Genomic DNA, 134,413 nt, shown 5'->3' with positions numbered 1-134,413 from the left:
TGGTAGGTGATTCTATTGTTAGGAACCTCAATATCACTTGCCCTAATAGAAAATCTTTTGTTTCTTGTTTTCCCGGTGCTCGTGTCCGAGATGTGACGAGACGTGCGCCGGCGATCTACAAGAACAGGGCAGTTGGAGCAATTGTTTTACATGCTGGCGTAAACGACATAAGGCACCGACAGTCCGAGATCCTCAAGGCAGACTTCACTGCATTAATTAAAGACACAAAGGAGAGGACCCCATCGGCAAAGATCTTCATCTCGGGTCCACTCCCTCTCGTCAGACGATCAAACGAGTACTACAGTCGTCTGCTTGGTTTAAACAACTGGCTGCAGGGCTTCTGCAAGAATCAAGACATCGGGTTCATCAACAACTGGGACCTCTTTTGGGAAAGACCGCGTTTTTTCAAGCGAGATGGCCTGCATCCGAATAGCTTCGGCGCCTGGGTCCTCTCCGAAAACATATCCAAGGTAATTCGTTTATCTTGACTATCTATCTCTGCTTTTAACCCCTTCCGAAATGCCACTCCTGTGCTTGGTCATGATAATTGTTTAATAAAATCTTCCATAAAAGTGCACAACATAAATACTGTAATAACCAATCTTAATGCACATAGAAAATCTAGGCAATACGGCATAAACACCAATAATTTAATTAAAGTTACTACTTTAGATGAACAATGTATTAAAACTATAAAAACATATCATAGATTAAACAAAAAATACACGCAGAGCGGCGCTAATAAAAATAACTTAATTCCTGTTCCATATATCAATAACACACATAGTATTCATCTCTGCTCCTCCGAAACATTGAATATGGCTCTATTAAATGTTAGAGCTTTAACTAACAAGACGTTTTTTATCAACGATCTTATTAGTGATAAAAAAATAGATTTTATTGCACTAAGTGAAACGTGGCTTAGCTCAGATGGCGCAGCTGTTTTAATCGAATCTGCGCCTCCGGATTACAGTTTTACTCGTGCTGATCGCCAAGGAAAGAGAGGTGGAGGATTAGCAAACATTTACTCAAGCAGGTTAAAATGTAAAAATATCAGTTTTGGTAAATTCAAGTCTTTTGAGTATCTCGCCATTATTATTCAGGGAGATTCTCACGTTCTAGTATTATCCGTGTATAGACCTCCAAAATTCAACGCATCTTTCTTTGAGGAATTCTCTGACTTGATGTCAATCTTAATTACGAACTATGACACACTCTTAATAGTCGGCGACTTTAATTTTCATATAGATAATCAATGTGACCAGAAAGTAAAAGAATTTATGAACCTCCTGGACTCTTTTGATTTGAGACAGCTCGTTAATCAGCCTACACATAAAGCAGGTCATACGTTAGACTTAGTAATTACTAAAGGACTAAAAGTTGATATAAAGCAGGTCATTGATACGGGTCTATCAGACCATTTTCTTCTACTCTTTAATATAGAAATAATGATAGAAAACACTCAAGAGAAGCATATTGTTAAAAAACGCTTCTTTGACTCATCAGCAGCTTTAAAACTTTCAAACATTCTAACCAATCAGTCCGTTTATAGTGCCAACTATAATAGCGAGGAGAATGTAAATAGTAAGGTGGAAAGATTTAATACTAAAGTGAGGGCTGCGGTTGACTTAGTTGCACCTGAAAAGACAGTTAAAAAATCTTCTAGCATTGTTATACCATGGAAGACCCAAAGAGTGTCTGATTTAAAGAGAACATGCCGTAGAGCTGAGCGTAAATGGAGGAAAACTAAACTAACTATTGACTATGAAATATTAAAAGTTAAAATAACAGAATACAATAACACAGTCCGTCTTGAGAGGCGCTGCTATTTCTCTAAGATTATAAATAACAATGCTAGTAATCCCAGAGTCTTATTTTCGACAATTGATCATCTGTTAAACCCAGGTAACTCAAAGGAATGCCTCCTAAGTACTTCCAGTAAAACCTGTGAGGCTATCGCTGTATTTTTCAATCAAAAAATTAATGATATTAGAAATAACATAGTATATCTCCCCAACACTAAGGATCCTCCTAAACCCCAGTACCCCATAATAAACAAATTAAAGTCTTTCACTAGGATAGATTTACCTGATTTACATAAAATAATTTCTCAAATGAAACCCTCCACCTGTGCCCTTGACCCAATACCAACAAATTTTTTCAAAGAAGTATTGGGCGTGCTTAGTGATAATGTTCTTGACATAGTAAATTCGTCATTAGATACGGGGGTCTTCCCAGACTGTCTTAAGACGGCGGTAGTTAAACCCCTACTTAAGAAAAATAATCTCGATCCCTCTGCTCTTGAAAATTATAGACCCATCTCTAACCTGCCTTTCTTAAGTAAAATTCTAGAGAAGGCAGTCATTATGCAGTTAAATGAGCACCTCAATAAACATGCTATTCTTGATAAATTTCAGTCAGGTTTTAGAACAAATCACAGCACAGAAACTGCACTCGTTAAAGTAGTAAATGACTTGCGGGTAAATGCAGACAGAGGCCATTTATCTGTTCTCATCCTCTTAGATCTGAGTGCCGCATTTGACACCATTGATCATAATATTCTTAAGAATCGCCTTAGTCAATGGGTGGGCCTCTCTGGCAGTGTCTTAAATTGGTTTGAATCCTACCTGGCAGGGAGAAAATTCTTTGTTAGTTGTGGTAATTATAACTCAAAGACACATGATATTCTATATGGTGTTCCACAAGGCTCTATCCTGGGTCCACTGCTCTTCTCAATCTACATGCTTCCATTAGGTCAGATTATCTCAGGGCACAACGTGAGCTACCACAGCTATGCTGATGACACACAGCTGTATTTATCAATAGCACCTGATGACCCCAAATCTCTTGATTCTCTAACACAATGTCTAACTTGTATCTCAGAATGGATGAATAGTAACTTTCTCAAATTAAATAAAGAAAAAACCGAAATCTTAGTGATTGGCAATAATGGATACAATGAGGCTATTAGAAATAAACTGGATGCATTAGGATTAAAAGTCAAATCGGAGGTAAAAAGCTTAGGGGTAACCGTTGATTGTAATCTGAATTTTAAATCGCATATTAATCAGATCACTAGGACAGCATTTTTTCACCTAAGAAACATAGCAAAAGTTAGACCTCTTATATCATCGAAAGATGCAGAGAAATTAGTTCATGCGTTTGTTTTCAGTCGGCTAGATTACTGTAACGCACTCCTCTCAGGAATACCCAAAAAAGACATCAATCGTTTGCAACTAGTGCAGAATACAGCTGCTAGAATCCTTACCAGGAAAAGAAAATCCGAACACATTTCTCCAGTTTTGATGTCACTACACTGGTTACCTGTGTCATTCAGAATTGACTTTAAAATTCTGCTTATGGTTTATAAAGCTTTAAATAATCTCGCCCCGGCTTATATATCAGAATGTCTGACACCTTATATTCCAAATCGTAACCTCAGATCCTCAACTGAGTGTCTCCTTAGAATTCCAAGAGCAAAACTTAAAAGAAGTGGTGAGGCGGCCTTCTGCTGTTATGCACCTAAAATCTGGAATAGCCTGCCAGTAGGAATTCGCCAGGCTAATACAGTGGAGCACTTTAAAAAACTACTGAAAACACATTATTTTAACATGGCCTTCTCATAACTTCACTGTAATTTAATCCTGATACTCTGTATATCTAATTCATTATAATAACTATTCATTCAAAATCTGTACTAACCCCTACTCTCTCTTCTGTTTCCTTTTCCGGTGTCCTGTTGGTGGTGGCGTGCGCCACCACCATCTACCCAAAGCACCATGATGTTCCAACAATGATGGATGGATTAAAAGCCAGAAGTCTGTATGACCATCAGCATCAAGTGACTCCGTGAAAAACCCGAACTACAAAGAGGACTTTTTCATTTATGTTAGGTAGAATGCCCAAAGGGGACTGGGCGGTCTCGTGGCCTGGAACCCCTACAGATTTTATTTTTTTCTCCAGCCTTCTGGAGTTTTTTTTTGTTTTTTCTGTCCACCCTGGCCATCGGACCTTACTCCTTTCTATGTGAATTAATGTTGTCTTATTTTAATTTCTTATTTTGTCTTTTATTTTTCTTCTCTTCATTATGTAAAGCACTTTGAGCTACTTTTTGTATGAAAATGTGCTATATAAATAAATGTTGTTGTTGTAAATAACTTTTTTTATCGAAAGATTACAACACTTCAGCGCAAGGCAGAACTTCCTTTATATCAAGAAATAGTTCCTCTGTGACTAAAGATATTGAGCAATGAAATAACCTCTAATGATAAGATAAGATATAGAGAATTTCTTTTCTATTGTTGATGTTGTTCTCTTTTAATATAGAATACTAATCTATAAATAAAACATTTTGATGCTTGTACTAGAATGGCATTACACTGGCTGCTGGGTCTTCACAGCAAATACCCAGGAACAAAGTAACCTTACATTTGTAATTGTTGCTTTTTTTCTCACATTAATTCATTCCATTATTTTAATTAAATGTCTAAAATGTATTTTTTTTTAATATTTATGAACAGCTACTGCTTACCCATGTAGGTTTTCTAATACAATAATTAATTTTGTATCATGGTTTCACACACAATCCAACACTTTTATGTGGATTTATTTTCATTTTCTAATATATTTTAATCACATATCTTTAAAGTCGAAGAAGCAGAGGATTAAGGTGCAATATACAAATGCTTGCTTATAAATAGAGACAACTATTGTGCGAGGAGTTAAAAATGAGGCCCCTCAACGCTTAGTGCTGGGGCTGCAGCTCTTTTTTTTATTTAAACGAATTAATAGATAAGAATGTTTCCAACAAGCTGCTGAAATCTGCAGATGACACCAAACAAGATTTTTTGGAAAATATCTTAAAATCAGGAAAATCATTACAGGTAGATTTGGAAAGAATTTGAACATCATTAAATACCTGCCAGATAAAATGTAATTTAAATAAATTACAGGGTTTGTACATGTAACACGTAAACCATTAGATAAAATTATAAAATAGAACTAGAGCTAACACCTCATGAGAAAGGTGTACACCTTACACACTGTAACTAAATACTCTTAACACTAATCAAATATGGTGTCTCTCAATCCTGATCCTGGTTTTCATTTAAATCAGTTTCTTAATCAGAGGCCAGTTACTTCCTTTCATTAAAACTATTGCTTAATACAAATGTCTTGCGTTCTAGCTTCTGCTTTCTGCCACACAAATACTTAGTAGTTTACCTTATTTTTAAAGGAATTTAAATGTGTACTTTATCAATATAAAATCGATGAAAAAATATAAATACAAGATCTTCACAATTATGTGTAAAAGATGCTCCCTTCAACATTTCATAAAACACTACAAATATTTTCTACATATATAAGTTAATTAAAACCCCAATGTAAATTTACGCTTACAGTATACACTTAACAGATGAAAAGGGAGATTCAATCTTGATTAACTGATTGGCTTTTTGTGGTCAGGTGACAATACTCCAGACAGTTTCTATAGCTGTTGCTTGCATGTAAGCATATAGTTTAATAAATTGAAGGGACCCTCCGACTTCCCGTAGAAGTCCATTTAAAGTCAAAACGCATTTGACATTCTTTATGACACTACACTGACAGTTTACATGTGTTGTTTTCTCTTTCAAATTATTTTGTAAGTTCAAAATTTTGATACATATTCAGTTATATACACTTTGAAAAAAGGGAAAGTAATGAACTATCAATTCTCATCTTGTATCCAGCTCTGATGGAGGAATTCCAAGACACTCCTTGAGTGAGATGTAGTGCATAATTTTTCCAATGTGTCCTGTGTCTGTTCCTGTGTCTTCTTCCAATGGATTGTGCCTTGAAAGTACTCTGTAGGAAATGTTAAGGGAGCATTCTATGGAGCATTCGCATCCAAATCACCTGAACTGGCTCCCCATGCTCCAGAGAAGAAGCTGCTCCACTACAAGATCATCCTGAGTTGCAGGGCTCATCATCCTTTGTGGAGCATATGTCCTACTATTTTCTGAACATATTCATCAGATATCTGAGATCAAAAGGCTTGCATTTTGTCCTATTAGATTTGCAAACATTGTGCTAATTTTTTCCAAGATTATCAGCAATAGCAATATGTAAATGCTGTAAATGTTGACCATTTTGTGGATGTCTTTAGACACATCCATGGGGTTAGGAAACAATCCCAAATCTTCAGGGAAGTTGTTCTGTACTGTTGGCCTAAATATCATAGTAGATACTTCGGGTGAAGATTTAATGTTGCATCACACCTCATTTATTTGGCTACTATTAATGGTTAATAATGAGAAGCAAAATAATTCAAACTAAACTGAATTTGCAGTGAAACTCAGTGACTTGCTTGAAGAGCAGAAGTATTGAGATGCATTAATTCTACATTTAGATTTAAAATTTTTAGTGAAAAAATGAAAAAGAAAAATCACTGGACTCATTTCCTGTCACATTTTGTGGAGCTTCCAACCTTATGCTACTGTTGTTCTGATTCTACAATGCTCACTTTGCCATTTATACTGACACTTGTGGCAATCGCAACGGTAAAGATGCTTCGGAAACAGAAAAAGACCTCCGAGCCCCACAGTACATGAAGTGTGCATATCCTCAGCCTCTCCAGTGTGAATCAAAAAACTGGAAAAAGCAGTTTCAAGGTGGCAGTTTGGCCGAGGGGGAAGAAGCGGCTTCCTGTGTCACGAAATTTCATGTGGAGAAAACAGTAATGTATACATTGGGTTGTTTTCACGTATATTCTTCAGCAGTATGTCACATTTTTTAAACATTCACCATACTCCACAGTGATGTGAACGAGATGCATAAATGGAACTGATTTTATTGGTGTGCAATTGGTTACATACTGTACATTACAGAGCTGTGAAAAAGAACATATGTAAACATGAAAATGTCATCAAGGCTTCAGGGAACAATAGTCCTTTATTTCCAACCAGAAAAATCTTTAAAACTCCAAAAATGTAGTGAATTTTGCATTTTGCACTTGCAAAATTGCCTGCGAAATGATTTTTAGCATCCATTTTACAAAACTACATGCAAATCGAAACTGCACTGTTTTGCTTATTGTGAATGGCAAATTCTTATTGACTTTATAAAAACTGGAGGTTCATGGGAATGTTGGAAGCCAAATTCCAACAGAGCATAATAAATTTTGGTATGGTTTTGGCCATAGTTTTGATGTGGTCCTTATGAGCTAGCACTAATAAAATGTTTCTGTGGGAGAGTTCATTCTTTTTAATTTACTTTATTCCCTTAACAGCACTGCTTACATGGTTTTTAATGAGGTTATACTGAAAATTACATTGCACAAATAATATTTCCTTTAGTACCTTCAGTATTCCTTTACACACCCATGTGTTCACACAATAAATCACTTACACTGAGGCTATTTTGTCATATTAGTGTTTCTGTTTGTACTTTTTTAAGTTATATTGAGTTACAGATTTGGGAAGTCCTCACACGGTTATTTACTAATCATTTGGTATACAGCAAGAATTACATTGACTGCAGAGACATGAAGCTTGAGGTAAGATAAAAAATTATAAACAGACTTAATCTATACGTTTGGCAACTCCTCCTCACACCATGATTTCCTCAATATGTTATCTTAAGCTCTACTATACTTTCTACACTGACGAGTTCAGGATTTGGGAAGTCTTCACACAGAAATTCATCAATCAGTTGGTACACAATAGGTGTCTTATTGGCTGCAATGGCATGGAACTTAAGGTAAGATAGGGAACTCTAAAGAAACGTAATCCATGCACTGGGTAGCTCTTCCTCACACCATGATTTCCTCATTGTGTTATTTCTACCATAAGTTCTGCACTTTGACAACTGCAAATTTTACATACAGTAGATGTTTATCTCTGCTGATTAGCTGGTATTATCTGTGTATACTTTCAACGGCTTGTGTTCTGTCTTCTCTATAGTATACCATGTCTGCTACTTAATGCTCAGAAGTTGTTGATGTTCCTTCTGCTGTTACCTCACCCTGATTCCTCATTTGGTGTTCACCTCAAAGGAAAAGTATTGCTAAGTGACCTGTATGAACACATCAGTAACGGACAGAACAACAGTGACAATAATACCCATTCCCCTTGTGTTACATATTTCATACATTTGTCTTTAATATTAGATGGGTTCATTAGGTTTGATGAGTTTATTGACTTTATAAAAACTGGAGCAACATGGGAATGTTGGGGGTCAAATTGCAATAGAGCATTATACATTTCTTTACATGGTATGGTTTTGGCCATAATAGTTAGCTCATATACAGTACAACTATTGTGTTACACTAACTTTTAAAACACACTTTTGCCCTGCTCCATTACATTAACATTAACTAGACTGGGTCTGCATGTCTGACCTTGGCACCTCATTTTTCTACCGGCATTGTGACTTGCCATGCTATTAACTGTAGCATAAAATCAACAATAATAGTGTTGAAATTGATAAACTTGATGATTATCTTATAAAGGCACATTTGCTGTTCATCCCCTGAAGTACTGAATGTGAAATTATATCTTGATCCAATATGCTATGACACTTAAACTCTGATTGACTCTATTGTGAAGTAAAAAGTATTTGATACTTCACCCCATCAACTGAGAATGTGAGATTTCCTTATCTTCTTATCATTTACTGCAATAAATTATTCTTTAAAAAGGAGGTTCGCATTTATCAGCAAACATTTGATTATATAAATTACTTTTCTAATACAACTTATTCTCATTAGGTTTCATTGCTTCATCAATGTGTATAAAATATTGTAAAGGAATGCCTGGTTGGAAAGAGGTCTGCCAATGGCATGAATGCTATGTGGATAGCTGGGAAAAGACAGATATCAAACCTCTTGTGGAAAACAAATAGCACAACAGCAATGACATTTCAAAATGTCCATGTTATTATGGGAAGACAAGAACCACTAAAAGTTGTCAAGACCTACTAAAGAGGTGGCAGTAGACTGAGCCAGTTCAGCTTGTAGATAGATGTTTCACAATGTGTGATAGACAGGTCCAGTAGGACAACAGGGACTTTGTTTTACAATTTCTGTACTGGGTTTGTTCTCCTTATGTGTATTTCTCCCTGTATATTTTATATGAATGCTTCATGTTATAATATATCCAGGGTTTTAGTCATTATGCTAAAGTGAGAAGAGGTACCTGTGGTCTCCGTTCTGAAAAATTACCACAAATAATATTTGAAATGGAACCAATATATTTTCTGAATTCTCTGTGTGGCTGCAATGCTTGCAACATGGGTTCATTTTACTAAATAGGATAGCTACAGTAATTCACTACTACCAGGTTTAGCAATAGTTTACTTGCCTTCTTAAACTCTGTTGCTAGCACTAACTCAATGTTCTTTCCATCACTGAATGCAGAATCAATAGGTATTACTTGCAGTTTACCAAGGATGCTGTAAAAAGCAAATGGGTAGGACATCATATGTCATCTAGAAATTGAGGAGAAGAAGATCACACATGAACAATTCAACAATTTATGTTAAATCATATCTGGAAGTTCCTCTCCCATCTTAACATGGAATGGTTCTGCAAATTGGTAGAGCACATCTGTACTCACAGTAATGGTCAACAGATGAAGATCCTTCAGAATGCCCAACTAAAAGTCTCTATCAGTGGTCATGACCTTACAACTAATGTGTCTAACCCATTGTGATGGGCTTGGAGCAATTCAGAATACTGCATTTTTTTGTTGACTAAATGACGCCAGTTGTGGATCACTTCCTAATTTGTTACTTTGATTACTAAACTAATTTAGACATTTATAGGGGTTTATTACAATCCAATAGTAAAACAGAGATAGCATACAGTTGCGGCTTGCGGGCATTGAGTTTTAATTTAAAGCAGAGTTACTTTCTTCTGCTGCAGTTCATCAGCTGCTCTATACAGGTGCTGGTCATAAAATTAGAATATCATGACAAAGTTGATTTATTTCAGTAATTCCATTCAAAAAATGAAACTTGTATATTAGTTTCATTCATTATACACAGACTGATGTATTTCAAATGTTTATTTCTTTTAATGTTGATGATTATAACTGACAACTAATAAAAGTCCCAAATTCAGTATCTCGGAAAATTAGAATATCAATTAAGACCAATGCAAAAAAAGGATTTTTAGAAATGTTGGACAACTGAAAGGTATGAACATGAAAAGTATGAGCATGTACAGCACTCAATATTTAGTTGGGGCTCCTTTGGCCTGGATTACTGCAGCAATGCGGCGTGGCATGGAGTCCATCAGTCTGTGGCACTGCTCAGGTGTTATGAGAGCCCATGTTGCTCTGATAGTGGCCTTCAGCTCTTCTGAATTGTTGGGTCTGGCGTATTGCATCTTCCTCTTCACAATACCCCATAGATTTTCAGGCGAGTTTGCTGGCCAATCAAGAACAGGTACTGGTAGCTTTGGCATTGTGTGCCGGTGCCAGGTCCTGTTGGAAAATGAAATCTGCATCTCCATAAAGTTCATCAGCAGCAGGAAGCATGAAGTGCTCTAAAACTTCCTGGTAGATGGCTGCGTTGACCTTGGACCTCAGAAAACACAATGGACCAACACCAGCAGATGACATGGCACCCCAAACCATCACTGACTGTGGAAACTTTACACTGGACCTCAAGCAACGTGGATTCTGTGCCTCTCCTCTCTTCCTCCAGACTCTGGGACCTTGATTTCCAAAGGAAATGCAAAATTTACTTTCATCAGACAACATAACTTTGGACCACTCAGCAGCAGTCCAGTCCTTTTTGGAATGCGACAGCTGAAACCCATGACTTGCATACATCTGTGCGTGGTGGTTCTCGAAGCACTGACTCCAGCTGCAGTCCACTCTTTGTGAATCTCCCCCACATTTTTGAATAGGTTTTGTTTCACAATCCTCTCCAGGGTGCAGTTATCCCTATTGCTTGTACACTTTTTTCTACCACATCTTGTCCTTCCCTTTGCCTCTCTATTAATGTGCTTGGACACAGAGCTCTGTGAACAGCCAGCCTCTTTAGCAATGACCCTTTGTGTCTTGCCCTCCTTGTGCAAGGTGTCAATGGTCGTCTTTTGGACAACTGTCAAGTCAGCAGTCTTCCCCATGATTGTGTAGCCTACAGAACTAGACTAAGAGACCATTTAAAGGCTTTTGCAGGTGTTTTGAGTTAATTAGCTGATTAGAGTGTGGCACCAGGTGTCTTCAATATTGAACCTTTTCACAATATTCTAATTTTCCGAGATACTGAATTTGGGACTTTCATTAGTTGTCAGTTATAATCATCAAAATTAAAAGAAATAAACATTTGATTAAACATCAGTCTGTGTGTAATGAATGAATCTAATATTCAAGTTTCACTTTTTAAATGAAATTACTGAAATAAATCAACTTTGTCATGATATTCTAATTTTATGACCAGCACCTGTACATGACATTAGAATTTAGGATTTCAATAGTTTTTCAAAATGAAATTTCATAATAGATTAGCTGAACAGGTAGCAATTGGTAATACACTAAAAAGAACAGCTTCCTGATCATTTTTGTTTTTGTTTTTTGTTTTTTTTCACAATCAGCGAGTCATTCAGAAAGCAAATCAGTATGATTTTTTACATTCATAAAGCATTTAGAAACATTCATATTATTGCTCTTGCTTTAAATGCTTGATTCTCTTTTGCCCTTTTTTGTGTGAATTGCTGCCTTAACTGTATCCTAATAATGACAGTTAACAATGAGCAGAGCAGACACTTGGACAAATGACACTGAACGCCGAATGGCTGTAACTACCTCAGCATTAGAACCACTATTGTTCTCAAAGGGAAATAATAGATTTAATAGCCACAACACCAGGTGGGGCACATTAACACTAGAATCCCTGAAGCCTACGAAAAAAATTATAATCCTGGGCCACCTTAAATTACTTTGCATCTCTCCACCAACATCTTTTGTTTTGTAAATGTGTCAATCAGCACAAGCAGCAAGCATCCTCCTATAACATCCTCCCCACACACACACACCTTAGTTAACTCATGCAAAAAGCTCTCCCAGCTTAAGTCTTGTTTATCTCAGTGTGAGGTGCCTGGAGTTGTATAGGGTAAATAATATATCGTTATTTGGAACACATGCATTTCATGTGTGTTCCGTGTCTACAACAATCTATGTAAATGTAGGATGACAGGAAATGCGAGAAATGTTGAACACATACCTAAAACAAATTTTTTCATGTTATAGTACTAATAACAACATTTTGACATGAAGTGTATAATGTCTGAAAACTGAAGACCAAATATCAAATAAGCACTTTCACAAAAGGTACACGTATAACGAAACAAGTGTGCTTTTATACAAAAATTTAACCGAAGAAAAAGAAATCGGATTAGGGTACAATGCTGACACGACCGCTTGGGTGGTGCAGCAGTAAGAACTGCTGACTCATAATCAAGAGGCCGTGGGTTCAAGCCCAGCAGCTTCTCAGAATTACCATTTTGAGTAGTGAGCTGCTCTTATTGTTACTATTATACAATAAAAACATACATTTGATTTGAGTCTGTAACAGCCGGTGTAAGTTTATCGTACTTGTAAAGGTTAGCATTTTTTTTTTCAGTTTTAATCTCTCAGTCACGTTCACATCTCACTGTTTTCAAATAAAGATGTGCTATAACTAAGGTGAACTCAGATGAGGATAAGGGTTCTGAATCGGAGAAATAGAACAGAAGTCCTTCCCAGCAAGAGGTCGAGCGTCGTCCTGCCTGTGGATATTATTGGTCAATCTGCCACACATGTCCTTCAAAGAAACAGCAGGGCATGCCAAGCTCGCCAAGGTATCAGGCAAAGGTCTGTTTTATGATGGTCTTTATATGAAAAACATTTATATGTTATTTAAATAAAAGCCACATTGAATGTTATTTACCTACTGTATTTACCTTGATTTATTTACTTATCTTCCTGCAGCATAAAGTCACAAGTAGACTGCAGAACTTCCTGTGATCGACACGGGCATGCTGACAATCTACATGTGCAATGCCACTCCAGAAAAGATCCCAGTCGTCCCATGGGAGAAAGACTTTCCGAGACTAAGGTCATAAAGCTTATGAAACCATAATAAAAGTTGTGTAAAGTGCGACATGAGTTTCCACTTTCAGCTAAAGTCATTCGTGTACTGAAATAGCAATGATGCTAAAAGAGAGGTGCGAAGGAATTTAAGGTGGCCCAGGATTACAAGTTTTTTCATAGGCTTCAGGGATTCTAGTGTTAAACATGAAATTGATATAGAAGGCTTTTTACAGCCTCTTTAAAATAAATTTTGGACAATTTCAGGTCTCCAGTGTTTATTCTGCAAGCAGCGGACAGGGGGCACATGTTTCTACAGCAAAGGCTGCACTCTGGAAATTAGTGTCCCCTCTGGTGGAAGGGATGAAGGGACACAGTAGATATGAAAGTGCTATGGAAAACTTCCTGATAAGCTTATTAAAGAAACTGTTCACCTGCTGTGAAAATGAGATCCCTCCCTAATTTAAAGGTATGAAGGTGTGGTCATGACAGATAGAAGGATTTTTTTTATATACAACTTAAAGTATTTCATTCAAATGGTTTTAGTCACTCATATGGCAGAAGTTCAACAACAATGCATTTGCCATGGAATGTTTTTTCTCTTTTTAAACCCAGAAACAGCTACTTGCATTAATGTTTAAGAACAAGTGATCACTTATACCATGAAAATGGATTACTACATTTCTTTGAACAATTTGTATTTTAAATGTCTTTGTACATAGTTTTTGGGTGTTGAGTAATGAATTAATATTATTACTGATATTTTCCTAAACGTTTTACATTTTTCTCTGTTGATGAGCTCCAGTTGATAAATTTATTGGTAACAAAAGATAGAGCATACACGCCAAAACAACTGAAAAGATAACTAACAAGTGGCATTTTTCAATAACATTTTAACAAAGTTTACTGTCCACCGTCAATCACAGAGCACCCCAGTAAAACAACAATAACGTATAATACACCTGCAGCCTTAGAACATAGACATCATAATATCTTTGTGCATGAAGAAACAGCAGGCAGGCAGCTGCGCATGCATGTTTATTGACAGACAGGACGGCATTTTGCACAGAGAATGTGTGAAATCAAAAGAGAAAGGACACACAAAGATGTGCAAACACGAGGAAATCCCTGGCAATCACACCTTAGTGTGCTTGTGCCATATCCAAAGGGACATTAAATCCCATGGGGCACAGAAATCTTCATAAAACCCCCAATCACTGTGGTGAAGCGGGTCCACAGCTCAAGTCAACAGGGCCACTTTTTAAATAAATAATCAGCTTAGAGAGGGGGTGTGGTAGTGTGGCGGAGCAGTTCCCGCGTGATTCATGAGGCAGGCGGTCCTCACGTAAGTGCATAGGTGAGGGGTCGTCTGCATCTGTAATTGGCGCTGGGAGCTGCTAATTGGCACATCTGATCCACGTCCCTGTAATAAATAGAAGCGCAAGGCAGCTAGGGAGGAGGAGAAAAAAAGGAAAAGAAAAAAAGGACGGAGGTTATGAATGAGGAATGCAGCAGGAAGCAGCGAGGAGAAAGCCGGTACGTGAGTGAGCGAATATGCTCTCTGTGGAGAGAGAGGCAGCTGGACAGTGAGCCCTCCTGGGGTATTTTGGCTGGCACCCCGGGAGCAATTGATAGTGGTCACTCCCGCTGAGCATTTTGAGGAGCGAGAGTGACCGGAAGAAGGATGGCTCACCACGTAAGGCCAAGAAGGCAGCGGGAATCAGGACTTGGAACGTGAATACCCCAGCATGAGTGCCTTGGTCGCTGGGGAGCCCAAGTCGCGGTTTAGTGAAGCCTACCAGAGCCAGGGATCGATGAGGCGAACGGACCAGCAGGAGAAGGTAGAGAGAAGGTCAGTTGCAGATAGGGTGGCTCCTCTGGTGCATAGCCTGGACGGGAGAAGCAGGGGAGTCATCAGTAGCAGAAAGGCACCAGGCTGATTTGTTTAACAGCTTCCAGCCGTTGTTATAACCTCGTTATTTTTAAAGGATTTTTTTTCTAATGGATTTTAACCTCCACCCTTTCTCTTGTTTTTATGGATTATTTATTTAATAACTTATTTTGATACACTGCACTTTATTTAATTTGGACACTTTGTTTTTGTTTGCTGTTTTAATAAAAGCACTTCTGCACTTTTTGCACCATCCCCTTGCTTCATTGTTGTGCCTCACTGCTTAGCTCATCGGTGACATTACCGATGGTGTCGGGTTCAGAGCTCCCAAAAGCAAGATGGGACCATGGAGTAGAGCCTGCATCGTCACAATCACCAGAATATTACACTTGCCCCTCTTTCAGTGCTTTTGGTCAATAGGCCTGACACTCCAATTTCCCCTTTTCGTCTTCTTAACCTCAGTAATTACAGGCAGAACTCTTATTCTATAATAAGAGTCTCTCTTTCTCTGCTGTGACATTGTTAGCCAAACACTGTCACTTACGGACTAGGAGACTAATCAATACACCGATTGAATGGGCCGCAAGTATAAATTTGTTTAGTCAATCACCACATGCGCTCATGGCAGTGCAGTGTGTGAGCAGACTTCATGTGGTTAAGTATAAACCAGGCTTAACCAGGGATACATTAGATAAGAAAACATGTGCTCATTGGAGGACTAGTTGTGTGAAGTGTCGCTACCCACAAACACACAATCCAATATTAAAATCACACCATGATAGCCAAATAGGCACAAATGCATGGCGATAAATCACCCATACAAAGTTTGAGAAGGCAGAAAGGTAAATATTTGTGAGATTAATATTTAAAGGAAAAGAAAAAACTTTGGGGGAAAAGCCAGAGTATTCTGCTATTGCACAGTGTCACACACTGAATGCTTAAATTATAAACAGACTAGGGTACGCATCTATTGTGCTTAAGTGTTTCTGCAGCTGCCTTTGCCCAAATGTAAACAGGCCTTACTACCTGCAAGAGTTTTACTAGGGGTCTTGGAAATGATCCTTTTTGTACTACCAATCAGGCTGTAGTGGGAGAGAGAAAGAAGACAAAATTGAGGACCATTTTGAGCAATGCTGTTTCCTGTTCTCTCTATGACACACTATCATGGGCTGTTTTAGCAAACAAATTATTCTTAAAACTAGTCTCAGTGTTGATAGTTTTTTTTTCAGTTCCTAGAAGAACCACTAATTTGGAAATCTGTTAAAATTCTCTTCCTTGTTTTCTAACCATTTTGTTTTCATTCTTGTGAGTGAAGGCATCATCAAGTTTCACCATTTAATTGATAAGGACCCTGGCACTTGGTACACTCTGGTTCATCTCGCAACAGTTCTGGGGAGGTGGTCTGAATGACTGGCAGAGCAGTTTTTTTGGTCATTTTAAAAAAATTCATCAGTTAGGTGCAAGCGCATTGCTGGACATGATTTCACAGCAACAAACCATGGAATCTAATCCCGATGACCTTGTTTTACATTTCAAACCTAAAGTGACAGATTGGGATGACTGTCCTGCATTTATTCTTCAGTTTGGAAGTCTCTCAGATAAACATTTTGATGCCACGGAAAAGAAGGCATTGTATTAAGAGCATGTTAAGGTTACATTTTACAGTTTCCTTTAGGAAGTCCTGGACAGTCAGTGAAGTAAGGAACTGAATATAAGTGTGGACATAACTCCAGCATGAGGTCTTTTTATAATTACCCTTACAAAAGCATCTTGGAGACCTGCAGTGAAGAATTGTCAATGCAGCCATTACCACCAACACTTTTATGGCAGTTTTGTCACCAGAATCACCAGACTCCTGTCCTTTCTATTTCCCAGAGAAAAATCTTCTACATGTTTCTCAAGGTTGAAGCCACTGTTTAATTTTCATAGAGTGCTTTAAAATGGAATTGGACTGCTTTTTTTCAAATGTTACTTTCACTTTTGGATTTGTTTACAATACTAAACAAAAAAAATAAATAAATAAAACAAATATGTACTTGGAATCGCAAAGCAGGCAGTTCTTAATACAAGATGAAACTAGGGAAATAACTTACAAAAATATTAACTTCTGTTCCAAGGGCTAGCGAAGTTCAGGCTGCAGTTGGAATTTACTTATGACAACGTCATTAATGAAATAAAGACCTTCTGTGAATTATGGGGGCTGTTGGGAGTGTTGTGTCCTGTCGAGAGGGACAAACTGGTCACTAACTGGTGAGAGGACTTTGTAGATGGGGGTCTGTTTGTAATACTTCAAACAGGAGTGTACTGGGGGAGTAGCGGTGAGGTAAAGTGATTATCAACTGCTTCTATCTTGTGAAATTAATGATTATTCATTAATTGCATAAATTGATGTAGGCTGTTTTCTATTATTGACCATAGTAAAGTTTACCTCAAAATAAAAATATCTATCTATCTATCTATCTATCTATCTATCTATCTATCTATCTATCTATCTATCTATCTATCTATCTATCTATCTATCTATCGCTTGCTCAGGTCTCTATTGTTTTACAACTTAACTTTTCCTCAGACTTTCAGCCAGGATAATCAAAAGGTCTTCCAGTGTTAACATTAAGAAATAACAATTTGCAGTCAAGCTGGCACACAGCTGCAAGTCCCCAAATAAGAGACAATGAGAATGCAATTTCTTCAACACGTGACTGTTTTGTTCTTTCCAAATAAAGTCCCTCTATTTTTTGCCCTGATATTCATGTTTCTGAATGTGACGTCACAAGCTCTGTCTTCTGTGCTCCTCGTCATGCCCTCACTGGGTTGGAAGGGTTGCCAGGGTGGGCAGTTGTCATTGTGAGAGGGCAGATAATGGGTGTCATTAGAGGAGTATCTTATTTTGTCTCCTGTTCAAAACAAATTGTGTCTGCTTATGCTGGCTTTGTTTTCTTACAATTACAATTTAATCACAAAAAACACATCTATGGAAAGGGTGATTTACAATTTAAATCTTAATTTACCCCATGCAAACAACCGGTGCATTTTTTTTTGTCTGTTTATCATTTATAGAATTATGTAATTGTCATCTTCACGTAAATCCCCAGGCATCAGACAAGTTCCTCCTCATGTTTAAACAGCTCACATTCATTTCTGTACTAGGCAGATAAGAGCAACACAGAGAAATGGTGTTAATTTATGAAACAGCAAAGAATATGGGAATGTCAATTGGATCAGACAGCTGAAATGAAATGCCTATTTTAGACAATTAAGAATTAACAATTCAATCTTTAGTGTTTGAACAACATACACAATGACATTAAATTCTAACCACATGGTAGAAGAGCCTTGGTAAGAGAGGATACCAAAATCACAAACTCTGAGATCCACACATTGAACTGTTATTTAAGTCTTATATACACAATTTTTGGAGAAGATCAATCATCACCACAACACTCCATTCATTTGGGTTTTATGGCAAAGTGGCAAGTTATAAACATCTCCTTAGTAAAAAGCTCATGAAAACCCACTTGGAGTTTGCAATAGCCACCTAAAGGACTCTTAGAATGTGAGAAACAAGATTCTCAGGATTGATGGAACCAAGATTGAACTTTTTGGCCACCATTCTAAGCATCATATCTGAAAGAAACAAGGCACTGCTCATCATTGCTGTGTAATACCATTTCAAAAGAAATAGATGGTAGTGACAGCATCGTGCTGTGGACTTTTTTCAGCTGCAGGGACTTGGGGACTAGTCAGGATTGAGGGAAAGTAGAACTAAACAAAGCACAAAGATATCCTTAATGAAAACCTGCTGCTGCTTCTAACAGGACAACTATCCTAAGTACAAAGCAAAGATAGCAAAAAAGTTTTTGTGGCCCAGCCAGAGCCCCGACTTGAACCCAATCAAACACCTCCAGAGAGACCTGTACATATCTGTGCAGTCTTCATTCAGCCTGACACAGTTTGAGAGGATCTGCAGAGAAAAATTGCAGAAAAATGGCCTAATCTAGGTGTACATACCCCAGGACGACTGGCTGTAAGCTCTGCCAAAGGCGTTTCAAGTAATGAGTAACGGATCTGAATACTTGTGTCAATTTGCTATTTCAGGTTTTAACAAATTTTCAAAACTCTTCAAAATCTTCTTTTTAGTTGGAAATTCTGGGGTATTGCACTTTTCTGGAGGGAAAAACGAATTTAAACCATTTTAGCATAAGACTGCAACATAAAATGAAAAATATGACTTTTTTGAATGTTTCTTCTTGTCTTCTTAGAGAGTCGGGGGGGGGAATGGGGGGGCTCCTCATGTTAAACCACAGAGGAATTTATTGTGTAATTTGGGCTATACAAGAAATACATTGTTGTTATTGACAGGTTCTGAATACTTTCTAAATACACTGTACATTGTGAGAGGCTGCCTGCCCTCACCAACAATTAGCACCAGCGTAGCACAGAACAAAGGAAGAGCCCAAGCTGGGCCAAAGAAAGAGTTGAAAATTGATCTGAATCAGGTGAAGATTCCATTAGTGTCTCAAAAGAAAGTCTGGCAATTATAATGAGGATGTCAGAAGACGATCTCCTCCCCTTCCCCTTTCTTCCTTACATTACCCACATCCTGCTTTGTACTTCCCACTGTGTAACACCCTGCAGGTCTTGCCAAATAAATTGTTATCAGTAATTGACAGGGAATATTACAAACACCCTTTAGATTTCAAAGCTATTTGATTGTGTAGATAGTATTTGATTATCTTAGCATTTCAAATCCATACATTCATCTGCCATAACTGTAATAGATAGTTTCATTTCTGCAAGAATGGAAGCAAACTAGAAAACTGTAACTCTGATTTTATACAGTAGATCTTGAAAATGTTTTTATGGTTTATGCTGATTTACATTGGCCTTCTCAATATCAGACAAGAAAACAAGACAAGATAATATTTAAAATGGAAAACATATTTTATTCACATTGATGTACTTGGTGAACATGTACATATCAGAAAATATACCTAATACTCAAATTACATCAATAGATTTAAAACTTAATGTAGACTTGCAGAATGAATAAGAATAGGTAATACAGATACTACAGACAATATAAGGCAACATGGTTACACATCTGTAAGAATATAAAAAACTGCAATGGCAATGGCAAAAACAGATACAGCATATCATAGACAAAATTACAGCAACCTGAAAAGAACCAGATTCATAAGTAAATACTGTATTACGTTAATCTCAACTCACTCACAATCTTAATATAACATTTTCCAAAATCTAATTCAGGGTTGTGGGTACAGGAGCCAATTCCAGTAGTGCTGGACACCAAGCAGGAATTGGCCCTGCACAGGGTACCAGTCGATGATAGGGCTCACCCACACTCAAACAGTACAATCGTCTACACTCACACACACACAGGACCAATTTGAAACTTTCAGCTACAATAACCTGTGTGTCTTTGAGGATGTGGGAGGAAAACCAGAGCTTCTAGAGAAAAATCCTTGCAGTGATAATGCATAAACTCCACATGGGTAATGGCAAGGCCATTCCCCATTCAAACATAGGATGCTGGATCCTAGCAGGAGCAGCACTATACGGTAATGAGAACAATAATAGTAGTGATAATAACAAGAATAATAATACTGTATCAGTCTATTCATTACTGAACCTAATTTATGTAGTTCAGTTGTAGGAGCCAGAGTTCACCCCAGTAGTTCGTAACGACGCAGCTCTGGTCAGTGTGCCAAATTATAATAATGATTCAAAGTTACTTTGCCTAAGGTCTTTTGACTTTTGCAGAAATGCATCTTAGTTCTAATTCTCTTCCATTCTACATTTTTGATAGGTTTCACCAGGCCCTGTTGTAATCTGTTGTATTAAGCTCATTGAAAGAATTCAACACATTTTAAAACATTGGTGAGCGACGTTGGTCCTGGAGGGCTGTAGGGGCTGCAGGTTTTTGTTCAAACCTAATTGCTTAATTAGAAGTTAACCTTTGATAATGAAGCACTTACTGCTCATGTGACTTTTTTTTTTTTTTTTTGCTTCATCAAGGTTTTCTCATTTGTTAAGATTTTTGAATCCTTAATGGCTTATTGCAATCTTACGAGGCTGCATTCACTGTTTTTAATGGCTTCCTATTAGCAATCAGTTGTAGATAACTAAGAAACCAACAGTTCTCCATCTAGCTTGTTTTCATTCTCACCTGAGTGAACCATTTGGTTTAATAAAATACTTGGACTGAAACTGAAAAAAAAAAAGTGAAAGACTGAGAATTACTCATTAACGTTACGCTTCAAATCATTTGAATGATCTCTTTATAAAGGAAAACAAATCTATGATGTAACAATGACCTCAGATTACCCTGTTAAAGTTAAATAAGATGATTTTCTAATTAAGCAACTGGGTTAGAATACAAACCTTCAGTCACTGTTGCCTTCCAAACCTATTTTAAAAGAAACAGGGGTTCTCAAACTCAGTCCTGGGACCCCCTGTTGCTGCAGGCATTTGTTCCAACCAGATTCACAAACTGATCTAATTTAATTATCTGGTCTTTTTTCTCTTCTTTTATTCTACATTCAGAAAAGTGCAACAGTATGATTTTCACATTTAAAACATATTTAGAAGTATTTCTTTTTTTTCAATATCTTTAAATGCTTAACTCATTTGTTTACTTTTACTTTGACATTTTTCTGTTTAGCTTGCTTCCTTTGTTGTATCCTAATAATGACAATTAAAAAGAAGCAGAGCAGACACCTGGGAAAACAACACTGCATGATGAAAGGCTGCAACTACTTTAGCATCAGAGATAATTAGTAAGTAATGGATTAAATAACCAGAAAACCTGGAAAAAGAGACTGAAAATCAGGATAAAAGTGTTGTTAAAAAGCATAAATTGCATTTTCAATATAACTGCTTAGTACATTTTAATAAAAAATTGACCAAACTTAGTTTAATAATTTTTACATTGACTTAATTGACGGTAATAACTGATCACTTCATTAAGCTAGCAGTCCAATTAAAAACAAGAGTTAGAACAAAATCCTGCAGCCACAGTGGGTTCCCTGACCGAGACTGAGAACCACTGCTCTAAAACATGCTTACAGTAATGAAATCCATGGTCACCAGATAGTGTCATAGATGGTCGGGACACCCTTCTGAGGAAAGGACCAGGGGAGAGGACATATCAACAGCAGTACCTTCCCCAGAACATGAGAGGGCAGCCCCTCTGGGTTGTATTGGGGCCATGGGCTTGGAGCTTAGAAGCTCAACCCTGTTGGGGTCTGTGGCTATGGTCTGCAACACTTCCGCCACATCTGGAAGTGCTGCTGGAAGTTGATCAGTAAGCACCTGGAGCACTTCCAGGTGCAGTATAAAACAAGCCACCTCACTCCACTTGGGGAGCCAGAGGCAGGAGGCAGAAGACAGAACTTGTGGGAAAGGAGTAGGGGTGGCAGAAGAGAAGGAGAAGGAGAAGGAGAAAGAGAAAGGAAAGGAAAGGAAAGGAAAAGGACAGAGCATTGTGGGGTTTGTTCACTGTGTGCATTGTGCTAAGAAGGAAGTGAATAAACGTGTTTGTTTTTGGGACTTCCAAGTCTGTGTGTCTGTCTGTGTCAAGGCTGATTTTTCACAATAGTAGAGCCTGTCCCAGCAGCATAGCGCACAAGGTTGGAGACATTGCAGAGACCACCAATTCACAAACTTCAAGTTGCCAATAAATCTAACATATATGTATTTAGAGTGCAGGAAGACAATCAGAGTACCCAGAGAAAAAAATAATACAAGTACAAGGAGAGCATGCAAAATCCACATAGACAGAGACCCACACTGCAAATTAAACCCATGAATGAAAACCCAAACAAACTGTTGCAGTTGCACAAAATTTTTCCCAATATCTGAAATTTGTTTTTTTTCTCTTTGACATATGTATGTCTCGTTAAATTAGGATGTTGATGGGAATTGATTGATTCACAAGTCAGTATAATTCAAACATTTACTTAATATTGCTTGTTTTCCCATTTCATATTCAACAATAGCTTTAACAATAACCTAACATTGCTGAGTTAAAATACTAACAAGCCATGAAATTAAATGAGATCATTAGTATGGATTGATAACAAATGGTGATAGTTAGCATGACTTTAATTACTTTAATTTTCTCCATTTTTCTGGGATTATTGCCTATGCTAGTTTATTTTGATAGGTTTGTTCATACAGGAAGGGTGTCTTTTAGTAATACAGTTTGATAAAGTTAATTTTTTCGTAATGTTATTCAATAGTCATGTAAACATTTTATTTTTCCCACAGAGCAACCCATACCTGCTTAAACCATAGACGTACTGTTTATGGATAGTCGCTAGCATTCAACTGAAACGACTGCTAGCACTAAATAACAATAGCACTAAAACACCTGGTCAGATCGCAGAGCAGTGTTATTTCTTTGAATGTAATGGAGTGTTACTGACTCTCATTAATAACTTACTATTATTACAGTGTAGCTCACAATATTATAATAATAATAATTAACTGCATTTATATAGCACTTTTCTCCCTACTCAAAGTGCTTTACATAGACAGAGGGGAGCCACTTCAAACATCCAGCTGGATGATGCGGCAGCAGACATTATTTCGCCAGTTTGCTCACCACACCTTAGCTTATTAGGTGGTGATGTGTCAAGAGAGTTAGCCAATTGGAGACAGGAGAGGATTAAGAGGCCAAAAAGAACCAGCAATTTGGTCAGGGCATCAGGATAAACCCCACTCTTTTCGAAAGATGCCCAGGGATCTCTAATAATCACAGAGAGTCAGGGCCTACGTCTCATTTGAAGGATGGCACCATATTTACAACACAAAGTACTTGTCTCTACACTGCAGCATTGGGATCCACATTCAAACCTCAGGGTAAGCTCCCCCTGCTGGCCTCACCAACACCTCGTCCAGCAGCATTCCTAGCCTTTTCCTAGATGGTCTCCCTTCCCAGTACTGGCCAGGCCTAAACATGCTTAGATTCAGGTGAATGACCTGTTCTGAAGTGCAGTTGGTATGGCTGCTGACAATAATATATAAAGTATAATATATAAAGTTAAAAAGAAGACAGGTAAGCAAGTAAAACAAGTGGATTAATGCCTAAGAACATGATTTGTAACGGGTATCATATTTTAACAGGTCCTACATACCATAGCTTTGAAAATTCCAGTATTTTGCATTTAAAATGTTTATCTTCATTCTTTACACTTTCACATTAATACAGTTTTGCAAAGCAAGATTCTTTAGCCTTTTCATTCTCAGTTTACCCACACAAAAATGCTTCCCCCTTCCAGTGCTGCTTCCTACTTTGAATCAGACACTGCTGGGATGGGCTGTGGTTCCTCATAGTCTACAGCTGGATTAAGTATGTTCAGTCAATAGACAATTGGAGTTTCCTCCAGCCTGGCCCTTTTCTTTCTCTGCTCTCTAAGTGGATATGGGAGGAGGCATCTGATCGAATTTGAATAAAATGTGGTACTACATTTGTAATGCAAACACTAAAATATATACTACTGTATATACAGTATATATTAATAAAAGGACACAAAGCTGTGTTTAAATATTACAAGAATACAAATAAGAAATTAATTATTACCAGTCACATCCAAAAAAATCACCCAGCCAGCCTACAGTCAGATGAAAACCCTACATTAGGAGAAAATGCTGCCACCCATTTCAGTGGTCAACCCATTTCATACAGTAAATTACAACATTAAACCCCCTGCCTAATATTGTGTAGGTCCCCGTGAAAACAGCTCTGACCCATCAATGCACCTCTGAAGGTGTCCTGTGGACGTTAGCAGCAGATCCTTTAAGTCCAGTAAGTTGCATGATGGGGCTTCCATGGATCAGACTTGTTTTTCTAGCACATCCCTCAGATGCTCAATCAGATTGAGATCATGGATCATTGAATCTGGAGGCCAAGGGAACACTTTCAACTTCTTGTAATGTTCCTCAAACTATTCCTGAACAATTTTTGCAGTGTGGCAGGGCACATTATCCTGCTGAAAGAAGTCACAGGAAATCCCAATGCCATCAAGGGGTATGTGTGGTCTGCAACAATCTTTAGGTAGGTTGTACATGTCAAAGTAACAGCCACATGAATGCCAGGACTGAAGGTTTCCCAGGAGAACAGTTTTCAATACATTACACTGCCTCCGCTGGCTTGCCTCCTTCCCCTAATGGATCCTGTTACTATTACTTCCCCATGTAAACGACTCACATTCACACATTTTTGTCCTCATGATCTAAAAGAAAACGTGATTCATCAGACCAAGCCAGTTTCTTCTGTTGTTCCATGATCCAGTTCTGACACTCACATGCCTATTACAGGAGCTTTCAGCAGTAGACAGGGGTCAGTATGGGCACTAGACCAGTCTGTGGCTACATAGCTCCATATGCAGCAAGCTGCAATGCATTGTGTGTTGTGACACCTTTCTCTAATGAATAGCATTAAGTACTTCAGTAATTTTTACTGCATTAGCTTGTCTGTGGTATCAGACTAGGTGGGCTAATCTCCACTCAAAGAGTCTTGGACATCCATGACCCTGTCACCGGTTCACCGGTTGTTCTTCTTGGATTACTTTGGTACGTACTAACCATTGCATACCAGGAACACCCCAGAAGACCTGCTGTTTTGGAGATACTCTGACCCAGTCATTGTGCCATCTCAGCTTGGCAATAGTAAAACTCAATTAGATTCCTACACTTGCCCAATTTGTTCTGTTTCCAATACATCACCTTCAAGAGCTGACTGTTCACTTGCTGCATAATATATCCCACCTCTTGACAGATGCCATTATAACAAGATAATCAGTGATATTCACTTCGTCTGTCAGTTGCTTTAATGTTGTGGCTAGCTGGTGTATACACATTTCATCACATAATTTTAAACAGAAAATAGTAAATACAACAGAAAGGGATGAGCTTACTAATTTGCAGGAATAAGCCTGAAAGCTAGTCAGCTGCCCTTTGTGAAGAGATTGCAATAGAGGTACTTTTTCAGTTCCTTTTTTTGCACAGCTATATTTCCAGCTCCATCTGTCAAGTACAGAAGTCAGTTTGAGTCTCCATCATGGCCAACTGGTTTGTGAATGAGGGGCTTTCCATTTTTGTCATTGTAAGTACTGGATTAAGATAAAAGCTTCACATTGCTTGATAATAATATATTATAAATGTATTTAGAAATATTATTTGGTTTCTTCCAGTTGGTGTGGCTTGGTATCAATGCATTTCTTTTTGAACATTTCTATATTGTGTACCTGGATAAAAAGTTTTACTACACAAGGGAGCTTACTGGGGTAAGTGATATTTTTTTTCTCTTTTATTAACCATTCACTTCAGTACAATAAGTACAATAGTTAAGTAGAGGAAATCTTTTCTATATAACAAGACCTCTTAGTGAGTAATATTATGTTCTGTACCAGTATCTGTGTCATATTGGAAATTCAGGCTTAAATTAATCCAGCCAATGAGACTAAATATTAATGATGTTAACCTACTGTACTGAACATTGTCCCTAATATGCATTTTCATCGATGAGGCAACTAATAATCTTATGGCAATTTGCTTGAGTTATTGATTGTCTCAAATTCTGAACAAACAGTATAAGCCTTTGAATGAATGGGTGAAAAGGACATCCTAAAAAATGATATTCATATAATAATCATTAAAAATAAACTGTGATGCACCATATTTGAAGAAGAAATTTTACATACTATATAAATGAATTATAATAAAGGAAGTAGATTCAAATGTTTTTAGTACTTTCACTAGATGAAAATAAAAGAAAAAAATCTAAAAAATAACAGAATAAATGAAATGAAAATATGTAGTACAAGCAAATATAAACTGTAAGGAAATAATATTTCTTTTCTTGCCTTTTGGCTATATAGTCACTTTAGAAATATTTTTGTATTGAAGGATTAATGATATATAATTTACAGTATATAGTAAATCGCTGGCATGTTTTGAAGACAAACAGATATATAATATGCAATATTTTGTTTTGTTTTACTTTATAATGTCAGTTTAAGATGAATAATTCTGCATGCAAACACACACACACACACATACTGTATTTATATATATATATATATATATATAGTATATATACATGAACTATCAGTCAAAGGTCTGTACACAGAAATGTTCATGATTTGTTGGAAAATTATACCTTTTTTTAAATCAAGATACTATTAAATTGATCTAAAAATATAGCCAAGATATTTCTGGTGCTTCTAATGGCTATTATTGCTTCATATTAGTGATTTTTAAGTTATTATTCACATTTGACTGCAAAGCCCAATTATATATACATACTTACCGATGTCCTTATGGCTCAGCTTATACTTTATAGGACAATTTCAGTGTCTGTTTTTCTATTTTTAATTATTGAACTATATTCAATCATTATTATATTCATAATAACTTTATCTTTTCCTGGCACACCACCAAATGTCAGTCAGCTCTAATTTCTATTATTCCTTCTGTAGGTCTCATTAAAGGAATGGCTTCAAATGTGGGAAATACACTTACAGTATATACATACAGTGCAAATATACATACATACATACATAAATGCATACATTCATTCAGTGCAAGCATACATACATATATACATAAATGCATACATAGATGATCCCAAAAAGAAATTGCAGTGTTCCGTACATTGGCCCTGTTAGCATAGACTCTTCTTCCTCTGTACATGTAGGTTTTTTGACTCCTGACACCTCTTATATGTCTAGTACATGTTTGTTACATTAATATGTAACTCTAAATTGGTCTGGGGTGAGTGGGCATGGTGTACTGGTAGGCGTACATGAAAGTGTCACCTGCAATGGGTTGCCTTTCATCCATAGTTAGCTCCTTCCTTGCATCTGATTTTCCAAAGAAAGGCTCCAACTCTATTGAAGTTGTAATAGAAAATATTGGGTCATAAAACTGACTCATGTAATGTAAAAATGTTTGAACCACAGGTTGATTTATAACTAGAAGTGAGTATGGGTGTGTTTTCTGACATCTTGCTACTTTTAATTTACTGCTACTAAGATAGGCTCTGGCTTTCTGAAACGTAAGTAGGACTCTTAATATGTCTTATCTTAAAATGTGTTCTCTAAATTACTCATACTTTCAATTTTATTTTAAATCTCCAGCAGGGGTGCAATCTCTCTTGCTGTCTCTCCAAAAGCTCATTATTTTAAGTTAATTTTTGATTTCTGCTAGCCAAACCTACTTCACCGTTGTTGTATAAGTGAAAATGATCAAAGCTAAAAAATACAGCATGGCTCACCCTAACAGTACATAGGAGTACACTATTTTTGTCCTTAAGACAGTGCATTACTTCAAGGAAATAAATGAGCCTTACTCAAGTTAGCGTGGGTGTATGTATGAGCATGACCTGCAATGAACTGACAGCTCATCCAGGATTGTTGTCTGCCTTGAGCCCAAATGTGCTAGGATAAGCTCCAATAACTACAGAACCCTGAACTGGAATAAGTGCATTCAAGAAATGGATGAAAGAGTGGATAAGAAGGTGAAATAAATATCAATAGGCATTAAAACAAAGTCTGTTTTTCAAAATTTGTGTATGTTGATACTTTGAGTTCCGGTTCTTATGAGTGCACACAATTAACATGTTAATTCTTTTTCCATTAATTTGCCATTGCTTTGGAATGATTACTCCTTTTTCAAACCTGTGATTTCTTTGTTCATAGGTGAAGGGATAAATATTGATGGAGAGATGCATTTGTAACAAATTATGCTTTATTATTCTATAGTATCTCTACTGCAAAGAAATTTTCAGAGAAATAAATATACAGTAAAAATTGTTTTATTATCACCAGCTGGAATTAGAAGCACATCACTAATACTTTAATTCTGTATTCTAGGTACAGAGCTTTAAAAAGAATTATAAAATATATATATTTTAAGGAAACAAAAACACACCCAGAAACTTTGTTGCAGCTTCATAAGGATCAGGTTGTGTGTATTAATATGCAGGTATACCTAATAAAGTTAAACCTAAAAGTATTTGTGTGTCACTAGAGAGGTTAATACTGCATTAAGTAATGTACATTTTAGTATTACAAAATAAAGCCAATGATAGAATGTCTCAAGGGTTTAGTAATTGTGTAGAAATACACAGGACACAATTTGGTGTTCTTACCGCATTTCTTTCTTATTGTAATTAGAATGAATAAGCCATTACAATGAGCCAAGTTAAGAAATCTCATAGATTATTTGTCAGAGTTTTTTCTTGAGCTGTTTGTAAGGCTGATCTGTAAACTTCAGGTGGGCTATTGGATATAAACAATGAGGACGTAAAAACAAAAGGTGACTTTCTCCTTTCCATTTCAGGATGCTTTGTCTTGGGCCAGAGCTTCAGCTGCCTGCCTCAATTTCAACTGTTTGCTCATCTTGCTACCTGTTTGCAGAAACTTGCTCTCCTTTCTCCGTGGATCATGCCAAGTAAGAAAATCTGCTTTTTGCCTAATACTGTTTCTACTGTTCTGATGTTGTTTGTGCCGAGTGTGAGACAAATATTAATAATGATCAGTTCTTAGCTATATCGAAGCTGCACTTTTAAAGCCAAGTGTGGGTGGAAGATGTAGAAAATTTCTGGAAGGAGCTGAATTTTTTCTTGCAATGTTTATAAAGTTTAATTTTTCTTTTCTGTGTTAAAATAACTTGTGTGATTAAATAAGAGCACACAGAAACAAGATAAAGAGTTGGGGATCCCCCAAAATATGTCATAAGAAACATTTGAAAATCACAGAATGAATTCAGTGAGCTTTTATGGAGGTTTTGCAGGAAGTACAATTGGTGGGGAGGAAATGACGTTGATTGTTGAAGCCAGAGATGACATCAGAATCAGGGGACGGAACTGAGGTCATCATGCGGGGACTGGAAGTGTACTGATTCCGGTAATGCGGAAGGGAGTCTTCAAGCATGACAGGGATAAAGGATTTTTGTGTGTTGTACATGTTGTTCCAGGTATTCATGGTTTATTCTTTGGTTTTTCTGTTAATGAGAGAGAGGCATTAGTGCATTTATCCAATCCTCTGACTTTTGGTTTTTCACGTGCTATCGAGCCCTTTGGCTGTCTCATTTTTGCACGTGTGTGACACTTGTTATGTTACTTGACGGCTGCAAAATGTGCCTCATATGTTAATGCTTTGGTGTTTGCTTAAGAATTACCTGAAATATTTCTTAATCAGTTTAAACCGAAAGTGTAAAAAGCTCTATGGCATTGTAAGTCTAGAATTTTAGGAAATTCTGTTGTGGGGTGGTGTTTGACTGTAAGAGATATGGAAATGCAGCTACCACAAAGTGGCACAAGAGCGCTTCTTATAATCCTTATTTCTGAGTTACACATTGATGCCTCACTATAGTCTTCTAACTCTAATTTTCAGAAGCATATTAGCTCCGAAAAAACTTTTCAGAGACAATAAACTTAATTTGAAAAAAGGCGAAGTTGTCTTGGAGACAGGATGACCACTTCACATCTAGATTAGCTTTTTAAGATTAGTCAAAGAGCTTGTTAGAGAGAAGAAATGAAGACAGGAAAGTCAAACCGCGAATCCCCTGTGTTACTGCTGACACTTAAAGTAATGCAAGAAATAAGCCACCTGGAAAGATTAATTATCTAGCAATACCAGGTTGTATTGGTGTTTATTGTAACACTTTATTTTACTTTTGTTTATGGAACTATTTAATTGAATTTAATTTAATTAGTTGAGAAGCAAGTTCCTTTGTCAGTCAGGTAAATCATGAGTAAGGGAGAGAGCATATTCACATTAGGAAGGTTACAGTGGCAGTTCTACTGCCCCCCAGGCAGACAGTACCAGGAGAAACCAAGATCAGAAACGAAAGTCAGTTTTATGTTTTAAAAAACCTAAGAATGAAAGCAAAACAACAAAACTCAGAAGTGACATTAGAAGACATCACAAAATGGCAAGACAACAAAGTTTATTTTGTCAAAATCAAAACTCAATCAAAAATTCAAATTAAAAAAAGCAATAGCAAGGATTTGTCAACTGGGAAAATCAAAAACTCTCAAACAGTGATTCAAAGCTTATCTATAAAATGTTTATATGGCTTCTCAACCTCAACAAGTTTAGGGTCACAAATTCTGTGAACACACAACCAGAAACCAATGATCTACAAAATGTCGGCACCAGAAAGAAAAGACAAAATGGTGGTGCTGTAAAAAGTAAATACATTTTTAACATTGCTAAAATGCAAAAAACATAAAAACAAACCTAAAAAGCTCTGGAATCACTGTTTCAAAATTTTATAATCGATACAGAATTAGAAAGAAACTTTAAAAAGAATTTGCACAATAAATTTTGAAAATTAGAGATCATATCAACCTGGGTGAAGTCTTAAGACAGTACTGACAACAAAGTAGTGGACTGTAGTCCAGGGTGCAAATGCACTGCAACTGTGGACTGCATATCCCCAAAGGTTGGTGAGTATAAGAATATGTAAATTAGAGTATCAGTAGAGGTGTAACAAATAACCGTGGGTCCACATTAAAAAGGATCAGAAATTTAAAAAGGTGTTTATGTTTTAAGGAGAAGTCTTCCCACGATAAAACACCATGCTTTAATCCTTGTACTAAAGACTTGAATCCTTACCAGGAGATACCCTTCATGGGAATGGGGCTGACCTGAATGAGGCTCAGATCTGTACAAGCACAGACTAAATACTCTCACAATGGATAAATTTAGTGATGGGAACTAATCGTACATGGCATATTTGCTCAGGTAGTCAAAACTAAAGTTTTGATTTTTCCAATATTGTGAGAACATGACAGATAATTAAACCAGGGATTACAGCACTATAAAAAATGCTGCTATAACTTATATTCATTCATATCTGCAATGTTAAAACCAATGCTTGAACCAATAACACACATTTGCCTCCTCCATTACATAATCACTACAGCCTATGCTGCCAATGGGTAAAAATTTTTTGGTTTTGATTTGTAGTAGTAGGGTGCTTCTCATTGGATTTGATTTGATATAGTGTATTAATGCCTTAGGGGAAAATGTCTTTTTTCGCATGACCTTTGGGGGGTCAGAGCTTAGGGTCCCATTGTGGATGTAAGTACTTCCCAGCAAATGACAAATTCACCCTGGGCAAATTTTAAATCTCGAATTAACCCAAAGGGGTATCTTTGTGAAATGGCAGAAGCCCACATTACAAATTTAAAAACTATATGAGACCAAGGAATAACACACAAACTCCACACAGACAATAACTGGCCTTGAGCAAGGCCCTTAACCTGCAATTGCTGAGCGCTTTGAGTACTGAGAAATGCGCTATATAAATGCAAAAAATTATTACAATTATTAAGCGATTGAACACAGACTCCTAGAGCTGTGAGACAGCAGTACTAACCAGTGTGTCACTGAGTTGCTTTTAAAATGTAATATTTCTAGATTTCACAGTTCTTCAAAGGATCCTTCTTTTTTCAGTTCTCACATACATATAGTATATAAAGGGTAACTTAAGTCTAAATTGAAAGTGGTTACTATAAAGGAACTTTAAATAATTTCACTTCTCCTTTTATCATCAGGCATTCACATTATTCCACAGGGAAAAGGAACTAATGCAGGCTGTTAATACAAATGTAAAAATTGAGCAACTTACTTTTGATGAAATTTAATTAAAGTATTAAAAAGCACAAACCATTCATTTACTTTGCATTTTTTCTAAAAGACAGGTCTTGGACCCTTTTCTGGGTTGCCAACTATGTGCGACTATCTTTACATGTTCATTTTCCTCAAAGACCTCTTGGTCTTCTTCTCATTTCAAATACATCCTATTAGGCTCAATGACCCAGAGTTTGCAATTATTTCAGTAAGAAAGATAGTGCCCTTTGATTGGTGTGTTTCTGACTTGGGTCATGCTCCTGCCAACTTTCAGTGGCAAGGGGCCTCATTTACCAAAAAGAGGCTTGAAATGTGTCCCATGCAAATGTCAGTATTCATTGCATTCGTAGTCTGAGTCTTGACGACCTGAATTGTGTGGGTGATTACCTACCAGGTAACGCTTGTGGTTGGTCTGCCATTCGGCAAACATCCACCACGGTGCCCTTTTTCAGTTGCGAGAAGCAGATCATGAATGTTGCATAGTTTACTGTACTCTTTGCTTTATTTGACAGTAAACTATGCAAAATGTCAGTATTTATAAAAGAAAATTTGACAGGGGAATATGTGTATATTTACAGCAACTCTGTCCCTTGATCAAGTAGGAAAATGCAGCAAAACCAACTAAATGATGCATATCACCAAGACGTTATTATGATGTTTGCTGACATGATAAAAATATTACATCTGAAAAGTGATGAATTTAATGCACAAACTGTATTTTAGTTCCCTTTTAAGATGACCAATGCTGCTTATTTTCTCTGAAGAATTATTTTGTTTAATTATCAGTTCATCAGTTTACATCAGCTGTCTGTTGTTATTTACCAGGGAACTGGCTGACAAGCCAGAAATTTCTCAGCCAAGCTTTACCACATAATGCCCACTTGTCCTTGAAGCCATTAACCCACTGGCAAGGTGATACATTATTTTTCGTATGGTGTGGTTATACATACATTAAACATGTTTTTGCCACCATGACAAGGCCATTTGCAGCAGTGTCCAGTTTTCCTAATATATTTAGAGCACTTTGCTGCACTCATATTGCAATAAGGACACCTAACAAGAATGAAGCTGCTTTTGATAACCATGAGCAGTTACTTTCCATTAACACACAAGTCATCTGTGATTTCAAAATGAGACTGACAAATGTCATGGCTCAGTGGTCTGGATCAACCCGGGATTCATTTATTTTGAGCTAAAGTAATTTTGGCAGATGTGATGACTGGTGGCTGGCTTGTTGGTAAGATAGCTGGATGATCTCTCTGTGTTTTATATGGCCTGTACCATTCATTGTAACAGCAATCATGTCAGGTAATAACAGCTACCCACTCAGACGCTGGCTCCTTATGTTTTTCCCTGACCCTAGAACACAGTGGAGAGGTGCTATCATGCCGTGTGCTCAGTTGCAGAGCACAGCCAGATACTTTTGAATGTAGCCGGTGGTGTCTCAATGCATCAGGTGGGAGGCTCATTTAAAAGACAATGAAGTTCTACAGCATCGTGACTGCATATGTATGAGGTTGATTAGTATGTTACATATATGGATGAGTTGGCACCCTGCCTGGGATTGGTTCCTGCCTTGTGCCCTGTGTTGGCAGGGATTGGCTCCAGCAGACCCCCGTGACCCTGTGTTCGGATTCAGCGGGTTGGAAAATGGATGGATGGATGGATATATGGATGAAATAAAGGATAAATTGCATAGAAATGTGCATTTGCAATGTTTTAAAAACATTTTAGTGTTTTTTTAGCTTGGGTGTATGTTCATGCTCGACTTCCCACAATTTTTTATATGTAAGGCCCCTGGTACAAATAAGAAGAGGTTCTGAAAATATATACTGTAAACAGACTGATTTCCCATGGAGAGATTAGACAACCAGGTTGCTTAGATCAGTTAGACCTTGACTTGGTATACTCTAGAAAATCATGGACATTAACTGGAGTATTCATAATTTATATATATATATTTTTTGTGCATTTAAAAATGTTTAACGCAGAAAATACAACATATGCCATTTTTATTAATTACAGGAGAGTTGCATACTTTCAGTTTAAGTGTGTGCATATGATTTGTTTTCCTTCAATTATTGCTTGAATATCTAGAAGTATTTCTGTTCTGTTTTCTTTTCAGGACATTATTCATTTTTATTTTCATACTTGAAATATTTTATGTTATTATTGTGATATCATTGCATTGCTATTTTGTATGTTTGTATCTCTACAGGTGCCACAGTTTTGTTTTTCTTCTCACTATAATGCTGCTTTATTGTTATGCATGTACTATGTGTTATGAATTTGCACTTTAAAAATATTTTATGATTTTTGCTACTAATCATATTATAGGTAAATCGCTAAATTTAAAATATAAAGTTTTGTATTTCCTATCTCTCTTATGCCATATAGTGTTTACATTTTTTGCCATGGTTTTGTGGCTGCTGTTTGCTTGGTTGTGGTCATGTTGTTTATGACAAGGACTCTTCTTGCCAGGCATGTAATTTCACACTAGTTTAAGATGCTAGCATGCATTGTCCTGTTTTCAAGTTTTGGATAAAATAAAAACCTCTGTGATTTACTATTGTTAGGGAAATGAAATGTATTATGCTTAGGACCTTTTTGCTCTCTTTAGATCTTTGATTTTTGATTAAATGCCTTAGTTTTGTTTGCTGGTGTTTTTTGACATTTTTGGCCATGATTTATGCGTGTTTTCTTACAATTCTTTTGAATTGTCCCCTTGGGTCTTCTTCTCCTGGTTCTGAATTTGCCCAGGTCTTGAAAAGACCTCAAACCATCTTCTGGTCAAACTAATTGGCCTTAATAAATTGCTCAAAAAATTAAAGAAACACTTTGAAGACACATCAGATCTCAACAGGAAAAAATCCTGTTGGATATGTATACTGATATGGACTGGGTCATGTGTTAGGAATGAAAGGATGCCACGTTGTTTGATGGAAATGAAAATTATCAACCTACAGAGGGCTGAATTCAAAGACACCTCAAAAATCAAAGTGAAAAAATGATGCTGCAGGGTAGTCCATTTTGCCAAAATTTCATTGCAGCAACTCAGAATCGTACTCAGTAGTTTGTATGGCCCCCACGTGCTTGTAGGCATGCCTGACAACTTTGGTGAGGACATGCTTCTAATGAGATGATGGATGGTGTCCTGGGGGATCTCCTCTCAGATCTGGACCAGGGCATCATTGAGCTCCTGGACAGTCTGAGGTGCAACCTGATGGCATCGGATGGAACGAAACATAATGTCCCAGAGGTGTTCTATTGGATTTAGGTCAGGCGAGCGTTGGGGCCAGTCAATGGTATCAATTCCATCATCCTCCAGGAACTGCTTGCATACTCTCACCACATGAGGCTGGGCATTGTCATGCACCAGGAGGAACCCAGGACCCACTGCACCAGCATAGGGTCTGACAATGGGTCCAAGGATTTCGTCCCGATACCTAATAGCAGTCAAGGTGCCATTGTCTAGCCTGTAGAGGTCTGTGCGTCTGTCCATGGATATGCCTCCCCAGACCATCACTGACCCACCACCAAGCCAGTCATGCTGAACAATGTTACAGGCAGCATAATGTTCTCCATTGCTTCTCCAGACCCTTTCACGTCTGTCGCATGTCCTCAGGGTGAACCTGCTCTCATTTGTGAAAAGCACATGGCGCCAGTGGTGGACCTGCCAATTCTGGCATTCTATGGCAAATGGCAGTCAAGCTCCACAGTGCCGAGCAATGAGCACAGGGCCCACTAGAGGATGTCAGGCCCTCAGGCCACCCTCATGAAGTCTGTTTGTCATTGTTTGGTCAGAGATATTCACACCGATGGCCTGCTTCCTGATCCTACTTGCCCAAAGGAACAGATACCAGTCCTACTGATGGGTTTAAGGACCTTCTACGGCCCTGTCCAGCATTCCTGGAGTAACTGCCTGTCTCCTGGAATCTCCTTCATGCCATTGAGACTGTGCTGGGAGACACAGCAAACCTTCTGGCAATGGTACGTATTGATGTGCCATCCTGGAGAAGTTGGACTACTTGTGCAACCTCTGTAGGGTCCAGGTATTGCCTCATGCTACCAGTAGTTGCACTGACCTTAGCCAACTGCAAAACTAGTGAAAAAACTGTCAAACAATATGAGGATGGAAAAATGTCAGAGGCCTCCACCTGTTAAACCATTCCTGTTTTGGGGGTCATCTCATTCTTGCCCCTCTAGAGCACCTGTTGTTAATTTCATTAACACGAAAGCAGCTGAAACTGATTAACAACCCCCTCTGCACGGTGGCGCAGTGGTAGCGCCGCTGCCTTGCAGTAAAGAGACCTGGGTTTGCTTCCCGGGTCCTCCCTGCGTGGAGTTTGTATGTTCTCCCCGTGTCTGCGTGGGTTTCCTCCAGGTGCTCCAGTTTCCTCCCACAGTCCAAAGACATACAGGTTAGGTGCACTGGCGATCCTAAATTGTCCCTAGTGTGTACTTGGTGTGTGTGTGTACCCTGCGGTGGGCTGGTGCCCTGCCCGGGGTTTGTTCCTGCCTTGCGCCCTGTGCTGGCTGGGACTGGCTCCAGCAGACCCCCGTGACCCTGTAGTTAGGATATAGCAGGTTGGAAAATGACTGACTGACTGACCCCCTCTGCTACTTAAATGACCAGATCAATATCCCAGAAGTTTCATTGACTTGATGCTAGATTCTGATTAAAAAGTGTTCCTTTAATTTTTTGAGCAGTATATAAAAGATGGTTCTGCTTAGTCGCACTTTTCTGAACTTTGAGAGACTTCTTAATGGAAAAAGCCTGTGCAAGAGACAAGTACTTGAGCAATCATTTTAAAAAAAGATTTAATTAAGAACAATTTTTGTTTTGACTTTTAGTTCTGCTTCATGTTACATTTTTCGTATAAAACTAAATGATCATCTGTGAAGCAGACCTTTTCAACATTCCTTTCAATTCCATTACCTTACTTTGAAATTAATTGTTGAATATCTCTGCCACTCAATTTTTACAAATAAAGAAATTTGATTTGCTATTATTTGTATGTATGTTGTAAATATTTGTTGTAAACATCCATGAGCTTATTTGCTCAAATTTTAGAATTTTTATACATTGACTTCTGTGTATTTATATATAAAATCATTATTCTTGTGACACCATTTTGTGTTTTATATTTTTTGACTAGTCAGCTATGTCCTGTATATACTTATTCATGACCTCTGCCATGTTGTGTATATTTGTTACGCTTGTTTTTGGTCATTTGACGCAACAACCACAACAATTTATTTCTTGCATAACCTAAAATAACACAAGCAATGCCTCAATGGGCTTTAACAGGCCATGTTTTATGACAGCCACCCAGATTGACTCTCAAAGAAGAAAAGACAAACTCCCCCCCAAAAAAAACCTTGTAGGGAAAACATGGGAGAAATCTTGGGAAGAACAATTCAGAGAGAAACCCCGTTCCAGGTAGGTTGGGGGTGCAATGGGTGTCAGTAAATGAGTAAATAAGACACATAAAGCAGAACACAAGTAATCCTCATCACAAAGCTACATGGCCATGTCTCCACATAAATACAATATAATAATGCAAACTAGTTTGTTCTTTCTAAGGCAAAGTTAAAGAACAGAATATACCACTCATTAAATACAAAACTACCACATATAAAGGTACAGCTTATTTCAAGCACATCAAAAACAAAATATACATGTCATCATGCTACACCTTTAGTGTAATACCTTGGTAAAGAGACTTTCCATGACTTCAGTTCATTATAAGAAAATTCATTCTTGGAAGCAGATTTAGCATAAGAGGATTTGGACATGTATTATAATGACCAGGTTGGGTGTTGTGGGGTTCATGCAGTCTTCCAACTCCTTGCTTGGCCACCATACAACACCCCTGCCGACACCCTGATTTTTTTCAGGTCTTTCCACACTCTCGTCTGCCTTCTTCACTGAATAGACATTTAATACTGCACCTCCCACCTTACTTTGGCTCAGAGTCAACATCATATAACTCACTTTCCCCAACTCTTGAAACAAACCAAATGAGTATTCTTAAGAGTCGACACACCATATTTAATGGTGTATGGACTGTAGGAATCAGGTTCAGGTGTTTTAGGAATAGGCCCTGCGGGTGTAGCCTTTAAAGACAAGATTTAGCCGCTAACCATTCTATATTTCTTACCAGGTTGTCCGTAGACATGTATTGTCATTTAGGAATCAAGACTACCCCTTCCCAGTATTTAATTAAAACATAAAAAGCAAGCTTTTTATATAGTTGATTTAAAAGAAATTTGTGAGCTTATCAATTAAAAGATATGTTTAGGGCTGATTAGCTAATCTGTTGTATTATCTCCTTTCTGGGCTATGCACTGTGCAAAACAACATTGAAGAGCAATGGAAATGAAAAAATATTTTAAAACAAATCTACATTAAATAAAGGAAAATACCATCCACCATTAAAAAATAAAGAAATATCCTCTGGTAAATGAAGCAAATAATAATGAATATTAAGCAAAATCAAGCTTTAGCTAACAGAACAGCTTGACATTTGGCATAGAAGGAAATAAAATATCATTACTGAATTCTGGGAGAAATCCAACATTTAAGGTTCACGAGGACCTACTGAAGAAGGAAGTGTGGCTCACTTCTGGCTGCCAGCTGCTTTCTAGTAATACTGGGTAATGATTTCATTATTATTATTATTTGGCTAAAACTTTTATCCAAAGAGACTTACAGCATTTACAATAGGTTACACTTCTTTTGTTTTTCCACTTGGAGCACAGGAAGGTGAAGTGACTTGCTCATGGTCACACAATGTCAGAAGCAGGATTTGAACACAGAACTCAACTCAGAGGCATTTGTAATAGTAATAGTCAAATTGGAAGCTCTAATACTGATACACCATGCCATGCAAATGAGTCTTCAGCTTCCAATGCTGAGACCATTGGAACATGCTTTACATTAGCTAGTATATGAAACATCTGGTGGGTCTGAAGCTAAAGTTTGTGTCTCCTACAGTGGTCTATTTTATTTCTGAAATCATAACAAATCTGATATACACTTTACTAAGTTCTGTAGCATAAAGCGAGCCAAGGCCGTTAATGCCTTTATTTGTTAGAAGAAGGGATTTGTAATACATTTTAAAGGTGAAAGCCAGTGTGGAGACTTAAAACAGGATTATTATGGTCATATTTAGTTCCAGTAATAATCATTGAAACTACATTTTGAATCAACTTCAGGATGAAAATACATTGATTTGAATAAGTTGTAAATGTAACCTTTAAAATGCCCGGAACAACTACATAATAAAACATGATCTGTACTATATTGTGTTATTTAACAGATAATAAACACGGCTCATAAACTTAAATCTTATCAAAGCAATGACATTAAAGCAATTTACAATACTGAATATCCTAGTGGTTAATACAGCCCATACATCACTTATTTGTTCTAGTGATGAAGGGGTTAACAAAATTCATGAAAGACAATTAAACACTAAGTGGGTATTTGTTTAAATATAGTATGGCATTTGTGTGCATTAAATATGTAAGTGTCACCTGAATGGCAGTCATGTAAGTGTCACCTGAATGTCATAAATTATTAAAGTGGGAAAAAGGGAAACATGGTTCCTCTTTTAATTTCTTTTAAAAGAACTGAGAATAAACAGTAAACAAAAAATGGAAGTGTGAGGCTATACTGTAGTTAGCATTTAGCAGAAACCATGAAAAACCTATTTTTGAAAGGTGAAAAGTTCATTACAGATTTATTTGAAATAATGTAGCAATATTTGGAATTGGGTGGCCATTGAAATATGAAATGAAGAAAATAATTAGCCATTAAGAAAACCTAAAATCAAAATGTATTATATATGACAAGTGTTACTGAAAATCTTGGAATCCTGTTCCTTTATCTATTTTATATTAAATATGTACAGATTTTTTTTTACTTAAATCGGTAGATAAGTAAGGAAGTAAATAAATACACACCTACAATGGTCTGAACACACACCAGAATGACTAAAAATCAAGAAAATTCAAAAGAAAGAAAACTTTGGACTTGGCAGTCCCAGTCCCAGTGAGGCATTATGCAGACATATAGCTGTTGGTATAAAGGAGCCCCTGTTGCATTTCTTGACACACTTATGATGAATAATTCTTTAGCTATAAGTCCTCAGTGTTAATGTGTCAGAGAGAGGATGTGCAGAATTGTTCATAATGGCACTCAGTTTTGTTTTAACTCTTTCCAATACCCAGAAGTAAAGAATGCAAGGCAGAAACCAATATTGTATGAGACATCAGTTCATCACAAGGCAAAATTACATTCAAACACCCTAATAGTGGACCAATTTAGTGATGTCAACCAACATGCATGTCTTAGAGATGTGGCAGAAAAACTGGAGCACTCAAAGAAAAGCTAAACCGAATAAAAAGAAAATGTTTACATTTTTAATGGACAATGAATGAGGGGGATTCAACCTGAGGTTTCTGAAGCAATGCTATACATTAATGTTTTTATAAATTCTTAACCACAATTCTAGAAAAATATAAACTGCAATGTTATCTCTAAATATACTGTAATGGTATCAGAATCTATAAATCAAAGTGTGTGTAAATATGCTGCATTTTTCAAAATGATCAAAAAGCACAAAGTTTTGAAAAATATTTAAAATGCATTACAGTAAATGTTACTGATTCAGAATCTGACAGTATATATTTTGCACTGAGCAGGTTATTTCAAAATTTGTTAGAGAAATGGCAATGTTTTTGAACTGTAAAAATATTAATCCATCTATCATCAATTAATTGTCTTAACTCAGCCAGTCCAATGCAGAGTTACATTTTGCCACCATAAGAAATTATTGTGTCTAATAGTCCATTTTAAGCATTAATAGCTATATTATTTCAATGTATTATATTTTTACGTTGAATGATGCATGCAGTAGGTTTATTATAGTCTTTAAGATGGCTTTGTGTATTTGCTTTGATGTACTGGTGTCCAGTCCAGGGTTTGTTCTTATTTTGTGCTCAATTCTGCTCTTCTGCTCATTCATCAGCTCTGGCTACGAATGAATGAATGAATGAATGAATGAATGAATGAATGAATGAGTGTAAGATTCATCATGTAATAACAGTTTCTTATATTGTGTGTGTTTTTTTTTTTGTAATCAAAGTGCTTCAGCAGGAACGTGACCAGGCAACTGGACAGAAACCTTACTTTCCATAAATTGGTTGCATATATGATAGCACTTCATACTGGTAAGCATTCTTATTTATTGTTTTATTGATCTGAATCTTTGGGCTGTATTTTAAATATAGATATAATTAAATTAATTTGTTACAGATGTTTTTGAAGAGTTAGTTATACTTAAGATCTATCTATCTATCTATCTATCTATCTATCTATCTATCTATCTATCTATCTATGTCAGATGCTTCTCCCATTTAATTTATCCCAAGAGGAAATTAAGATTTTATGGAAGCTTAAAAGATATAGTAAACTAACAAACAAAAACAACCACCACCACACCCAAACACAAAAGAATTACAAAAAGTAAGAAAGAACTTCTGACATGAACCCTAACCCTAACCCTAACTCTTACTCTCTTTCAGAATATTATTAAGTTGAAATGTGAATGTCCGCAAAGTACTATGATCTACCACACTATGTGGTAACTTATTACATTAATCTATGCTTCTCTGCGTGTGTAGAAAAATTTTGGACTGTTGTGAGAAATTTACCCTTAACCAGCTTCCATCTGTGCTTCCTTGTTAAAGTTGAAGAAATCATTTTAAGGTAACTAATTACAAGAAATTTTAACAATACAGTGGCTACAGTGGTTCAAGACCCTATTTTTCTTCATTGGAGGGATTGGGACAAGTTGCTTTTTTATTTCCTGTTAGAACATAATTGATTGGGTCTGTGCCACCTTTTTCTTGTAAAAAACAGAGAAAAGCCAGTTAAAATCAACACGCATTGTTACAAATGTGTTGGTACGGTACTTTTTACTATCTGATATGGAAATAAAATATAGTCTATTATAGTAACTGCTATTAGATCATCAAAAAATCTACAGTAAATATTTTTGTGCTGGTTATATTGTCTTGTATTATCATATAATTTGAAAGGTAGCTTTAAAGTCTTTACACAAGCTGCATATACTCATTTTATAATGCCAGCTTTTCTAGTTGTTATGGTAATCAGATACTCCCCACTTTCAAAAAGTATTAGAGATTTATAAAATAACTGCACTTCACAGCACACAGCATATCAACTCAAGCACTTTGCACACAGGCAAAGAATCGTACAATCACGTGTTTGTGAGAATGTGTCCCAGTGCCTGAATGTGTATTTGCTTGCCCTGAGCAAAAAAGAGAGAGGGGTCAATTTCAGCTTTGGTTTTCAGACCTGTTAGTAACCTTCAAGATTCATCGACAAATGCTAAATTAAGTTTTTCCAAACTTGACTCTGTTAAGTCCAAATTCAGAAATCTGTGTGGATAAGAATGGCCCTCTGATCCTCTGTTTCTAAAAAAATCATTATTAACAAATATCTCCTCTCCTCTTAACCCTTGCTTGTTTAAACTGAAAAGTTCTAACATTTCTCTCCTCTTCTCTGTCCTTTCTGAAGCAGTACAATAATTTTTTTGTAATATGATGATGAAAAACTCCACCTAAAACTTCAGTAGTGGGTTATATAATTTAAGGAAAGCCTCCACTGGTTTCTACTCGACACAGTGTGTTGTGTAACCCAAGATCCTCTTAGCCCACTTCAGTACTTCTATTCACTGTGTAGATGTGGATTGTAATGACTCCATTATGACTCATAATGTGTACTTTCAAGTTTTAGATCCACTATTTTTTACCCATACCTAAAATTTTTCTTCCTATCTATGACACGTTTATTTACATTAAATTTAATTTGTCACATATTTGTCCAAGTGTATATTTTTTCTAGATGCAATTGTAATGATTCTGCTGACTGTAAGAAGTGTTATTTGCAAACTTAACCTGCTTTAAAGTCATAATCCACATTACTAACTGAGAATGCTAAACCGGATGGACGCATGGACATCCGGCCATGGGCCATAGCCGCAAAAAGACGTACTGCGCAGGCTCCCCAAGAAATGAGGCGCCGCGAGAGGCGGCCACGACCACAGAAAAAAGGAGTGAGCACAGAAAAAAGGAGTCAAAGAAATGAGGCGCCGCGACCACAGAAAAAAGGAGTCAGCACAGAAAAAAGGAGTCAAACGCAGGCGAAACACACAGCGCCGCACGAAAGCCATTGCACACGAAACTAGCACACAAAAAAAAAGAAGCCGCTCGCGCCCCACAAATCCCACACCCACCTACAAGCACCCCCCCCCCCCTACAAGCAACGGACGGGACACACACAAAGAGGACGATTCAACAAGCCCCTGGCACACAAAAAAAAAGAACCTGCAACCACCACCCCCCCCCCCCCCCCCCACCACAAGCAACGGACGGGACACACACAAAGAGGAGGATTCAACAAGCCCCTGGCACACAAAAAGAAAGAAGACGCTCGCGCCCCACCAATCCCACCCCCCCCTCCAAGCAACATCCCCCCCCCCCCCAGACGCCGGCAAAGCACACAGCGCCGCACGAATCCCATTGCACACAAAACGGGATGCACACAAAGAGGAGGATTCAACAAGCTCCTACCACACCAAAAAAAAGAAGCCGTGACCGCCACCCCAAGGCCATTAGAGACGAAACGGGACAGACTACGGACATGGCACACGAAACGTTCACAACAACGACGATTCAGACCCACAAACACACTAACATCAATAAGAAGTGACACCCAAAGCCCCATTTCTAAAGGAACCGTCCGTATTAAACATACGTCATTTCAACACCTTCACACTATGCAGCATAGGTGGATCTCCTTACAATAAAGCACTATTAACCGTTCAACTGCAGAAAAGGCTCCATATTAACAGTGAGTGCGATCCTACTTATTACTTATCCATATTTCTCACGCTGAAGAACAAACAAGTCATGAATACATGCTCACGGGTACAAAACGATACGGCTCAGATAACGGGACCAAACACACGAACCCGCATGAAAAAACAAAATACACGGCGGCGCATACAACGCGCTTCTGAAACTCCGGGAGAAAAAATGTCTCGGCTCCAAAAACGCAAAGCTCAACTAACCCCGTTACAGAGACGTGCCCAAATGGACAGACACAATGAACGTAGACGCATACAGCGCGGGTCTCAAAGTGCTGCATCGAAACAGGCACGAGTTCAAACCGAAAGACCTCGAGTCTCAGACATACAAAAACGGGAGCGAAGAGACAGCATAAATGAACGCAGACGTCTACAACGCGCATGTGAACTGCCGGAAAACAAGCAAGCAAGGCTCCAAAAGCAGAAAGCTCAACTGACCGACATACAAAAACGGACAAGGCTCGATACAAACAATGCACGACGTAGACTGAAATGGACTTTTCGCACAGCACAGGCGAATCGATTACACCTCCAAAATAGCGCGTCCCAAATACTACACATACAACAACACGCCTCTCAAACGGCACAAGCAAAAGATACACGTCACGGACATCAACGCCAGACACCTGCTAAACGCTTGCGCCACTTAGCTGACAACGCGTTCAATAATGAGTCCACTATTGAGGAAAATTCATTGGGATTAATGAATGTCATTTGCAATCATTGTCATTCACTTAACTTCCCTGAAGAAACAACTGGCAATACAAGTAATGAATTTACACGTTGTTGTCAAAAGGGTCAGATTAGACTGCCTCCTTTACATTCATATCCTGAATATCTACAGAAGCTTCTAACTAACGATATACCTGAAAGTAAAAACTTTATGAACTGCATTAGATCCTACAATAGTTCATTTGCTTTTGCATCTACCGGAGTACATATCAGGCCACCAAAAGGCAATGGCCCATACTGCTTTCGCATATGTGGACAAATATTGCATCGCATTGGAAGAGTGCACCCTGAAACAAATCAACAACGCAAATATGCACAAATCTACATCCTAGATCCAGATGACGCAATCTATCAATCAAAGTGCTGCATCGCAACAGGCACGGATTCAAAACGAAACACCTCCCGTCTCAGACATACGTTAACGGCAGCGAAGGGACAAAATAAATAAACGCAGACATCTACACCGCGCATCTGGAATGCCGAAAAACAAGTAGGCAAGGCTCCAAAAAGAGAAAGCTCAACTGACCGACATACAAAAACGAGCAAGGCTCAATACAAACAATGCACGCAGTAGACTACAACGGGCTTCTCACACAGCACAGGCAAATCGATTACAGCTCCAAAACAACACGTCCCAAATACTGGACATACAACGACGCGCCTCTCAAACGGCACAAGCAAAACATACAGGTCACAGACATTAACGACAGACACCTGCTAAACGCTTACGCCACTTAGCTGACAACGCGTTCAATAATGATTCCACTATTCAGGAAAATTCATTCGGATTAATAAATGTCATTTGCAATCATTGTCATTCACTTCACTTCCCTGAAGAAACAACTGGCAATACAAGTAATACATTTACACGTTGTTGTCAAAAGGGTCAAATTAGACTGCCTCCTTTACATTCATATCCTGAATATCTACAGAAGCTTCTAACTAACGATGTACCTGAAAGTGAAATCTTTATGAACTGCATTAGATCCTACAAATCGGTATCCACTATGAACATTAACAGTGGCACTGCACGTGACATCCGTCTTGCAAAACTGTTAATTATTGATGAATGTACAATGGCATCCAGTCACTTACTCAACACCATTCATAAACTTCTACAAACGTTTATGAATAATAATATTCCCTTTGGAGGAAAGGTACTTTTATTAGGAGGAGATTTTAGACAGTGCTTAGCTATTCTTCCACATACCATGCGCTCAGCTATTGTTCAGTGCACCTTAAAATACACAGACAATTGGCATTGCTTTCAAAAGATACAGTTAGTACAAAACATACGATGTCCAGAACCAGATTATAACAATTGCTTATTACAACTGGGAGATGGTACACTCACCAATACAGATGGACTTCACCCAGATATTATTACAATTCCTCAAGCCTTTATCTGCGATGACTTAGTTACAGACAGATTTGGAACAGCAATGTCATTAGACCAAATGCCCCTTTTAACACAACGCACTATATTATGTCCAAAAAATATTAATGTGGAAAACATAAATACCCAAGTCATTCCATTACTTCCTGGAGAGACACAACTCTTTCTAAGCTCTGACAAACTTGACTCTGATCACGACAATAACCATCTTCATTGACATTACAAGTTCTGACCTGGAATTACCTTTTACACTTAAACGGCGTGTACAAAGAAATTTTCCAATAAACCTTTACACTGTGCCACACACTTTATTGTTTGCTTTCTATGTGCATCATCTACACCTTCACACTATTCTATATCTCATTCATACATCACGCTCTTTGTCATTCCCAACACCAGGGGTTGGCGAGCAAAGCGAGCAGGGGGCGGAGCCCCCTAGTTTTAGCATAACTGTCAAAAAAAACTGATTCCTAACACACATCACCTACTTTGGATTACACTTTCCATAACCCCTTTGCTTTTTGGATTTCCACAATTTTGCATTCATCTACACTCTTAAAAATAAATATGCCAGAGTGGTTCTTCAGATTGATGCTATAGGGGAACCATTTTTTTTCTAAAAGACCCAGCCACATGATGGTTCCAGACAGAATAGATCTGTAACAAGCTCCATACAGTAAATAACTATGAAGAAATGATAACAGATTTGTGAAATCCCACTGGGTCCAGATTTTAAAAGGACTCTTGCTGAATACAATAACACAGGTCAAGTCTAGGTTTTCTTAATCTATTAGTGCCCTGCTAGGTAATTCACCATATATTATAGATTTCAGGTTTATTCCACACATAGGAAGTTCTGCATAGCATAATAAACCAACTTCATATGCAAAGAACCCTTCCTAGAATGAAATGGTGCTTTGTCAAGCAGTAGTTCCATGAGGAACCACACAACCCAGTAAATAAAATGCCAATGAACAATAAAATGCCACTAAAGAAGCATTATTTTTAAGAGTGTACACACTACATCTTTTACTTCTTTTAACTGAATTGCTACACTTTCATATGACCTGGGAAGATGTCCATTCGCAAATCTCAAAAAGGATCCCTGTTCACATCGACTCATAAAGATGTGTGCAGATGGGGCTGACCTTCACCTCAAGCAAATGTTGTGAGGTACAGCTGGTGGTGTGAATGTGCAGGCAGAGAAAAGATCATTCCAACTGCATGGAAACAGCACTGGAAGATTAGAGTGGTGGTACAGCACTGGAAGGTGGCCAAGGAAGGAGATGGCTTCCAGTAAATCTTGCACGAGGATGTGAGAGAACCAATGAGTTTCACAATGTACTCAGCAGTACCAACGATGATAAAATCAGCCAAATAATGCCATTAAAAGAACAATCACTATCAACATAGTATCACATTACAACCAACAAAGGACAGTATTAAAAGAAAATATTTCAACATCAACATCAAATAACACCAAAAGGAGAAATGAAATGAGTATTCTTCACTTTCCAGTTATTTTTTAAATGAATAAAGAGAAGTACGTAAGAGTTGTACAGGATATGTATGAGGGAAGTGTGATAGTAGTGAGGTCTGCGGTAGGAGTGACAGATGCATTCAACTGCTCTGAGCCCTTTCTTATTTGCAATGGTGATGGACAGGTTGACAGATGAGATTAGACAGGAGTCCCCATGTACTATGATGTTTGCTGATGACATTGTGATCTGTAGTGATAGTAGGGAGCAGGTTGAGGAGACCCTGGAGAGGTGGAGATATGCTCTAGAGAGGAGAGGAGAGGAATGAAGGTTAGTAGGAACAAGACAGAATACATGCGTGTAAATGAGAGGGAGGAGGTTAGTGGAATGGTAAAGATGCAGGGAGTAGAGTTGGCGAAAGTGGATGAGTTTAAATACTTGGGATCAACAGTACAGAATAACGGGGATTGTGGAAGATAAGTGAAAAAGAGAGTACAGGCAGGGTGGAACGGATGGAAAAGAGTGTCAGGAGTGATTTGTGACAGATGGGTATCAGCAAGAGTGAAAGGGAAGATCTACAGGATGGTAGTATGTTATGTTATGTGGGTTGGAGATGATGGCATTGACTAGAAAGCAGGAGACAGAGCTGGAGGTGGCAGAGTTAAAGATGCTAAGATTTGCATTGGATGTGACAAGGATGGACTGGATTAGAAATGAGTACATTAGAGGATCAGCTCAGGTTGGATGGTTTGGAGACAAAGTCAGAGAGGCGAGATTGTGTTGGCTTGGATATGTACAGAGGAGAGATGCTGGGTATATTGGGAGAAGCATGTTAAGGATAGAGCTGCCAGGCAAGAGGAATAGAGGAAGGCCTAAGAGAAGGTTTATAGATGTGATGAGATAGGACATGCAGGTGATGGGTGTAACAGAGTAAGATGCAGAGGACAAGAACATATGGAAGAAGATGACCCACTGTGGCAACCCCTAACGGGAATAGTCAAAAGAGAAAGAAGAAGAAAGTGTTCTAAATTGCATTGTACATAAGTAATCAACTTGGTTCATGATAATGATGACAACTACTCCAAAACAATGAACTGTGAAGTTCATGTACCAATTAAATTGCATCACATAAAAATCAATTGGCTGCTTAAGATGGCTATAGCCTTCAAGTCCTAAAGCAGAACTAAAAAGTTCAGGATGCAAATTTCACACACTCCAAAAAGAAATACTTTTCTCCATACAAAGTTGCATTGAGCATAGTGATGAGCAAAACAGTATAGTTTCATTTCACATACAGTTTTTTGAAATTAATTCATTACGTTTGTTTAGTTTCAAGATTGTAAAATATGAAACTTACAAAAATGAAGTAAGTTTTTGGGTTATTTACAGTTGTTAGAGAAATGAAGTGAGGAATATTGCTCTGTAAAGTTTATTCTGCATTCAAAATTTGTGTTTCTTTCTTTGATCCCCCTCAAATTCTGTTCTCACCTACCAGTTTTCCACTACTCCTTTAATGCTGCTCTATGTACTCTTATCTGCCTTGTGCCAACTGCCTGCCTTACAGTTCGCACCACTTACTTCAGGCGAGTGGTGACGCCATTTGTGCTTACCTTCCACACCTCCATAAGCTGATCCAATCCAGGATCCTTCCGGTTACACATCTGCAGTCACACATCCAGGCCAATTGATTTCAGTAGCAGAGAAGTTCTTGCAAGCAATTGCACTTGTCTGTATCCCTCTTTCTATTTTCTGCACCAGAATGAATTTCCCCATACCTGTGCACAACAGAAAAAAATCTGCAAAAGAGATTTCACTGGTTACAAAGTTTCTGTTACTGGTTACAAGTTTCACTTCAAAATTAGTTTTGTGCAAATTGTCTCATTTATGGGCATATCATGGAAAAATGAAAAAAGATAATGATGACTAATTTGGGTTTACTATAAAAAAATGTAAAATATGTAAAATTAATAAAACGTACTAATTTTTTTTACAAAGCAGTGTGCTCTTTTAAGAGATGTGGGGCAGTGCCACACTTGTCCTTAATGCAGAGACACCACTGTAACCGAGTAGCTTAAAATAGCTTTAGAATTTCTCAGGAACAAGGACACGCCACGAGCATTCAACCTAATTTAGTAAAATTCAGTGTAGTTGTTGTAAGAACTGCTTTTATTATAATGTCTCAAATTCTCATCTACAATGACATGTAACACCAAAACCCTGGACATGGTTGATCTTTTCAACTTCAGAAGTGGAGATATGATTTGACTTAATATGAGAGCAGGGACTTCATGATCCATTTGATTCAACACAGATGCAGCCAAAATCTCAGCACAAATTCATTTCTGAATATGTGGCCTGCAGTGGGTGACAGGGAGTTGTATGCTTCTCTTCAAACACTCCAAGGGTGGAAACTTTGCTAAGCAGTCACTATATAGTTTATAAAGTAAATGTGTGACTACATCAATCAATAGCAGCTTCTAATGGCACTCCAGATGCAGTTACCTATGTTCCTTATGACCTGAGGCAGTTATTTCTATTTAAAACTTGTGGCGAGCGGCTGGGGGTGGTTCCCAGCCGGGACGCCCGGAAGGACCGGAGGAGGGATTACGCCTCCTCCAGACCATGAGGGGGCGACCGCCCTGGTGGCTATGGGGACCACGGGGAAGGAGCATAGAGGCTCAACCCTATAGGGGCCGTGGTCACCGCCAGGGGGCGCCCTGATGCTTGAAGAGCCCTGGCCCTCAGCACTTCTGCCACACCCAGAAGTGCTGGGGGGACGAAGACCAGGGACACCCGGAGTGATTCCGGGTGCACAGCCGGCACTTCTGCCACACCAGGGAGTGCCAGCAGGAGCTCGTTGGGAGGCACCTGGAGCACATCCGGGTGGATATAAAAGGGGCCGCCTCCCTCCATTCGATGGCTGGAGTCAGGAGGAAGAAGGCAAGAGCGCGGGAGGAGAGGAGTGGAGGCAGACCTAGAGAGAGAGAGAGGCATTGTAGTGAGGCCTGGACTTTGGGGGAGTATTGGGTTGTGTGCTGTTTCACTGTAAATAATATGAATAAACGTGTGTTGGGTGTTGTACCTACGGTGTCCACCTGTCTGTGTCCGGGTTGGCTACCACAAACTGTATTCTCAAATAATAAAATGTGCTTTTATGGTGCACTCCAAGTACTTCTTCTTCTATTTATTTACTAGAACGTTAAAAAAAATCTGGACGAGAACAGGCCATTCAGCCCAACAAAACCCGCCAGTCCTATCAGCTTAATTTTTCCAAAATAACATCAAGTCTAACTTTAATGGTCCCTAAATCCCTACTCTCTACCACACTACTTAGCAACATATTTTGTGGTTCTCTGTGTGAAGAAAAACTTCCTTATGTTTGTGTAAAATTTACCCTTCAGCTGTGTCCCGTGTTCTTGTTGAACTCATATTAAAGTCTTGATCCACTGGATCCTGCTACATAAAATGTAACTCTTCCTTCAAGTACTATTGAACAAGCAGTGCTAAAGTATGGTAACAGCACTCCAGAATAATTCATATAGCAGGCTGTAGTCTGCAGTTGTTGATTTTGGCAGGCCACATCCTGGGAAGTTTGGAATTGTATTGTTCAAACACATTTAATTTGGAATTCCAAATTACTTAACTCAGATGCAGATGCAGTTAACCCTATTGTGAAACAAGCCTTAAAGCCTCTTTCGTTGAGGGTGTATCAGGTACAGCAGAACATATCAATGCACAACAACAATTTTTTTTGAAAAGTCTTGCTTCCTGAAAAGTTTTTTGTCTGAGAAACAGACATTTATGTGTTTACTGACAATAACGTATTTAGTCACGTTTATGTTTCGCATAAGCTATTATTTTCAACAGAATTAAAAGAGTTTTGCTCCTGATTTTCTTTTGTATTCAATGTGTGGTGCATCACATTGTAGTGTCCAACAGTAGTCAGCAAACATTGACAGATTCCAGTTGCCCTGGTATCGTTTCTCCATCGTAGCAATGTCCTGGTGAAACCTTTCACCGTGTTTGTCACTGACAGCACCGAGATTTGTGGGGAAGAAGTCCAAGTGTGAGTGGAGGAAATGAATCACTTCATTGTCTTGTATGCTTTGAGAAGTTTGTCCACCAGCTGAATGTAGTTTGGGGCTCTGTAATTGCCCAGAAAATTGTCAACAACATCTTTGAAGGCTTTCCAGGCCAATTTTTTCCGGCCCAACTAACAGATCTTAAAACTGCTTGTCATTCATAACATGTCTGATCTGGAGGTCAACAAAAATGCTCTCTTTGATCTTGGCATCAGTTATGCTTGGGAACATCTGTCTTAAATAACGAAAACCTTCACCTTCCTTTTTCAGTGTTTTCACGAAATTCTTCATGAGTCCCAGTTTTATGTGAAGAGGAGGCAAAAATATCTTTGCCGGGTCGACAAGCAATTCATATGCCACGTTTTTCTGTCCTAGAACTAACTTTTTACAGAGTGGCCAGTTCTCTCGAGAATAGTGCAACTCTTTGGCACGGCTGTCCCATTCACAGATGAAACAACAGTACTTTGTATAGCCGAGCTGCAGTCCTAGTAACAGAGTAACGACTTTTAAGATCTCCACAGATATTCCAGGTGTACCTGCTATACTGGACGTGCTTCAGCAACAGTTCCATATTCTCATACGTTTCTTTCATGTGTGATGCATAGCCAACAGGTACTGAAGGATAAACGTTGCCATTATGTAGCAAAACAGCTTTCAGGCTTAATATTGACAAATCAATGAAGAGACGCCACTTTTCCGGGTTGTGATCACAACCCAAAGCCGAGAACAATCCTTCAATGTCACAAAAGAAACAGAGACTGTCGACTTGTCAAAAAAATTTGGTTATATCATGATGTTGGCCTCAAAACACAGAAATTTTTGTACCTGGTGACAGCAAACACCATTCCTGCAGTCTTGAACCTAGCAGCTCGGCTTTTGCTTTTGACAGACCCAAATATCTGACCATATCGTTCAATTCAGACTGTGTTATCAGATGTGGATCGCCTAATGAGCACGGTTCAAAATCTGGGTCAATGTCACTGTCAGTACCCTGCATTGCAGTTTCTTCATTTGGTTCGTCTAAGGTCCAATCCTCTGGTGGTTTTGGAATTGGAAGACTATCGTCATGTGGCACGGGTCTCATTGCTGAAGGCAGATTAGGATATTCAATTGACTTCTTGTTTTTGGCAGAGAAACCAGACACATTAGTCAAACAGAAGTAACAGTCCGTCACATGGTCTTTCTGTTCTCGCCATATCATCGGAACAGCAAATGGCATCGTCTTTCAAGTGCCTCTGAGCCAGGCTCTCAGACTGACAGCACATGTTGCACAGCAAATGTGAGGCGCCCATTCCTTGTCTTGATAACCAGTTTTGCAGCCGAAATACAGATGATAAGCTTTCTTCACAAGAGCAGTCATCCAACGTCTCTGAGGTGCAAGTGTATATTCGCCACAGATATAGCAGAATGTATCGCAGCTGTTACGACATTGACGAGACATATCGCCCAACACCAAAATATCTATAGCATCAAGCTTACTTACTGTTATATTGCTACAGATACTATACTTTACTATACTGATACTATACATACACACTGACTATCTATATTAACCAAATGAGCAGGATCGGTGTATGCAAGCCACCTTTATAGCATGCTGAGACAGCGTCAAGCCCGTTCAGACCTGCCCAGGCATGCTCAGGATGTCAACTTCCACAGAACACCTTCCAACCTGGTCTGATTCCATGCCTGGACACGCCCAGGCTGCCCAAACCGTTGTTGATAAGTCATTTACGGGAGCGAAAATGTTTGAATACAAAAATAAGAAAAAATCATGACAAAACTGAAGATTTCTCAGAAACGGTACGTGATGGGTAAATTTTGATTTTCGTGATCAGCACCCAAAAATCTATAAGAAACACCCAACAGTGTTCAAGAAGCAAAAACTTTGTTGTGCAGTGTATTCAAAGAAGCTCCATTGCCCATAAGGGTCTTGGCCTTTAAATGTTTTACAAATTAGGGACATAGAGAGCACTTTTTTGTGGTATGAGTTCATTGCTTTAACCATTGAATCAACTAATAAACCTCAGGAGTTTAAACTAACAGATATCAAAACAACTGACACCTGTCTGTATTCTCAAGTGTGCCAAGTGGTATCTAAATGAGTATAGCAGAAGTACAGCAAAAGGGGGACATGGCGAAAAGAGAAGTGAAAAAGGGAAGGGTTTTGGGGCCTAGTGGATGCAGTAGACAAATTTCATGAGCAGTCACACCTATCTGAAAGGGTTAACATCCTGAATGGTGAGTTACTGTATATCCAGTCAGTAGTTATTTGTTCAGTTATTTGTTGTTTCTGCATCTGCATGGAGTAATGTACATACAGTCTAACAGGAAAAACAATACATCTTTCTATACAGAGAGGGAAAAATAGAACTTATAGAAACAACTTTTTCATATTTACGACATCTATATTTGTATTTTTGGCTTTTTATGCAGTTCTATTATGAAAAGCCATTTTAACACTTAAAAGCTTATTTTGACTAGTCATAATTGCATTCTGATGAACAAAATCATAAGTTCATTGACCCAAGTACAGTAGTTCAATAATAGTGAAGAATAATAATAAATCTGGTGTGTAAAATAAACAAATATCCAAATGTTTTAATACATTTTTATTATATTATTATAGGGCAACAGTAAATAAGTGAAAGGTACATAATACTAATACATAATAGTAAATAACTTACTTATTCATACAGGGTCTGACTAAGACAGGAAAACAACAAAAGTTAACAGGAAAACCAAGAAGGTTTTCTGGCTCCAAAAATGGTGATTCATGAGGGCTGTTTTTACTCTTGCCAAACAGTCGAAGATAATTACTTACTTCAAAGAGCTCATCTGGTCCACATAGACTAAGTGTTCCCAATTTGTAGATCCAGTATATTTCGCTCCTTAACAGGACATTGTTGTAATATGCACCTCTGGGGTGTGGTTTAACAATTTCAAAAATAGAGCACTTCAGCTGACCTTCAGTGTGCATTTCATCATTAAAGTGTCTAGACACATATTTCCAAGTACATGCATATATTGCTTTTATGTTTTAGGGTCCTGCTACCTATGCAACATTATGTTTTTCTAATGTTAAAAATATGGGCTAGGGTAAAATAAAATGTAAATTACCCCTTTCATATTGAAATTCGAACACTGTGTCAATATTAAGTGTGTGTCATTGACATTAAAGCTGTCACGTTTAAAATATTACTGTAAAAAGTGCAGTTTAAACCCGGAAGATGCCCTGCTTTTACCCAAGCATAACATCCAGTGGGCTGACTGTCACGATTAAACTTTGATGTATTGATTGCACAATCCTGTATTTTGTTGCAGGAAAAAGCAAAAAAAATCTAAATCATAAAACATATCTCTCTATCATAAAATAAGTCTTGGGGAGGGAGACTAGGGAGACAAGACGTGATCTTCACAGAAGACAATTTGAAGTCCCACGAGAGACACTTTAACTTGCTCCCAGCTCTTAAAACAACGACAAGTGACAAGCAAAACACGCAGCTCACCAGCAGGCGAAAGTCAGCAGATGATCCAACCGCTTCTCCTTGCATCCGTTCAGCCACCCTAAGACCCCCCCCCCCCCCCCCCCCCCCAACGCAAGCAGCAGAGACGCGAAGTGGCAAAAGGACAGCTGCTGTACAGGCTTTGAAATGATCTGGCAGGGAGACAAGCAGATCATGCAGCTCGCCAGCAGTAGAAAGACAGCAGATGATTTGACGGCATCTCCTTAGCATGCATTCAGCCGCACCCCCTTCACAACGCGAGCAGCATTATACGTCCAGTGAGAAAGAGATGTAACCACGTCCCGGGCCGGAAATAAAGGACAAGTATTGTTTTTACAAAAGTTTTAAAGTAAAAGTGAAAATAATGCATATGTAACAATTCCCATGAAAATAACAATCTCTTTAAATTGTATACCTGGTAAACCAAACCCGGGGGTGGGCGAGCGAAGCGAGCAGGGGACGGAGCACCCTAGTCTATAATAAGAAAGTCAGAATGCCAATTAAAAATATTATAGGTACGCACTCTATACTCAGCTGTATATACCATGAGGGATAAATCCCTTTGTCTTTAATTCCATCTGGACTAATTGCAGTAAAATTAAAGTTTAAATATTATCTCTAATTCAAACACATTGGAGATATCTGAAATATAAATTCTACCTAATCAAAACATAACCGAAAGCTAGCTGGAAATCATTAGAAAAAAAATCCTCATTTTCACTAGTGAAAATGTCAAAATGTAGATATTAATTATAGCAAGTCTCATAATATTAAAAAGTATTGCCCTATATTTCACATATCTCAAGAGGCAGTGGTGATGACGGTACATTTTGCTGTTAGACTAGGGATGCAATTTATTGCAATTATTGCTAAGTTTGTACTATGCCTAATTATATTAAACAAGTGATAAAAGCTAAGACATTTTTAGATAATGTTAAACAAGAGTGCATGTGCAATCCACAAACTGCCTGCATGGATAGGGTCTGGAGGTTATGTGTTCTCTCTATATCAGTGTTTGTTCTTGCGCTCCACTGATCAGATTTTACATTTTTTTAAGTGTGTCTTAATCCCCATCCAAGGATGGCACCAGAAGTTTTTTCCCACTCTTCACCATCCAGGCCAGGCAAACAAAACGATATAGAAAGTATACATAAAACTGATGAATATTTGAATATGTGTTCATGTTGTGTTTTCCAAGTTCCTTCTACGTCCCCAAGACATACAGGTCAGGTGCCAACTGCTCCAGTATGAGGAAATGTGTCATTGTTTGCATGAATGCCCAAGGTGCCTTTTGCCTATTATGCGTTAAGCTGGACTCCAGATCTCTTTCACCCAGTATTAGAATATAAGGGTCCAGGAAATGGATGGATGGGGGAGATTACCAACCAAGAAAGTGCTGAATTTTTGATAAACATAATTTTTATTTGCTGAAATTATCTTGCTCCAAAGAAGTTGTTCAAGTTGTTCAAGTATGCTATCTGTCTGTTTTGTCTCCTGCAGCTATTCACACGATTGCACATTTATTCAACTTAGAGAGATTTATGGACGGCCAACTGGACAATCACGACACAATTCAGTACACATTGTCACAGATTGGTAATATAGAAGGCCAGGCTTATCTAAACCCTATCAGGTCCAACGATACTGTAAGTATAGTGTACATATTTATAGTGTATATTTATGTATATGCATATATATAGAACAAATAAGCATGTATGAATAGGAATACTGTAGAGTGTAAAGTGGAATAAATGGCTGTGTATGATGCTAAATGATATAGTTCGCCACTGCTTCAGAATGAGTCTGTTGTTTTTAACTAGCACAGTTCATTTTTATGAATATGAAAGTCCATTCTGTAATGTAGTAGGATGAGAAGGTTAATATCTATGAAGGCAACATTTGAAGAAACTATACAGTTTATAGATGGGTGGGGAAGGTGAAAACTAAGCTGATGGAACGAAATGAGATCAATGGCGGTTGTAAAAGTCAGATTCTCAAATAAAAAATAAAAAAAAGGATGGCACCAATAGCTCACAGTTTGTGTTGTATGTTTCTTTTTTGTGGTGAAAATGAGAATTGTCTTTTCTATATTGGTGTGTAGTCCTTGAAAAACATTAAATTATATGTTATACCAAGAAAATTGCAGCAGTCATTTTTCACACTCCATTTATATGCAAGCCTCTTTTTAAAATGGAGACAGATATATTTGCCATCATATTAAATACAGTACTTCTTTTCAATATTAATAATTAGCTTTGTAATAACGACTTGAAGTGAACCTGGGGGAAAAGGTGAGGTTCTAATTGTTGCTCTCCCTCGCCTTCATTCAGAGATTAGTCTCAAGATGGATTCTGTATCTTCTGAACTTAATAAGCTTAGATTTACATGTAAGGTCTGTTAGCCGCTCCTGTTTCTTTCACTTAAAAAATCTTTCTAAATTGAGGTCTGTAGTCTCAAGACCAGAATGGGAGATGCTTGTATATGTTTTTATCTCCTTGCATTTTGACTACTGTAATGCCCTGTACACTCGTCTGAATAAATCCTCCCTTTCTTGGCTGTAGTTAGTCCAAAATGCAGCTGCCAGGGTTTTAACTCGATGTAATTGGACGGTGCACATTACTCCCATTTTGTACACATTGCACTGGCTTCCGGTCTATCATAGAATTCATTTTAAAATTTTGGTTCTTACCTATAGAGCTCTCTGTAGACCAGTCCCTGAGTATATTACTGTCTTCCTGTACCGCCATACAGCCTGTCAGGCACTCAGGACTGTGCCTCTTAGCCATCTCTCATACCCAGCTTAAGCTATGTGGGGATTGTGCTTTTCAGTCAACTGTGCCAAGGCTTTGGAATGTTCTTCTGTTAGCATGGCTGAGTCAGTTGATTCTATTAGTAAACAACTTAAGTCATATTTGTTTAAGCAGGCTTTTGAATGCAGTCAAGTAATCTCTGCTTGGACTTTTAGTTTATTTTTTTAGTTATGTTCTTTTTATTCTTTTTTATTTTTCTTGATTTTGTTATATTTGGATGGCACCTTTGGTGAAAGGTGCCTTAAATAAATGTTACTTACTTACTTATTTACTTTGTTTACCTTGAAATGCTTAAACAATTTCAAAATAAGCATGCTTATGCCTTTTCCTTTTGAAAATTCTGAAGTCTAGGAAAGTAAAATTTAACTAAACCATCCGAGCACCATCTGTATCCTGCTACCCTAAACCAAGATTGCATCTCAGTGTTCAGCAATCTGGTCTGCCTGAACTGCCTGAACTAGCTCTCCACTGTGCTTTTCATTTACCCCTTGAAACATGTCTTATAGATGGTTTGCTTCTTGTAAAATGGGAATACATCAATGTGATTACTGTAATAGTTGTCATTAGTAGCTGCTTTACATTGGGTCTCACTTAGTTCCTTTAGCTGGCTACTGATCCTTGGCCCACATACCGTCATTCTTGCATATCCTTAGACCTTAACTGCTTCTGGTTCCCTTCATATAAACTTTGCCACATAATGTGTCATAGGGTACTAACTTGGCAAAGCCTTAAATTTCATGATTAATAAAATTCCCTCAACTTTCGGATACTTTGGAGTCCTTCAGTGTGCCATCTTTCTGAGCATAGCTCTATCTCATTTGAGCAGATATGGTTCACTTTTAGCAGTTGCCTGAGCCTTTGTAGCCAGTAAGTGTTTCCTAGAAAGAGTCTATGAAGGCAGTGTGTTCTCTACCCTGGCTCTTAAGTTGATGTCACATTCTGTGACCTTTTATCATGAGGCATGTCAGGTTTGCTGACCAAATTTGCTAATCTCATTGATGTAACATGTCAAACTACACAACTGAACATCTCAGCCCAAGTCATTTTTACCGACCCAACTGCCATTCTTCCAGCACAGTCGTGTTTGCCCTCTTTTCGGACAGCCAATACTCTGCTGCCTCATAGACATGGTACTGTTTGAAGGGTTAATAGCTGCTGGAAGTTCAGCAGCAATCTCTGCTTTTTAATTCTTTTCCCATTCTATTATGGTATGTCAAATAAAAGAAATCAAGCAGACGGGCATCTCTTCTATTTGTGAGGTTTTAAAACATGTGAGTTCCTTACTTCGCCCCTACATTCTATGTATTATACTTCCAGTTGAGCATTCATTGGTTCCTTTGGCTCTCAGTCCTTCTGGATATACAGCCTGCCCATCCGACTTACAAGAAAATGAGAGCTTTTTGGTCTCATTCTACCCAGACGCAGACTAGTTGATCTCACCCGTTAGGTATGTCACATTAGATGATTGGCTTCATGGTAGTGCATTGCTCACTGCTTTCGACTGCCTCTGATTATGTAAATGAAGGCTGCAACCAAAAATCACTGGAAAAGAAATCTAATGTGACATGGGCTTCAGCTGACTTCCACTGGAACATCTGTAAGGTATCAGCTGTTGTCTTCTCCTTTCATGATGTATTGATTTATTACATTTTTCTAGATTAAATACGTTTTTTGGCTCTATTTTTGTAGTTTACTGATGGTTTGTAAGGTCAATGAACACATTTCACATATTACTATTTTCACCTTTATTACTTATTTATTGTTATATTTTTTTAAAATTTTCATGGTACCATCTTGTTTTCTCTTCAGACTCTGCCATTTTGTGGTTCATTGCCATGACCCTGAAAGCCTTTTGCGAGGCCCATGGCTTCAAGTATTACTCATTGTGATGTTAATGTGATGCTTTATAAGCCAGATCTCCCTGGGCAACTATGTTCAAGTTTATGGAAAGATATACATAGTTATCAGGTTACCAACTTAGTGCTTTGGTTCTTTGACTGAAATTCTTCCTTTCTTGTCGTATTTTCATTTGGCCTTTCTGATTTTGAGCACTGCTAGTTTTCAGTTTACCTTTTCAACTACTGCCAGCATTCACCTATAGCAGAACACCCGTGCGCTACAAGATGGTCTTTTATGCCTTACTAATTTTATTTTTTAAACTATGAACTCAAGGTGCCATTGTATTGTGAGCTTAGTCCTCACACTGCTGCACTATGGTCTATCTACAGAGCAATGGCTTGTGACATATACCAAAAAAAGTTTTAAAATCACAATTTAAGTATAATGCTGTTCTGCTTGTGTCAGAAAACTTGAAAATACAACCAGAAAAGACCAGAGTCCATTATGTTTCTGGAATGCTTCTGCTCCAAGTACAAATGATGACCATCTTTAAAGATTTATGTCTCTTTTTTTGGAATCTGTTTTGCCACTGTTAAAAGTGAGTGAGAGTAGGAAATACTGTAACATTAAAAGGGTAGGGCTATTGTATATTAAAGAATCATACAATGTTTCAGGGTATTTGTTTTATTATGTAGTAAAAGCACAGGGTTGCTTCTGCAAGGGGTAGTAATATATAAAAGAGACGCTCTTAATTCTCAAGAAGACTCTGTTAGCGAGGATGTGTTTGGAAGGTGGAAAATGAGAACATTAGAGTGGCTGAGGTATTTAAAAAGTATGTGGTGTAAGGTGATTCCCAGGAAGAGTGAGTTTTAATGGGGTCACTAGAGTGGATGTGTCACAAAGTGACTGCGGCTCACCCTCTAAACCTTCTCTTGGTTGCTATTTGCCTAAGTAACTCCAAACTGTGTATGCAATGATTATTATAAAGCAGTCAAGTGATGGGAGGGCAGCAGAAATTAAAAGTGGGAGCTCAGTTGTTTGGTGCCCTTATGACAGCATCATCTAGAGATCTCTTTATGCCTTGATTTATTTTTAGATTTTTGTACAAGTAGTTGATTTGGTTTTTGACCTTGAGTTTTGATTCATTAATTTGGTTCTTGTTTGTTTCTGCAGTGCTCACTGCTTTCGACTGCCTCCGACTAGCTAAGATTATGTAAATGAAGGCTGCAACTGACAATCACCTGAAAAGAAATCTAATGTGACCCTTCACATGTTTTATCATTCTGTCTATATATTGGCTATTTTGAATTTTCCTCTGGTTATACACTTTTCTGCTTGTGTATGGGCTACTGTCTGATTTTTGACAATTTTCTTCAAATTTTGATTTACTAAGTAAAACAGTTCTATTCAATTACTTTATCAAAATACCTGTTTTGATGTTGGCTCAACCTGTGCTGGTTTTATGCTATCAACCATATTTTATAGGGAGGTTGTCTGCACTGCAGCCCTGTGGTTTGGCTTTTCCTGCTGGAATTCTGGGCTTGAGATGTTTCTGTGTGTGCTTTGCCATCTGGTCAGTATGTATGAGAGAAAACGAGAGAAAGAATGAGGGATATTTGTTACATATGAAAGTACTTCATGGGTGGAGAGATGATGGCAGTAAGTAGGAGATGATAGGTGGAGTGAAGAATATAACAGAACAGAAAAAACATAACAGTTTATTAAATTTTGCACAGCCATGTCTTTGCAGATTAATATACATTATGTTGCAGTTTACCTACTGTATATTTTAAGCTTACTGTATGGTTATTTTTTCTGTTCAGCTTTCTAGAAGGTTTACATTAAACTTTATATGGTTACTACACTATACCTAGCCCATTTAAAAAACCTTTGGATGATATTTGTCACTTTAGGTACCTATGTGCTAACCAGCTATGTTTAAACTATTCAAACTGAGAGCAGAGTATTTGTTGTTGAAGAGCTGTTTACTGTGAGTTTTATAGCCTGTCAACACATTTTTATTTAATGTCCCTTTTTACTGCACACATGATGATGAAGGACACTGGCTGGGTACTGTCAGTTTTATGAGTGTAGAAAACACCGCACCTAAAACACCATTTCTGCATCTAGCCTTTTGTTCCTGCTTTGCCCAGTTCAAAGTTTACAGGATTTTCGCTGCTTGATGATCTCTGGCCCTTTAATTGTATATTGTGCTGTGTTTGCTTTTCTTTTTTACACCACCATAATTGTCTCTATAGATTCTCTCCATGGTAATTGTTCATTACATTATCTGAAGTTAGCCTAGTTCCAGTCACTTGTCAGCTTATCATATAAGATTACACATTTTCAGCAAGAGCTTAAAATATAATTCTCATTCTCAAGAAGTGATTGTCAATTTTAAAAACATCGCTGGTCCTGTTTTTTTTAATAAAGCTAGAAGACTACTTTCTCCTACTCATCCAGTTTAAAAAGATTTAATATCAATAAGGTGAAATTTTCTGTTTTTCATGGACTTTTAAATATTCTCCAATATGCTATCTGCATGAGACATAAAAATCTGATGGTGTCATGTATTGAATGTAGACAATGACAATAACTGTTCAATTTTACAGATAAACATTGTATTTTTTGGGGTCATCCTCCTGTCACTATTGTTATTACACTTATTCACTTCACTGTGTGAAGAGACATTAGACGGCGGCCTACCTGATTTATATGTACAGTATATATATGATGTAAACTTTTGAGAAATTCAGTATGTTTAAAAAATGGGCTTAGTCTTGATGACCTTTTATTTCATTCAAAAATGAGTAAATCCCCACCATTACTTGGGTTATTTAATTACATTAATAATCTGTCCAATGTGATGTCTATGAGGCCTGCTTTAGATTTTTGGTTTAGATAGATAGATAGATAGATAGATAGATAGATAGATAGATAGATAGATAGATAGATAGATAGATAGATAGATAGATAGATAGATAGATAGATAGATAGATAGATACTTTATTAATCCCAAGGGGAAATTCACATACTACAGCAGCAGCATACTGATAAAGAAAATATTAAAATAAAGAGTGATAACAATGCAGGCATACAGACAGACAATAACTTTGAATAATGTTAACGTTTACTCCCCCGGGTGGTATTGAAGAGTTGCATAGTGTGGGTTTAGGTTTAGGTAGTGAGTGTATCTCAAGATTTATGTAACTGTGGTTAATGGTCTTGCAGTAATACCCCATCCATGGTTGGTTCCTTCCTTGTGGCAGACCAATTTTATTGAAGTGAAAAAGAAGTTAACTAGATGCTTCTATCTCACAAAATCCTAGAGTGTAAAGCTGGGTCAAATTTAAATTACCTCTCTACTATTCCTCTCACAGTATATGCTCTTACTTGTATCATTATGAAGAGCTGTCAACATTGCTCCATGTAACAAAACATTCAACTTAGAAAGCAATTGTTATACATTTATCTGAAAAGCCCAAGATTAAATTGAAACTCTATAGATACTATTTGGCAAATGAAGCTTGACTATGGCTAATGTTCAACTCTGTAACTGGGCCTACCACAGGCAGACTTACATTTTGACAGATTTAAATTTATATGCACACATAGTGTGTAACCTCCAAAACCATGGACACAACAGACTCAAACACAGTCATTGTTTCAAATATTATTAATTAATTATTCTATCCATCCATCCATTTTCCAACCCGCTGAATCCAAACACAGGGTCACGGGGATCTGCTGGAGCCAATCCCAGCCAACACAGGGTGCAAGGCAGGAATCAATCTGCGCCAGCCCACCACAGGACATACACACACACACCCACACACCAAGCACACATTAGGGACAATTTAGAATCGCTAATCCACCTAACCTGCATGTCTTTGGACTGTGGGAGAAAACTGGAGTACACCCATGCAGACACAGGGAGAACATGCAAACTCCACGCTGGGAGGACCCGGGAAATGAACCCGAGTCTCCTTACTGCGAGGCAGCAGCACTACCACTGCGCCACCATGCCACCCTAATTATTCTATTTATTTATTTATTTATTTATTCTATCCTTTACCTTTTTTTTCTATCCTTTACCTTTACGTGCCCTTCAACAGTAGAATCTTCCCGCCAGCACACCACAACAATAAAGATCTTCCTTCTTCTCCATCACACACATCATCCTCCAAGCAAGCATTGTCTTCTGCCTTACAACTCCAACTCTATGAGATGAAGCAGAGTGACACCTTTCATCCAGAACTTGGGAGTATTTCCAGTGCTAGGACATGTTCTGTTGAAAATACTTCCAGGCACATCCCTCAGCACCCCCTGGTGGCACCAAACAGTGTTGTCTCACAGGAATATGAATTCCAGCATGGCCTGTGGGTGTCTGAATGGTTACTGAAGCCCAAGGATAGGGATAAACCCGGCAAGCTGCCTCTCCCTTTCTCTCCATTATGTTGGCCTCCCAGCCAAAATAAGGATCTTTCATCAGCAGCGTCTCCTTTGTTCCTGTCCCAATATTGGTTTGGCTTCACATCTGGGCAATGGTTCTAGAACCATTCCAGCCTGGTCACCAGCCCATACTTGCCAATTCTTTATAAGGGGTAACATATAAGTCAAAAAAAGGACACAAAAATATTAAAAAAAAGACTTTTTCTACATGTCACAGTGAGGGGGAGTGCTGTCACTCCCTTGGAGTTTCTTTCCATGTAAGTGCCAGGGGGCAGTTCTTCTCCATATAAGAATAAAAGCAGGGAAGAGGTAAATATTTGTAATTATTTCCATAATTAAAAAGTTATAGTCTCTCATCAACAGTATTGCTATTGCAGTTTCATCCAATGTTTTTTTAAGAATAATACTGTGGGTAATACTTTAAAAAAAGGAGATGAATTGAAAAAAAGTCAACCAGTTGGGAACAATGGGCTGAACAGACTGACAGTTTTGTAAAAAGCACCTAAAAACAGACACTTCTGGGGAAATCTGGATGTATGGTAACTCTAGGCACACATCTGTGGCTTTCTACAAGCCTGTTACTGTATTTGCCCAAGTATGACATATCCAGCAGAAACACTAGAGATAACTTTTCACAATACTTCCTCCAATATTCTTGCTCAATTTCTCCATTTTTACACAACAGTTGACCCCATAAAGACAGCCAGATATGTCAAAACCATTAAGTATTGGGAAAGAGACTTAAGAACTTCAATTTTAGTAGGATGACTATTCAGTAGTAGTTCTCTCTAAATAATGTCCCTTGCTGCAATAGGGACACTCTCAAACATTTTTTATACTGCAGGTGGTATAGAATAACTGAAAGGGTTGATTAATTTAGCTTATAAATGTCCTTTTCTTGCATTAAATGGGATATTGAAACTGTAACTTACTTGCATGTTTGTGGAAGAGTCCTCAAACTTCTTGAGAATCTGTTGTTTTGAGTTGCTCTTGTCCCCCATGTGGGGTATTCTGCATCTTATTTGCTTTAGATTTTGTTATTAATTTATATTGTTATTCTGTTATGATCTTGGCAATTTTGGGTACCATTTTCCAGGGGCTGCTGCCACTATGTAAGTTTTTTTTATGGTCACAATCATATTGTTGTTGGCAATCACTTCGCATTTCTACCATGTGACAAGTAGAAGCACTGCATGTGATGTCATTGCATCATCATTATGGAAGATTATGTCATGACCTTAATGGAATCCTAGCTTTGGATAGAAGACTTCACAAAAGAAAAATCCTAGTAAAACTTCTTCGTTGGATATGGAAAGGGCACAGAAGGTGGATTAGATATTTGGCTGTTTTTAATGATATAGATTTTTTTTTTTACAGATCCTACACCCATATTTCTCTTCCCAATTAAAATCAATCTTCACTTCCCAGTCATTCACTTTTTATTCTCTATCTTGCTGCTGTTGGCCTCTGTCATAATGTCTGCAAAGGTCTACTTCAGAATTATTGTACAAAAAAGTTCTTGCTGTTTTCTTACTGCATTTCAGGACCATTTCAAAATTATGGACATACCGTACATTGAATAATCTACCTTTTTTCATCCAATTGCTATTTAAGTTTCTTTTCTTGAATAATGATTATTTTTTTCTTTCTCTCCCCACTCACCCTACCCATTCATTTACTAACTCTACCTTTTCCAATTCAAGATATTGTAGACTAATTGAAAAGCAGGGTTGCCAGGTTTCCAAAATCACAGATGGGACAGCCACCATTTCAAGCAACCAAAAAAAAGATGTTAAGGAACTAAGGAAGAGAAAAAATAGATTAATTACTTTATAATTCTAGAAATATAAAAATGTATAATCTAAACATATAGGTATATGCAAATATTATATATATATATATACAGTATTTATTTATATATATATATATATATATATATATATATCCATCCATCCATTTTCCAACCCGCTGAATCCGAACACAGGGTCACGGGGGTCTGCTGGAGCCAATCCCAGCCAACACAGGGCACAAGGCAGGAACCAATCCTGGGCAGGGTGCCAACCCACCGCAGGACACACACAAACACACCCACACACCAAGCACACACTAGGGCCAATTTAGAATTGCCAATCCACCTAACCTGCATGTCTTTGGACTGTGGGAGGAAACCGGAGCGCCCGGAGGAAACCCACGCAGACACGGGGAGAACATGCAAACTCCACGCAGGGAGGACCCGGGAAGCGAACCCGGGTCCCCAGGTCTCCCAACTGCGAGGCAGCAGCGCTACCCACTGCGCCACCGTGCCGCCCTATATATATATATATATATATATATATATATAATATCCATATTACTAACTGAGAATAAACCGGATATGGACGCAGGGACACGGCGATGGGACCATGAGACGTACTGCGCAGGCGCGCGTCTCATAGACCCGCATGCGAAGTCGTATCCACCGCGAACGAAGGAGTCACGGACCAAGAACAAAAGAGCTCAACTAACGTGAATGAGAAATGAAGCAACAACGCGCCCATAGCTACCACTAACGACACAACCAAACAAAAAAGAGGATTCAGCGCTGCACCCCCCCCCCCCCCCCCCCCTCCCGAGAGTCACACGTAAGAGGCTACGGAGGCCCCACAGGTCCACAAAGATAGTACGGAAGCCGCAGGCGTCACCGTCATATTGTGAGCGGCACTACTGCAGAGTGAAGTTAGGAATAATGTGCTGCTTGGGATTGTACAAACCGCTGAACGCTTTACACCAAATTCAAACACAATACAGCTCAACGATACAAACACGAGCCCACCTGGATAAGATCAATGAACGCAGGCGCCTACAACGCGCGTCTGAAATGCCGTGGGCAAAGCGGGCACGGCTCCAAAACGAACGAGCTTGACTAATGTATTTCAGGATACCCAATGCCGGGGGTAGGCGAGCGAAGTGAGCAGGGGGCGGAGCCCCCTTGTATAAAGGAGAAAACATATATAAAATAGTCACAGAATAATCACCATAGTACACCTACAAGTAATGCAATATTTCAATTCATACTAAACTAACATAAATATGAATATACGTTAAACATTTCACATTGTTTTGTATATAACCTCATGTATCATTTCTTTTAGATTCAAAAAATACATATGGGTATGTTTGATATAAATTGTAACATAGTGTAGCATCCAAACCAGGTTGAAGCCTTTTTATTAACTGACTGTTAGGGACTGACTGTTAATTGAGGGAGGGCAGAGTACAGCATGGAAGACTGACAGCGGGGTATTGATTGAGGCGGTAAGTGGGGGGGCGTGGGACCAGGGATGGGAGGAGGGGTTGGAGAAGGTGCTTAAAAGGGTGTTTTTGGGGTTACGAGGTCAGCATTCTTTTTCTTAATTGTTCAAGTAAAAGCTTTTTGGTGAGACTTTACTACGTCTGTCTGTTTTTTTAACTTCTCTTTTCAAGCCCGACGCGGAGGTCGCTACAATATTTTATGTTTCATATAATATACGACACTATATATGTAAATAGAATGCAGTTATGCAGATACAACCTACCTTTTTAGTTGTAAAGTCTTTATCAGTATCACTCCACTTTCAAAACTAATTACACATGAGCACAAGCAGCCGTGATGCGCACGAGAAACGTACGATGAAACGAGCACATAACGTACACGAACACACACAATTAAAACACTCAGATTCAGCTGACAGTTACACATTTTATTCATAAATGTGGTTTTTCAGTCTGTCTACAAAAATGTAGCATTTTTTTCTACATTCAGTTTCTGGGATTTTCTGAGGCAATTTACGACACATTATTCTGTTGAACTCAGGACAGTCCCACTCAAATCAGGATGTCTGTCAACCCTGTTGACAATTAAAATAAAAAATGTAAATATTCTTTAAGTCGCTGTGAATACATTGCATGTGTGATGATTGAAGTAAATGATCAGCTGGTGGACAGCATACTGTTCTTACAAATAAAGCTGATTCTTCACAGAACTTGTCACTGTGGTATAAGCAAGTGCTGGAGTGTCATGGACAATACAACTGGCTGCTTGGGGCTTGTCTACATGGTTTGGTGCTTATACATGAAACAACTTGCAACATAGTCAGATAAGAAATGCACGTCTACACAGATGATAGAATATTGAATGGGCCACACCAGAGCCGATAAGTCTGAGGTAAAAGGGTCCCTCCTTAAGAAGATCAGCTAGTGCAATGGCAGCCTTGATATTGACCCTGATGGATGGGTTTTTATTAAGAATATGCATCTTGTTGTTTTATTCTAAATTGTCCCTAGTGTGTGCTTAGTGTGTGTGTGTGTGTGTGCGCACCTTGCGGTGGGCTGGCGCCCTGCCTGGGGTTTGTTTCCTGCCTTGCACCCTGTGTTGGCTCCAGCAGACCTCCATGACTCTGTAGATAGGATATAGTGGGTTGGATAATGGACGGATGGATGGATCTTGTTCTTTTATTTGTGTAGCTATAGTTTCATTCCATGATTTCAAAAAAATGTTATGTTGATTGGTTATATTGAATGCCCATTAGGTAGATGCATATGTACTATTGTCAAATTCAATCTGACTTCTCACCACACCTGATCTTCTGCATTAGGTAATGTAAGACTGAGAAATTGGTGATTGCTCCAGATATTGTTCATTGTATAGAAGTAATAAATATATGTGTTAAGAGTGTTGTGCAAGGCCATTGAGTTTAGAACAAACTCTTTTTTTGTTCACTGTGTTATTAATGATAATTCTCAATTGCGTAACATTATTATAATATACGAATAATTTTGCTTCTTTTTTAATGTTTACAGAATCCAACAGTGATTGCATTTACAACAATTGCAGGGCTAACTGGAGTGGTCATAACTTTAGCTTTGATTTTAATTATCACATCATCCATGGAGGTCATCAGAAGGTCCTACTTTGAAGTGTTCTGGTATATACACCACCTTTTTGTGATCTTTTTTATTGGACTTGTTTTTCATGGAGCTGGGTATGTATTCTAAATAAGCAGTAAAATCATTTGGCTTATGGTTTCAGTTTTGGTCTCAGTAGAAGAAATAATGTCAGACAAGGCAAAATCTATTCAGAGACATTTATCAAAAGATCAGCTATAATTAAGCAAGAAACAGGAAATATAACCAACAAATAACTAGAGTAATTGTTGACATATACATTTTAAATTTCTTAAAACTATTTACACTCAATAAGGCATTTATTAACATGCCAATAAATCTTACCGCATTAATGCAGTACAATAGTGTTCGTGCTCAGCAGTCCAGCTATTGGACATTATGACCACAGATTCAATAGCTCTCTATTGGAAAAATTCCCACATTTCTTTACAGATAATCACCACAAGTGATTTTTTATGGAAATATGCTATCAACCATTTAGACATTAACTGTTAATCTACCTGAGGCTGCAGTGCATGGTTGTGGGAAATGTTTATCAGCAAGGTCTTGCTTTAGAAATGCCTACCTAATGTTAAAGTTCTGTTCATAATAAAATACCTTCATTTGTAAGTGGAGTAAAAATGGCAATGACAACGAAATGAAACAAGTGGAAAGCTCATTGTCTGATCCTTCCCACTTCCAGAACTGGGCAATTAAATTTGACAGGAGAGAGAGCATTTTGAGAAAACAACAGCCCATATCGTATCAGAAATTGCCAGTGGAGACACCTCCTCATCCCTAAAGTATTATAAAAGACTTGCCCACACTGAAATGAAAATCAGGAAGTAGTCTCACTATAATTATATATCCTAAAATTAAGATGAAGCAGACACAACCTTACGAACATTTGCAATGGACAAAAATGGAAAATATAAGTAAGGAAAAGATAAGTCAAAACATGACAAATTCCCTCCCACTGCAGCAACAGTAGTAACCACTAGGCTGCATTGCCTGCATTATACAAAAATGTTTTATTTTCTTAATTGAAATAAATAAATAAATGCAGTATAATTCAATGAACTTCAATATGCATTTTACTTTTTCAGCTCCTACCTCTATGAAGAAACTTCACATAACCAAAAAGCTATATAATATGTGCTCCTATTCAACATTTAATAATCTAAAATTTCAGAGAGAAAAGACCTCTATGTATGTTTAATTAATATTGTAGCCAAATGGGTAAAGTGACAGTTGAGACAGTGGAAATAACTGAGATCTGCCATTTATTTTTAAACAAATCTAAAGCACAGCACTGCTTTCCAACAGCCCGTGACTACTCCACCAATCTCTCTTCTATCTTGCACACCAAATTGCGCCTTCTCCTCACCAATAACACACAGACATGACACAGTAGGGGTCAAGAGAATTCGTTGTGCAGTCAAGTGTATACAAACAAGAGGGAATACAGGGTTCACACCAGCCAAATAACTATATTACAAATACAGCAATCTAACCAACTGGGTACTGCATCTCTGTCACAATTTTATTTATTTCTTCTTATTTCGTACTTGACTTAAGAAATGTTAACATAAGAAATACTAACTCCACTGTTAATGCATTTGGGACAATTGTGACTAGCACATCTATATATAAGAAATCCAACATCTGTCTGTCTGTCTGTCTGTATGTCTGTCTGCTCTTCTCGAGAGAACTACTTAATGGATTTAGATCTGTTTTTCTTTCTATAATTTGCTTGAACATTGATTTTGTGACATCTCTCATTGCGCTAAGAATCATTGTTCGCTTGCAGGAGCAATATATTTGCGCTAATCCAAGACAGAGGTTGCGGGCCGAGGGGAGGGGGACACGTGACATCAGGAGTGAGGACGCTGGTGGGGCCTTCCTCACTGTCCTTTTTCACTAATACACGGGTGGAGCCACAGGGCACGGCTAGTAGTTTATTTACAAATTTCTGGTGTTATGCACATTTAAAGTTATAATTATTGTATTAAGCAAGGCAAATGTTCTGCCAAATGTTTAAAATGTAGGCCATTTCCCACAACTATTGCAGTTCATTTAATTGATTTGTAAATGTTATTAAAAAATAATTTCCATAATAGTCAGCACAAATAGTGTTCAAAATTTTGATTCATGGTTTGATTCATGGTGGATCTGATTTCTGTGGACTTCAATAGTTCCTGGAACTACATCAAAGTTGTCATTCGAGCACAGACATTTATCATAAAATGGCTTTACAAAAATGCAGGCAAAATCCCAAGCTAGATGTAACAGGATAACTCTTTCTTCATCATGAAAACATCTACAAAATACTTAGGGTCTGCATAAAAATATATTTTCATTGGTCTTTCTAAGGTAAGCTGATTGTGTAGGGTCATTATTAAAGGATGTATATTGGTGTACTTTTCTGCATAAAGACCAGCACTTTTAAAAAAGAAGGTGCTAAAATGGTTCTTCAGAGTAATGTCAATTTTTTTTTTCCATAAATAACCTTTTTTAATTAGATTTAGATCTTTATTTATTTATATTTATTTCAGATTTGTGAATTACCAATGGGTTCCTGATTTTTAAAGGACTCTTGCATTAACATTAACATGTACTAAGTTTGGGTTTTCTTGATTTCTTGATTTGTTAGTTTCCTGAGAGGTTGTCTACTCTATAATAAATATTTCTGTTTTGTCCACATATTAGGAACTTTTTCTAAAGCCCAAAGAACTAATTTCTTGTACAAAAAACCCTTGCAAGAATGAAATGGTTCTTCGTCGAGCAGTGGTTCCATAAGGAACCACACAACACAGTTGAAAGCCATTTTAAAGAGAGAAGTCACTGTATATGATGTCAGAGGCTAACTTTAAGGCTCATTAGTTGTAGGTAAAATGGCTATCCCGGAATGCCACCTTTGATGTAAATCCAGGAACAGAAAACCAAGTGAATCAGATTTACCGCATTGTCCAAAAAGTGGACACTTCCATATTACATGAGCTGAAGGCACCTCTGAGAAGGTCTCAACTGACTTTGGTTAAAATAAACTCAGAGAATATGTTTGAATCCTTCACACTATCTTGAAAGAATTTGGGAAGAAAGGACTTGTTGAAAGAGTCTCCATCAAACTGAAATGTGGTGGTGGTGAAAATTCCACATGGAAACTGAGTGGCGTGTATATCTGTGAATTATATATATATCTGTGTGTGTGTGTGTGTGTGTGTGCGTGTGTGCGTGCGTGTGCGTGTGTGTGTGTGAATTTCTTTCTATCTATCTATCTATCTATCTATCTATCTATCTATCTATCTATCTATCTATCTATCTATCTATCTATCTATCTATCTTCTGCTCAAATGTGGAGGACTCTTTAGCGAGAACACAAATTCAGGAAAATTTGGAAGTGAACCAACAAAAGAAACTCAGGCTCAGACTAAGGTGCAGCTTAGTTTCTTTATGATATGTGTAGGCAGACTGGTCAGACATGGGTTCAAGAGTTGGGGAACCACCTTGTTAACCCTGTTTAATGGCATCAAATCACAAAAAAAGTACAACAAAATTATTTGTCCTCTGTCGTTAAGAATAGCAAAAATCTTTGTACTAGAGAGGAGCCTGCCTTCTCTCCTTCTCGTGTTCTCATGAATGTCAAACTGAAGACTCCGACTTCAGTCGGGATGGGCTCTATATACAGTATATCTGGAACCAGAAAGGGTGTTGCTTGGGAGATTTGTGGGGCTGTGGTTAGATGTCTTCTGGCTGTAATCCTTCATAGATGTGGATGGTGAGACAAGGTTGTGAGCAACAGCATCACATTTCATCGCAGGTGGTACTGTTTACCCTCTCACAGCCTTAAAGGAGTCCCCTACGCACACATGTGTGTAATATGTAAACAGAACTGGATTGCTGAGTCTTTTTAACTAAAATAAATTTTGGAAAATTCTTAAATCTGACAAGACTGATACTTTGGATTTGTTAATTTGCCTGTTCGTTTTTTTAATTGTTACACTCCATTAATATTTAATCATTATTTTTTTCTTTAATATTGTGTTGCTTCCACTCATTCATTAGAGCTTGAGTTTCAATTCTAGGCTTGGTGACAGTCTGTTTGACATTTACACTTTCACTCTGTGCTCAGTCAGACTTTCTCCAGACAGCTTAACATATTCTGAAATCCCGGTTCACCATATTAGGTTACTTGGTGACAGCCTAAATGAGTGTGTGTGTGAGTGTGCCTTGCAATAAACTATAATCTCATCCCATGATGATTCCCGTCTTATTCACGATGGATTCCCACTGTCCTGCAACAGAATGAGTGGGTTCAGAAATTATATCAAATGATAGTGTTCTGGGCAAAGAAGGTTCAAATATTGATGAGTAGATAGATGGATCATTCAAATGCAGTGCATATTGACATAATAGAGATGATTTAAGGATCACTTTATTAAGTTCTAAAAATAACATCTTCTTTTGTTCTTCTTCTTTTTGTTGTCAATCCAGACGCATAGTACGTGGTCAAACAAACCTAAATGCAAGTGACCCAGACCTGTGTGCAAAAAATTTTAAAACTTGGGGACAAAATACTTCATGTCCTGTACCAGAGTTTGCTGGAAATCCACCCATGGTATTACATTTTCTGTTTTATAGCTGTATAATATTTATATTTGATACCTATTTGATTTTCATGTTAAGTTCAGACTATACATACAAGACTGCATATAAAATGGTGGATATATGTGCTTGTACTCTTCAAAGCCTTCCCTTTAAATGATCAAGCAAAGTCCACTTTGTATGTGTTATCCTTTAGAGCTTCAGCACCTTTGAATTATGAAAGAACAATGTTGAAGCATTTTCTGTTTTTGTAAGTGGCTTTACATTAAAAAAAGTATATATTTTTATTTCAGACATGGAAATGGGTAGTTGGTCCAATGTTCCTATACGTTTGTGAAAGGTTGGTGCGATTTTGGCGTTCAATGCAGAAAGTGGTCATAACAAAGGTTTGTCATATCTACTATCTATCGATTGTTCAATATCTTGTAGCTATCATATGTTTATTTGATCTGTTTTTTTTGTTGCTCTGTATTTAGGTTTTTCTTAAGATTAGTAACCGTAAACCATTTGGCCCCATTCACCTCAACACCTCTAATGATGATGATGATGGTAATACAATACAATACAATACAATTTATTTTTCTATGGCCCAAAATCACACAAGAAGTGCCACAATGGGATTAATGATGATAGAACTTTATTTGTCCCCAATTGGAAATTTGGCTTTTTACAAAGCTCTTTCAATAAATAAATAAATACATAAATAAGTAGACTGCGGTGTGTTGGCACCCTGCCCGGGATTGGTTCCTGCCTTGTGCCCTGTGTTGGCTGGGATTGGCTCCAGCAGACCCCCGTGACCCTGTGTTCGGATTCAGCGGGTTGGAAAATGGATGGATTGATGGATAAATAGGTAGATAAGAAAGTAAGCAAATAAACAAATATACATACATTCTTTGATCTGAACACACACCAGATGACTATAAAGAAAGAAAATTTAAAAAAAAAATAAAAATTGTGTCTTGGCTGTCACAGTCCCAGTGAGGCATTATACAGACATATTGCTGTTGGTATAAAGGAGTTCCTATTCCATTTCTTGAAACACTTCTGATGAATAATTCATTGACTAAAAGTACTCAGTGTTAGTGTGTCAGAAGGGATGTTCAGCATTGTTTATAATGGTACTCAGTTTTGTTTTAATTCTCTCCTTAGCTACAACCTCCAGGGGTCCACAGTGTGTCTCATAACTGAACCTGCCCTTTTAATTACATTGTTCATTCAGTGGGCCTCTCTTGAAGTGATGCTACCAGCCCAGCACACAACAGCTTAGAAAATCGCACTGGCCGTCACAGTTTTATAGAAGATGTGAAGGATATCACTTCCCACATTAAAGGAACACATTATCTCCTAAGAAAAAAAGAACCTGCTCTGCCCTTTCTTATATAGTTCCTTTATGTCTTAAATTTTGTGAACTATTCCCCTCATTTCTGTTTCGACCTTCACCTTTGTTAAATCTATGGCACATGATTTTTTTACTGAAGAAATGTTCCCTCCTCTCTGACAAGAAATGAAAGATAGATAGTGTTCCAATGTGCAGTTGACTGAGTGACAGGAAAGATAAAATCTACCTTTAAGAATCATTAGAATTTTTAAAAACTGCATTTTTATTATAGGTGTATTGTAAATTTTTGTTTACCTTTTGTTTACTATCTTTTCCAAATTATAGAGTATAGAAATATGATCAGACAACTGACATAGGAGAAAAAGCAATACAAAAATGCTCAGAACAAATATCATTCATTTTAGGTTGTTACACATCCATCTAAGACCATTGAGCTGCAGATGAAGAAGAAAGGGTGGAAGATGGAGGTTGGTCAATATGTGTTCCTTCAGTGTCCTTCCATTTCTCAATTTGAGTGGCACCCATTCACTCTGACATCTGCTCCAGAGGAAGATTACTTCAGTGTTCACATCCGGATTGTGGGAGACTGGACCCAAAAACTATTCACTGCTTATGGTGGCGATAAAACAGATTTCCAGGAAGCATGGAAAATGCCAAAGTAATCATCAAATGTTTTCACTGTTATTGGTTTTGCTTTACAAAAATTATAAGTAGAAGTATTTTTAAGAATAATGATTTAATTTTAAATGCCATGAGGCTTTCAACGTATTTAATCCAATCCATAGTCATGGGGGTCCTACTGCGTATCCCAGAAGCAGTATTGGTTTCAAGGCAGTCCATTAGATGGCACAGTAAGGACAGTATGGACAAACTCATATGACTCTATGCTAGAATCACCAATTTATCAAACACAGACACCTTTAAGGTATAGGTGGAAAACCGAAGTATAAAGAGAAAAACACACAGACTTCAACTGCGCATGGCATTGGTGCCCAAGGTGTTTGGACCATGAGCAAGCAGCACTAGCCACTGGCATCACCCCCACACAAATAATTACATATTTTCTAAATAAAATGTCTTATGTTGTGGACAAGTACAAGGGGAATATAAGACATATGTGAATTACAGCCAGTACCTGAGCTTGGTTTGATGGAGTATTCACTTTGTACAGGGAGAGATTATCTCCATGTTAAAGTTAACACAAATCCCTTCCTCCCAACATTAGTTTGCAGAGGACAGTTGCAGATGACATGCTGAGAATTAGAAGAAGAAAAAAGCACAGAGTGAAAGATATAATATAGTTGAAGCAAATTAATTTGATAACCTCTCTCTCATAGCAAACCAAAATAGTAATTGAACATATTATAACTTAAATTAATTGGACATGTTATTAGTATTTGATTAGATCAGATAAACTTTATTAATTCTATGCTTAAATTTAGATGCATACAACAGTAGAAACAGAAAAAAAATCACAAATACAGACTCACAGGACAAATAATGTAATCAATCGATCAATCAGTTAATCAATAAATAAATATATATTGAGTAGAAATTTCAAAATGAACTTGAAAAGTATGTTAAGAGGAAGCATTGAATTGCCTGATAGCAGTGGACGGAAAAGACCTCCAGAGGTGTGTCTTAGTACACCATGGTGAAATGAGCCTGTGGCTAAAAATGCTCTAAGAGGGAATCTCCAGTAGGGAATGGAGGGTTTTCTTTACGATGGCATCTAATTTTGTCATTAATCCACTTTTCCATAACAGCTTCCAGTGTGTTCAGGGTTCACTCTCTGATAAAGCAGGCTGTCCTGATAAATTTGTTCAGGCTTTGTACTTCTTTTGAGCTCAAGTTGCTTCCCCAGTAGACCACAGCAGGTTCTTGTTGTTGTTCATGTGAACTCCCAGGTAGTTGTAGCTCTGCACCACTTTGACTTCCTCTCCCTGAATGGTGACTGGTCTCAGAGGCTCCTTCGTACTTTGTTCATTCCCGCACAGTCCAGGTGCTGACTGGCAGCTGCTGGACGATATGTTAGTGGTTATCATTGCTTCCTCACTTTTGCAAGCCTAACATTGTGCTTCTTTAATTCATTCTTATTCTTCTTTTTTGATAGTTCTGACAGAACATTTATTTCTAGGTCAAGTAATGAAATTCATTTTTATAATATTCAGCAAAGGTTAGGCATTTGGTTTGGCCAATGTTCATTGAAGAAAACAAATCATAGAAGACTGCCCAAGTTTCAATGAGTTTCTAAAGTCTAATGTTTCTGGTGCATAGCTTTCTCTATATAAAATCTTTCATTTCAGCAGCAAATATTGCAAATCAATATGCACAAAACGTTCCATATCATTATATCTGTAGAGAGCCTAGGTGTTACTTTAAAATAAAATCTTGAACAAGAACACATGGACATGGCTGGAAACTTTTTAAGAGCAAATTTTGCACAAACGTTAGTACATTTTCAGGCAAAAAAAAACATAGACGCATGGAATAAATTTCAGTTGTGTGGTAGAGAGTAGGACTTTAGGGACCTTCAGATTTTGACTTGATGTTATATTGGACAATCTAGGTTAATAGACAAGACAAGCTTGTTGAGCTGAATGGTCTGTTCTCACAGCGATTATTCTAATTTTCTAATGAGTAAAATTTCAATAGATTCTTAGAATTTTACACTACTAATGACTGTAGCAAGATTCTTTTGGATGAGGGACTTGTTTTCAGTCATCTTTCCCACAGACTTACATCCTGACCCTATGGACTAACACTCACACACACATACAATTGTGAAAGTAGTCAAATAGTGTTCAAGGACACCATGGAAGTTTGGAAAATCTATATTATAAATTTGGAAAGCTAGTGAAAGCCTAGAAAAAATGTGTCTGTCATAATACTGTGAATAATACTGTGAATTTCCCATTGGGATTAATAAAGTATCTATCTATCTATCTATCTATCTATCTATCTATCTATCTATCTATCTATCTATCTATCTATCTATCTATCTATCTATCTATCTATCTATCTATCTATCTATCTATCTATCTATCTATCTACTTTCCTAATATTTATGCACATTCATGTTTATATGAGTGCATCTATCTATCTATCTATCTATCTATCTATCTATCTATCTATCTATCTATCTATCTATCTATCTATCTATCTATCTATCTATCTATCTATCTATCTATCTATCTATCTATCTATCTATCTATCTAAGCCACATATAGTGGGCACAAACAACTCTTATGGTCAAAATGAGACCAAGGCTCCAAATGACTTGCTTCTTGTGAAATACATCTGAAGTGTGGACAGTATCAGCTCGGGAAATGAGAAAGACTTGGTGAAATCGGGCAAGATGTATGAGGAAGACAAACAAATAAAACAGCCTGTACTGAGCACTTAGTATGCAAGTATTAATCAAGAGAGAGGTGGAACTCACCTAAATGACACACTGAATGAATTGTGTGAATCTCACCTGAGAATGCGTTCACAGCCAACACTAAATCATTGTAGTCAATGCTAGCAAGGAAAAGGTGATGAGGCCAAGGCCCTTACTCTTCATTAATGATCGATGATACCGTTCTTTTTTTATAGGATGGCTGTAGATGGACCCTTTGGAACAGCGAGTGAAGATGTATTTCGATATGATGCAGTTATGTTAGTGGGAGCTGGGATTGGTGTTACTCCATTTGCCTCAATCCTCAAGTCAGTCTGGTATCGATATTCCAACAATGTCACTGAGCCCAAGTTAAAAAGAGTAAGTGTCAGAAAGATGTCCTCTAGGTTTCTTGAATTTCCTCCTTTTTTCTCTTTTTCTTTATCCCATATCCTATCAGATATTAGCAGTGTTTCTGTAGCAAAATAACAAAAGGCAAGGCTATACTGTGATTAAAATAACTACAACCTCTTATCTTTTTGTTTTCAAAATTTAGAAGTCATATCAGTTTCTTTTCTGACCCCTGGTTGCCTGTTGAATATTTCAAACAAATTTTGTCATATTGCATGTTGCCATTTTTTTGTTGACTTTGATTGTATATGAATTAAATTATCATTTACCTAACTGTCAAACTATAGGAAAAGTTGTGATGAAAGCAGGCCACTTAGGCCAATATGGAATGGCAATCCCCGTTAATCTAAAATTCACAAAATACCATCAAGAATGCTGAATATCCTCAAGCAGAATCATGAAAAATCAGCATATAGCCGGCAAAATAAAAATGTGAATAAATCTAAACCACAACTGTCAATGTATTTTACGACAAAATGTTATTTAAAATTATTGCTATATATAGTATGGTAAAAAGGTGCTTTGTTTCTAATTTGAATTACAGATTTATTTCTACTGGGTATGCAGAGAAACCAATGCATTTGAGTGGTTTGCAGATCTTCTGAGGTCTCTAGAGGCTCAAATGGCAGAGAAAGGGAATGCTGACTTCCTGAGCTACAACATTTACTTAACAAAATGGGATGATAATGAGGTAACCTATCCTAGCTGAATATCTGAACAGGGTCATCATCATCACCTTCAATAGTGAATACAGATTTTCTGAAATAGCACAGGTCAGCCAAACCCAATGCCCATTTTAACTAAGCAGTTGTTCCATGAACCATACTTTGCATAAAGTGCCACAAAATGATTTGCAAACCACAATATATGTTATGAATTACTTTATATGCAAATACACATATATTGCTCACTTCAATGATTAAATGAATGCCATGTTTCATAACTCATAAAATCTTCCTTATACTCTATCTATCTATCTATCTATCTATCTACCCTGCATTTCATTTAAAGACTGGCAGTCCTACCTACTGTAGCAATTTTACAATATTTGTTATTTACTTTTCTGGTCACCTATTGGCAAAGCAACTAGATATTTGAAGAGTGATTAAAATGTTTTTAAGCTTGTCTCATTAAAAGAAACACCAGAGACACAAAACAAGTTTTATTTTTCAATATTATGCCCCAGACCAGTTATAAACATGTTATAACTTTCCCAAAATCTTCCTTCTTTTAAAACATCTTTATCATTGAAGTAGCTTGACCAATAGATTAGGGGCAAAGGGAGTCTGGTCTGGAGCAGAAGGTGGATGTGGAAACTTTTCAGTTCCAAAGTTTTGCAGAGCAGCCTTTGCAGGCAGTGCAGTGTGAGAGGGGACATTGTCATGCATTTGAAGCTCAATGGCTTTTCTTGCCAGTTTTTTCTAATTGATTACCACAAACACTTAAGCAAATCAGTGTAATATTCACTGGTCATGTAAGCCTATTGATGCAAGTATCCAAAATGGAAAAAAATCTTTAAAATTATAAAAAAATATGTACACATGATTTTGCCAACATTGGTCATGACATTGAATTTATTTGGTGTTGAAGAATTACCAATGCTTTCATCAAGGTTTATGCTCTGGGTCAAAGTGATGTCATCAAGTTTCATACCCACTTATGAAACATTTCTTAAATTTCTACAAGTCCAAATAAGTTGATCTCCTTTAAACCCTGAGTGCGGTGATACTTCATTTCTGGAGTCACAACATCCATAGATGTTGTTCAAGTTTAAATGTACATGAAGAATGGATTCAACAAGTCCATAACAAATTCCTATTGTGTCTTCTACTTCATGTACCATTACACTTCTCCATTATAGTTCACCTCACTGTGGTAATATCTTCTTGTGTTGTCAGTGCTGAAGTCCAGCCAGAACATGGATCATATTTGGCAGATGTTATACTACAATGTGGCTCTGTTGCCCGTCTATGGCAGATGAGCAGGATTGTTTCTGGTTCACGCTGACTACGCAAGAACAAAGCTCTTCAGGAATATTGTTCTCTAGCATTAGAAATTAAATGATGCTACAATACTTGATTTGACACTTTTTTTGGCATACAAATTCATCATGATTCTGAAATGAAATATTCACTATAAATGCTAAAAACTTGTATTCTTGTATTTTAGTACACCAGTGCTAAGGTTAAAACTCAAACATTTTGACCACCACTCATATCCATTTAAAAAAATGTGTGCTTCTTGCCTAAGCAGTATAAAGATAGATACAGTATTAATCATATGACATCTTATACTATGTGTTTTTCATTAATAAAGTGTGTCCGTAATTGTATGTGTTTTGATATGTTCCATTACTATGTGGTATGGTAATATGTCTGCCAACAACAGAAAACAATTTGAAAGACTGGTCTCCACCACTTCTTAAATTATAAGATGATTTCTTGTCCTGCATATCACTGGGTTCTCTTCATGCACATAGCACTCTCATAACAAGCCATTTCCAATAGGAGCCCAGGATGCAAACTTGGGTCCTCTGCACAGAAAGCAGTTGGTCAGTCGAGCCAAAGGAGAACTCCGTGGATGTTAGTGATTGATTAGATTTCTGACTGTAATAGCATCTATTCTCTGTGGCAGGCTTGTTCCACTGGAGCTCTACTACATTTGGATTCAATTTACTCTTCCAGAGTGATCTTTCAAAGCTGTTGCACACTGCCCACCCTCTATTTACTTTTCTTGCATCTGGTAAACAACTATGCTTATCAAGACAAGAATGACCAGATTTCATAATGGTATTCACCTTAAAACTATGACAAAAATGAACTTCAAAGTCAAAGCCAAAGTGAACTTTATTGTCATCTCAGCCATATACAAGTATACAGATAAATGAAATTGCGAAGCTCAGGGTCCACAGTGTAACAACATGACGTGCAAATAATAAATTAAAAATAGAATTAAAATTTAAATTTAAAATGAAAACACAAACAAGACAAGACATTGTGCAAAGACTTAACATTCTGTTCTTAGAGGTTTTGTGTTGTATTGATGAATGAGTTGTTTCTGGCAGTGGATGTCAACCATTTGTTCAGTAATGACTCTTTTTTAGCAGTAATTTTAACAGAAGCTAACCAGCATCTTCATATGAATATCACACAATCAATAGTAAACAGACTTTTCTATTGATTTTAATTAAAAGTAGATAACAATCAAGTGAAACTTAACAAAGCAAAATTCAATCCCCACCCATGAGAGAGGAGAGCCAACAACCAACCAAACCAGAGTATCCTTATGCCCAAAATGGAAGCTTATTATAGAATGTTATTGATTAAATCCTGCCATATTTTAAAAAAAGCTTTGAACAGATCCTCTAAGTGAGAATTTTATTTTTTCCTATTTCAAATATTATGGAACATCAGATACCCATTGAATTGAAAGTGGTGGTGTGGGATTCTTCCAATTGAGCAAGATAAGTCTACAAGCTAATAGTGCAGTAAAGGCAATTACAGTTTGTTTGTCCTTCTCCACTTTAACCCCATCTGGAAGTTCACTAAACACAGCTGTTAGTGGATTAGGAGTGATTGTGACACCAAGGCTGTCTGGTATGCATTCAAAGATTTTTATCCAGTGGAGCTGGAACTTGATTGCAGCATTCACAGGTTGAATCTTGCCCTGGAAACATTTTGGACAAATTTAAATTAGATAAATGCGTTTGAGAAAAGATTTTAAGTTGAATGATTGAATGCTTTGTGCATATGCAACTGTGGCTGCCTTCCACTCCTTTTCTGAAGTATTAAGTGACAGATACTTTCCTCAAAGTATCCCTGGGATCTTTGAAAGGATGGGACTTTAAAGTATTTTTGTAAATTGCAGAGATGCTCTCTGAGTCTTCAAAACTGACTAATATTTCTTCTGTAATAGAAATAGGTGGGAAGTGAGGAAAATTGGGCAAGTTCTGTTTAGCAAAGTGTCTAGCTTGAAAGTAGTGAAAGAATTTTGTTGATGAGAAGTAAAATTTGAAGGGTAATTATTCATAGAAGGTTTCTGAGTGTTTTAATCCTGTACTTTTACCAAACATTGAATACTGTATATGTTTGAGAGGGTGGAAAAAGGTGGTTGTCATGTAGAGGTGCAACAGATAAAAGCTTTTCTGTCTTTTAGTGCTTCCCACATTGGTTCCATATTCTGAGAGAATTACGCGCAATTGGATTATTAGTGTATTGATGATAATTTGTATTTACTGGGGCACAGAGCAGGGAATATAAATAAGTACTGAAAAGTTTTATTTCTATTGCAGACCAGGCTTGTGTATGTTCATTGACTTGTGTTGATGTCCGGGTCTTTATAGCTTGTATATTTGCCTCCCAGTAATAAAATTGAAAGTTACGTATTACCGTGCTCCCTTCTGCTTTAGGTCATTGTAGAGTCACCCTTTGGATACATGGATGTTTCGAATTCCAAATAAATAAGGTTATGATTGAATCTAATTCCTTAAAAATTATTTGTTAATGTATATGGGGATGCTTTGAAATAGTTTGGGAAGGATGGTCATCTTAACAATGTTGATTCTCCCTGTTAATGTAAGTTGGAGGATAGAGCATCTATTCACATCTTAATTTTTTCCTGGAGACAGCAACATTTTGTTGAAAAACAGCTTTATATTTACTTGTGATATTTAAGCATAGATATTTAAACTAATCTGCGAAGATAAGTCCAAAGTTGTGTGCTAGAGAATTCACTGGAAAAATCACACTTTTATTCAAACTGATTTTAAATCTTTTGAATTCAAAAATCTTAAATCTGAAAATCTGCTTGAGCTTTTAGGACTGCTGGCATGGAATTTTGTGGGTCAGATATACAGTATACAGCACTATATCATCAGCATATATTGATATTTTCTGTTCAAATCCTTCTCTGAAAATCCACTTTATCTCTGATGCATTTTAAAAGTATACAGCCACTGGTTCAATAGTGACTGCAAAGAGCAAAGTTGGCAAGGGGCATCATTATCGAGTACCATGTTATAGTTTGAAGTAGTCTGAAATAATGTTGTTAACACAAACTGAGACTTTTGGTCTAGTATAAAGTAGTCTCATCCATGCACATATGTTTAGTACAAACCCAAATGTATGCAATGTAGTGAATAGGTAGTCTCATTCAAATATATTAAAAGCTTTTCTGCATTTAAAGATAATAATATCTCTGGGGTGTTATATTAAACAAACATCGAAGGTTAGAAGTTAAGTGTCTGTCTTTGATAAATCCTGTTTGGTCTTGTGATGTTACAGAAGGAAGCACTTTCTCAATCCTTCTAGCTAGAACTTTGGAAAGTATCTTAACATCATTATTCAGAAGTGAGATTGGCCTGTATGATGCACATTGTAGTAAGTCCTTTCTTAGGAAAGATGGTAATTAATGCTTGGCCAAAAGTTTTGAGGTAGAATTGTGTTGTCTTTAGTTTCTATAACTGTTGCTAATAATAGTGGAGCTAAATCATTTGAATTTTTTTTGTAATATTGCACTGAGTAGCCATCAGGGCCAGCTGGTTTCCCACTTTGAAATGAGTTTGTAGCATCTAGTAATTCTGAAAGTGCCAGATGTTTATCCAGTTCTATAGCACTAAGAGTATCTAGCTGTGATATCTGTAATGAATCAAAAAACTCATTAGATCATGTCTTATCTTCTTTAAACCAAGTAGAATATAAGGACAAATGTGTAAGTTATATTTTTATGGTCAATAATTTTACCTCCATCTGTGTTGGCAATTGTTGTTATGGCATTGCAGACATCCTGCTTGTGGATTTATTGGGCTAAGATCTTATTGCCCTTCTCTCCATAGTCATAATAATGATGTTGTGATTTAAAGATCAGCTGTTCAATTTCGTTAGAAGTCAAGAAATTCTGATTGCAAAACTTGTCTTTTGCATTAAAGTGCCTTATTTGGAGACCTATTCGCTGATTAACTCAGATGCCTTCTTGTTTTCCTTTTTTTGTGAGAAAGATATGAAATAATTGTCCTCTTAAAATTGCCTCCAGAGTTTCCCAGAGTATACATGCTGAGAGCTCTGAGGATCCATTTTTCTCAAGAAAATAATCAATTTGCTTGAATATGAATTCTGTACAGTTCTCATCAGCTAATGACAGGGAGTTAAAATGCCAGCTAGGAGATGAGTGTGTATGATGCAGTAATTTAACCTCCATGATCAGAGGGGGGCGGCACGGTGGCGCATTGGGTAGCACTGCTGCCTCACAGTTGGGAGACCTGGGGACCTGGGTTCACTTCCCGGGTCCTCCCTGCGTGGAGTTTGCATGTTCTCCCCGTGTCTGCGTGGGTTTCCTCCGGGCGCTCCGGTTTCCTCCCACAGTCCAAAGACATGCAGGTTAGGTGGATTGGTGATTCTAAATTGGCCCTAGTGTGTGCTTGGTGTGTGGGTGTGTTTGTGTGTGTCCTGCGGTGGGTTGGCACCCTGCCTGGGATTGGTTCCTGCCTTGTGCCCTGTGTTGGCTGGGATTGGCTCCAGCAGACCCCATGACCCTGTGTTCGGATTCAGCGGGTTGGAAACTGGATGGATGGATGGATGATCAGAGGGGCATGGTCAGAGATAACAATAACATTGTATTTACAAGATTTGATAGTGGGCAAAAAATTATTCTCCTTGAGAAACTAATCAATTCTTGAGTAAAAATGATGCACAGATTAGAAGAAGGAATATGCTGTTAGGTTAGGATTTAAAAATCTCCATGGGTCTGATAAGTTGTGATCCATTATAAACTGTGTAATTATCTTTGCAGTATAAGATGTTATCAGCACTGTAGCTGAGGCTCTATCCAGGTCTGGATTTAAAACACAAACAAAGTCTTCAGCCATTATCATTTTGTGAGTGTTCACATCAGGGATGGATGAAAAACATTTTGGAACAAATCTCTATCATTCACGTTAGACGAATAAAAATCTCTTTTTTATTAGATAAATTACCAGTCACCATGACATATCACCCTTCAGAATCATCTATTGTATTTGACACTACAAATGGAATAGTTCTGATTCCCACACCCCTAGTTTTCTTTGTATAGCTGAAGTGAAAAATTTGGCCAGACCACTTTCTTTGCAACCAAAACTGGTCTAGCTTAATAAGTGAGTCTCCTATAAAAATACTGTCTTCGCATTTAGACCTGTTAAGTGAGACAGTACTTTCTTTCTCTTAATTCATGATTGAGACCTTTGACATTCCAGGTCACAAAGTTCACTGCTTGGTCATAAAAACATTGCTTCTGAACTTTTGTTGACATTTTGTAGTCTTAAGTTAAGGTGGTACATTTTAACATATGATAGCTTTGATCTATATTTCATATTAGTGTCAGGTGTTATGGCTGTGGAACCTATTGCTATTTTGGCACTTATTGGGGCATATTATTATACCCCTCCACCCCCTCGCCATTTTGCCTCTGCAAGTGAGGCAAACCACACTTCGTGAAGTCCTGGTCCTCTGATATGCAAAGAGACAGAGCATGCCTAGAGCAAAACAAACTCCCCCAGCAGTGGTATAGAGAAGGTTATGATCTTAAACAGTCCCAATATAATAAACCAAGGGTATGATGTTAAAAAAAAAACTGTAAATAGCTGGTTACTTTGTGGTAGTCAAAATGTAGATGTACAGTACTAACTGAAGCTTACATACAAAAAAAATATATACATATGTACATATAATTAGCCAAAATGTAGCCATAAGTAGCCAAAATGTACATATCTTCTTATATAATTTGCTACCATGGTTGTTCGTTTGTCTGTCCAGGATTTTAAATCACCTGTAGCTCGCAAACCGTTTGAACTATTGACCTGAAATTTGGTACACATATACTATGTGATGTCTACTATCCGCTTTCAGGGTGATGATTGACCTCCAAGGTTATTCCTCTTTTTATTTTTATTTTATTTTATTGTAGAATCAACTCTCAGCAGCCCCTGTGGCACATGCATATGGGTGCCGTTCTCATCCCTACCACCTTCGCCATCACTTTCTCTACCTCTTTATATCGTAAATCGTTCTTAAGTCTTCAATCTGCCTCATGTGCCAGCTTAAGTGAAAAATTAAGAAAAACGTACTAAGTAATTGCAACACAAACACTGACTTAATCTGTTTTAATGCGAAAAGATGCAGAAGAAAGAAGAGAAGAAGCGGGCTGCCAGAGTGGAGAAAAGAAGAGCTGCTCAGGAAGCTGCAAGCACATCAGACTCTGAGCAAACTAATGCTAAACGTACAGAGAAAGAGGATGAAAACTAGGAATGCTCAAGTCAAGTGCATTCACTGCATGTTATCATGCAGTGCACCATTACTGGTATACCATATTATCCAATTTACTATCTATCATGAAATTATAGTATTCTAGTTATTAATGAAAGGGATATCAATATAATTATTGAAGCTTAAAAAAAAGAGGAGCGGAAAAGGATGGACTGATAAGGGCTGTTCGGTCCCTGTACGATCGGTGCCAGAGCTTGGTCCGCATTGCCGGCAGTAAGTCGAACCCGTTTCCAGTGAGAGTTGGACTCCGCCAGGGCTGCCCTTTGTCACCGATTCTGTTCATAACTTTTATGGACAGAATTTCTAGGCGCAGCCAGGGCGTTGAGGGGGTCCGGTTTGGTGGGCTCAGGATTGGGTCACTGCTTTTTGCAGATGATGTTGTCCTGTTTGCTTCATCAGGCCGTGATCTTCAGCTCTCTCTGGATCGGTTCGCAGCCGAGTGTGAAGCGGCTGGGATGAGAATCAGCACCTCCAAATCCGAGACCATGGTCCTCAGCCGGAAAAGGGTGGAGTACCCTCTCAGGGTTGGTAGCGAGATCCTGCCCCAAGTGGAGGAGTTCAAGTATCTCGGGGTCTTGTTCACGAGTGAGGGAAGAATGGAGCGTGAGATCAACAGGCGGATCGGTGCGGCATCCGCAGTAATGCGGGCGCTGCATCGGTCTGTCGTGGTGAAAAAGGAGCTGAGCCGCAAGGCAAAGCTCTCAATTTACCAGTCAATCTATGTTCCTACACTCACCTATGGTCATGAACTATGGGTAGTGACCGAAAGAACGAGATCGCGAATACAAGCGGCTGAAATGAGTTTCCTCCACAGGGTGTCTGGGCTCTCCCTTAAAGATAGGGTGAGAAGCTCAGTCATCCGGGAGGGGCTCAGAGTAGAGCCGCTGCTCCTCCGCATCGAGAGGAGTCAGATGAGGTGGCTCGGGCATATGATCAGGATGCCTCCTGGACGCCTCCCTGGTGAGGTGTTCCGGGCACATCTAACCGGGAGGAGGCCCCAGGGAAGACCCAGGACACGCTGGAGGCACTATGTCTCTCGACTGGCCTGGGAACGCCTTGGGATTCTCCCGGAAGAGCTAGAAGAAGTGGCCGGGGAGAGGGAAGTCTGGGCATCTCTGCTCAAGCTGCTGCCCCCGCAACCCGACCTCGGATAAGCGGGAGACAATGGATGGATGGATGGAAAAGGATGGCTGAAAAGGAAATTAAATATAATATATAGTTAGAGCAAATGTCACATTACAAATAGTCAAGGTTGCAAGCTTCAAGCAGAATCTTCTTTGCCTTTCCAGAACACAATGTGACTCATGATCGTGTATTTCAAAAGAATGTCAAGATCTTTATTCTTCTCATCTTCAATAACCACTTTCAGTTTTGCAGGGTACAAGAGGCTGTATCTAATTTCACCTCTATGTAGGTTCTGTTTAATGCTGTAGAATGTGGCATGTTTAGCAGCTGTTGCAGGGGAGAAATATGGGAAAATATGAATGTGGTTATTTTTAAATAATCTTCTCTTTCAATCTGGGAAGAGACAGCAAGTTTTCTTTGGCCTATAGTTTGTCGAAACAGACAATTGGGCATTTTGGTTTAGTGGGATTCAATCCACATATACAGTAGGCTTCCGAGAGCTTGGTGTTCAATTTGAAGTCCTCTCCAGTTATTTTAGAGAATAGTTCAGTTATGAATTTCACTGGTTTGGACTTTGACATTTTTCAGGGAAAGCTTCGATTCTGATGTTGCTCCTTCTATATCAATCTTTCAGTGCAGCCAGTTAGTCAATGAGCACTTTGCATTCTGATTTTGCAGCCAGTGCCTTATTGCCACCTTGTTTTGCAGGATTTTCTTCTCTGTTAAGTAAAATTTAATTATGCTAAAATTGATCACTTTAATTAGGGAAATGGTATTTGTTTCTAATATAAGTGGTTGTTTTATTATCATCAATGGGATATCTAGTGCAATCTTTTCATTATTTTATACAATTTGTCACCATCGCAAGCATTTCACTCACAAACGTCCAACAGTGTAAAATGATATAAGGTTTTGTGCTCTCTTTTTATCTTTTAGCATCAAAATAACTGTTGTGCTCTACTCTTAAGGTTTATTTATTTTTTAATCACTCTTCTTAAAACCAAGAAGAGGATATGGTGGTACTGAAAAAGTGAATGTGGAAGCTGTGGAATTTTTTCTTAATTGAGTTGCTATGTACGCTAATAACACATCCTCTTTTTAAAATTACAATGTACTTTTGTTTTTAATAATCAGTGTTAAGCTTTTCATTGGGAAAGTACATATATACAGTCACTTGTTTATTATTTGTTTTTTTTACCCAATATTTCAGTGAAGTAGTAAGTCTTCCTCCTGGATCCATCAATATAGTCACTAATAAACCATCTTAATAAGTTTCTGGTTATATCATGCTGAAGCCTATCATGGCAGCATCTGTCACAAAGCAGAGTTTGAGCTTTAATTAGCTTTAAACTCATCCTTTTGACATCATAAACTAGGAGATTCTTGAAAAAGAGTGGAAAATTCCCTTTTGAATTAAAAAGACTCCCCTTTCCTCATTCACCAACCCTGTAAGCTTGCTCATAAAAATCTGTCATATATTTTAATCCATGTGAACTCATTTACCTTTGAGCCAAAAATCCAAGGCTGAATTTAAAACTGATTGACTGAAGGTGAATGACAGCCCTAGAACAACAATTCCCATGTTGTGCCAGAAACAACAGAAACCCCATCGATATCAGAGCCACCTGACAGGACACCTGTCTATTGTGTGTCTCACCTGCACTGCTGGGTAATACTGAAATAAAAATGGAATCCGGAGAAGGACTAGGGTTTTATTGAAAGGCAAAGGTTCAAGTTCAAGTTCAAGTAGGCTTTATTGTCACTTCAACCATATACAGTTAGTACACAGTGAAACGAAACAACGTTCCTCCAGGACCAAGGTGCTACATGCAACATAAATTTACAACATAAATTAACAGAAAAACTAAACTAGCTAACTAAGAGGCCTAGTTAGCTGGCTAGCAGAGACAAGACAGATTGACCTAACATAAATTACCTAACATGAATTACCTAACATGAATTACAACATAAATCAACAAAAAACTAACTAACTATCTAAGGTGGCGCAGTGGTAGTGCTGCTGCTTTGCAGTAAGGAGACTGTGGAAGATTGTGGGTTCGCTTCCCAGTTCCTCCCTGTGTGGATAGCGCTTTGAGTACTGAGAAAAGCGCTATATAAATGTAATGAATTATTATTAAGGAAGACTTTTTTAACCAGACAGCAGACAACAAAGTGCACGTGCAATGTGCAAACAAAAGCAACAAGTGACAGTGCGACAAAAACACAAACGTAACATAATAATATGGTGTTGTGGTGATGGGTTGAGGTAGTGGAGAAACAGTAAACATTCCTTAGTTTAGCAGCATAAAAAAATTAGGAAGTAAAGAAGTTAGTGCAAAAAGTAGTCCAGTAATGGATATTGTGCAAAAAAGAAAGCATTTACAGGTTGGTGTGTACGATAGTTTGGTAGTGTAGGTCAGTGTGTTTGCGCTTGTGTTGATTAGTCAGTCCAATCTCAATGTTTTGAGGTAGTTGAGTTAAGCTAAGTGATAATGTTTGTGTGTGTGTGTGTGTGCGTGCGTGTGTGTGTGTTTATCAGTCCAGTCCCTTTTTGTTGAGGAGACGGATGGCTTGTGGAAAAAAACTGTTGCACAGTCTGGATGAGTGTGCCCGAATGCTTCGGTACCTTTTTCCAGATGGCAGGAGGGTGAAGTGTGTGTGAGAGGGGTGTGTCCGATCAGCCACAATGCTGGTGGCTTTGCGGATGCAGCGTGTGGTGTAGATGTCTTCAATAGAGGGGAGAGAGACCCCGATGATCTTCTCTGCTGTCCTCACTATCCGCTGTAGGGTCTTGCGGTCCGATATGGCACAATTCCCAAACCAGACAGTGATGCAGCCGCTCAGGATGCTCTCGATAGTTCCTCTATAGAAGGTGGTCAGGATCGGTGGTGGGAGCTGGGCCTTTCTCAGTCTTCTCAGAAAGAAGAGATGCTGTTGGGCTTTCTTGTGTAGGGAGCTGGTGTTGAGGGACCAGCTGAGGTCCTTCTCCAGGTGGACACCCAGGAATTTGGTGCTGTCGACGATCTCCACAGAGGAGCCGTTGATGCTCAGCGGAGAATGGTCAATTCCCAGAAAGAAAATACTCTAGTAAACAAACCCAGAATCAGGAAAATAAAACTGTAAATCAAAGAATGCAGTGGAGGAGTCAACAATCAAAATAGTTTAATGTAACCAGAACTAAAATGTAACATAAACATCATAGTCAATTAACAAAAGAATTAATTGCCAAAAAATTTGTCTTGCTGAGCCAGACATAACATACATATCTAGAGACAACCATGAATGAATCTTGCTTAAATCTGGGTGGGAACAATTAGACAGCTCGCTGAGTATCACATTTCTATAGCAATTCAATTCCTCACAAAAGCAGTGCTAAAAGTCGGGGTGGTGATTTTAAACTACAAAGATCAAAGGTGCTGTAGTTAACCTGGTCTAACAAAGAACAAGCTTTGGTTTATGATGAACTGTCAAAGGTCAAAATGTCTTCTAAAAACACCCTGTTAGTGATATAAATGTGTATCACGGGTAGAGGGAGCTCTTTGCACATTTTAAAAATAATCATAACCTGTTGCAATGGAAAAACCTTTCAGCAACCTCACATTACACATTGGTATTTAAAGACATCAATGGCAAAGTGGCAAATGTGAATGTTTTGTTGTCACAGATGCTATGTGTGCTCTCTGTTGTTGAGCGTTACGACAATAGTGTAGGAGTCGATGTGAGTTTGAAAGAACTGGCAGCTAAGCTTAAGAAAATATGAACTGATAAACTTACATTTAAAGTAAATGGTGTGTCACACCCATCAAAAAGGACTAATGCTAAGACAGCTGATAACAAAGAACCACAGGAGATGCAGATTTTGGTACTCAAAAAACCTGAATCAACAAATCTAACAAATGACACCAGTAAAGCATGACAAGGCTGCACGATACCCACTTTCTGACCTCAGATCTAAATGAGTAACTAAAATAAGTTATTCATTTATACTGTTTCATGAGAAATGCAAACATGCCATGCCCTGCCAGGTTGAAGGTGCAGCGTTTTATCAGATATGTATAGATATGTAGACTGCAATGCTGATCTAAACTCTATTTGCTGTTGTTATGACATGTAGTGATGCAATAGTCAAAATCACATAAAGATATCGTAGCAGACAGAAGTACTTCTCAAACGTGGAGTCAAGTAGCTGCTGTGATCTACATGTGTGTGTGTGTGTGTGTGTGTCTGTCTGTCTCCTCTGCCCCAGCACTCATTACAAAGTACAAGTTAGTCTTTAAGCTTCAGTTACCTTGTGCAACTGACCTCCTGAACAGATTACAGCAATTTCAGCTTTTCATTTTCTCTCAGCATCAAAATCTTTCTTTTTGCTCTCCAGTGGTGTAAAATGCATGGACTGGACAAATTTGGGGCAAGCTTTGAGGAAGACACCCCATGGATGTAGCCTTTGCAGCGGCAGATTCAGAATCACATCTTGGCCAAAAAACAGATTGAAACATTAATGAGAACATCACTTTGTTGTATCCACAAACTTTAATAAACCAGGAAGTTTATTATATTGATCTTTACACCCTTTAACCTGGTGATGTCATGCACCATACACTTCTGGTTGACCTTGTCTAGAAATCAACCAGACCCAACAAATTGGTGAGATCAATATCACAAACAAAAAGGCACTGCCACAACATGTATTTACTTATAATCTTTATTTAAAACATCCATCCATCCCGCTATATCCTAACACAGGGTCATGGGGGTCTGCTAGAGCCAATACCAGCCAACACAGGGCGCCAGGCCAGAACAAACCCTGGGCAGGGTACCAGCCCACCGCAGGGCACACACACACACCAAGCACAATTTAGGATCACCAATGCACCTAACCTGCATGTCTTTGGACTGTGGGAGGAAACCCACGCAGACACGGGGAGAACATGCAAACTCCACTCAGGGAGGACCCGGGTAGCGAACCCAGGTCTCCTTACTGCGAGGCAGCAGAGCTACCACTGAGCCACTTTGCCATCCTATTTAAAACATATCTAAACAAAAAAAATGAGCCATTGTTTTCCTTGAACTTTCATGTCCTCAAAATGATGTTTTGTTTGTTTTTAAAAGCCAAGACACAGCTGCATAAAATTAAAATACAACTCAAAGCATGACAGGTAGTCAATAGAGCCAGTTTAGAGTTCCTAATTAACCTAATATGCATGTCTTTTGGGTAATTACTATAAAATTGAAGAAAAACATAAGCAAATATAGGGAAAACATGCAAACTCTATGTAGGCAGCACCAGGGCTGGGTTTGGAAACCAGAGCACTGGAGCTGTGATATAGCAGTGTCATCCTTTGAATCATTGGAAGACAGAGCTTCATTGGAAAGCTAGTGCTGTTAATGGCCCTCTGGAGGAGCAGGAATATTTTGGCACTTTGTCAAGAATTTGTACATAAACAAAATGGCCCCAGCTGGAGTTTTAGGTATTGTGAACAGGTAGAAAAGCTCATCCCTAAGGACTAATCTATAAGAGTTATTTGACCAGGAAGTGGAGCACTTGGGGACAAACAAAAGAATGATTGGAATAACAGGGCAATGTTCAAACCAGGAAGGAAAAAATAACAAACATCAAATGCCCAATATGCAATCCAAAATCAAAGTTTTAAAATAACAATTGCAATATATCCTAACTGCCTTAAATTCCTTTCTCTATATATCTAGTAGAATTTTATGAAGGTTTTAGAGGCCCAGTCCAGAATCTTGGACACTTGTGTCTCTGCGCCACTATATCAAACAGTTGCAGGATGAATGATGTCACAAGCCATGGACTTGAAATCTTGCAAAAATATCATGAATACAAAATAACACCAGTAAAACATCACGAAAGAAATAACAATAAATAATTTCAAAATCGTTCTGCAGATCTAAAAACCTATATAACAGGAGGTAATAAGGCAGAAACAGCCCTGGGTGGAACTGCAGGCAACAGCACAAAAATGGTCCCCCCTGAGGGTGCGGGTGAACTACTGACGTCAATTCAGGTACTCATTTTGAAGGCAGCAAAACTGGCCTGATCTCTCGCAAGGACAAATGAATGACAGGGTTACAAATGCAAAACATTCAGCGTGAGCATCAAAAGAAGATGTTAGTGGCTCGGCAAACGTACCCAGAACTGACGATTCATGCTTTTCATGAACAAGTTCCATCTAGAAACCTCATAACATTTTGGAAATACTGCTACCAAATTTGAAGAATGTGATATTAAGAAGATGTTTCTGATCTTCTAGCTCATGTAACTTACTCCACATGAAATAAAAGATCAGTGATTTTAAGGTAATCTTAAATCTTTTCCTCAGTGGTAATAGTGTATTTCTGGAGTGACACCTAAATATTACCTATATACAGTAGCTGTGAAGAAGAGATTATTCAGTGAGCAGAATGAACAGGTTCACCACAGGTTTAATACATTCACTCAGATAATGTGTTTTTACTCCTGCTGAGAGTTCTGGTGGCTTGCTGATCTGTTTGTTTTGTTTTTTGTTTTTTTTTCTCCTAAATTATATGGTTAAATTTTAATTTATATTCATTGTTATACTAATATGATGTATTTAATTTTAGTCTTTAAAGACTTTTTACTGATAGCAAAACTATTTCAACTAAACAATTCCATGTTCGGTAATCATGTACGAGAACATGTTACCATTTGTAAAACCTGACACTGAAGAGGTATGGACATGTGAAGAGGAAAGAATATGTGGGCAAGAGAGAGAATGGAAGTATATGGGAATAGAAAGAGAAAGAGGCCAAACAGAAGTAGATAGAAGAAGTAAAGGAAGGTCTAAAAGAAAAGGGCTTGACTGGCAAGTAGGCGCAGGACTGAGCTGTGTGAAGAAGGTTGATCAAACACATCAGTCCCAAATTGAAGTGGGAAAAGGTGAAGAGGAAAAAAAGAAGAAGAAAAAAAAGTTAACATTTGTAAAAACTCCATCCCTAAAGCAAATTCGGTATTAAATGTCGCGCCGTTACAATGTATGTGTTGTTATGTGTTTAGCCACAGCTGAGCAGTAACTTCTGTAAGACAGTGTAACATAACTAACTTTATATCATATAGCGGCATCTTAAACTGGTTTAGATCTAGAAATGTAACCTTTCACATCTTTTGTAATTCATTTAATTTAACTGCAACATTGCTACCTCATCCTAGAGCAATATATCCAACCATCCCTTGTTGAACTTTCTTAATCTTGTTCAGGGTCACAGTAGCCTGAGCCTGTCCAAAGACAGAAGCCAGTCTTAGATGAGGTGCCACACTAGTACAGGGCACTTGTTCATGAAGGGCCAATTTAGAAGCAGGTTCCACTGGCCTGGACAATGCATTTTCTCCAAGTAATTAAAATTTGCATCATTCTTGACCAGGGGTGGGTAATGTCGGTCCTGGAGAGCTGCAGTGGCTACGGGTTTTCATTCCAACCCAACTTAATTAGAAACCAATCCTTGCCAATCACCGACCTTATTTAATTTTATGGCTTGTTAATCTGTAATGTAAGATTCTTATATCGTAGATGTTTTACATTCCAAGGATATCATCCAAATGATTTGAAGCCTAAAACAGATAATTTTCAGTTTGTCACATTTTCTATTACATGTTTTATTAAATCAAACAGTGCATGATGAACACACACAGATTTAAATGAAAGCAAACTGGATGAAAAACTGCTGGCTGTTTTGTCATTTACATTTTATTGCTAATAAGGAGCCATTAAAACAATGACTGAATCTGTTTAAGATTGAAATAAGCAATCGAGAGTGGGGAAACTTAGCAAGTGAGACCACTAAAATGAAGCATCAAAATGTCACTTAAGCAATAAGAGTTTCATCAGCTATAATTGTTTTCTCATTAAGAAACTGGGTTGGAACAAAAACCTGTTGCCACTGCGGCTTCCAGGACCGACATTGCCCACCCCTGTTCTAGAACATAACTTCTGGGATGAGAACAACATTTGATAATGGTTGTTCCATAAGATAAAGTGAATAGCTTTCTGTAGGAAAGAATTTATTAATCTTTTAGCCAACGTTTGATCTGGCTAAATTTGAAGTTGGGCAAGAAAGATATTGCTTAACTCCAGGGTTTCACATTTCATTCATCAGATATTGCTTAATACAGAAGTTAATGGCAGGACTCCCAAACCAATGGTAGATGTTGGAGAAAATTATTTATAATCATAAAAAAAGCCTTGACAAAACATTTCTTTGCCACATATTCTATAAAATCATAAATAATAAAATTAATGCAGTTGTTATTACATTTATACAGTGTGTTTCTTTGTATTCATAAATATAAGGTGTCAGAATATTGTGCCTTTTTTATATATGTTAATTTTTCCCATTTGACTTGCTTGTTTGACTTGCACTGCTGTTCCATGCATCACTTGCAAAACAGTTATAAAAGTAACTTTTTTTTTTCTTTAAAGGCTGCCCATTTTGCGTTAACACACGATGAAAAGAAAGATCCAATTACAGGACTTGAGAAGAAAACACTCTATGGAAGACCAAACTGGGAGAATGAATTCAAAACCATTGGAAGCAACCATACAAAGTGAGTAAGAAATACAAACATGGTACTTGGTTAGTTTCAGTTTAGTTAAAATATTGAAAAAGACTGGCCTACATAATTACTAGAATTATTGGTTACACAGTAATTATACTGTTAAATTGCAGTTAGGCTGGTACATAATGGCAATTATACTGTATATTAGTGATGAAAATACTTTATGTACAATATGTTTCTTTTGTTCCTATAAAGAAGTTTAACATGCCTGGTTTAATTTTCTCTTTCGAAAGCTTGACACACACATATACACACCCACATGCACATATATATTGTTTAACTTAATTTTTTCTCTCATCAAACAGCACTCAATACCCCAAAATGACAAAACAAAAACAGAATTTTAGGACTTTATGCAAATGTATTAAATATAAAAAACTAAAATATCATATTGACACAAACATTCAGGTCTTTTGATGTGATACTCGAAATTTGGCTCAAACGCATCCCACTCTATTGCTTATCTTTGAGATGTTTCTACCCCTTGTCTGGGGCCCTGGGAACACTCAAAGCTTTAGAAATCGTTTTATAACCTTGTTGCCCTCTTTATTTCAATACATTAAAAATAAATACTGCACATACAAGTATGCCTTTATCTAAACAGTCTCTTTTGTTTCATCATTTTAACTGTAGTACCAAAGTCGGAGTGTTTCTTTGTGGTCCAGAAGCTTTGGCAAAGACTCTAAGCAAACAATGCAACAGTAGCTCTGATGCCAATCCACTGGGAGTGCAGTTCATCTTCAATAAGGAAAACTTCTAAGACTTATCCACTGAAGGAGCACCCAACAACAAATTAAGGACAAACATACATGCTGCATGAATATTGGAAGAAAAAAAGTGTTTCTTTCTGCATTTAGCTTTTTCGACATGATCGTGAAATGCAACTGTTTACTGAAGTCTAATAAAACAATATGTTATTAACTCTGTAAATTACAATGGCTTGGAGAGTTTCGTTAAATGAAAAGTATATTTTTTCCTTGCTTTCACCCATCTATCTGTTTTCAAACCAAGTTTACTTCAATTTGGAGTCACTGGTTAATGTTTATCCCAGCATCAGACACTGACTATGGAGTGGGTGAGAGTAGTGTGCATTGTTTAAACTTAATATTCTTTTATTCATTTTTGGCTGCTAAATACAAGATACTGGTTAAAATATTGCTGTATTTGTTGCTTATTAAATGCAATTTTTTTAGCTTGATTTAACAAGACAATTTCATTTTTGGCGTATTTTTGGCTTATTCTGAGCCAGTCAGCTATGGAAAACTTTGTAAGGTGTTATCATAACTTTTCAAATTGTATACATACAATGTTAAAGATATGTACTGTATATTAAAGTATTTCAAGTTGAACAGATTTTACAGGACCAGAGTTTGACACCCCTGCTTTATACCATGTAACGTTTATTAAACACCCTTTAAGTAAAGGTAGGTTGTACAGAAATAAGTTTGCCAGGTTCCTTAAATTCATTGTATGAAAAGTTCAGGTAGTTATCTTCTTGTCAAACTTTACCCCGGAAAACTGCCTGTGCATCTGGGATTTGGACTCATAAAGGGAGATGAGAGCACCTTAGGGTATGCCATAAAAATCTACAATATGTGAGTGTGTTCACCAGCTGTCTTCTAGGTCCATGACATGATATATTACTGAGACAAAATGTTAAGATCAACTGCACTGCTTTGAATGCAAATTATTTTCAGCTTATACAGTATACAGTAATTACACACATTGACAGTTCAAAACCTTGTAGCCTACCCAAGAGTAACAGCATAAGTCTTAAAAAAGGCATGTCAAAAATCAAAATATAAAAATCATGAGAGGTATCCATGGGCAAGACAACATTAGAACATACCAAAATTGTGACATAAACAAGCCATTCAGCTCAACAAGAGCGTCCATCTTAGTCACCTAATTTCTCTAAAATAACATCAGCTTGGAATTTGAAGGTCCCTATGAAGTCTTGTTCTCTACCACACTACTTGGTAATTTATTACATGCATCTATGGTTCTTTGAGAGAAGAAAAAAGTTCCTAATGTTTGTACAAAATCAGTCTTTAACAAGTTTCAAACTAAACACAATAAAATTGTATTTTGTGAACTATTTTCTGCCTTGATTATTTCAGTTTTGGAAGGGGAGGCTGGTCCAATGCTATTGCCACAGTTAGATGCTTCAAAGGCAAGTCCTTTAGCACTCTAAACCCATGCAAGGTTATGAAGGCTAATTAAATGCATTGCTGTTCATGTTCTGAAATGCCTCTATCTAATAAAGAGTCCATAATCTGTTTCAGGGATAGTGAATCTGTCTTTTAAAATTAGACTCTATTCATTATATTTTTGTAGTTTTAGATTTCTTTTTCCTGTTGGCTGTACTTTTTATCAGTATTATGTGCTGCTATTTTGTTTCTTGTCTTGATATGATTGTAGGAATTTTGCATCGATTTCTGCATAGACACAGCCATATTTGTTTTTATCAATTTTTTTATTTATCAAATACAATTTATACTAAAAAATACATTGCCAATCAGATTATTACATAACGAAAAACAAAACCCAGAATGTCACTCACCCACCACCCACCTGTAAATATAAAGGATAAATCTTATCAAGTCCAATCACCCACCAAACTCCTCAACTCCCATCTTAGTCCTCACAGGTGGCGCAGTGGTAGTGCTGCTGCTTTGCAGTAAGGAGACTGTGGAAGATTGTGGGTTCACTTCCCGGTTCCTCCCTGTGTGGATAGCGCTTTGAGTACTGAGAAAAGCGCTATATAAATGTAATGAATTATTATTATTATTATTATTATCTTCCCTGTCCCTCCCCAAAAGCCTTTAACCCCTTATTTTCCAAAAGACATACCATAGAAAGAGAAAGATAAAGCCAGTCAAAGACATGTCAGGTCACAACACGTAAAGAAAAGTAATATAAACAGTCTAACAAAAAAGATGTTTGCACTGTAAATTATAGAGGCTTGCAGAGTTTCTTCAGATGAAATGTATATTTTCCCCTGTTTTCACTTGGTTTTCAAACCAAGTTTAATTCATTTCAGGGTTGCAGGGTAAAATTTATCCCAACATCAGATACAAAGCAGGAACTAACCTTGAAGTGGTAGACTCTGAAGTAGAGGTAGATCCATACAAACACATACCTGTATCTATACATACATACACACAAATATACACATATACAGTATGTAGAAACTCACACACATATGTACCTACATCTCTATATATGTAAAATCCAACATCTATCTGTCTGTATGTCTGTCCGCTTTTTACGAGAGAACTACTTAACGGATTTAGATCGGGTTTTTTTTTATATAATTTGCTTGAACATTCTGGTTGATTTTGTGACTTCAGAATGATAGTTCATTTGCAGGAGTAATTTATTTGTGCTTATCCGAGACAGAGGCTGCAGGTCGAGGAGAGGGAGAAGCGTGATGTCAGGAGTGTGGAGTTGGACTGGGCCCCCCTCACTCACGTGTCGGTCGGTCTACGAGTCGGTCTACCTGTCGCCACGTTTTGGAGCATAAATTCCCTCCACTTAGCTAGCAATGCCTGTTTGTTTATCAATTTTTAAAGTTACAGTAGTCCTGTTTCACTACTACACGGGATATCAGGAGTGGGGAGCTGGGTGGGACCCTCCTCACTCACGTGACAGCCTCTGTTTGATTCGGCCTACCTTTCGCAATGTGTTGGAATGTACCTTGCCTCCACTTACCTAGCAATACCTGTTTGTTTATTAATTTTTAAAATGTATCCTGTTTCACTACTATGCGGGCGGAGCCACACGGAATAGCTAGTAAATAATAATTGTTTACATTTGTATAGCACTTTTCTCACTAATCAAAACACTACCACACAGGGAAGACCTGGGAAGCAAACCCATGATTCCCTTACTGCAAAGCAGCAGTGTTACCACTGCGCCACCTGTATGGGTTAAGCATAGACTAAAACTAAAGATTTCAAATCTGTCCTACTTCTTCTAATTCATGCACACTGATTGAAAACCTCAGGGATAGTGAGATATTAAAACTTTGAGTTTCTCTGAGCCATATCTGTTATGAATAGTTCAATAGTAAGGGGAAATTGTGGGTTCCAAAAACAGAATTAATTTTGAAATGGATTTTTTACAAATAAGAGCTCAAAATCCCCATGCTTAAATGACAAAAACCAAAAAACAAATGTCCCAAAACTAAGCTAAAGACCTAAATTAACAAAAACGCACCTAAAGTAACCAAAAGAAAACACAAATAACAAAAGAAACTTATCAAATGGGCTTAAAGATCAACAAAAAGGCTTAAAATCCCAAAATGTCATGATCAGGCTTTTGTTTCTGATTGCTATTTTTCTCCTAACTGTTCCTAAAAATTATTTACATATAGTTCCAGGGGGTTTTGAAAGTCAAGGGATCTATTGGTAATATTCATTTTTTGTTCTCATTTACTTTTTACTAGTATTAAATATGACTCACTTTCTTTTGTGGTGCTATTTTGTTATTGTTATGGCATACTTTTGTTGTTGGTTGCTATGTCTTGAGACTTGATAACCACAAGTTTGTAATATGTGATGTTATTACTGAGGCGGCATAAAGATCAGCTTCTTACACTTCCTTGTTGTCCAAGATTTGGACTCACAAAATGAATAACCTTTCTTATTGTTCATTTCTGAGTTATTGGTTGCAAGAACTTTTCTTCCCTCTGGCTACAAATTACATCTAGTCTTTTTTTGGCTCTGATTGTGTGTTCTTTTTTTGGCTTATAACTTATTGATCCGTCCTTTATCCACAGTTCTGGTGACATGTCCTGATCTTTGTTTATTTGGTAAAACTTTAGTTTAGGCACAGCAAAAATGCATCTATTACTCATTTCCTCTTATGTGACAAGACCTTAAGAAAGGTTTCTTTTGGTCTTCCTAACTCTTTTTAAACATCAGGAGATTGGTCATTCATCTCTGTGCAGTGTGACATATTGATATGATGGTAAAATTACTTGTTAATATAAAGGATTCACAGTTGTAATATCAAGAGAAATGTCCCTCGGTTAGGCCACCTCAGACCACTCCAAAGTGAAGTTTTGTTAGTAGGTGACATTGCAGAGATGAACAAATATGTTACTGCTGTTTTATGTTATTAACACCAAAAGAAGTGTTGGTTAAGGTCTTGTTACATAATAGTAAATGAGAAATAGATGCATTTTTGCAGTACTTAAACTAAAGTGTTAGTTTAAATTTTCCCGGTTACAACCCCTTACTGAATTCTGATATATCTGTGTCATCTCCAGATTCCATTCTCTCACTCTAAACTGCTGAAAACCTTGCAAGCATAACACAAAATTAACAAACAACAAAGTAGCAAGGCCCATAAATAACAAAGAAAGGAGATTAAAAATTCACAAGCAAATACTCAAAAGTAAAATTCACAGAAGCAAATCTGACCTGATGAGCAAAAGGAGCCAACCACACCAGGGCTGTCTTAACAGCATCATAGGCTCCCAGGCAAAGTGGTGCACCAGGGCCTCTGTTTTGATACCAAAAGTGAAACATACAGTGGTGTGAAAAACTATTTGCCCCCTTCCTGATTTCTTATTCTTTTGCATGTTTGTCACACAAAATGTTTCTGATCATCAAACACATTTAACCATTAGTCAAATATAACACTAGTAAACACAAAATGCAGTTTGTAAATGGTGGTTTTTATTATTTAAGGAGAAAAAAAAATCCAAACCTACATGGCCCTGTGTGAAAAAGTAATTGCCCCCTGAACCTAATAACTGGTTGGGCCACCCTTAGCAGCAATAACTGCAATCAAGCGTTTGCGATAACTTGCAATGAGTCTTTTACAGCGCTCTGGAGGAATTTTGGCCCACTCATCTTTGCAAAATTGTTGTAATTCAGCTTTATTTGAGGGTTTTCTAGCATGAACCACCTTTTTAAGGTCATGCCATAGCATCTCAATTGGATTCAGGTCAGGACTTTGACTAGGCCACTCCAAAGTCTTCACTTTGTTTTTCTTCGGCCATTCAGAGGTGGATTTGCTGGTGTGTTTTGGGTCATTGTCCTGTTGCAGCACCCAAGATCGCTTCAGCTTGAGTTGATGAACAGATGGCCGGACATTCTCCTTCAGGATTTTTTGGTAGACAGTAGAATTCATGGTTCCATCTATCACAGCAAGCCCTCCAGGTCCTGAAGCAGCAAAACAACCCCAGACCATCACACTACCACCACCATATTTTACTGTTGGTATGATGTTCTTTTTCTGAAATGCTGTGTTCCTTTTACGCCAGATGTAACGGGACATTTGCCTTCCAAAAAGTTCAACTTTTGACTCATCAGTCCACAAGGTATTTTCCCAAAAGTCTTGGCAATCATTGAGATGTTTCTTAGCAAAATTGAGACGAGCCCTAATGTTCTTTTTGCTTAACAGTGGTTTGCGTCTTGGAAATCTGCCATGCAGGCCGTTTTTGCCCAGTCTCTTTCTTATGGTGGAGTCGTGAACACTGACCTTAATTGAGGCAAGTGAGGCCTGCAGTTCTTTAGACGTTGTCCTGGGGTCTTTTGTGACCTCTCGGATGAGTCGTCTCTGCGCTCTTGGGGTAATTTTGGTCGGCCGGCCACTCCTGGGAAGGTTCACCACTGTTCCATGTTTTTGCCATTTGTGGATAATGGCTCTCACTGTGGTTCGCTGGAGTCCCAAAGCTTTAGAAATGGCTTTATAACCTTTACCAGACTGATAGATCTCAATTACTTCTGTTCTCATTTCTTCCTGAATTTCTTTGGATCTTGGCATGATGTCTAGCTTTTGAGGTGCTTTTGGTCTACTTCTCTGTGTCAGGCAGCTCCTATTTAAGTGATTTCTTGATTGAAACAGGTGTGGCAGTAATCAAGCCTGGGGGTGGCTACGGAAATTGAACTCAGGTGTGATACACCACAGTTAGGTTATTTTTTAACAAGGGGGCAATTACTTTTTCACACAGGGCCATGTAGGTTTGGATTTTTTTTCTCCCTAAATAATAAAAACCATCATTTAAAAACTGCATTTTGTGTTTACTTGTGTTATATTTGACTAATGGTTAAACGTGTTTGATGATCAGAAACATTTTGTGTGACAAACATGCAAAAGAATAAGAAATCAGGAAGGGGGCAAATAGTTTTTCACACCACTGTACATAGGCATCAGAAACATCGTGGGCCCCTGTGCTCCTGTGGCCCCCTGTCAGTGCCCTTTGTGCCCATACATTAAGATAGCCCTGATACCACACACACCTTGAGTAGTAGTCTGGAACTAGCATTATAATGAAAGCCCTCTTAGCTGCACAGCAGCAGCACTAGCAGCTCCCTCAAGGTTCAACATACAGTAAAGAGGAAACAGAGTAGCTTAATTAGCACAAAGGACAACAAATCATTCTAAAATAATTTCAAAGAACTTCACTAAAAAATTTGAACATAAAAGAAAAATAAATGAGCAAGAAACTGCAGATCAATTTACAAAAATCAACAAAGTAAACAGGCTACAAAAAACAAAAGTGAAGATTGATATGGCTCTCCATGATGTTTATGGTTGTAGGAATTGCGCAATATATTATGTCTTTTTCTTATCTCGTTTACATAAGATAGCAGGACATCCAGCATTTGGAGGATTTTCATTACCAACTTGTCTTTTTAGTGTAGTAGAACCTACATGCCTTTTCCAAGAAGACCTCAGTGTTAAGAATTTGTTATGGCTTTGACTTTGATTTTGTGTTTTGGCTCTGATATTCAGTTGCGTTAGCTCCTTTGTCTTTCTAACCCCAGCCTGTCCCCTGACTTCAGTTTATGCCAGTTCCCACATGTACTTTCTTTCTTCTGGTCATTTCAAAAATTTTTCCTTTAGTCTCTGTCCCCCTGTCAGGAGTTGACATTACTAGGTGCACTAGGCACAAGGCAGGAACAAACTCTGGATGACACTTCGTTCATTACAGGGAAAACCCATTAAAACATTTAAAGTTTATAACATACATGTATACCATTCAATACAGATGGAAGCTTATTTTTAAGCTGATGAAAACATATTTCCAAAATACTAGAAAATGAAACAGAAGTAAAAGAAACCTTGAATTATATGATCCAAGGAATGTTTTAATAAAGCTGTGCCACTTTTGCAGATTAGCCTAATTTAAAAGGAAGGGATGCAGCAGAATCCACAGACGGCCTACAGCTAACAGGAGACTGTAGGGTAGGCACATTCATGAATATGGTTGGATATGTGAAAGCAGACTATTTAGCTTTTAAGAATTATCTACTGCTAGCTACCTTACCTGTGAAAAACAGGTCATGTCATGTAATATTCTAAACCACTCAATCCAGACCAGGGTTGCCGAGGGCTGAAGCCTATCCCAGCTAGCATAGCGTACAACACAGGAACAAACCCTGGACAAGATGCCAGTCCATTGCAGGGTGACCACACATACCAAACACACACTAGGGCTAATTTAGTGTCACCAATTTACCTAACCTGCATGTGTTTGGACTGTGGGGAAAAACCAGAGCACCCTAAGGAAACCCACGCAGACACAGCAACAACATGCAAACTCCACGCAGTTAGGATTCAAAATGTAAACCCTGATTTCCTTACTGTGAGGCTATACCACCCTGGAAAACAGGTAATAATATAAATTTTAAAATATTTGATATCTCTTGCCTTACGCATACTCTCAGCATTTGTCCTACGCCTTTCTGTGATATCATTGTGTGCCTCAACCTGTGTTTGCCAGTATTTCCTCACTCGATTGCACTCCCATAAACACCTGAATACACCTGAACACCAGCAAAACCAAGGAGCTGGTGGTGGATTTAAGGAGGCCCAGACCCCTCATGGACCCCGTGATCATCAGAGGTGACTGTGTGCAGACCTATAAATACCTGGGAGTGCAGCTGGATGATAAATTGGACTGGACTGCAAATACTGATGCTCTGTGCAAGAAAGGACAGAGCCGACTATACTTTCTTGGAAGGCTGGCATCCTTCAACATCTGCAATAAGATGCTGCAGATGTTCTATCAGACGGTTGTGGCGAGCGCCCTCTTCTACACGGTGGTGTGCTGGGGAGGCAGCATAAAGAAGAGAGATGCCTCACGCCTGGACAGACTGGTGAGGAAGGCAGGCTCTATTGTAGGCATGGAGCTGGACAGTTTGACATCCGTGGCAGAGCGACGGGCGCTGAGCAGGCTCCTGTCAATCATGGAGAATCCACTGCATCCACTAAACAGTATCATCTCCAGACAGAGGAGCAGCTTCAGCAACAGACTGCTGTCACTTTCCTGCTCCACTGACAGACTGAGGAGATCGTTCCTCCCCCACACTATGCGACTCTTCAATTCCACCCGGGGGGGTAAACATTAACATTATTCGAAGTTATTGACTGTCTATCTATCTATCTATCTATCTATCTATCTATCTATCTATCTATCTATCTATCTATCTATCTATCTATCTATCTATCTATCTATCTATCTATCTAAAGCCTGTTTCTCAGACTCTTGTCATTTACAGGTGTGTTGCTCACCTCCTGTCTACTTTGTCACTACCACCAATTGTAGATGGGAGCCTATTACCTGCTGTGAAAACATCATTTCTATTCTTGCAGATTCTTCCAGTCTTTGAAGGCAACGCTCAGCAATCCTCCTATGTCTTTCCTTAAACAGAACTTTGTTGTGTTTGACTGAGCAAAAACAGTGAAACGGATTAATCAAACCAAAGCCAAACTGATCAATCAGATACATACACCTAACTTAGTGTTTTATTATATAATGGATAGTATGATATATTCTTCCATATATATAAAAAAATATCCATACTTTATTAGTGAGTAATATCAGTATTAAAGACTTTTTATCATTTATTATAATTAGGTCTGTGAGAGATGTCAAATCATCACAATCAAATCATCTTTTAATTGTGATTTTTATAGTAATTTGATCTGATGTTTAATTATGCCTGTTGTGTATTTAGTCATACAAGCGACCAACAGAGTGATGTATTTCTAAAAAAACAGTAGCTGCATGGAAAACAATATCCTAACTCTATGAAGCTGGTACAGTGGTTCTGGAGATATTGCATGTTGTGCACAGGCACACAGATGGGCAGATATGGCAAAATAAATGTCCATTTCTTATTAGAAAATTTTAACAAAAGAGTAAAGTTTAGCAACATACTAAATATGCTAAAAGATTATAAAATAACATTCTCAAACCTACTTAATCCGATTTAGAGTCACGAGTAGCCAGATGCTATCCCAGTTACAGTGAGCTGAAGTCAACAAACAGCCCAGGGCACGATGTCAGCCTTAATGCACACTCACAGTCACACAGGACCAATTTGGAGTCTCCAGTTAACCTAACACACACATAGCATATAGGCAGGGTGCACATCATAAGGGGGCAAAAAAACTCAGCCGCACGGGTTAGCTACTGAACAGTTGGTTGGCTTAGATTCCAAAATAACCTAACACTGGTGCTGCATAAAGGAAATAAACAGGAGTGTACAATGCATTTAAAAAAAGGATTTTTACTCTATAAGATGCTTTAATTGGCTTGTCAGCTCATATGTTATGTTTAGTAAGATGTGTACTGTAAATGGATGGAAGCTAGGTGGCACTATTGCCCATTTTAAACCCAACAGACAGACTTCAGGACACAGGTTAAAAGCACCAAGAAGTATTTTATTATTTCTCTTTCCCACACAGTGCTTCCAAAGCACCACAGACACAATAAGTTCAGCAATAAAGCACAATATTCTTCTCCTCCACACCTCCCAGCAAGTGCTGTCCACCTCTTCCCGACTCAGGCTCACCTGCTGGGTCTTCAGTAGTCCTTTATATAGTGCCCAACCCAGAAGTGCTTCTGTTCTTCCTTACACGTGACTTGCCAGCACTTCCGGGTCAGATGGAGAACTCAAATTCTTTAGTCAGCCAGGAAGTACTTTGGGGCTCCTGTCCACATGATCCATTAGTACTTCCGGGCTATAGGGAAAGTTTGACTTCCCCGGTCCTTCAACAGCTCCCCCTGGTGGCACCCATGGCACCCAAAAAGGCTGTGAAACCAAACTCCAAGTCCCAGGATGCCCTGTGGGAATCTGGGGCACCGCTATACTCCAAGGGAGCTACCATCTAGCATCTTGGGGGAGGCAGTGGCCAAAAATTCCTGCCTTCCCCCATCTTTTCCTTCTCGGGGTGTCCCGACTGGGTTGAGCTGCTGGCCACCCATCACAGTACATATAAACTAAATTAGTCACTCACAGCAAACAATGGACCTGTGATCTGAGGGTATGACAAGTTTATTACTCCAAATTCAAAATAGACTGCTTAATGTGTTCTTCCTTTTTTATTTTATGTTTCAATTGAAATGCTACATTGTTAAATTTTGGAGTCTATCCCATAATTTGTGAAATTGAGAAAAATATAGCTTCTTTGACACAATGGCATCAAAATGGACTTTGCATTTAGGTTGTTCTAAATATAAGGTTTGAAGATTACATTTACACCTAGTATTTAAACACATCTCTGTTGTCCACATTGCTTCTGGACAGAGATCTAAGGTGTTACTTTCTAATTGCAAAATTTAAATCAGTAGCTGCCTACAATGGTGTCAGTGTAGATAGAAAATTCATTTCCATTTATACTTGTTTTAAACATAGTTGCAAGCTGAGATCCGTTTTTGAACATCTCTGTTTTTAATGTGGTCAAGTGATATCCGATTTTGCCTGGATCACTGAAAATGCATGTTAATGCCAGATGTAAAGGAGAATATCTGAATGTTTTTAATAATCCAAATCAATTTACTTTTGTATAGTGCTCTACCCTGAGTATAGGCTGAGAGCTTACAGGTAAAATATTGTAATGGCGCTGACTGTTGTGTCAGCTTGGAATAACATTTGTGCTGAGACAGTAGCAGTATGTGCTGGCATTCAATGATTCACATGAGCAGTTTCAGTGCCAGTGGCAGGGTAGCCAATAAAACAGTGAACTTCGCAGTCACACTACCACTGACTACTGTGGCTAAAGCGAGCAACCCTTCTAAGGAGGGAAAGGAACTTAATAGAGGAATTTTGTGAAGAGGGGGACAAGTAGAAGATCTGCAGTGCAACAGAACCCCAAAAATTGAATTTCTAGGCTGCTTTAAGTTGCTGATGGAAAGTCTTAAAGCTGAGATGTGGAACATGGAACATTAGAGGCAGCACCAGTTCAGGAGAGAAGACAGATAAGTCACTGCTACTTCTGCTGCTAAACACAAGGTGGTTCATCTACCCATATACAGTACAACACTCAACACCCATGCTGCCCTATCTAATAGCGTAAAGCTTAACATGCTTGCTATGCCGCCTAAGAGCACATTGCTTAGTACCTCTGCTGCTGTGTCCTTGTCACAACCTAAGAGGAAGAGATGACCATCTTGCTGTTCCAAAGAGTTTGTATGCTGTTACAGAAAACTGGAAGTAGTCGCAGGACATCTGACCTGTCACTGTGAGGGCAATGTAATGGTGCTGGCTCTTGAATCCATTATTTTATACTGGCTAGGCACAAAGTTATCTTTTCGTCCAGTCGGCCAATCCCTCCGTCGTTCTTTTTGGGCCTCCCGTCTGGGTAATAACCCATGCTCCTCCTTGGCCAGGATGCCCATTCTTATCCCACAGGATTTATTTGATGAAATCTCTAATTTAATATATATCATAAAGTCAAATATGTATACGAAAATCAGTCATAGAGATGCTAGTGAATAATTAACTTTTAGACTGTACCCACAAACGTACCCGTAGCACTAGATAAATATCGTTGTGCCAATGAGGTCATGCAACATGACCTTCTGGTGTGCACCCGCTGTTAACAGGCTGTGATGTATCTCAGCAACAGTGACCCAGAATGGTGGCATCTGCTAAGAAAAGAGATGGTGCGGCTGTATTTCCAAAACACACAATAAACTAAAATAGCCAATCCCAAATCAAAATAAAAGCAGGAACTGAAAGTAAAGCTGAATTCTATAAGACTGTACAAAAAAAATACAAAGTTGCAACACCATAAAAAATCATGTCCTGCGTGAAAACAAATTGGTTTTCTCACTCTTACAAAGAGAAATGCTAAAAATATCTTTCTTTTAGACCATGAGTAAAACAATGAATCTTGGTTAGATGATGGTTGAACTTTCTGTTTAAAATACAATATAATACAATATAATTTATTTTTGTATAGCCCAAAATCGCACAAGTAGTGCTGCAATGGGCTTTCAGGTCCTGACTTTTGACAGTCCCCCCAGCCTTGACTCTCTAAGAAGACAAGGAAAAACTCCCAAAAAGAAAAACCCATGTAAGGTAAAAAAGGTAAGAAACCTTGGGAAAGGCAGTTCAAAGAGAGAGCCCTTTCCAAGTAGGTTGGGCATGCAGTGCGTGTCAAGAAAAGGGGTAAATACAATAAAATACACAGAACAGAACATAAGTAATCCTCAATACAATACAATAGTACAATAGTAATATAAAAAGTACAGAGCAAAATGCAAGAGTACATGATATCACATAATACGATTCAGAGTCCTGGGGACCTCGGCCATCAAGCTGCCTCTCCCTTACTGGCCATTCCATAGCTGAGTCAGTGGTAGGACGGCCAATCTGATGAAAGGACCCCTCTACCCAACAATTCCAGTGCTCCACCAACAGAGATGACAGCATGAGCTCAAGTGCATGCAGAAGGAACTCCGAGTCCAGCTCAGGGTGGTGAAGGAACAGTACAGGAGAAAGCTTGAGCAGAAGTTGCAGAAAAACAACATGAAGGAAGTGTGGGATGGGATGAAGATCATCACTGGCTGCAGCTCAAAGCGGGGTGCCACCATCGAGAGAGATGTGGAGAGAGCAAACCAGATGAACAACTTTTTTAACAGGTTTGACCACCCGAACCTACTCTCACCTCGAAGTACTGCACCCTCCACCCATCCTTCTGCTGATACCAGCATAGGAGAGAGTCTACCCCAACCCACAATTACAGCAGCCCTGGTAAGCAGAGAGCTGAGGAGACTTTGTGCTGGCAAAGCAGCGTGTCCAAATGGAGTATCGCCATGACTGCTGAAGGCCTGTGCGTTGGAGCTGGGGAGTCCTCTACAGCGTATCTTCAACCTGACCCTGGAACAGGGGAGAGTCCCGAGGCTTTGGAAAACATCTTGCATCAACCCAGTCCCAAAGGTATCACATCCTAGTGCGCTGAATGACTTCCGGCCTGTCGCTCTGACGTCGCATGTGATGAAGACCATGGAGCGACTGCTGCTTCACCACCTGAGGCCACAGGTCCATCATTCACTCGACCCTCTGCAGTTCGCAAACCAGGAGAAGGTGGGAGCGGAGGATGCCATCATCTATATGCTACACCGATCCCTCTCCCACTTGGACAGAGGCAGTGGTGCTGTAAGAATTATGTTTCTGGACTTCTCTAGCACCTTCAACACCATCCAACCTCTGATCCTTAGGGATAAGCTGACAGAGATGGGAGTAGATTCATACCTGGTAGCATGGATCGTGGACTATCTTAAAGACAGACCTCAGTATGTGCGTCTTGGGAACTGCACATTTGACATTGTGGTCAGCAACACAGGAGTGCCGCAGGGGACTGTACTTTCTCCAGTCCTGTTCAGCCTATATACATCGGACTTCCAACACAACTCGGAGTCCTGCCACATGCAAAAGTTCGCTGACGACACTGCTATCGTGGGCTGCATCAGGAGTGGGCAGGAGGAGGAGTATAGGAACTTAATCAATGACTTTGTTAAATGGTGCGACTCAAACCACCTACACCTGAACACCAGCAAAATCCAAGGTGCTGGTGGTGGATTTTAGGAGGCCCAGACCCCTCATGGACCCAGTGATCATCAGAGGTGACTGTGTGCAGAGGGTACAGACTTATAAATACCTGGGAGTGCAGCTGGATGATAAATTGGACTGGACTGCCAATACTGATGCTCTGTGCAAGAGAGGACAGAGCCGACTATACTTCCTTAGAAGGCTGGCGTCCTTCAACATCTGCAATAAGATGCTGCAGATGTTCTATCAGACGGTTGTGGCGAGCACCCTCTTCTATGCAGTGGTCTGCTGAGGAGGCAGCATAAAGAAGAGGGACGCCTCATGCCTGGACAAACTGGTGAGGAAGGCAGGCTCTATTGTAGGCACGGAGCTGGACAGTTTGACATCCGTGGCAGAGCGATGGGCGCTGAGCAAGCTCCTGTCAATAATGGAGAATCCACTGCATCCACTAAACAGTGTAATCTCCAGACAGAGGAGCAGCTTCAGCGACTGCTGTCACTGTCCTGCTCCACTGACAGACTGAGGAGATCGTTCTTCCCCCACACTATGCGACTCTTCAATTCCACCCGTAAACGTTAACAGTATTCAAAGTTATTGTCTGTCTGTATACCTGCATTGATATCACTCTTTAATTTAATATTTTCTTATCAGTATGCTGCTGCTGGAGTATGTGAATTTCCCCTTGGGATTAATAAAGTATCTATCTATCTATCTATCTATCTATCTATCTATCTATCTATCTATCTATCTATCTATCTATCTATCTATCTATCTATCTATCTATCTATCTATCTATCTATCTATCTATCTATCTATCTTTACCTTAGGCAGGCAAACAACTTGGCAGTTTGAGTACGGAATATTTGAGTACAGAGAAGAGAAACAGACCTACTTGTAAAATAAAAACCATCCTTTCAAAACACAACAGTATAACTGACCATTTTCTTAAGTAATTAACATTTGTTTTTTAGGGTGGTATTAAGTAAACTTTTAGTGACAAAAGAATTTTGTTTTCATATCACAAGTTTAAAGCTTGTCATGAGTAGTACTGTATATTGAATTTCATATTAAACATAAGTAAGCCAAAACAGCATTAAGAAAAGATTCTATCTTGCAATTTCCATAGCAGTTTTTGTAATTAAATGATATACATGTTTATATTAAGTCCACAGTGATGTAAGTGTGCTATGAGAGTTCTGCTAAGTCAATTGCAGCCTTAAGTTACTCAATGAAACAGACCAAGGAGATGCCATGTGAATATTTAACCTCTAGAATTAAATCCACAGTCAGGAGTTGATGTCAGATTTTATCACACTGCGTGATCGGTCTCAAGCTGTTGAATGTAGACATGTGAATGATAACCCCCCCATATGCTAAATTTAATGTCAGAGGTGGGTGTGTGTGTCTCCTAAACAAACATTATCATCTATAACATTTATGTCTGTCTCTTCATTATCTTTGAGTGCTATTGTACTGAAATGGAAAAGGAGATGTTAGCACATGAAAGGGACAGTTTACACCAATAACATTTCCGAAAGCAATTTATACTTTAAAACTTTTTTAAGAAGCTAAACAGACACTGCCAGATTGAACTGAATCTGCACACTGACTGTAAGGACAAGAAAACAAGAAGTCAGCACAAGCTACAGTAGCTCAAAAAAATCCCACACCATATGCTTCCCTTGATGCAATCTGGCACATGGAAAAAAATCACACATATTATGAAATCTTACTTCCCTTTTAAAGCCTGCTAATAATTAATCATAGTGTAGTTAAGTGATGGACCTGATTATGTAGTGACAAGAATGTGATTTTAGCTGCTGTAACTTAACAATGGACACTTGGAATTGAAAATACATCTGGTTCTTTAATGGCACTTTATACTTTTTTACTGGGTTGTGTGGTTCCTCGTTGAACTATTGTTTAACAAAGCACCATTTCATTCTGGGAAGAGTTCTTTGCATATGTAGTTGGTTCTTTGTGCTTTGAAAAACTTCCTAATCTATAGAAATAACTGAAATCTTTAATGTATGGTAGGCTGCAGGACACCAACACATTAAGGAAACCTGGACTTGACTTGTGTTATTGTATGCAGCAAGAATCCTTTTAAAATCATGATTATGGTTATGGTATGTCACCAATCTGTTACCATCTATTCATGTTTATTTGCTGTATGGAGCTTGCTGTGGATCAAAATAAATATAGGGTTCATTCTGGAGCCTTCAGGTGAATGGGTCTTTTGGAAACAAAAATGGTTCCTCTATGGCAGGAGTGGGCAATGTCGGTCCTGCAGAGCTGTAGTGGCGGCAGGTTTTTGATCCAACCCAGTTTCTTATAATGAGAAGTCAATTATTGCTGATGAAGCACTTATTGCTCAAGTGACATTTTGTTGTTTCATTTTAGTGGTCTCACTTGTTAAGGTTCCCCAACCTTAATTGCTTATTTCCACCTTAAACAGCTGAATTCACTGTTTTAATGGCTCCTTATTAACAATAAGATGTAAATGACAAAGCAGTCAGCAGTTCTCTATCTAGCTTGTTTCGATTTACATCTGTGTGTGTTCATCATGTACTGTTTGATTTAATAAAAAATTTTATAGAAAAATGTGACAGACTGAAAATTATCCGTTTATGGCTTCAAATCATTTGGATGATATCCTTGGAAAGGAAAAAAATCTACAATAGAATCTTACATTGCAGACTAACAAGCCATAAAATTAAATAGGGTCTGTGATTGTCAAGGATTGGTTTCTAATTAAGCAATTGGGTTGGAATGAAAACCTGTAGCCACTGCGACTCTTCAGGACCGACACTGCTCTATGGCATCACTGTAAAGAACCACTTGAACACCTTTATATTTAAGAATTTAGTACATACAAAACACCCCGACTGAAAAAGTAATTTTACGGTGCAATTTTCAAACTGTTACTCTCCTAACATGTCATGTCTGAAGAGGAGGTCAGCCCCCACAGCACATTGTGCAATATTGCTATGAATTTATGTTTTCTGTTGTGGTGGACGGCCAGGACCCATGCCCGGCCGGGACGCCCCTTTGACACTGGGTCTGGGGGAGCAGCCATGGGATGCACACTATGTCCCCCGGAATGGATGGTGGCAGCCCTCCTGGGTTACATCGGGGCCACAGGCATGGGACTTCAGGGCTCGGCTCTGTTGGGCTCTGTGGCCACCACCAGGAGGAGTTGCATGGCTTAACAAGCCTGTGTGGGCTGGAATGCAGCCACACCCGGAAGTGCAGCCTGAATTAGGTTAATTATCACCTGAAGCGCTTCTGGGTGGGCAATAAAAAGAGCCTGCAGCCACTACTTGAGGCGGCAGAGTTGGGACGACGACGACGACGACGACGGCGGCGGCGGCGGCGGCGGCGGCGGCGGCGGCGGCGGCGGCGGCGGCGACGACGACGACGACGACGGCGACGACGGCGACGGCGACGATGACGACTGCCTAGGAGGAGTGGAGGAAGAAGAAGCGTGTGTTTTTGGGTGTTTTTCTTTTGTGTGTGTTTTGGGGACTGTGTAGGGCCTGTGGGACACGGGGAAGACATGCCTCATGGCTAAAGAAATATAAAATCTTTTTGTTATCCTTTTGACGTGCCTCCGGTGTCAGTCTGTGTCGGGTCGGCGTGGATATAGCGCCTTATTCCACACTGTATACATCTCAGAATACAGGTCATATTTGTTTAAAATTATGGATTATTGCTAACAATAGATCATTTATTTGAGGAAATTGATTGATTTTAGGGTAACAATTACAGTCCTCAATAATAAGTGTAAGAGCCATTTGTTAGTTACAGTATTAAGGTTATGTTAAATTGATAGAAGTATTTCCTTCGTTATGTTAAAATGTTTGCCTATACATTAATACAGTCTATGAGAGATTCTATCATAACCCCTACAAGCTGAACTGAAATGGAATATTTTAAGTATTTCTTGTCCCTCTGACTACAGATTCATCCCAATTTTATGACCTGCCTTGCAGTTAGTAAGACTTGGAGGGCAACCAGTTTTCAAACCATATCATATTGAGCGTAATGACCATATTGAATGTGTTTGTAGAAGAAATACTTTTTCCTTTTTTGCCATTTATCCTTCATGTGTAATAACTTTTTTTCTCTATTTTTGTATGAATTGTTTAGCTTTGAATTTTTTTTTAAATGAACTTTATTGGACTGAGAAATTTATTTTCTTGCACATTTGACTCATCCTAGATCCTACCCTTGCCAACTCAGTAGCTGCTTGATTTTGGGAACCTGGGAAAGATGCAGCTACAATAAGGATTTTTGGGGGTATGTACCATACATAAATCAAAGCAGTCACAATTCTAAATGTATTTATTTATAACATATACTTTTTAATCATAAGATGTTGGCAAGGACAAGCCACTCAGCCTAAATTAGCTTGCCAAAAAAGAATTTCACATTTCTTGACAAGATGGGCTCATTATTCTTCAGGCATTTATTGATCACCACATTGATTTTGTAATTTTCTCTAGAAGATTAACCTCATCAGGCAGCAGACTGTACAAGTCTATATTATCTATTGTTTGTGCTTCCTATTTTAAACCAAAATAAATTCTATGTAATTCCAGGTCTCACTTTTTTTCTTTCAACACCAATGAAGGGAATCAAAATCCATGCCTTTATTATTGGATTGCAAAGCTGAAAACAAGCTTAGATGGAATATCTTTCAACAAGAAAGCAAACTCATACATACACCCATACTCACTCTTATCATGACAATAAACCAAATACACATATCTTTAGAATGCGAGAGGAAACCAGAATAACCAAAAAACAGTCTCACAAACACAGGAAGAATAAACAAGCTATGTACAGACAATAGAAGAGACCAGGAATTACCTCCAGATGCTTTCATCTTTTAGACAGCAGCAGGTTCACCATCCTGCCACTCTCATTTCATAAAGCACATCCATTTTCTCAATATTAGTATTAGAAACCATAAACACAGTATAATTTTAGGAGATATGTACAATGTGTATATTATCATATATATGACCTCTTGCCAGGGAGGGAGGCCAGAAGGATGAATGGATTGGGGAAGTCAATCTTCCCAGAGCCTATACTTCCTTGATACACTAAAGGGCAGCATTCTTTTGTCGCAGACCCCTTTAATCAACCCGCAGGCATGCTGGGAATTATAGTCTCATGGTGCAGCCCTGTTGTGTGCCATGGGTGCTGCCATGGTGAGCTGCAGGGAGGAACCACCCAGAGGCGGCCTTAAGGGTGTCTGGGGCCTAGGGCTGACCAATCCCAAGCGGGGCCGGTTACGTCAAACGCTGTTACTGATATGTGTGGACTGTATAAACATACACAGGATTTTCTCATTACATTATTCAGCTAAATTTTTGCAAGATACCACATGGACTTTGCAAGAATATAACTTGACAAATCCGGTCGAACAGGACACACAGACCTTTAAAGCGGGACCACCTTAGGTGTGGTGCCTGGAGCAGTCGCCCCACTTGCCACCCCCTTGTTTCCACCTGACCCAGAAGTGCTTCTGTTGGACTTTGGGCAGTCACCAGAAGTACTCCTAGGATCCGATTTAAGGGGAGCCACTATGCCTTGCCTCAAGGAGTCAGAACTTGAGAGAGGAAAAGGTGTAGGGAGAAGAGAAGAGAAAAAGAAGGATTCACTGTCCATTTACGTTCTCTATTCCATATAAGAGTAAAATCCATTATAATTGAACCTGTGACTGTGTACGTGTCAGTTGTGTCTGAGGTTTGGGGTTTACTACCACCCCCTGTCTTCCACTGTATATACTGTATATTAGGCCTGTGAAAATTAACGGGTTAATTTTGTGATTAATGTCACCTGTTTAACGTGTTAAAAAATATCATCGAATCCAGGGCTGGCAACGAGGTGATTGTGTCAGGCAGTGCTTTGGTCAGGGTGGCATTTTCATGTAACTTTTTGGTTTTTTTGCATTACCAAACAATAATACAAAAAAGTTAAGTGTGAACTTAAAGAATTATGTACACATCCAGTACCATATTTATACACTACCTTTAAAAATTTTGAGAAATAAAATTTTATGTAAATGTTTCAAATTACACATTTCACAACGCCTTGAAACATGTAAGTATGTGTTACTGGTATTCATTTCCTTGATTTAAATATGCTGAAATAAGTGTAGGGGAACTGGAGGAAAGGAGGTTGATGGTAGTCCTGGAGCAATCACTACTAAAGAAAAATTGCAAATGTAACATTCTCTGTTTTTTTTTTTTTTTGCATGTCGTGTTTCTGTAAGAAGATCGAATCAATGTCATATCACATATGTGGAAAATATGTTTTCTTTGAGAGGCACTAAAACCAAAATAAGTCTCTGTTACCTCTGTATTTAACTCGCCAGTCTACCAAGTAGCTTATAGTGCTGACAGCCCTAATATAATAACAAAATTCTACAAAATAAAAGTGTAATGATTATCCCAATCCATTATTCCAGTTTGTAAATATCTTTGCTAATTTATGCAAAGACTGAAACATAACCATATAAGTAATGCATGACAGTTTTGAAGTGAGATCACTGCTACGGAGACCTTTTTTAGCATGCCAGGAGCAAAGGTAGAGGTAGAGCAGTGTTTTCCAACTGTTTTTTGTGGTGGCACACTTTTTGTGACCCAAGAAATCCCAAGGCACACCAACTGTCCGAAATGGCGAGACTATCAGAGATGCCAGCAAAAAATAACAAAGCAGTTTGGAGGTTGGCTTTTGCAGACACAGCACTGAGCGAGCACTTTGGGCGCATTTCCCAGTTGTTTTATCCCTTTGACTGCTCATACAGAAGGTCCTATATGACACATCTGGGTAGCTCTCATAGTTGAAAAACACTTTAGTTAAGACTATAATTATAAGGTTGTGATGAAAAATTGAGAGTGGAATTTGAACACAAGTTTTAATGTATGCCCATTTAAGAGATGCTTATTTCAATTAAGTCAATATTTAGCAGTGCATTCAAAGTCTATAGTCATTTCAATTGTTTAATTTTACTTTCACATGTCTGTGTCTCATATGCCATACCAATTTGAAAATTAGTACATTGGCCTCATTTTCTTATTGCCTTCTTTTCAACTTGTCTTTTAGGTCAGGTTGGGGAGCATTCATGTGTATAGCATGTTGCTGCACCCACCAAATGACAAAACAGCTTGGGATCCCAGTTGGAAACCCTCCAGGCAGACATGCGGTCCAGTCCCACCCTCCAGAAATGACAATCTATCTGCCACAGCCAGGTGTTACATGGGCGTCCCCTTGGCCTGGTCCAGCCACTCGGGTCCTCAACAATGAGGATTCCACGAGCCAGATCACTCTTGGGAATCATGCCCCATGGCAGTAGTGCTGTAACTGATGTGCCCTCACAATGCAGGTAATGTGCCTCATTTGGGACTCATTTGACACAAAGTCAATCCAGCGGTACCCAAGGATTCCCTGAAGAGACACAGTACTGAAGGAGTCCGGTCTTTGTCACAGGTCACTGGATATCTTCCATGTCTCACAACCATATAGCAAAACCAGAAGCCCGAGAAATCTAAAGACTCGGACCTTCATCCTTTTACAAAGATATCGGGAGTGCCACACACCTCTTTCCAGCGACCTCATGACCCCCAATCTCTTCCTGTCCAGAAAGAGTCACCAGTGACATGAATGTCACTGTTAAGGTAAGTAAACCTCTTGACGTGGTCGACACTCTCCGCAGACAGACACACTGCTGATACGTGTGCCCAAGAGGTCATTAAAAGCCTAGCATTCAAATTCAGGTTGTACTCGTTCAAGTAATATTTTGTTAAAAGGTCAAGTTTCAGGCCATTGTTTAAGTTTAAATTATGCAATTAAATTTTTAAAAATTCCTTTGTGTTGATTCTACATTAATTTTGTGATTCAGTGTATATTTACTTCATGATTTATGTATTTTTTAATGATTACATGTTTCAATGTTAGATTAATCACATTGAATCAACTGTGATTAATCACAATTAGTTACATTTTTGTAATTGTCTACAATTATGTGATTAGTTAATTTTGTTTTAATCAGTTCCCAGCCCTAATATATATTGTGTATGTATAATTTTTATGCATGCATATATATGTATGTATTAAAGTTGTAAGCCACTTTTACTGTAGTTGCCATATTTGTCAGAAAACTCACAAAGCAGGCCCTCTGGAACCATTACAGGCAAGACATGAAGAGGAAATGAGAGTGAGGGAAGTATTTCAAAGCCACAAACACGAGGATTCACACTGCTGTCAAGAACGTTTGGAAAATTTCTTCTATGGCATACATGAAAAAAAAATCCTTTAAGGTGTAAAATAGGGAGCAAAGAACTGAGGACATCAGAATCAATATCAATGATTGTTTATGCACCTCTCCCACCAGGAATTACTGCTAAAAAGTCAGTGGACATCAAAGTAATCTCATTGGGTATCTCCAAACCTTCATCTCAGTATGGGAATTTTGCCATCTGCTTTGTGTTTTTTTTCACCTTTAGTGTTAAGTAACAATCAATAAGCTGTGCAATTTCAGTGTGATAGAGCTGGTTTTTTTCCTGTTCTTTAGGGTGTGCCCAAGGTGTGACTGATATACAGGAAATACATGATGGTGTACTGTACTTTCAATACAAGGTATTTATAGAATAAGGAAAGCAAAAATGCAACAGATGTTCAGTTACTTCTGTATAAATTCCCCTTTTGCTTGTGGCAGCATTATAAATTCTTGAGTGCTGAATATATCTCGTTGTACAAATACCTTGTATATATTATAAATTAAATCTTCAAAAACAAATATAATGAACAAACAAGTTTTTTGTTTTTATCAGGTTAATTTAGTTTCTGATTAAGAAACTAAATGAAACAAAAACCAACCACAGGAGGGGTTTTCCATGGTCAGGGTGGAAGATCACACATTTCTGAAATCGAGCTTCAGGCAGGTGCAAGATATGCTTCAGGTTGGTTTCACTTTTGATGTGTGTGTTACTGCAGATGCTATAAATACATTTTAAACAAAAAATATTTTTTGGAAAATATATATATTTTACATATATATGTATACATACACTTATATGTATTTATATATACTCATATGTATTTATAGTATATATAGTACGTATATGTACTTATATATATTTTACTAGTCATGTTAAAAAAAAGTGCTAATAATGTTCTTCAGAAAAGACAGTGACAAAACTGCAAATATTTCGAGATAAAAAATGGTCAACAATACTGTTGACAGTCCCATTTCAGATTCTATGAGAGATCCAAGTAAAAAGCATAAATATTATAAGTAGCAGGCAGTATAAGTCAGAGGACATGGTGGAACAGAAAACTATTGATTGCTAATGCCAGTGAAATTCGATATCATTATTTTGGAGGAGATACGGGGAGAACATGCAAAGTCTACACAGACAGTGACTTTATCTCCTCCAAAATAATGAGGGTGAACCTCTTGTTGCAATAATATGAGGATCAGAGATAATATGTTGCGAGCAGGGTGCCATATGTCTGGCCTAGAGAACCAGAAGCATTAATGTTGTCTGTGGCCATAGCATATCTAGAAGAAGTCTGCACCAAAACAGTCTCTTACTAACTTAATGTGTTCAAACTGTGAGCTGATTATAAAAGCTGGTATAAAGTGTATCCAATTAACTTGCTTTAGTTTCATAAAAGGCTAAATACACCTTACATAAACAATACAAATTATGTTTAGAAATCACAGTAATGCATAAATTATTAACAAAACAATGTGCAAATTTTTATACTTTTTAATGCTTGTGTCAAGAAAGGATGCCATTTTTTGAGACGATTGACTTATGTATTCCCAAACTGGTCGCAATTGCTGAATTACACATGGATTAGATTATTCAATGAAATGTGCAAAGTATTTGTCATTAAAAAAAGAGTTTTCATTGAGTTTTCTGTACAGTCACTCTCATGTAAATGTCACATTCAATGTAAGTTCAACTTCTCTTTGCTGCAAGTTTTTTTTCCCTATCCTTGCAATTCAAAAAATATCCACAAGATGGCACATTTCTTTCTGATAGATAGATAGATAGATAGATATTTTATTAATCCCAAGGGGAAATTCACAAATTCATTCTGTGAAAATATATTGAAATAAGTTTTGATTCTTGCTGGGCTGACATCTTATTTTCATCACTGACTTTGCAAATATGTTATTGTTAGCATTCCTCTCACATGTGCTTTTCTCTACGGACACACATAAAGAAATTCAGGAAGGCTGTTGCATCCAATACAGAATGGGAAATCTAGATTTAAAGTGTCATGCAGACATACCTTTTCAAACCTACTTTGTGGGAGGTATTTAAAGTGTCTGCTTTGTTTTATTTACTACTGACAATATTTGGAAACAGAGCCATGTTGAATTTATAGCTGTATTTAAATGACTATAGAAAATTCCTCCCCAGCCATAACCCCCCACCCCCCGACCCAATGTTGCAGGCATGGGTTTAACATATTTTTCAAATGATTCTTTAAAGAAAAACCATCTTGCATGTTTGAAGTTGTTAGCATTGCACACACTTCTGCTCTATGGGAACAGAAAGGGAAATTCAGGAGAGCATATAGCAATAACACAAACACAATCAAAAGGCAGGGTATTGATAACATCTAAATATTATATCACTTAATGATTAAATGTTTTCAGATGTTGCTGTGATATATGTGATGCAAAATATGAGGCAACAGTTTATGACCTATTTTCAAGTTCAAGCATTGAGTTTAACAACACAGTTCCAGAATCCTGGCTTCAAATCCTAGGTTCGTCACTGTCTGTGTAGACTTTGCATGTTCTCCCCGTATGTCCTCATACACCCCAAAGACATGCAGCTTGGGTTCATTCATAACCTTAAATCGGTCCTATCTGTGTGTGTGTGTGCGCGTGTGTGCGTGTGTGCGTGTGTGTGTGAGTGGTGGAGAATCCCCGGAACATTATTGGTTCCTACTTGGCGTCTGATGCTGCTACAATAGCCTTCAATTTCATATGACCCTAAGTTGGACTAAGTGAAATAAGAAAATTGACAGATGAAAGATTACATCCTAATTTTCATGTATGAACATTTCAATATGCTAGTAAATACAAACTCTTAGTATCATGGAAAGAAATGCATATTTAAGAATGGTTGTCAAAATTTTAGAAGGGGAGACAATGAAAATGTGAAATCTATGAAATTGCATGTACAGTATATGAGGAGGAGTAGTAGTAGTGGCATTGTCTTGTATACAGAGTACATTTCTTACTTGCATATCTGACCAACATTCAATACGCTGCCACTATCTCACTCCATGATAATGTGATGATGCGTGTTCGCTCCATGCTCCCATCTTCCTTCTGGGAGCCCTTGAATCCGACACCATCAGTAATGTCACCAATGAGCTAGGCAGTGAGGCACAACAATGAAGCAAGGGGATGGTGTAAAAAGTGCAAAGTGCTTTTATTTAAAAATCAACAAAACAAAACAGTGTTCAAATAAATAGTGCAGTGCATCAAAACCTTCAAATAAATAATCCAATAAAAACAAGGTGAAATCGTGGAGGTTAAAATCCAATAGAAAAAAAAATCTTTTAAAACCCGAGGTTAAAACAATGGCTGAAAGCTGTCCTTTAACGCAAAGCCCGGTGCCTTTCTACTGGTGACTCCCCTGCTTCTCCCGTCCAGGCTATGCACCAGGGGAGACATCCTACCTGCAGCTGATCTTCTCTCTGCATTGTCCTGCTGGTCTGTTCGCCTCACAGATCCCTGACTTGGGCTCCCCAGCGACCAGGGCGCTCACGCTGGGGCTTTTACATCCCAAGTCCCGACTCCAAATGCCTTCTTGGCCTTACGTGGTGAGCCATCCTCTTTCCAGTCACTCCCGCTCTTCACAAAATGCTCAGCGGGAGCGACCACAATCAACTGCTCCTTGGGTGCCGGCCAAACACCCAGGCTCACTGCTCAGCTGCTCTCTCTTTCTCTCTCTCACCGACTTTCCTTTCCCTGCTTCTGCCGCCCTCTTCTCCTGCAATCTCCATTTCTTTCTTTTCTTCCTTTTTTTCCCTAGCCGACTCGTACTTCTATTTATCATGGGGACGTGGATCAGATGTGGCAATTAGCAGCTCCGGGAAAAATTACAAATTCCCCGGGAACCTACCACATTTTCTAAGCTGCGAAGGCGGTGATTATTTATTTAAAAAGTGGCCTTTTTGATGTGTTACACCACAGATAACCAAAAATGCATTGAAGTAAATTACTTAATTTTAACAAACTACATAATAAATGATCTCTTCTAGACTTGACACCAGAAACAATTCATGCAATCTTTAGCTTGCATCTCCTCCAAAAGCCCATATAATGTCCAGGCTATCATGATGAATGAAGCTTTTAAAAGAGAACACAGCAGTACTGTGAAAAGTCCACTCCCTGGATGGCTCTTGTCATAAATTTCCTTCAGGCTTCTCCTTTGCAGGATGCCACGGCCTGCACCTAACCATTCTAAAAAGCTGATGCTGTGCTTGCTGTGGTAATGTAAATATAAAGCGCGTGAGATTAAGCAAAGAAGAAATCTGGATAAAAAAAAATTTTAGGGACCACAGAACACTCTGTTGTAATAAGATACACAATCATTTTAATTTATTTTACTTAGTTTTAACTCAGTGTCTCCATCTAAGTTGCTACTAAGATGTCGAGATTGGTCCATCCTTGTCTAAGTGTGCTCCACCTTAGGGCTAAAGGGGGCTCAAGAAAAGAACCTAAGTTGACATCTTTCATGTTAGGTGCATGTCCTAGTTTATCTGATAACACAATGAAGCACTTATTAGGCTGCTTGTTATTTAAACTCAATAACATGGACTGAAATCAAAACTTGATCCAAGACACTGTCATTGAAGCAAACATAGTGAAGATGTCACTGATATCCACCTATTTTGTGATGCTGTACCCAATAGTCAGCAAAGTTACAATTTCTTGTAACATGGTGGACCTTATATAGATGGTTTACACTGGGGACAGAAGTTGGAAATATTAAAAAGATTTAACATGTTATCACAGTATTTTGGATTTGCAGATTTCATATCTCTGTTGACCAATTTCTGTACTATTAAAAAAATACCTCATTGAGAAGCAGATAAGACAAAATCTTTAATTCACTTACAATATTGTCACCATAAATGTCCCCCAAAAACACAGCAAGTGTTTTGTTGGCTTTAGTAATATTATTTTCAATATTTTTATGTCTAATAAAAGGCTAGATAGCTGAATTTGCCCCAAAAAGTGTTCCTCTGTCTCTGTGATGTAGGCAATTGAAATAGTTTATTTTAAACTTCTCTCCTTTTAAAGGCTCATCCACTATTGTCTCACCTGGAAGTTGTTTTTTGTGCTGTGTTTAGTTGTGTTCAGTGAAGGTGGCAAAATGTCCATTTTTTAGGAGAACTGCATTCCCTTTTCTAGACAAATTTGTTTGTCGACTGTAAAATAAACAGGGAAAGGTTAGGGTTAGGTTTGGGGTAGCCACCACGTATACTTGGAATATCTGGCAAGCAAAGAAACAACAATATGAATTTACAGATGTGAGTCCAGAACAGAACTGAGCATTTGCAGTTAAGATGGCAATTATATAGGTGGTAGGCAGGAAGAGGAGGGCTCAACAGAACCGGAGATGGAAATGATGTCTTTGATAGGCAGTTTCATGGAAACCGGAAGAGGAAGTGAGGTGTTCTAGGAGGAAGGTTCTTCAGATGGTCTGCAGAGAGACAGTGTTGTGCCAACCCCTGGTGTTGCGGATAAACACATTTATTCAAGCCTGTAAACTGTCTCCCATGCATATCTGTGTGACATGACATAATAACAGCTGCAGTTTCACAGAGGCGACAACATTAAGTGTTTCTTGCACATTCATTTTTGGTGATTGCAGGCCTAACCTAGTGTGGCTTGATTGTTTTTAACACACTGTTCCAGATTACCAAAGTTACTACTAGTCAGTTGTTTAAATAAGGCTTATGACTTCAGACAGGGTTTTCACATCAAATGGTAAACTCCTTAGTATTTTCAATCATTGCATCTCTACACTCTTTTAATCACTCAAATCCCGTTTTAGTGCCCTTGGTGCATGTTCCACCTTGTTTCTGATAGTGATTTGAAAACAACCTCACTGCTTTGTTGAATTTGCTCATATTTGTACAGCCAATACAGGATTCCAAAGAAGTTCTTGACCTCAGTGAAGGATTTGCCAGAATGCTCAATAACTAAATTCCAGTTATAGTGCCCACTCACTTGCCAGTGTCACTCTGGCCTAAATTTCTTGTTGTATGCCCTTCATGTTTGCCCCAGTATCAAAACATGATCATAGTCATCCATTTAAATGTCATCTTTGTTTAGTTATTCCAGAAACAATTTAGTGAGTACTTCACTATTTGTATCTTCCAGTTCAACAAATTCATGGAAGCTCTTGTGCACTTCAGCTATTTCATTTATTGCGTAACACCAGTAAATACAGATCTTTATGGGAAACATCTACCATGCACTCCATCATTATACCATAATGTCGATCTGACTGTAGTTCAAGTCCAATTTTCTCAGAGGCAATTTCAGCCGAGAGTTCAATGAACCCATTCTATCTTTTCTAAGATACTGCTGCTCACAAAGTTTAAACGGTGAGTCAAAACTGAATCATATTTTCCAATAGTTCCAACAATTTCCAAAAACATTCCAATTGTTTCATCTGTACAATTGATCAACAGTGCCCTGTAAAGCTAGATTTTGTGATGCAAGAAATAGCACGCAATCCAAAATTATGGAAAGAATGGCATACCAGTGTTGTCTCTTGCTGTTTATTTCAGCCTGAAAATGGTGATCAATGGAACTGCTAGTCAAAAAACTTAACTTAAGGGATTCCCATTTAAAAAATGTTCAAAATAAGATTAATAAGATTCATGTTCAAAAAGTCTTTCTGATAATTTAATACAATTAGAAATACTCTGAGTAAAGACCCTATTTTTAGTCCCAGATAACTTGCATCATTACACCTGGAATAGACTAACCATGGTCTAGGAACAGAGTGAGACCCCATCTCATACAAATAATTAGCTAGCAGGCATATGAGACTAGCAAAAAGAAGTGGGTAGGAGAAAGAGTGAGAAGGTGAAAACAGAAGGATGTAATGGGAAGAATAGCAGTGGAAGAAAAGGGGAGCAGCAAAGAAAACCAAATGAAAAAGTGCTCACATTTATGTAGTTGAGTGACAGTTGTTTTTGCAATGGTACAGTGACAGGACAAGGTCCAGGCTTTTGCCAACTTGGTGGAGTGTGGAGCAGCTTCAGGTTCAAAGAGTATCTGCTTCTTCTTTCGGCTGCTCCCATTAGGAGTTGTCACATCGGATCATCATCTTCCTTATCTTTCTGTCCTCTGCATCTTGTTCTGTTACACCCATCACCTGCATGTCCTCTCTCACCACATCCATAAACCTTCTTTTAGGCCTTCCCTGGTAGCTCTATCCTTAGCATCCTTCTCCCAATATACTCAGCATCTCTCCTCTGCACATGTCCAAACCAACGCAATCTCACCTCTCTGACTTTGTCTCCCAACCGTCCAACCTCATTTCTAATCCTGTTCATCCTCGTCACACCCAATGCAAACCTTACCATTTTTAACTCTGACACCTCTAGCTCTGTCTCCTGCTTTCTGGTCAGTGCCACCATCTCCAACCCATATAACATAGCTAGTCTCACTACCGTCCTGTAGACCTTCCCTTTCACTCTTGCTGATACCCATCTGTCACAAATTACTCTTGACACTCTTCTCCACCCATTCCACCCTGCCTGCACCCTCTTTTTCACCTCTCTTCCACAATCCCCATTACTCTGTACTGTTGATCCCAAGTATTTAAACTCATCCACCTTCGCCAACTCTACTCCCTGCATCCTCACCATTCCACTGCCCATTCCACTGACCTCCCTCTCATTTACACACATGTATTCTGTCTTGTTCCTACTGACCTTCATTCCTCTCCTCTCTAGAGCATATCTCCACCTCTCCAGGGTTTCCTCAACCTGCTCCCTACTATTGCTACAGATCACAATGTCATCAGCAAACATCATAGTCCACGGGGACTCCTGTCTAATCTCGTCTGTCAACCTGTCCATCACCATTGCAAATAAGAAAGGGCTCAGAGCCAGTCCCTGATGTAATCCCACATCCACATTGAATGCATCGGTCACTCCTACCGCACACCTCACCACTGTCACACTTCCCTCATACATATCATGCACGGCTCTTACATACTTCTCTGCCACTCCTGACTTCCTCATACACTACCACAGCTCCTCTTGAGGCACCCTGTCATATGCTTTCTCCAGGTCCACAAAGACGCAATGCAAACATCGCATCTGTGGTGCTCTTTCTTGGCAAGAAACCATACTGCTGCTCACTAATCATCACCTCACTTCTTAACCTAGCTTCCACTACTCTTTCCCATAACTTCATGCTATGGCTCATCAATTTTATCCCCCTGTAGTTATTACAGTCCTGCACATCCCCCTTATTCTTAAATATTGGCACCAGTACACTTCTTCTCCACTCCTCAGGTATCCTCTCACTTTCCAAGATTCCATTAAACAATCTGGTTAAAAACTCCACTGCCATCTCTCCTAAACACCTCCAGGCTTCCACAGGTATGTCATCTGGACCAACGGCCTTTCCATTTTTCATCCTGTTCATAGCTGTCCTTACTTCCTCCTTGCTAATCCATTGCTCTTCCTGATTCACTATCTCCACATCATCCAACCTCTTCTCTCTCTCATTCTCTTCATTCATCAGTCTCTCAAAGTACTCTTTCCATCTGCTCAACACACTGTCCTCTCTTGTGAGTATATTTCCATCTTTATCCTTTATCACCCTAACCTGCTGCACATCCTTCCCAGCTCGGTCCCTCTGTCTAGCCAATTGGATACAGGTCCTTTTTTCCCTCCTTAGTGTCCAACCTCTCATACAACTCATCATACAACTTTTTTTTAGCCTTTGCCACCTCTCTCTTCACCTTATGCCTTATCTCCTTGTACTCTTGTCGACTTTCTGCATCTCTCTGACTATCCCACTTCTTCTTTGCCATCCTCTTCCTCTGTATACTCTCCTGTATTTCCTCATTCCACCACCAGGTTTCCTATTCTTCCTTCCTCTGTCCAGATGTCACACCAAGCACCCTTCTTGCTGTCACCTTTACAACTTCTGTTGTAGTTTCCTAAATGTCTGGTAACTCTTCACTATGACCCAGTGCCTGTTACTCACCTCCTCTCTAAACTCAGCCTTGCAGTTTTCCTTTTTCAAATTCCACCATTTGATCCTTGGCTCTGCCCTCACTCTCTTCCTCTTCTTGATCTCCAACGTCATCCTACAGACCACAATCCTATGCTGATTAACTACACATTCCCCTGCCACCACTTTGCAGTCTTCAATCTCCTTCAGATTGACTCTTCTGCATAGGATGTAATCTACCTGTGTGCATCTTCCTCCACTCTTGTACGTAACCCTATGTTCCTCCCTCTTCTTAAAATAAGTATCATCTGACCTTCTTCATTCCTTTCCTTGACACCATACCTATCCATCACCTCCTTGTCTCCACTGTTCCCTTCACCAACATGTCCATTGAAATCCACTCCAATCACCACTTTCTGTCCCTTGGGTACACTGTTCATCACTTCATCCAATTCACTCCAAAAATCTTCTTTCTCCTCCATTGCACACCCATCTTGTGGGGCATATGCACTAACAACATTCATTATCACACCTCCAATTTCCAGCTTCATAATCATTACTCTGTCTGACACTCTTTTCACCTCCAAAACACTCTTGACATACTGTTCCTTCAGAATAACCCAAACCCCAATTCTCCTCCTATCTACACCATGATAGAACAATTTGAATCCACCTCTGATCCACCTGGCCTTACTCCCTTTCCATTTAGTCTCTTTCACGCACAATATATCAACCTTCCTTCTCTCCATTATATCTGCTAATTCAGATTCAAGGAGTATAGGAGAGAAAAAAGACAGTAGCGTACACACTGTCCATGTATAAGATCAGGTCCCTAATGATTAGAAGTGAATCGCCATCATCTGACTTGGTTGAGAGCAGTATGCAGTGACATTGAGAGGTGGGGGCTTTAGAGGCTTAAGCCCCTGATCTACTATGCAAATCCCCTGATCTTTTAAAGCCACCCACCACCACTCTTTGATATAATATATTTATTTTAACTTCAAGGGTGACCCCTCCCCCACCCCACTTCAAAGTTATAGACATACTGTAGATCAACATGCTTGAAACCCAAGGGGGGCTCCTCTACCTGCTCCTTGAAGTTATAGACTTAAGTCATAGTGCTCAAAATCCCCATTCCACACTTTTTGTTTATACCTAGACACCCATAAAAGGAGCTAAAGGCCCTGATGCAATTAAAAATGAAACAACACAGTACATTACATTGCATTTAGCAGTACACCTAGCTCATCCAGAACAATAGAGACCAACAATGTTAAAGTTAACAGGGTAGGAGGTAGTAATTACTTGGTACTCAACTATGGTGTTGTTACCTAGAGTCTCCAGAGGTCTGAAATTCAAGCTGTTTAAATTCAGTATACCAATCTGTACCCCTTCTCCTCTTTGGGAAAACTTAATGTTGGTGGAAAGTGTGGTGAATACTGTTAAATTCTAAAGGTAGAGAGAATATCTGGGTAGCAAATGCAGGGATGAAGTTGACTGTGAACTGATAGTTGCACAGGCCTATGGAGAAGGAAGTGTCAGCAGTTGTGGCTTGGCAAAGCTACTGAAAGTTGTAAACATTTTGTCTTCTCCTGTTAAAGGAAAGAGAAGGAAACTAGTGAGTAGCGGGAATGAACAGACAACACATAATAAGAAACAAAGGAAAGATAGAAGTGTACCTGGTTGAAGAAGTGTGTCTGCTGCCTTATGTGTGCTTGTTCAGTGGGCTCACACAGTCTTTACACGGGTAGGACCTCACACAAGGGCTGATGCTTCTATGCCAATGCAGTATGACTCCTAAAGTAAGATACAGCTGACAGAATACAGCTTCTCAGTTACCATAACAATCATGCCTTTGAGATGTGGGAGAAAAACTGGAATACACAGCAAACACAAGTAGTCAGGGTGTTACACTTTCATATTGTAAAATAAGAAAATTTGGTGAAGTTGAAAGGGGGCTGAGTACTTTTTATAGCTGCTTTATCTATGCTCATGTTACAGTGATCAGAGATTTATTAACATACTGCATCATTTGAGCTGCTGAAAAATATAATCTGTAAAACATTTTAACAATTAGAAAGAGAAGTGTGAAGATGTACTTTATGCAAAAACCACAAAAAACAATAACCTGTTTAAGGGGGAAATAATAATGGAACTTCAGCAATGGTATTGACAAACTGGTTGAAGAACCTTTTCTGCCCTCTGCTGGCTAATGAGAGACATAAAGCTGAATCTTTCTTCTTGCTCTTCTGAGTTCTGTTTTTTAGTTAAGAAGCACAAACTTAATGGATGTTTTTGCTAATTAGAAAATTTGTGTTATGTTTTATAGACTGAAGCATAATTTATAAAACGTCTGCATTAGTTTTCTTCTCACAACATGCAGGGTAGGGTGTGAGCAGTGCCAGTGTTAGGTTATTTTGCCAAGCTAACCCGTGCAGCTGGGTTTTTCGCCCCTCTTATAATCTGAGCCCTAGGCGAATGTCTAATTCTCCTTAAGAGTGGTGTCATCCCTGTGTGTGAGTGACCCTGTGATGGACCCGGTGCCCCTTCATGTGCTGTTTCCAGCCTCGCACAAAATTGCTACTGGGAGAGGCGCTGGCCCCCATAACCCTGCCTTTGGATTTAGTGGGTCTGAGAATGATTGACTGACAACTAGTCTCAAACCTTTTGAAATCAAAACAATTTATAGAGTACAGACACTGACACACACTATACATGCTACTATGCGCAGTTTAGTAGCAGATAACAAATATTTACATAAGCATAGGTGCTTATTTAATTTTAAGTATGAGTATATATATACAGGGACTAAGCATATCAGCATAACTGAGATAAAATTCATACAGTATAAATAATTTTTTAAATTGATCTTAAAATAGAATTATGAAGAAAGGCTTGGGACAGATTACAAAAAAGAGACATACAAGTCCAAACAGGCAATACAGCATTTGATTTAGGTAACTGCTGAAGATTCAAATGTCTCTAAGAATTGAGTTGAATATATAAAATCAAAGCGCAACCTTCAGTTAATCTAATTCAATGACATTTACTAATTCATAAAAGAGAATGTAAGAAAAGGCGTTATATTGCGCCGACCCGACACAGATTGACACGGAGACACATGTAAAACAAAATAAACAAAATATTTATTTTTCTTCAGCTGAAGGGCACGTCTTCCCTGTAATCCCTCCAGCCACAACACAGTCCCAAGCACAGTACTCTAGGCACACAAAGTAAACACACTTTCTCTTCCTCCAATCACTCATCCCTGGCAACCTCGTCCTCTTCCTCCCGATTCTGGCCGCTGAGTGGTGGTCACTTTATTGGGTACCCGGAAGTGCTCCAGGTGCTTTATTGCCAACATCCGGGTGTGGCGAGACCAATGCACAAAAGGGGCCAGCAGCTCCTGCTGCAGCACCCCCTGGCGGCGCCTGCGAAACCCAACAGGGCTGCACAGAACTCCAACCCCCATGAAGCCCTGGGAGAGTCCGACGCACCGCTGCAACCCAGGGAGGCTGCCATCTAGCGTCCAAGGGGAGATACTGGGTTTCCCACCCTTGTCCCCCTGGTATATGTGGTGAAGGGGCGTCCCGGCCAGGCATGGGATCCAGCCATCTGTCACAGAAAATAATTATTGCAGACCATATTTGCCCATTTTGTGGACTTTGTTTGGTTTGGTTTTCTCAGTACAATGTAGTATCAGTCTTACTTTTCAAGCACATTCATTGAAATTCTGAATTGACCCCTCATAGGCATGTGAGTGTGCACTTATGTCCTGTTTACATTATGACTTTTGCTTTCCTTGACCTGGAAGAGGTTATCAAATATAAGAAAATTAATGATTGTTTGTTAGAAGTTGCAGAGGTCACAAAATTGAAAAAGGCTTCAAGTTGAAAACTACTGTAGATCTCAAGGCTTAAACTAGACCTAAAATCAAAATCAGCTTGGGCAAAGCTCAAGAAGCAGGATTTGTGTCCTGCACAAGCCAATATGAACCTATTATGTATTAACATTTATTTAGACATTTATTTAGATATTTTATTGTTGTTCTTGTTGCCTGTGTATCATTATGTATCATATTTATATGTTATTTCTGTCGATTTTGTTTATTATTGGTTAATTATTTACTTACTATCTTTCACCTCCTTAGCCTTTCACCTTTGGAAATACAAGCCAAAAACGTTGAATTTTTTTTCAACAAGAAAAAATGTTATTACATGTAACAGAAACATTTAAATACCAAAATATCAACATTAATAATCATTAATATAGTAGGAAAAGTATACTAAGTGTTTATGTCCAAACTGATGCAGATTTTTTTTATATGTCCTTTGGTTATGTGTGTTCACCAACACGTTAAGTTCAACATCACAATCAGGACAGTAGAAGCATGTTTCTTTGTACGCTTTTTTTTTTTAATATTTTTTTCTATTTCTTGCACATGAGAATGTAGAATGACAGTCTCTGATACTCCTATTCTGTTATTGTAGTCCAAAGCTTAGTGATTTCAACATTAACACAAACATTGACAGTCACTGCATTGTGAACAGGGGTCTTTGTTGTCCTTGCACTTGATCACAATCATTTTGCCCTTTTGCTTTGTATAAACTGCACCCTGTTGCAGCTTTACATAACAGAAGCCACCAGGCATATCAAGGTAGCTCAGTCATACAGTGCTATAAGCATCAGTTTCCCTCTCTGTGTCAACGTCTGATGACCAGTTCACATTTTCATAACCATTGCTTGGTTCAATTAATGATTCAGCTTCAGTTTGTTCTAAAACTGGCTTTACAGATGATTGTGTGTTTTAGTTGAA

General features: G+C 38.3%; 1 protein-coding gene across 1 annotated transcript; it reads left to right on the top strand.

Annotated features, from left to right (window-relative positions):
* Window positions 1-25,987: 25,987 nt before the first annotated feature.
* Window positions 25,988-98,876, top strand: LOC114650267 (cytochrome b-245 heavy chain). The gene is made up of 13 exons (XM_028799796.2): window positions 25,988-26,077; window positions 26,166-26,258; window positions 29,317-29,427; window positions 41,774-41,858; window positions 57,276-57,421; window positions 69,695-69,876; window positions 74,273-74,396; window positions 74,677-74,769; window positions 76,127-76,380; window positions 79,320-79,482; window positions 80,057-80,203; window positions 97,391-97,515; window positions 98,161-98,876. The coding sequence occupies exons 1-13, from the start codon at window positions 26,033-26,035 to the stop codon at window positions 98,285-98,287; spliced, it is 1,695 nt and encodes a 564-aa protein (XP_028655629.1). The 5' UTR covers window positions 25,988-26,032; the 3' UTR covers window positions 98,288-98,876.
* The last annotated feature ends 35,537 nt before the right edge of the window (window positions 98,877-134,413 follow it).

This window comes from Erpetoichthys calabaricus, chromosome 4 (genome assembly GCF_900747795.2).
Source record: "Erpetoichthys calabaricus chromosome 4, fErpCal1.3, whole genome shotgun sequence".
Lineage (NCBI taxonomy): Eukaryota > Metazoa > Chordata > Cladistia > Polypteriformes > Polypteridae > Erpetoichthys > Erpetoichthys calabaricus.
The sequence above is the reverse complement of the archived record's forward strand: the minus strand, read 5'-3'. Positions and strand labels throughout refer to the sequence as shown.

Coding starts and splice junctions, on each gene's coding strand:
- LOC114650267 (XM_028799796.2), top strand. CDS start 26,033: ATGGCCAACTGGTTTGTGAATGAGGGGCTTTCCATTTTTGTCATT. Junction 41,859..57,275: donor TATGATAGCACTTCATACTG/GTAAGCATTCTT, acceptor TGTCTCCTGCAG/CTATTCACACGATTGCACAT. Junction 57,422..69,694: donor CTATCAGGTCCAACGATACT/GTAAGTATAGTG, acceptor TAATGTTTACAG/AATCCAACAGTGATTGCATT.